The sequence below is a fragment of the Gallinula chloropus genome (genome assembly GCF_964237585.1).
Source record: "Gallinula chloropus genome assembly, chromosome: 5".
NCBI lineage: Eukaryota > Metazoa > Chordata > Aves > Gruiformes > Rallidae > Gallinula > Gallinula chloropus.
In genome coordinates this window covers 61,017,559-61,161,737 of record NC_140090.1, presented here as the reverse complement: position 1 = coordinate 61,161,737, position 144,179 = coordinate 61,017,559, and the positions used below count along the sequence as shown (strand labels likewise).

At 46.7% G+C, this 144,179-nt stretch overlaps 1 protein-coding gene across 2 annotated transcripts; it reads left to right on the top strand.

The window, feature by feature from the left end:
• Nucleotides 1-51,936: 51,936 nt before the first annotated feature.
• On the top strand, nucleotides 51,937-135,402 carry PAX2 (paired box 2; the record flags this gene model as incomplete). Of its 2 annotated transcripts, none has more annotated exons than XM_084264354.1 (10): nucleotides 51,937-52,299; nucleotides 56,085-56,253; nucleotides 57,584-57,781; nucleotides 85,854-85,939; nucleotides 87,966-88,085; nucleotides 109,829-110,004; nucleotides 111,861-111,987; nucleotides 128,053-128,154; nucleotides 133,858-133,944; nucleotides 135,281-135,402. In XM_084264354.1, exons 1-10 carry the CDS (start codon nucleotides 52,257-52,259, stop codon nucleotides 135,400-135,402), a joined length of 1,230 nt encoding a protein of 409 aa, XP_084120480.1. In that variant the 5' UTR covers nucleotides 51,937-52,256. The 2 variants fall into 2 exon arrangements, with proteins under 2 accessions (XP_084120480.1, XP_084120481.1); XM_084264355.1 differs by having other exon boundaries at nucleotides 135,262-135,338.
• Nucleotides 135,403-144,179: the final 8,777 nt, after the last annotated feature.

Below are 144,179 nucleotides of genomic sequence, written 5' to 3'. Positions count from 1 at the left end.
ATTCTCCCTCCTCCTGAAAGGTGATAACAAAGGTGTGAGTTTCTAAGCCTGACTGGCTCATGGAGTTAAAACCCAGTGAACCTGACCAGATCAGTGATAAAGCCAGAGCTCTGCTGAATTGGTCATTCTCTTGCTCTCCCCTTCTCTTGCCTGACCCCTCTTTTGCATGGTTCACAGAATCGGCAAAACTCCCTGACACAGAAACTGGAAGACACTCGATCTGTCGGTAACAATTTCCAGCAGCTTTGACAGGAACAGGCAGAGCACAGGAAAAATAAAAAAAAAGGGAAAGGGGAAAAAAAAATCATCCTGCCTCCTATTCTCCCTTTAGTTTTTTCCTTTAGATTTCCCTCTTTCCTGGTGCTGTGCAAGTATCTTCTTCCCTTTGTTTACTGCTGGACAAAGACAATCCAGGGGCTGCAGGAGGTATCCCAACCTGAGCTATGAAATGGACTACTTCATCGCAAAGGAGAGTCTGCACACATAAAGGCAGATGAACATCTCTTACTTTAAAGCCCCCACAGCTCTTGCAGCACACTGGTTCCCTGTCCAGGCCTGGGCATGCTCACAGAGGCAGGGAGGCTTGAAACAGATGCAAGGGTCAGTGGAGAAGATGAGGCTGGTGATGATTTATACCCATATGCTATTTATATTTTTAGGTCAGCTTTGCTAAGAGGAGGAAAGCTTTCATTTTACTGTGCAGAGTGAGGTGTGGCCTGGGACCAGCAGGGTGGTTTTACTTACTAGGTACCTGGCCCAATCTTTCATCTTTCTTGCCTGCATCACTGATGCACAGTAGGCTTCACAAAGGACTGGAAAGGGGTCTGTGTGTAGTCAGGGTATAGACTCTGAGACTTCTCTAGTCCCTTCTGGGTTATCCATCTGACCCACAGACCATCACTGTAGGAGAGTGGGCTCCAAAACCCAGGCAGTTCCTTCCCATCCCTGAGTTCTGATGTCCTTTCCTAGCCAAAAATCATTCTGACCAAGCGCCTAGGGAGATGTGAGTATACAGTGCTATACCTACCTTTTCAGACAACCCATACTTCAGTCTATGCCCACCCTAGCCAAAAATTAGATCAATGAGATTTACAGGTAGTGGAATCTATGTTGCATCTTCAGAACTGCATTTTCTTTATCTCCCTCTCCCTCTAAGGGAAATGTTCTTCTGAGCAAGTGATCTTCTGAAGGAGGTGTGCAAGATGGTAGGAAGGAGAAGCCTTGACTCTGATGAGCCAATGGCAAGAAACAATAATGTTGATTACACAGGGCCTAACTCATCACAGTAGAACAAGACTATCATATTGTCATGCAACCTGTACCTTCAGATGACACACAGACTCGGAAAGATCTGTGCTTGAAAATAAGGCCTTACATAAAAGAGGGAGGATGGAGGGGAAATGAACAAGAAATTGAAGAGCTGACAGCAGCAAAAATGCACAGAATGCACTTGGCAAGTCAGGTTTTTTACATTTAGCCCAGGCACCACATATGCGAGATAACAAGAAGATGATGACACAAGGGTGATATCCTCCATTGAAGCCTTTCCTTCAAAAGACAAAGCACATCTTGCTCAGAGCCTACACAGTATTTCATAGCCTAAATGAGACTGGGGACTGTGACACCAAGACACATTGATTTATTTTTAACTCATAACAGCTGGAAATTCAAAAGAAAACATTTTCTCCTTCCTCCATGGTCCAAATATTAACAATACAGTAGGTATTGGTCTCAGGGTTGACAAGAATGCTGAAATCTAACCTTGGAAACAATCAGTGCTTGGACTCTCCCTGAAGACAGGAGCTTGCAGTACCCAGATCAAGCTTCCATGGTGCCCAGAGTAATTTGCTTTGATTATCATGGAACATCAACAAAAGGAAACCCAACAGGTAAAGTTGAGATTGCCCTTCCTGTCTGAGACAGCTGATCAGAACTGACAGTTCCAGCACTTGCTCAGGGGCCACAGGTAGAAGTCTGGGAAGGATGGAGCTGCTCCAGCCTCACCAGCAAAGGGCTGGGAGGTTTTCATCTCAGCCCTCACCATCATCTCCCTTTGCCTTGACCCACTCAGCTCCCTCTGCTTTCTGTGTAGGCTCCATAAACTGTTCAGCCATCTGTAGTCAGCAGTTGTACCCATTGCTGTGAAGGGAAGGGTGACCACAGAATCACCAGGTTGGAAAAGACCTTTAAGATCATCAAGTCCAACCATTCCCGTCCTAAGATAAACCATATCCTTAAGTACCTCATCAACCCTTTTTTCAAACATATCCAGGGAAGGTGACTCAACCACCTTCCTGGGCAGCCTGTTCTACATCCAGGCAACTCTTTCAGTAATTTTTTTTTTCTAACTCTGGTGCTTGAGACACTGCTGCTGTTCTCAGAAGATGGGGAGTTCAAGTCTACTGCAAGCTCCCCAACCATGTCCTGGGAAAGCTGCAAAAGCTCCTCAGGCTTATGGTTGTTACTTAGTCCCAGCTAGCCATAGACCAGCTGCCATAATCCCAACGATGAGCCAGATAGTGTGTGGAAATGGTCCTGCTGCCAGCAAGGCTGCAGACCAGCTGAGTGCTCCAGCAACCACCAACATTGGCTGTTTATATGGCAAAATCTGGGGTGGGGTGGATGAGAGGTGGAACTTGCACACCACAAGCTAGAAATACACACTGTTCGTTGGTGGGTCTGGGGATGTTCCAGGAGTGGGATACACAGATTCAACAACACAATTTAAGAAAGAGAAAGGGACGGGTCAATTTGACACCTCATAGGAGCAAGCAGGAAGAGGCTACAACAGAATTCCACTTGAGACAATCAGAATACCATCCTTGCAAACCTGGCAGTCATGTCTATTTAGACTGCACAGTCTTCAGAGCAGCTGTTGCCTCCTGTCACGCTTTGCACAGAGCCTAGCACCACAGACCCCCAGCTGAGATGGGGCCGCCAGGCCACGAAGAGCAGCAAGGGAAATACAACTAACAAACTTAAATTGTGGAACATCCCTCCAACAGAAATCACATAGTGAGCCACAATTGTTTCTAGTGCCTCAGCAAACAAGTCTTCTTTAAGCTCAGGATTGGTCCAACTTGCCTATAGTACTACAGACTGATAAAAATATGAGTGACACAAAAGCCCAGGGAGCCTCAGCCATGGAAAATCAGTGCAGAGTTAAGCGTGGAAGCAAATCAAGCCCTCTCTGTACAGCTGCACCCTCTTGCAAGTCCCGGTGCAGTGGCTGCCTTAAGACTATCCTCCACAGCTACACCAATTTCAGACTTACACCAGCGCGGCAGTTTGAAGTGAACAGTCAAGTAACAGGACACCAAGGATAAATAAGATTTCTACTAATCCTGCTTTCACAGCAGGATACTAGAAAATTTAGCTGACCTTTGTTAAATAAGCTCAATGGGTCCCTTGAGAGATGGTGAATTACTGTGGTAGAGCAAAGAATGTCTGCCCCAGGCCATAGGCTGCAGAGAGAGGTTTTTCCAACACAACAGGCAGAAATCCACGCCCTTTCCAAGAAAACACGTCTAAGGGGAATAGGCCACCCCAACCTACTGCATAGCCAGTTGTGCCTCATCTACACAACCACTCCCAGGAGCATGGAAGTTATTCTGCACCATGCAGTTTTTGAGCTGTGGTACTAGAGACTCACCAAGAAGCCAAACTGACAACAGAGTGCGTCTTGCCCCAGAAGTCACTGCCATGTCTGCCTGTTGCTCTGCTCACAGCCTTGAACCCGGGACTGCCAGCACGTGAACCTGTGTGGGACTTTCAGGGGACGATGGAAGACAGGCAGCATCTGAGAGACAAGCCCATCTGAGATGTCAACGTTGCAGGATCCCTTTACTGATTGACTATACAGGGGCACAATGTGGACCAGCACAGTACCACAACCAGATGCTGACAGACTGGATTTCATTACTACACAGCACATTTCCTTTGGGAAATTCAAAACCTTCAAAAACACCTGTCCACCTGTTCCAGCTTGACTAGCTGGAATTCAGGGCACTGCATCTGACTGGCTGAGGTAGAAGATGTGACAGAGCAATTCTACACGAGGCTGTTCGATCCATTTTGAGCTGAGCTGGATTTCATGAGACACACAGGTCATACAGGGCGACATCAACTGAGGTATGAACACGCTACAGCAGAAAATACAGACTAGTTCCTTTGCAAGTGTAACAAGACAGAAAAAGATATTTCAAAGCTGCATCCAGGGTCCTTCATTCAGCATCTAAATAGCTGGAAAAGGAAGCTGATCTGGGCTAGCCCCTTCAGAGTGAGTGGAACTAGGGCACCTCTCACCCAGTGAAGACGTGTCTTCCTTTCACAACATCAGGTAGGGAGAAGGACCTCTCAAAAGTTCTTAACAGAAACAGATCACAGGTTCTAGCATTCATGAAAATGGGAACCTTTTTAGTTTAGTTTTGAAGATTATTTCAATGACCCTGCTGGGGTGAGGGGGTAGAGAAACAGGATCATTCATTGTGACTGAGCAGCACAATTCCATTTGCCAGGTTCTGAAATAAGAGACTCACTGCTGCTGAAGTCAAAGAAGGAAAAAGCTCCTCTGCATCATTTTTCCTCCTTTTCCCCACCCCAAGTCATTCTTTTCTTTTTCTCTTCCCCCCATCTTCCCACAGGCTTTCTGGAGATGAAGAGGGAGAGAAGCAGAAACACTGGTGTCTCAGGGAAAACCCACACCTCTCAATATTCAGAATATTGAATATGAAGCGTCAGAGGAGTTATCAATCTCACTTTGATGGCACAAGAAGCTTCATTTGTTAGTGCAAGATGTGAAAGGGACCTTTCAGAGCCATTCACTGACTCTTCAAAACACATTTTGCCATTGGAGTTTTGTGATTGCTCATTCGACACAGCATCTAGGTAGGAAGGGGAGCCACATCCAGTCCTGCCAGTCTGTCCTAGGCAGCAAGGGAGGTGCAGACAAGAAGAAACTCATACAATGGCAGCAGTGCTGTGCAGATTAGCAGCAGCACAAGGTAAGTGACAGTTCTTAGCTGGTGGAAAGCCCCATATGCAACTTCAGTTGGCCTGTAACATACGATGATGTAGCCCAAAACATGTAGTGGAATTAGGCAAAGCCTCTGTTTACACCAATGACATCAGTGAAGCCAACTGAGCCTAATCCTTTTTCTCAATTGTAGGCTCAGCCCAAGACCTCTTAGTTACTATCAGCATGTCAGCAGTCTTCCTCACTACCTCCCTAGTCCTGTGCACACTGAGAGAAGCCTCAGCAAGGACCAGAGAACAGCCAAATTCTGAGACATGCCAAATAGCCCCAGGTCCTGGCTGACATCAGAGCAGCAGCAGAGTTTAGATTAGGCTCCAATGAGATCAGTGGGAAACAATACTGATAGGACAGCTCCTTATACATATATATATATATATATATACACCCACACACACACACAGGCACAGAGTCAGCACTACAAAGTTTCCAAGTTAAAGACAGGTCAGCCATATGACAAGCAAAGACAGGGGGCAGGACTGCTCACTGGTGAAGAAAGATAACACTGTTATGGGCCATAGGCTGCAGGTTGTATATTCTGCTCTGTGTGGTTCTCTGGCGCCTTGTCAGACCCACAGCTCACAAGGTTGACATTTTTAACCCAGACCTATTTTCCATATTGTGTGATCCATAGCCTTCAAGTTTGCACACAGGTCCCCTTGTGGCCATCCAGAAGGGACAGGTTTCATTTTTCCCCCAATTCATTTCTCCTACCACTCCCTGATTTTCCCTGAACATCAGCAGTCGTACTTGGGGCTGAACCAGGTAACATGTGACCCAGTTCTCTCTCCACTTGCTGCTAAATACTGTAAATTGCAGACAAATCAAATACATAATTCAGTGACCTACAAGAGATCACACGTGTGTTGCTTTCTGATCAAAATTTGCAAGCCTTGAAAATAAAGGTGTGATTGCTTAATGTACAATCTCTACTACTAAGAAAGCTCTGCTGCTCCAAAGTTCATACAAGCAGCACAGCCATTCAGGGGGTGGTACAGAAATCTGGACACCCCACAGTATTCAGTGCCTACCCTTGCATTTAATAACCAGCTGATGGAGATAAGTAAAGGTCCTCTGACTCCCAGGGAGAAACAGTGAGTTAAGCTAGCTAAAGGTTCAGACCCCAACTTCTATACAAGCAGGTTTGGAAATGCTGGTCTATGGCTGTTCCCACAGAGCCAGCATGTGGAAATGAGGTGCTGTTGTTTATGACAGACCACTGTGCAGAAAACAAAAAATCTCCTGGTCTCAAACGTGACCTTTCCATCAGAGGTCACCAAAAAGTCATCAGTGATTTCATCAGATATCAACCAACTCAATTGCCCTTACGTGCACACATAGCAGTAACAACGCACAGGTCACACTCATTTCCTTGTGTGAGTCAGTCACTCTGAGCCCAAGGCCACCAGTTAGAAGAAAGAAAGATCGTCTGAGATCCTGAATTAGATTTCTGCTCTTGGCTCAGATCTCATTCTCAGAAATATGCCTACTGAGTGATTACAGGAATTACACACCCAGCTTAGCGTTGCAGGAGGGTGTCCTAGGGACAAGGGGGCTGCACTGAAATGGCATAAATCAGCATGGCTCAAACAACACCCCAACACCTCCAATGGGATTGTAGATCTGCTCCAGCATATTTACCCCCATGGATTTGTTTGGCCACTGTCTGATGTTAGCACAGGAAAGAAAATAAAGAGATGAAAGAATAACACAGACATGAGGGTAAGTATTTTCCAAAAGAGGAAACACTTGCTTTAGCTGTCAATGATTTACAGGGTCATGTTGTTCATTGTTGACAGATTTTATTGTCAGTATTTATCACATTCACTGCTAGAGCCCTAAGGAGTCCTGCACAGAACTTGGGCCATGTAGTGCAAGGTGCTGTACAAATACAGAAAGCTGTCAGGGAGGTAAAGGCACCAGAGTCCTGCCAGCTGCTGCCACTGCAGAAGATACTGCAGATTCACAGCAGAACATAAAAGAGGCAGTAGGGGGAAGATGGCAGGTGTCCAGAGTGCCAGAATATTTCTCAGCTCAGCACAGAACAAAAAGATTCTCTTCACTTCATCAAGTTTATAGAGTTAAGTTCACAAATGCTAAATGCTTGCATCATTTTTAACGCTTTCTTACTGGCCACAAGGCTGTCAAACTGCAGAGGAACTGCCTGCGCAGCCAGAATCCTGAACAGGAGATTACCCAATAATAATTATTATTATTGGTATTATTATTACAGACTTATATAGGCTGCCTCTATCAAGAGAGACATTGTATTCCCCTTGTGAAATAACATTTGCTTTGCTCTTCACAGAAGAATTAGAGACTTTACAGGCAAAAAAAAAAAAATACTGGCAAGCAGTCTGAGGCAAAGCAGAGGCCTACATCAAATATGTACATTTGCACCTGCTTAGTGGATCACTTTTGCAGGGGTGTAAATCAAGAACAATGTTTCTGGAGTCTATGCACCAGACACTCTACTAATACAAATCAGTGCAGTTCAGTGACTTTGTATAAAACCCCCACAGACATGATACAGGCAAGAGAGCGCAATCAGGCCCTGTCCGAGATCACCTCGTGTCCATATGCTGTTATTCATTACAAAGTATGATCTCAGTGCCCAGGGGCTCCTAGGAAGGCCAAAGTCCCCACTCCACTACATTCTGCACTGATCAGTAATGACATACAGCACCTGCTTCAATAATTTGCCATGAAAGGAGACTAAAACCAGGTATACCCTGGGTACACTCTCAGATGATGAAAATACTGCCAAGTCTCATAATTATACAAGCCCACATTTTTCTTTAAGCCTCAGCTCCCACTCCAGCAAGTTGATGAGATCTTGCAGAGAAAGGCTTCTCTATTACCTAAAGAAGCCTCACAACTCAGAACTTCAGGCTGGCCTTTCTGCCCATTTCTGGTCTCCAACTGCATCTTCAATGCATGGCACATTAGCCACTGGCTGGGTCGGCTCTCAATCCGATTTGTGCTAAATCAGTCTGGAAGGAACTAGGAGCCTGGAGAACAAAACAGCAGGAAGCAAAGACGAGGTAACAGAATGCCACTGCAAACCTGGTGAGTCAAAATTGACTCAAACTTTCCAGACTGAGTTTTCAATGTACCTGAACTTGAGTCAGAATTACCAACTCGACGGGCACATTTATTTTACTTACTTATTATTCAAATCTAAAGAAATCATTTATCTCTGTCAGGAAAAAAGTGAAATACCAACACACCCTGGGAAAGAAAATAAACACACCGCTGCTCTGAGACAGCAGTGCAGGAGATGTGCAGAGCTCCCAGCCCAAACCCCTGTGAGAAACTATGGTTCTTCCCTGCCCTGGCGTGTTCTTGGCTGTTATTTAACCATGTTATTCCAGTTAAAGGGAGTAACCCAAGTTTCCCAAAGAGCAGCTGCTGCTACTACCCATATAAAAGGGTACCGTCCAAAAAATAAACACAAGATCAGAGGCTGTGCTGACCCTCCAGACAGCATGGCAGCTGCAACCCAGGTGGGAGGAGAGCCGCAGGGAAACCTTAAGGCTGGCTGCTAGCAGCTGAAGTACAGTATCTTTCCTGGACCATGCTATGGGTCCTGGAGATAACCAGAACTCTGCAGCACAGTGCTGCCAAGGTCCCCACATTAGTAATTTCCAGGAGGCCATCAGGACACAGCTTCAGGGCCATGCCCCACAGTGCCTGTGCCAGAAGGACCACTTTGCACCTCTGTGACATTCTTACCCCACAAAAATCACAGACTGGATAAGGTGGGAAGGAACCTCTGGCAATTGTCTAGTCTAACTCCCCTGTTCAAACCACAGTCAGTAAGAGGAGGTTGCTCAGAACAGTGTCCAGTCAGGTTCTGAATATCTCCAGGGATGGAGAAATCTGTTACAGTCCTGAACTATCCCATAAAAGTTATTGGTACATGGCTTACACATGGAGACACTCAGCCACATCCTAACCGGATTTATCAGCACTGTCTCAGAAATTAAATGGAATAACTCCACCGTCCCTAGCCATGGTGTTACCAGAGTATTACAAGCCTACTGCCACAGTATTTGGAGCCCAGCTGGAGCTCAGGTCCCCATATGCTACATCTGTCACACCATCAACAGACAAGATGGAGAAAGAGCAAGGAAATAAGATGAAGAGAGGTTCAGTTTAGCTCACACAACAGGCAGGACTAAAACTTGGGTCTCCAAATTCTTTGTTTACAGCATCAGGAGATTCATGCTAAAACACCTGTAACAAAGCATTTCTCTGTGCTTTGCTCTGTCACCAACATTGGTGACATTCTTTATAGTAAGTAGAAGGTGACAGAAGTTTACCTGAGATCTGAAAAGGAAGGGCTTTCTACAAGACAGTTCATTGTTTGAGTATTCCTTGCATAAGGAACATGCTCAGGTCTCTACTTCTGTGATTCACCTTCAAAAAAGAGCTTTCATTCCTATGTAAGACATCCAAGGTCACTAAAGTTGCATGCTTCTACTACCACAGCACGTATTAACCATGGAAATAACACATAGCCATAAAACAGGAATTTTCATATGGACCAAGAGCCACACGTGCCACAGGACTCCTGGAGAACCATAGCTGTCCTGGTTAAAACCACCAGGTGCAAACACACCCCCCTGCACTATGGCTTGTGATCACATTTGTAGGGCTGTGCAACTCCTCCATCCAGGGCAGGGGCATACCTGCCCCAAGAACACACCCTCTTCCCATTTGTTACCTTCTTCCAGCACTTTTCCAGTTAAAGGAAAAGCAGAAGGAAAGTTAAAGAGCAGCAACAGCTGCTCCGGTGTCTTCCCCAGATGTTCAGCTCTGTTCAGCCCATTAACAGTTTGAGAAATCATTCGTCAGCAAAGGTTTTGCCGCCTTGCAGGCTTGTCTCTGAAACAACATGGTACTCACAGAAGAACTTGATCTCACCCTGCCACACTTAGCACCTAGAAACCCCTTGTCATTTCTTAACCCACCCCTCTCTGCTCTGTCTTTGGGTTGCAGAAATTACTCTGTGCTATGACAGAGACATGAAGAGGCACTCGCCCAGTGAAGACTGACTTTTGTGAGTGCATGCAGGCAACCTGAGGGACTCATGAATAAAAAAGTTAACTCAGTTTTTCTGAGTCCTGTGCTCCAGCACATCTCCCTGCTGGAGTGCTCTCCTCTGCCGCTTATCATTCAATTACTGTTATGATTCTCTGTTACAGGGACTGATTGCAGAGGTCAGTGAAAGGGAGAATTACAATGGGTGTTAATGTTGAGATCAGGGTATGGTTGAGATCAGGGGGGAGCAGAGTGGCTCATGTCCAAAGTTATGGCAGGTCAAATTACAAACAGCAAAGGGCAGTTTAGGCAGGCCAATGTTAGGACCTCTTAACACCCGATATCAAGGACTTGGAACTGAACCACAGTGACAAGAGCTAATTGCCAGAGGGATACAGTCAGGACCAATTACAAGTATTAATTGCCAATTAAAATGACAGGGCAAATATCAGGGCTACAAAGATCAATTATGGGATTACAGCAAAGGCCCACAAAGTAGATAAGAACAAAGCCCACCTGCAGCCACGCAGAGAAACTCAGATGAGGAGCTTCCAAAATGGGAGAAGGCTTTTTTCTCCTTGAGGCAGCTGGAAGACAGAGGCTCAAGTCTCCCACAGCTGGAACAACTGAGGTTCGGTGAAGTTCAGGAAACAAGGCTGATTTACTCCAGCTGAGGCTTCAGTATGTTAAGATTTGACTTACCTTCTCCATGGTGTTAACAGTCTCATGGTTGTAAAGAACTATCAAGAGGAGCAAAAGACATCCACATTTACAAAGGGCTACTGAAAAGCACAGAGCACAGCTCTATCAGCCTGAGGAACCAGCCAGGTGTGAAATCCAGACCTCCTGTACTGCTTCTCTGCTGGTGTTAACACCAGTGAAACCAAGATCAGAGGTTTTAAGCTCAGTCTTGCTCCCTCCATGCTTAATTACCTGCCCATCCATAAACACATTATGCAGTGTGTGAAAGGGCTTCTCAGACTTCTGCTAAACACTCTGGCTGTTAGAGAGCAACGGAGCTTTGTGAATAACCTTAGAGGTTTTCCCCTGTTTGTAGAGCTCACGCATTGCTCTTAGGACCTGACCCACCTTCTCAGCTCACATAGACTTTCTCATCCACTTTGAGGGCATCTAGCAACAACTGCCGCACAATTAGGACAGTGGTACAAAAAAATATCATCATCCTTTTGCCTTCAAAGTCATCTAGCTGAGGAGCGAGGTCAGAGCATAAACTGAGAAGGTGGAAGAGCCACACTAGGCTGGAGGAACACAAATGTAGATTTCCCTGGACTTCGCTTTGTTCAAAGGAAGATGCCTGGGATCAGGCATATTCCCTCCAACTGCACAACACTATTCCAGGTTTGCTCTCCCCTGGTATCAACCCATCAATACCTAAATGATCCCCACCTGGAACAAAACTGCTAAATCCCCACAGAGACTGACCCCATCCACCTTTGGGGAAGGACAGATGTCGCTCCAGAGTCTTTCACACATGGAGGAGACAATGTTCCTCTGTATGACAACTGTATAAAAATGATAGAATTATTTAGGCTGGAAAAGAACTTAAGGATCAGGTCCAACTGTTAACTTAGCACTACCAAGACTACCACTAAACTGTGTCCTGAAGCATCACTTCTACACATCTTTTAAATACTGCCAGAGATGGCAACTCAACCACTTCCTTGGGTAGCGTGTTCCAAAGCTTGACAACCCTCTTGGTAAAGAATTTTTTCCTAATGGTCCAACTTGAGGCCATTCCCTCTCATCCTATCACTTCCTACTTGAGAGACCAGCACCCACTCCATTACAATCTCCCTTCAGGTGGTTGTACAGATTGATAAGGTCACCATTCAAACTCCTTTTCTACAGGCTAAACAACCCCAGTAATCCTATTGTAGTCCTGAATACTGCAGAGGCTGCCCAGATTTTTTCAGAGCAGCAGGACCCACAACAACTGCAACCTCACAGCACACCCGCTCCTGCAGCGTAACTAACAACACTGAAACCCCACCCCAAAAAATCTAGCCTTCTTATCCAAACCCTTACACTGCCCAGCTCCTAAGATATGGCAGAGCAACACTTGCCCAAACAACGTCCTTTTTACTGGCTGGATGAGATCCCCCGAACCCAGTGCCACGCAGAGGCAGCCAGTCAGAGCCACGCTACCTTCCCAGCTTACCTCCGAGATGCTGCTGTAAATCCAAAGAGACATTATCTTACCTGCCACAGTGTTACCTCCTTGACTGCCAGCAACGGCGTAGGGACTGGTGAAAAATGCTGTAAATTAATTAACATCAGACCTCATGTAGCTGTTTGTTACTGTAAACAAACATTTTAATATGCAGTAATTAATTAAATCTGCCACGCTGTCCCCCTCCTCCCATTGATCTTTCTTCAGCTTTTCTTCTGCTCTGCCTCATCTTTTTTGCTTGGTGGAACAGATCACTTGCAAACAGAGACACCGCTTTCCCAGTGGTCCAACAGCAGCGACCCAATTCAAAGAGATCACTTTCCTCTTCTTAATCAAATGCTGGTTCCTTTTTTTTGCCCACACACACTGTTTTTGGGTGCTTTTTTCTTTTCCTCCTGTGCACATTCTTTTCTCACTCTGACACCTTCCTTCTCATTTATCAAATATAAATATAAACCTTTTTTTGTAAAAATTTAAACCGCTGTTCTCCAGACATAAAAATAAAATCTCTATGAGACTAAGTATTTTAGCACTATCTGCTTTTCTTAAGAAGAATCTTTCCAGCCTCATCCTCCTACAGCTCAGCTTTTTTATTCTCTCAACTCTAAACTAAGCCCTAGTCTTTTTTATTAAACTGTAGGCAAGCTGTAGCAGGCACTGCTCAGGCAAGACACTTCTCTTAGCTAAGTTTTCCTGGCAGCTCCAGGTTATATTTGATAGCCCATTAAAAAATCCCACAACAATACTTTCTCCCATCCCTAAATACGAATAGAATCCAACTGTAACTACAGCTTTCTGCAAAGCTGTAGATAGAGCCCCACAGCCACTGCACAGTCAGACACTTTGAACCTGAAAGGTTAGGGTTAGGATTTGGGTCCAGACTAAGGGTAAGAGGAGAAAGCACAGGATGGTAGATGGAATAGGGCTGAAAACACACAGTACAAGGAAAGCAGGTGCTGCCCAGAAGACCAGGACAAGGGAGATCTCTTCTTTGATTAACCAGAATAAGGACAGTTTAAATGAAATAACTGTAGTTACAGCCATTAAAAAGGCAAACCCAGCACTCCAATCAGAGCGGGCTGTAAAGCATCAAAGAGCAGGGCTGCTCTGTGACAGAGGACATAAGCCAAGACCCAAAGGCAATCACAGTAGAGACAACACTTACCAACCACAGAGCAGTTTCACAGTATCAAAAGCAGCCTGGCAAAACAGGGTCCATCAGCATCCCTGGATGAGACAAAGCATTGAATTAGGATCTTTCCAGGGAGCCCAGTCAGGAGGAGCATGAGATGATGCTATCAACAGAACTGATGACAAAGCTAAATCTTTTCCTGAGAGCCTTCAACAAGACAGAGCTGAAGGTGGATATACCTAAAATGTGAGTTAAGCAAGGAGTAAAAGCACCTAATATAAAATGAGAACTCCAAGACCAATGGGCAGAGTGTGTGGGTGCGGGTCCCAGGTGAGGAATATCAGGCCAAATAAGTACACAACGAGCCCTCAAGGCCCTAATTAGAGGTCCCCCCACCAAGGCTTGTCTTCACAACTAGAAAGATCTAGGTACTGACTATGAAACAATGTGGTTGCTGTGAGTTGACATGGAGTCAAGGCAGGAATGTGGCATGGGGGACTTGGAGCTAGGTCACAACTGAAACAGGGAAGTGACATGGGGTACCTCAATGACATTTAGACCAGTTGCCTTTCCCAGTTTCACAGCAAATATCTGGGCCTGACCTGGTACAGGTTCTATCTGGCATATTCACCTTCCCATTTCCACGCAACCAAAATCATGGTAGTATTAGAATGGCAGGAATGCATGGGTTTGTTGGATGAAGACTGAGATTTTGGGGGGGAGTCTCTGTATGTGTATAAAGACAGGGGTGGGCATCTGAGAGTGAACTTACATACAGGTATGCTTCCACACTAAATGCTATGGCTATGTACACTGCTTGTGGAACGATCACTCTCATTCATAGGTTGTATTATCTTCATCTTCGTGAAACCTCTCCAAAGATACACACCAAAATTTTACTCCCACCAAAAAACCCCAACCCTGCTCCTGTGGGTGAAACTAAAGCCAGCGCTGTGTGGAGCAGGAAGCAGCTGGAGGTGCAGTTCCTCCCTGTACTCGCTTATACTGCAGCAGGGAGAAGTTGCCTTTCAGGCAGCCAGGAACAGCCACACAAAGAACTGTTCTAGAAGCAGGGTTGAGGGAGGAGCTGTGAGCCCCTTTCCACTATCTTGGTCCACTTCATACGATCCAGAGAACAGAATAGGTCTGCCAATAGTACTTTACACAGTGACCATGGGGGTCTGTTCCACTACTGGGGAAGAGCTCCCTAACCTCCACAGGGCTACTGGGGTATCCCAATGTTGCGTCGTACCTTTCAAATCATGGACTTCACCATGAAAGCTGGCTCCAGTGAAGCCAACCGGCTTCATGACTACCCAGCACCTCTCAGGAGCAGGCCCTGCATTTGCAGTTTTATTATCCATTTTTCTTTTAATGTCCTGCACACTTGAGAAACCCTGTGTGAGAGTCAGAATGAGAGAGGGAGAAAGAGAGAGAGCGCTCATCATGCCCATAAAAGGGACAGATTCTGATTAGCTGAAGTTATAAAAATGATTTATACTTGCAAACATTATTTCTACTTGTATTGTTTGCCTGCAAGCATTAACATCACGTCATGGACACTGTAGCCAGACTCAGTCATCCCTTGAGACAGGACAGATGGCTAACGTCCCCTTCCCATCAAAGAAACCCCCCAGTGCAGAATTGGGGTGACCAGAAGAAAGACTTTGCTCTGGCTCTTGGCACTTCCAAGCCTCACGGGAACATTCATCCTCATGCAGCCAAAACAGAGTCCCAGGCACCGAGAAGAGTCATGTCGGCTTCTTCCCCTCTCTGCTTGGCGTTTCCGAGCAGGAGAAGCACGCTGAGTCCTGCCTATATTGTGCGCTTTCTCCGCCTCCTGCCAGCCCAGATCTGGGTTTATTTCCTCATCCGTGATTATTGTAAAGAGGAGCAGAATGAAATGCAGATGCAAAACATGCTCGTAAGAATTTCCTCTCTCTCTCTCTCTCCCCCATCTGCCAGAGAATAGATTTTAATCTTTAATCCATGAGCAATCAGCGAACACTAGCGAATTGCAAATTACAGATGTTTTACTGTCTTTGGCATTTTTAGCTTCCTCGCTTCCCCACTGCCACTCAGTGTCTTTCTCACATCCTCCCCTCTTCTGCATTCATCGAATGCCACGCGCCATCACCAAAACCATATGACACTGTCATCATTTGGTAATTAAACCTTTACTCACTTTAAATACGCAAAGCTGGCTGGGGTAAGCAGCACTTAACCCTTTCCTGACAGGCTCTGTGCATATCTGGAATGAAGGGAAAGGGGGATGCCAGACAGAACCGTAGGTGAGGGGAAGCCCAAAGTTTGCAACCACGTCCAAGTGCCGATGGCTTTCCTTGAAAGCATCCCTGCTCTCAGAGAGGTCAAACGAGATGTCAAAGGTCTCTGCTTGTTTCAATTTACCTTGTTGTCTGGGCTGTGGTGCCACTGACAGAAAAGAGCACAGGCTCCTCTGTTAAACAAACTCCAGGGGCTGCTGGAAGACACCAGGTCCCTGATAAAGATAATCTCTAGGAACTGCCCACTGTAACTTTAACCCCGCACCACACTTTTGTACTAGGCAATTGCAGACTCGGCCCTGGACTAGCCCTGGATCCTTCAGGTTATTTATTAGCACAAGACGTCCCAGTCTGGAGTCCTTGGTTTGACTCCTTGCTGTCCAGATAGAGACAACCTCCAAAGAAAATCAAGTGCAGGGACAATACACATCAGATGGAGGAGCATGGGCAACCCCTCAAGAGGGGTGGAAAGCAAGTTTGTAACCACCCTTACTTTCTCCTTACACCCCAGTGAAGTCAGTACAGCTGAACCCCCTTGCATACATCATATGAATTAGTTCCTGGGAGCATATTTCATCTGAAAAGGACAGGGAAGAACTTTTACACTGCCTCAATAGCAAGCTTATAGAGAAAAGACAAAGCACAACATTCCTACAATAAGATCCACCGTAGCAGCCTGAGTCTCTTCTCTTAGAGTGGCTTCCAGTGGGGGTCTCAATAGGATCCAAAGCACCAGAGAGCACCTATTCCCACCAGTCTGGGAGTGATATAAATTTCCAGCAGAGCTCACATTGCAATTCTCTGTCAAAGGAGTCCAAGGTAAGCAAATCAGAGGTGGAGAGAGTGAGCCATAGCAAGAAAGGGAGAGAGGGAGGTGGGTTAAGGGAAGAGAGATGGAGAGACTAAGGTGGCTGCAATTATTTTGCCGTAGATTGGCAGGGCCTGCTTTCCCTCTAAGAAGACTGCAACATTTGGGGAAACATAAATAAAAGTTGACAAGAGACAGCACCGCAGAGACAGGCAGTAATTGTTTCACCTCCCTCTGTGCCCTGTCCACTGCAGGCTCCCAAGGAACTACCTTTGTATCTCAGCTCGAGGCAGCAGCTCAGGGCCCCTCTGGACCAAGAACAGCAAGAGCCTTAATCATTTTCTACAAGTTTGTCAATTTAACAAGTGTTTGCCCAAGGGGCACCTGTCTTCCTGCCTTCCTTTATTCCTTTCTCTGCTTGTTTGTTTGTGAGCTGGTGCATTGTGGCTGCTATCACCAGCTTCACACAAGTCTGGCTCTAAGCAGGATGCGGCCATCACTGGAAACAATGCGGTTAACCCCAGTTTCAGAGGTTACTGACTGGCATCCTCTCCACTTGCCTCTGTCTCTTTTTTCCTCCATCTCTCCTTCATTTATGTCCAGGCTGCTACAGCCACAGAAACAGCGATCCTTCCCTCCTTCCCTGGCTTCCCTCTTTCCCTGTACTGGAGGCTGAGCTTACCCCACAGCTGCTGAAGCTGAATTGACCAAAAGGCTGAGTGCTGGCTGTCCTTGAAAGCACTGCCTTTCAGTGGAGAGCCCACAGGACCTGGGGCAACACCAGGGAGTTCTGGCTCACCAAAATCTTTCAGAGCAGCATCCTGGTTCTGGATGTCTCAGCTGAAAGCACAGGTGTGTCAGGTGAGGCGGAAGGCAGGGGTGAAGACTGACTGCTGGGAAGGGGCTGCTCTCCTCTCCCTGCAACACAGCCCCCTCAGAGTGCAACAGGATGAAATACAGAACTTGAGAATTTCCACAGTACTTCAGATCACTAAAAATCAGGTCCTGAATCTGCTTTTAATTATGTTTTTCCTTTGAATTAAGTAATAACAAAAAGTTTCCATAAGAAAAAATTAAAGTGCCCCATTTGAAATTTATTCTTCAGATTTCTTAGGGCAGGGCTGTTCCAATTTGCCATAACCCTGAATATCATTGTAATGTGACATTAGAACTTCTCATTAACTGGACAAAACTATTTACTCCCTGTAGTCTGAACCTGCGTCCCCACAATTCCCAAGCCTTTGTGTTAGCCCTATCCTAAACCCCAGGCTTGAATACCAACTCACCTATCTCTACAGTAAGGTGGAATGTAGGACACAGAAGTCCAGAGGCAACAGATCGCTTCCTAAATGTAAATACTCAGCAGATTCTAATTAAAAAAAAAAAAACGGGGGGGGGAGCAAAATAGTACTACTCAAGCTCTATATTCAGACCTAACACCAAGTGATAGCCAGAACTATCACCCCCATAGCAAGAAAGAATAGCTATATCAGTCCTGGTGAGAACCAAGCACCTCTAAGGACAATGACTCTGCAGAACACATTGGTTTTCTTCAACCTAAAACTTCACTTGAATTATAATGAATAGCCCATCCTTACAGTAAAGAAAAACTTAAGACTCAGCAGCTGAGAGCACTCCATAGCATCCAACTAACTTGATTCTAGTAATTTGGATTGAGATGGTTCTCCAGGCTATATTTGGGGCTGCAATAAGACTTTTATTCTAGTTAGGTTGTGGGGCTATAAAACCTGAAGCTTTAGTTCAATGTCTCATAGTGCTGGGACCTCTCCAGGAAAGGGACACATTATATCGACAGCATTACAAAAATATTTTCCTCTGAATTACTTGCATGGATTTAATCATTCTGATATTTGAGCACCAAGTCCTTCTTAGAAGTCTCTTCACAACATAGAATCATAGAATGGTCTGGGTTGGAAGGGACCCCAAGGATCATAGAGCTCCAACCCCCTGCCACAGACAGGGCCACCAGCCTCCAAACCTGGATCTACACAAGGCTGACCAGGGCCCCATCCAACCTGACCTTGAACACCTCCAGGGACGGGGCATCCACCACCTCTCTGGGCAGCCTGTTCCAGCACCTCACAACTCTCTCTGTAAAAAACTTCCCCCTAATATCTAATCTAAACCTTCCTTCCTTTAGCTTTAATCCATTCCCCTTTGTCCTGCCATTGTCTACCCTTTTAAAGTTGAATCCCCTCCTGTTTATACGCTCCCTTCAGGTACTGGAAGGCTGCAATGAGGTCCCCCATATCAGTTAATGATGTCTTAAAGATAGGGTATTAACACAGAGTAAATTCAGCTGATTGCTTCTTAAACATTGAGCTAAGCCACAAATTGGATCCAAACAGCCTGCATGTTCCTATTCTAGATTTGATTCAGGCCTAAATATTAAATATGTGACAAAATGGCCAAAGTGCTAAAGAAGTCATTAAAGATGGGAGGAGGAAGGCAGTGATATCATTTACTCCCTTGTGAAATGGGGTAGGGAAGAAAAGATTGACTGCAAAGCACACTTGTATTCCAGACACAGACTTTATTATGGAGCTGGGGGGAAAGAGCTCAGACAATAGGACATTACTGCAGGCAGGCAGTAGCAACAATCCCAAGAAACCTCCCTGACACTCTCAGTGATTTTTTTTTCTGGTTGTTTTGGTTTTGTTTTTTTTTTTTAATACTGAGACTGACCCCAAGCTTTGCATTTAGGCCAAACTCCCATTGATTACAAGGGGAGACTTGCCTGGACCATGATCCATTTGAGAAAAGCAAGCAAAAGAACACTCAGCCACTTGCATTCACAACAGGCAGGTTACAACTCACAGAAATCACAGGAGAGACAAAAAGCTGCAAGTCCAATGGAAAAGTCTTCCAGGATGCCCACTTGTTGTTTTTTCTTGATCTTTGAGACAGTGAAGAAATGCTTTAGAAAAGCCAGAAATGCCACAACAGCTACTGCTGGGATTGTCACTTCTGAGAAGGTATCAGTGTGAATAACAATGAACCACAGATCCCAGTGTTTCACTTCAGCTGCAGGAAACCTAGAGCTGACAGCAGAATTTGTCTCTGTAAGCTGCCCTGTGCTCTCTCCATGCTTGGAACTGCATCACAGCTTCTCCAAGACTTGCTGCCCCCGGGCCCTTCACATGCCAGCAGTGGTTTATAATCTCAGTCTCCTCACCACTGGCAGGCAAGTCTTTAAGAAAAATGGGTGCAAAAACCTAGGAAATGTGTGTCCTTATTAATCACTGTTAGGGCTGACAGGGGGGAAGTCAGTCCCAGACCATATCCGAATGCAAGGAGAAGGGAGCGAGAAGTGGAAAGACCACTTCCCAAACAGTAAACAAGGCCCCGGAGCCCAGCCCGGAGCGACTCAAATGCAATCAGAGAAGCTGGAGCATGTTTACAGGTTCCTTTCAACCTGACACAAAGATGGACAGGATCAAAGCAGACATACCAGGGCATTCTTCCACCTACCAATCTGATCAAGAAAAGTCTCCGTCTTCCCCACACGCTTCTTTGTGAGGAACATCTCCATGGGTCTTTTATAATGAGGGTGATGAGTTCAAGAAGAGATGAGCAAACCACGACACATGGAGCATTTGCCAGGTTCTGGCAAGAGGATAGAGGCACAGAAATGCAGCCACCCTTCACATCAATCTCAACTCCTCCTCCAGCGGCTTCAGCCAGAGTCTGCTGGTGCCAGAGTCAGAGCAATACCTTTCTCTGCAGCACTCATCTCTGTTTGTCACTGCTATTAGAGACCCCAGGCAGGGCAGAGCAGGGGTGGGATATGCACTTGCTCAGCACCAACTATAAAACATCCACAACTACAGAACTAACAGGGAGATCAGAGAGGAGTTTAGGAAACAGATGTAAGTACCCTACTCACTCCTTCCCATCTCACTTCTACAGCTTTGCTGTAGATTTTGCTGGGACAGGGGCAAGACCTGAGGTTAGGCAGGCAGAACTCAAAGGAGTGGGAGTGAGTTCTGCAGAACAAAAATAAAAGCACTCTACTTAAGGGAATAGATGATGATGCAGAAGGAAAACTGAAGGCGAAATAACAGCAAACTTTAGAAAGTCATCATTTTACACCAGACACATTGCTGAGGTTTCATCACTGGTTTTCCCCAAGCTTAACCAGAAAGCATATGGAATGTCCCACTTGATCCTGGGAGTTAACTAAAGTGTTTCAGTGCAAGTCATTATCTATACCCTCCCCACTGGCATGCCAAAAGATCACATAGAATAACGTGCTTGCCTCTTAGCACACTGCCCAATAACTCCGCAGAGCAGTCTGCACTATGAACATGAAGGGGAGATGGAGACATTACAATATAGCATGGACATGCAGTCCAGATGACTGCCATGGAAACAACTTGGCCAGCCTAGCTCCATCAGGGAGGAATTCCTGCCCTAGGCCAGTAACCCAGCAGGGAAACTGTGCTGTTGAAGAGAACAGGAGCCTGTTTCCAGACCTCTTCTTCCATTCCTCCTGCCAGCCTCAGCTGTCCCCCTGTTGTCAGGCTTTGGCCAGGTGCTTCTCATTCTCAGGATTTGCTTTCCATTTTTTCTGGGCTAAAGTAGCTGAGGTTAAAATAGAAGATCCCAGAGCAAGAAATATATTGCTTAAGAGTTTCAGGCAGCAATAGAGGCTTTGCTCCTGAAGCTCTTGGATTGAGGGGAGGAAAAAAAAAAAAGGAAGGAAGAAAAAGAGTAAGGTGAGAAAGTGTTGGGAAGTATTTAAACTGGCCTAGCAAATGGAGATGAGAAATTCTTGATTTGCATGCCACTTCCCTTCTCAGTGCCTTTTTGCTCCTCTCAACCTTTCTCTCCACCCCGCCTCACACACCCGCATCCCAGTGTCTTTAGACTGTATGTGCTGTGTGTTTATTCAGCACCTTGCACACAGTTATGCTGGTCTCTGCTGGGCTGCCTGGACTCACAGCAGCAACAGTAATAAACGTCGGCAGAAAGTCCACTGGGTTAACTGGGAGATGTCTGGGAAACAAGTGAACTTGTATCAAGATGGGAGGCATCGGTGTGAAGTCCAGCAGTGGGTTAGTAGCCTTGAGAAAAGGGCCTGGCAAAACCCTAGTAGGAAAACACCACCACATGGGCTTGCACAGAGCACTATCACACATCCTGAAACCTGGCTGATGGCCTGTAAAACAGAGGTAAGGTAACACCATAATATGGGCACAGGGCATAGAATAGCTGGATTTGGTGTCAGGCCAATTCACAGGTTTATTAATTATAAAGAGCAAAGCATATCAAACACTATAGCAGGTAATATCAGATTCACTCATTTGTCAGCTCAGCAACTAAGACAGGGTCAAGGGAAGACTCTCTGTTCATTTTATACCTGTGGTCTAATACACAAAGGTCTTCTACTACAGCTGTAGCCATGGCACCCATGATTTGTTGATCACTTCCCTTTCAAGAATGAAATAAACCTCAGCCTGCTCAGCATCCAAAAGGATAAGGCATCCAAAGGCAAGCTCATGTGCTCTGAGTTACATGAGTGCTTGATGGCTGAATCAGACTATACTTAATCATGATAAAATCCCAATATGAAAGCAGACAGGGCATGAACACCACCTATACCATAACAACTGCCCATGGGTGCTTTCTAATACCTAGGAAATTCATGGTAGCTGAGCCCTAACCCTAACTTTTTTCCCAGGGAGGGGGAAGGTGTAGAGAAACGAGAGGTGCTTGCCCTTGGTATGGAGTGGTAGAGGACAAGGACATGCACAGAAACAGTTCAAAATAGCCAAATAGCCAACACTCAAGGCATTCCAAAGCTCATTTTCACCCCATGGTAACTTGTTGGGTTGAATCCCAAACAGCCACAGATGAGAATTTGCTGTTTCCTGTTACTCTCTGCAGAGATTTGTACAATAGGCCCATCACTCCCAGATAGGACTATCAGGCTAGTTTCCAGAATCTTTGCAATCAACATAGTTTGGCTGTAGGTCTGTGATAAACTTGTGCCAGTCACAGAGCAGACACACTGCTCTGGTGGCATCAGAAAAACCAGCCAGAAGAAAAAACAAGGTGGAAGATGGCTTTTCAGCAAGCAGATGGGAAAGTCCGGTTAGAAAAGACAGTGAGCTGGCCCTCAGCTGTGACAGACAAGTCCCATGAGCAAAGAGGTGTTAGTAATGAATGAAGGAAGGAAGGAAAAGCATCTAAAACACAGACAGAGGAAGATCCCACTAGATGCAATAGGAATGAAGCAAGCAAGAGTATATTGCCTCTGCAGGACTTGCTCCCACCAGAGCACAGATGAGTGCTACTATCCCAGAGCATTGCACCACAGGTAGCAAGGCAGCCAAATGCAGGCAGAGCAATACTGAGGGCTCCTTGCAGGCTCCTGAATCCGTATTGGGAAGTTTGGCTCATCATCAGCCCCTGATGTGAGCTCCTTCCTTTGCCCAAGCAGACTGCTGATTAACTAGGAATTAAGCTGGCATGAGACAAGAGCTTGTTGATGTCTCTATAATGCTTCAGCTGATAGACAACACAAAAGTTATTTTTGTCTATTCTGCTTCATCTTCTGCAAATATGCCTGGTACTGCCAGACTGTCAGCCAAGGTCCTCCCGATGCTGCAGTTTTATGCTTGTCCCCAACAGGAGGTGTGCAGCTTGCTCACACTCCCTTACCCACACATACATACTCGGCCATGTGCAGACTCACATATACACATGTGCCCCACCACACAACTCAGACACCCACATGCATATCAAGAGTCCCCAAGCTGCCTGCATATGGGCATCTACCAAAGGCACACCTGCATGTCACTGACCATATATTGTGGTGTATGGAAACACACTCTCTTCTCCCTCCCAGGCACAATCATGACAACAGAAAGGCACATGCAAGTTTGATGGTGCTGTCACTTAAACAGATACGTCCCTTCTCACATACATTCACAACCCCAGCATTAATGCACACACTTCAGCACAGACGCCACATGCAAATCCCACACCCTTTAGACAAGCTAAGAAAAAAATGAATATTTACTTACATACAAGACATGCACACAATATGCATATTTGAATATGCCTGCAGAAGAGTACAAATACACTACAAACCTACAGAAGGAAATACTTCTAAGTCACATTCATGCAGCCTCATGGAGAAATTAATTGCTGACAATTCTGTAAGAAGGGGAAGAGTTACTCTTGAATAAAAAGCAAATTCTTTGACACTTCACAGTTCATTATTGTGCCAGAAACACGGAGAAGTTTTAAACTGCAGATATTTGCTACCCTAGTTAACAATAAAGATTCATCATAAAACAGTTTAAGAGAGGAAAAGAATCCTGCCCTGTTACCAGCAGTAAGCTCCAGTGCCACCACTGCTACTTGTACTGCAGCAGTACCAGGTCCCAGGTGAGGGATCAAGGCTGCTGGTGCTAGGGGCTGCACAGAGTCACCCTAACTTTAAAGAGTTTATAGCCAAAACCCTCCGTGCAGCACGATCACCAATTGCAACAGTAGGGCCTGTTTTGCCTGGGTGAGCAGTGCAGGCTCACGCTCCCTCCCCTTTTGCACCCCATGCTCACTTTCACAGCCACACACACCTGTGCCACCAGCTTCCTGGCAAATATACCCAGCTTTCCTCTCTGGACTCACCAGCAGGCACCCAGTTCTCACCAGCCTCCACAGAGAGTGACAGCGCAGCGCTGACAGACCTGTGCAAGCACTGAAGCCAGCAGCAGTGCAGCCCTGAATGCAAAGCTCAGCGAGAGCTGTGAAACCCTCCTGAGAAGTAAAGCAAGTGTTAGGCACAGAAACCAGCTTGAACTGATGATGAACCATGATCAATAGCCAAGCTAGCAAGTTTAAAGCCAGGCCAGGTATGTCCACATGACATAGCGTTCTCTGAGATACATCTAATTCAATACAATCACTGACATGAATTTGATGTTTCACCTGCTTTGAAGAATATTTTCATTCCAAAGTTGCTAGCTCATCAGTTCTGAGCTTTCTAGCGGGAATTCTTCATACCTTTTTCAAAAATCAGTTTTCTTCAGAAGTCAGCGACGTGCTAGCGATGGAAAAGCTACATGTATGAATTTCTCTGTTTCAGAGTTACGACGCTTCTTCTCCCCCAACCCGGTCCCCAAGAAGTGTGAGACATTATCCAAGTCCAAAACCACCAGTACTTGTACAGATCTACCTCAAAAATGGTTTCAGTGGCTGTAGGCTAGCTTTATACTGGCTGTGAATACTTTTAGGACAGAAGCAGTGGGTTTGGGGAAAAAAAAAAAAAAACAATTAAAAGGAAAAATACCCCACTGTAGTTCAGCTGTTAAAGCAAAGGAATTAAAGTCAACTTTGCATTGCACACCAGTAGGAAATGCAGTGGGGCTACTGTCCCAGGCTAAGAGAACAGTACGTTTAGAGACAAGGCACCCAAGTTTTCATACAGAGTTGTGGGCATAAGGGCCCATAAGAAAGCCAGTGTGGTCATACAAGAAAAACACCTCTCAGCGCTGCCTCAGAGTACTCTCCCAGCACTGTCTCAGAGTACTCTTCCAGTAGATTTCTCCAGGAATAAACAGTACTGGCACTAGGAGATCCTAACATACACGTTAAGCAGGAGAGGAGGGAATAAAACCCAATTTAAGACCTCTATAAGAATAAACACCGATAGCCAAGGTTTTGACCCAAAAATGTATACTAGCTGAATAGGGAAGGAAAAGGCAAAAGAGATCACTCTTCATCTCTCCATCAGGTTTTGTCTGACCTAGAAGCCTCCACTGACCCTAGAAAACAGTTTTCAAATACTGATTTCACAGACAGCAGAAGTTAAAAAGGACAGATGCCCCACCAACACCTCAATACCAAACTCTTACCTTGCAAGTATTTATTGGACTGTTGGTGTTCAAACACTGGGAAGTATGGGATTTTGACTAATCATCTGACTTCTTGACAGCAGTCAAGGCTTGAATAAACAGCAGTAAGAACCCCACATAATTCCTCCACAAAGCCTTCAAGCCTGTGTTTGTAACAGCAGCTCCTCAACAGGGAGCTCAATGCACTGCATTAGCTCTGTGGGACAAGCAGAAGCACCTGCCAGAGAAGAGTAAGAGAGAACAAGCCAGAGGCCAAGGACAGCCCCAGCACAAACAGGCAGTGGTAGGGCAGGGTCACACAGCAACTCTTCTGACAGACCCAAAGAAAACAAGCAATGAGCCCGCTCCAGACAAGAGTGGAAACAACATTGCAATACAAGTCACCCCACAAAAGTCACAGCTAGAAGACAGAACTAGAGACAGACCGCAACAGAGACATCTAGGAGACAAACAGCTGTCAACACAAGTCCAAAGCCCATCCAAAGGATCCAGGAGAGAGGTAGACCTATGCACAGCCAAAGCAAGGCCCAGGTCTGAGTTCAAATGGAGCTCCTGGGCCCCAGCACATGGGCCAGCTGGTGGGGGGGCAAGGTGGAGTATGTGGAGGCTTCAGGTGAGGCTGGTCAGGACCTACTGGGGGCCCTGGGGCCTTTTCCTCAGAAGATAGGTTTGTCCAGTAAGGATATGGCCAAGATAATATCTAAGCTCTGTTTGGAACAGAGTGCTGTACAGCCCCTGCTGCTCCAGAGACATCCTGAGAAAGACTACTCAGAGGCTACCTGAGTGCTTCTGCAAAGAGGAGCTGAAGAAGAGTCTGGGTGGGATTCAGGAAGTCTGGTGCAACCTACTGGTCTCTAGACAAGAAGAGCAAATCTGGTCTTGATACTGTCTAAGCCTGAGAGGGCAGCTTAACATTTTCTTTAACAGTTTTTCACTAAATTAACAGTGACCTGGTTTCCAGATCTGCTTCTGTTTTCTTTTGTGTTTCCTGTCTACTTTTGCCTTTGCTCCTTGCCAGTGACACAGAAATACTATTACCCATTTTTCCTACTTATCTCTCTGTACTAGCTCAGAAAAGCATTTCTGAAAAGCTTCCCATGAGGTTCTCAGAGAGGTGCATTGAAGAATAATAATTCTTTCCTAATCAAGACTTTTGAGCAGAGACTAGTTTGTATTACATCTTTGCCTTACAAGGTGACACCGGAGTGTTAACCAGTTAAATAATAACATTTCTGCTAAAATAATCTAACCCCAAAGCTCCATTTCAATTTTTTTTAGAAACTTCCATTTATTGGACCTGTTCAGCTTAAACAAAACAAACAAAAAAAAAAAAAAACCACAAAAAAACCCCCAACAAAACTCAAAAAGCAATAATACCAATAAAGTCACATGCATGTTTTAAATAGCATAACTGAAGAAAAAAATGAAATGGTTGCTTTGTGTACATGTGTTTAGATCAGGTTATTCTTTAACCCTGGACCATATAAATTAATGTGATTGCCCAGTTGTAGACTTCTGAAAAAGGAAAATTATCTTTGTACTCTAAAATGACCAGAAAGCTTGTTGTGTGTTTTTAAAGAAGGAAGCTGGATTTTATTCATAAAATACACAAGAGTTCTATCGTCATCCCCAAACATTGTGTCAATCCTGAATCGGTTAGTTTGAGATATGAGCAAATTAACAATAAACTTTACATCCTTCTCATTTGATGGTTGAGTTTGAGCTAAGCTTTTCCTTGCAACTACACTAGACTAAAAAGATGGGGGTTTTTTAAATACAGAAAAGCTGAGAGTTGTATATAATCACTTGATTCTGGCAGCTAGGACTGAGAGAAATTGCTGTTAGGACAATCTCAGGGACAATATCCCAACAGCTGTCTAGGCAGCTTTCTGGGAGGTAGATAAGGTTGAGAGGCAGCCCTTGCCAATGGCCTGCAATGAATACACAGACCCCTTGGATATTTCATTCACACAAGTCTCGGACTGAGACTGAGAACAAAGTTCTTAAATGCTAACAACAACCAAGGGAAATAACAACATCCAATCCATGTTCAAAATACACTCCCTGGGCTAAAGGGCACTCAGTTCATTACTGCTGTACTACGATTCCTGTTGCTGCTGGGTGTTGATCATTTGCACCTGTAACTCTAATTCATTTGCAAGGGCATCCAGAGGTTGGGGAGTTTGGGGAGGGTGTGTTTTCCTACCTTATTTACATCTACAGAGACATATTTTATTAAAACATCCATGTATGCACATCTCTGACATGTGTGCCTCTTTGAGATCCATCTCTGACCACACACCAAAACAAACAGCTAGAACTTGGGCATCTCCAGCCCAGCCCAGTCAAGAGAAACCAGAGTGAGCCAAGCTCATCTGAGTAACACCGGCAGGACTTGCTCTAAGGGTGCTGCTCTGTGGAGCATCACTACCAATCCACAAGCGGAATTACGGAAGAAGGAAAATAAGTGCCCAACTTTCCCTTCTGATGGGTGGCTCTGAGAAGGCTGCCAGCTCATGCCTGCAGCACAGCCAGCTTCCAGGCTGTCAGCAGAAAGCAGCAGCAAAGGCTTGGGGTGGGGAGGGGGGCAGGACTGGGCAAGCCATGCTCCCCCATCCACAGTGGAGTGACCAGGGCTGAGAAAGTACCATCCCAGACCCACCTCTGGCTCTTCCAGAAGCACACCCCAGGGGTGCAGCACAGGGTAGGAGGCTGAAGACTCCTGAGGCATCACCCCTCCCCGAAAAGGGAAGCTGAAATAAAAGGCAGAGGGAGCCTTGTGTGTGTTTTTATTATTATTATTTCTGATTAAAGAGGAATTCATTTCATCTTTGCCTCCTGCCAGGGGCTGAGGTGCCGCCATTGAGGTTAACGGTGCGGAAGAATACAAAAAAATTTCATTGAGGAGGATTATAAAAGTTACTAGCTGGAACATTAACAGAAGAGTAACTTGTAAAAAATGCAATATTACAATATTCACAAGGACGGTAGAGCGTGGTAAAGCTATAAAATTCAACATTAAAATCTTCTACAGCCTAGATAACCTAGTTAACAAACATTGTATTGGAACTACTTTTTTTCCGCGATGCTGAGGGGTGCGCGGGGCAGAGGCGGCGGGGACGGGGGGGCAGCGGGGCCGGGGCGGCCCCGCGGCGGGGGGTGGGGGGGGCAGAGCCCCTCTGCGGCTGGTGGTCCCTCCTCCCCGAAAGAAGCGCGATGTTAAAAGGGGATAAATAAAGGCGTGGAGCCGGCGCGGCTCCAGCCCCTGATTCAGCGCTGATGAACTTTTTTGTCATTAGCAAAGCGTGGGAAGTGATTTGTCTCATCCAAACCCGCAAACAGGAAGCACCGATTCGTGTCATTTGTCACCAGCACCAAGTGCCCATATAAATAACAGCCAATATATTTCGCTGCGCCGGTTGGGTTCTGCAAGGCAAAACACCGGCAGCGTTTAAAAAAAAAAATGGGATGGAGGAGAATCAGACATTGCTAATATTATTATTACTTCCATTATCGCTGCTCCTAATAATAATGTTCTCATGCAAAGACGCCGACTTTAAAGTTAAACCGATGCCACACTTCCAAAATCGGCACGGAGAGCCGGTTGGCTTTAAAGTCTCGCTACACCCGGCGAAACTTACTTCCCTTGCAAGAGGTGGGGATGGCATTTCGCCTTGTTGTGTGTTGTTTTAATGGTGTTTGTCGCCGCATCTTTATTCCGCCTCCCGCCCCCCCCCCCCCCCCCCCCCCCGCGCCCTCTCCCTTTCTGTTCAGGGGGCTGCGGAATCGCAGGAAGCAGAGAGTGTGAAAGGGCCGGGAGAGTGGGAGAGGGAGCGAGAATTGCTCTGAGCGACTGCGGAGTGGAATTCAGTTCCCTGGGGAGTTAGCAGACAGTTTGTGGAGATGTTACTCCAGAGTTTCAGACTATGATAAATATGATAATTTGTATAAAATTTGAATGGGTTCTTGTTTTCAGGGAGAATGCCTCCGATGATGAATGTTCATGATTTTCAGATAGATGGCTGATAAAAAGTGTATTGAATTGTTGAAAGCGATTTTAATTTTAATTCTCTACCTGCAGATGTCTGATAATAATAATGTCTCCTAATAAAATAGGAAGGTGTCAGTTTAAGCAGCAGTATTTCGCTTCACTTCATCCTTCCCATCCCCAGACTGTGGCAACATTAACCTCTTCTTATAAAAAGGCACATAAAATTATTATAATTACAGAGTTATTAATTTTAAAAAGAGGGTTAGCAGGATTTTTTATTATTATTAATAGAGCTCGCACAGTACCCCTGCAAGTAAATCCCCGTGTGAAATGATGGATCCGATTGCTAATTCTATTATTAGATATTGCCTAGGAATTGCCTTTCGGGTTTTTAATTAGAGTAATTGAAACTAGAAGAGGCGGGGCTAATTATTTTTATTTCCCCCCTTTGTTATTATTTAAAAGTCATTGATAATGCTCCCTGCATTCAGATCTCGGCTTCAGAAGGAGACTTACAACAAAGCAACAAAGGGAAAACAGGCAGATCCCCGAGTCTGGAGGTTGAAACTCCCAAGCCAGCAGCAGCGCGCGTGTATTAGGTTAATTGGGTTTGGGGGGTTTGGGGGATCTCACAGGAGACAATCCTCAACCCAACTCCTACTGCCTCCGATCTGGCCTGATATTTCATGTCAAAAAAAAAAAAGGGGGGGGGGGGGAAACCCCAAAAAACAACAACAACTCTGGTAACATGAAATCAATGACCTGGCAGTTACACTCTAATTAGCGCCTCCTGCGAAGCAGCCCAAAGCCAGCCCAGGCAAATCACACGCACGCACACCCGGGGGGAGCGGGAGGCAGATGAGGCGCGGAGGCAGGCGCACCCTCGGCGGGCCGCACGGCTCCCCTCGCCGGGGGAAGCCCGGCTCCAGCCGCAGCCTTTCCGCGGTGCCTCTCCCGCATCTCACCCGCTCGCGGCGGGGAGAAGCGCGGGGGGCGGCTCGGCCGCTGCCCCCCGCGCCCAGCGAAGGGGGGACCGGCCCCGCGCCGCTCCCTGCGGGGCAGCCGCCAAACAGCTCCCGGCTTCGGTCTCGTTTGCCCGAGCTATTTTTCTCTCTCCCTGAAAGGAGCAGGCAATATTGTCCATTCATCAGAAAGGCAGGAATTTGGTGCTTCTGGTTGACTCCGAGCCGGGTAATTCAGAGAGAAAAGAAAGCTGGATAAATGACTCGATAGTGTAAATTAGTGTGGAGGGCGCAAGCCGCCTCGCAGAGAAGTGCGGTTTTATAAACAGCAGCAGCAGCTGGCAAAAGGGTAAAGAAGTGTGCGGAGCTCACAGCTTTTCTAAAGCATCGCGTTGATATTTTATACATGCACAAGAGGGGAGAGAGAGAGAGAGAGAGGTAGGTATGATATATGTGCACAAGCACAGGGTATGCAAGCACACAGGAGCGTTCCCTTTCAAATCTCAGCACAGGTGCATCTCTCCACGTATTAAATGCTCCCTAGCTGTCTCCAAAAGAAATGGTTATATGCAATAACACGTATATAAATTAAAGTCTCTTCATTTGGATATAGAGATTCGGTTTTATATTATACATTTCGTATATATGCCCACATATTCCTCTCCACAGGCGAATGTATTTCGGATATATGCGCGTAGTTTTGAATATAACATATATACTTATAGTTACGCAGGGAATCTGAGAATTGCCAATACGTCTAGCAATAAGAGAACTCGTTAGGTGTATAGTTGCATAAAGGATCGCGTACAGTTACATTAAGTCCCATTAAGAGAGTGAATGTCGGTCCGCGCCGTTTCGCACGCGAAATTACAATTATAAGTTCCTGACTACAGAGCAGGAGGAAATTGCCAGAAGCTGGGGTGGTCCGGTCCCCCTGCGTGGTGTCTGCGACCTCCTTCCCACCGGGGTGCTGAGGGATTTAGGAAGCCGGAGATGGGGAAAAGGCATTTATTCAGGGCAATTAGAAAGCAGGTACCGCTTCAAAAAATGGATTTATTAGGGGGAAAGGAGTTGAAATTATTGTTTAAAAAAAATCGCGCATAAACGAGTCTAACAAAGTAGGGAAGCAGAAGCAGCTTGGCGTGTAAGGTATCACACTGGAACTGCTTCTGCTTCAGAACTCGGGATTAATCAAAGAAATCGGTGCGGCTGATGAGGAGTTATTCAGCAGCTGAGCTCTGGAAAACTGCATTCCTGCTTTCTTTATACATTTTATTATTTTCAATTGGGTTGAAAAATTAGGAGTGTTTAGAGAAAAGAAATACACATTTCTTCTTCCAGCGGGCTGGAAAGCTTTGATTTTATATTCCACCACCACCCCCACACACACCACCACCACCCCACCCTTATCTTTCCTTCCCTTTCTCTTTTTCCTTCTTCTGAAGTTTGCGGTGGGGACCGCAGAGAAGGATGCATTTGCCAAAGTCAGAAAATGAAGCGGTTTTTTTTTTGGAGGGGACTATTCTCCTTTGCCCCTCCCTCAGCATTCATGACTCCTGTTTCCACCGATGACCCCAGTCCTGGAAGCCCGGGCTTTTTGCTCTGACTCCAGGCAGGGAAAAGGGACAGATCTGGGCTCTTTCTGACAGTTTTCCTTCATTGTGCCTTTAAACTTCTCCCTGGTAGGGCTCGGCAAATGCTCCTTTGTCCGCTTACGAGTGGCCGTGGCGAGGGGTGCTCCCCCTTTACGTGGACATTCGTCGATGACAAAACTTTCTTAGGAAACTTGCGGGAAGACACAACTGCTGGCAGTGACGGGAAAGGTGGCAGCTGCCAGACATGCCCGTTGCCATCATCCCTCCGCAACTTTTTCGTCTTCCAAAATAAACGTGACTACGCCTGTTTCAGGCTGGCCATCTCCTCACGCAATTATCTTTTAAGTGCAGGTCTTAGATGCCGTCCCTCGGCCGGCTTCGGAGGCAAAGTTGACAACCTAAGAGGATGGATGGTGGGGCGGGAAAGTTACTGACACGAGTGGGACAAGGCAGGACTGTCCGCAGCCCTCTGCGCCGGCGCGCTGGAGCGTCACGGCCGGCCGTGTCCACGCACAGAAGGAGCGCTCGGGAAATAATCCCACGAGAGCGTTTCCTATTGCTTGACGGGCGAAAAGCAGCGGATTGCATCTCTCCCCTGACGGGCAGCGGTGTGTGATGGTGGAGGGGGTAGGGCCGGGATGGGGGGGGGGGGGGGGGGGGGCTGGGGAAGGAGTTCTTGGGCCAATTTATCAGTTATTAAAGGACCCTTCCTGGACCTACAGAGCTCAGGGGCATTTCTCATCTCAACTCCAAATAGGGAAAAAAAAATGTAGTCAGCTATCTTTAATCATTGACTCCAGGGCACATTTCACATCATCTCTCAAATCTGCATTTTTTATGAAGTGGCCAAAACGTGTGCTGTGTGCCTAATTTTCTCTCCCTTATAGGCGTTAAGAAGAGTAATGAGAAATCGGCTGGAAATTAACTTGCTTCTGCCCCTGCAGCCTTCTCCCCTCATGAGAGACTGGAACTTTTATCCCCCTCTCACACAATTTTATATCAACTGGTTCAGAGCCCGGGGGCTGCCGGGGGTGTCGGGGCAGTCTGGGGTGGGGGGAGGCGGGCAGGGAGCTGACCGCAGCGGAGTTGGGAGACAGCCCTGCAAACTTCCCTTTTCTCTGCAGTTCCCAGACCATAACAGAGATTCTTGTCACAAGGACAATGGTTGTGTTACCGGGATAAGGTGAAAGGCACACGAGTTACATCTCCCCTGGCTTTTACTCTTCCCGTCAATATCCCAGTACCAAACCAACCCCAGTCCTAGAAGCTCTGAAAACTCAGCGCGTTCCAGAGGTCTGGGGACCGGGAAGGCAGCGGGTGTAGGAGTACATTTATTTTCTAGGTTTTAATATAAGGAAACGCATTATCATTGTTGTTATTATTGTTCCTTTTATCATTATTAATGCCTGGGGTACTGGAGTTTTCCACCGAGGTTTGGCGTTTTCCACCGACGTGGAGGCGGCGTGTAAGGACAGGCTGCCTTGGAAAGGAGAGCCACTTCGATTCCTCACTTCTCCGCACCTTGAGGTCTTTCTTTTGTTGTTTCTGTAGTCCTTCCCCAACCCTTGGCCCCCGCCCTCCGCCCAGGAAGAGATGCGGAGCCGGGCAGCCTGGCCGTGCCGCCGCCCCGCCGCGGGGCCAGCTTTCCCCCCTGCCCACCCCCGTGAAAGCCGTGCCCCGTGGGGAACCCAGGTCCTTCCCCTCCTTCGACGTCCCGGGGAACTGTTGCTTCGGGCTGCCGGGAGCCGCTCCGCTGCTACCCCGCGGGAGCTCCGGACTACCGAGGGACGCCGGGGCCGGAAGCCCCGTGTGCCCCCCGGGCGCGGAGCCCGGCGGGAGGCTCTTGCTCTCGGGGGCGGCGTACGGAGCGCCAAGGTGCTCCTGCTCCCCCTGCTCCGGGGAACGTACGATGGAAACTGGAAGTGAACCTAAAAAAAGAAAAGTGCGGAGGGAAATAATTCTTACAGCTCAAAACAGCGTTAAGCTGAGATTTAGGAGCTCTATAAAATGCCAATGAGAAAATCGCCTCGGCGCGGGCTGCCATAAATGTTTCCCCTTTTCTGTTTTAATTCTGATGTCTACCAACTGTTTGACGGCTCTTAAAAATCTCTCTTCTCTTCTCTTCTCTTCTCTTTTCTCTTCTCTTCTCTTCTCTTCTCTTCTCTTCTCTTCTCTTCTCTTCTCTTCTCTTCTCTTCTCTTCTCTTCTCTTCTCTTCTCTTCTCTTCTCTCTTCTTTTCTCTTCCCCTTTCCTTTCCTTCCCTTTCCCCTCTCCTTCCCTTTCCCCTCCTTTCCTTCCTTTCATTTCATCCTTTCCTTTCCTCTTTCCTTTTCTTTCCCCTCTCACTCTCTTCTTTCTGTCCGAAAATACTAGAGAGCTTTTTTGGCCCCATTTTCTGTTTCTTCCTTCTTAAATTTTCCATATTAAAATTTCATCTCTATTCTATTTACCCATCCTCCTTTCATCTCCAAATTAAACGTCCCCCTTTTATTTAGTCATTTATTTGTCTAATATTAGTAAAAATCAATGCCTGTCTGTGTCTATCCATCCATCCTGATTTCCATCTTCTCAGTTCTATCCTTCGTTTATTTCCCCTTCTTTTTGCACATTAGTATAGAGTACGCTCTATATATCCAACCTCTCGGAATTTTTTAAGTGATCTTCCAGTTTTCTTCCTTTTCTTCAGTTCTGGCAACGGCGAGCGGTGCGTGTCCCTTTCCCGCATTCCTCTCCTAATCCACGCAGAGAGTCCCTAACCCTGGGGCAGCTCCTGGCCCTTGCCAGCGCAGGTTGTCCTTAAGCACAGGGCACCCGCACGGCCCGGCTGCCGAGTCCCCTTCCTCGAGTTAGAAACTTGTGTTGAACTACCGGAGCAAGGAAGAAGCGTTCCCACCGATGCCTCCCACACCCCGGGAGAGCGCTCCCGGCCACCGCAGCCCCGAGGCGGCCCCGCTCAGAGGGTGCGGTAGCCCGGACCCCGGGACACTTTTTGCCAGGTTTTGCCCGTCGCCGCCTCCACTCAGATGGGACGGGCAAGTGGAAAGATTTTGGGAAGGGCTCTTCAATCTGAGCCTCGCCAGAGCGCAGCGAGGAGTTAAAGGCCGTCCCCCGCCGCGGACAGAGCAGAAGCCCACTGCCATGCCCGGAAAGAGGCCGCAGTCCCGTGCCCGCCCGGGGCCAGAGCAGGGCCCGGAGCGGGGATCGGCACCGCCGATCTGCACTGCCCCCTCTGGCGGGACGCGGAGCCCGACCGTCCCGCCGGGGAATGGTGCCGGAGCCGCCCCGCTGTGGTACCGGCGGGAGCGCTGGGCCGGCGGGGTTAAGCCCCCGTCCCAGGCTCCCTCTGGGACAGTGTCGGGGCACCCGGCCTCATCCCGGCCGAGGATACGGCCTCCCGCAGCCGGACGGACTTTTTGCCTCGGGCCGGCACCAGGACGCACGCACGCCCAGCCCGCTCCTCTCCACGCCACGTCCTGTCTCCGGTCCTGGTCGGCACCAAGGCCCTGGCAACGGCGGCGTCTGCCATAGCTCCGCTGGCTCCCACATCTCCGGCCTCCCCGTCAGCACCCCGGTACCCCGCCGGGGAGACACGAAGGCAGCGAGGCCCCCTGCGGGTGCGTCCCATCCCTTAACTCACCGCCTCCCCAGGCTTCCACCCCCACCCCGCACCTCTCGCAAACCCCTTCCCCCTCCACTGTTCTGCCACCAGCCCGGCCCACAGAAAGGGCAGTTTCTTCAACTTTGGTAGTTCAAAGTGTTCCTGCCACAGTCTCTACAGTGAGTTCCGAACCGGCCCACAGGCACCCTGTGTGCTCCTCAGCTCCACCATCACGTCCAAAAGGTAGCCAGCCCAGCACTAAAGCAACCTTACGGGGCATAACAGCAGCGGCACGGACATCCTCGCACCTCTGAAGTCACCCCGAAACTTCTCGGGAAGGGGCCGGGTTGGCTCCAGGCTCGGCTGCCGGCCCGGAGGACCCCAGGGAGCGGCCTCCGAGCACCGCAGCCCCCGGCCGGGATCGAGCCTCGGCTCTGTCCCTGCATCTCCCTCGAAGGTTCCTCAGCAGGTTCCCTGCTTAATGCCCTCTCTATCCTTCATAGCACACCCTGCCTCAGAGAAAGGGTAAGGAGATGCTGGACAAAGGGAAAGGTACCCATTTCCTTACGATGCTCTTACGCCAAACAGGCAAGCAGTGTGCGTTTGCCCTCGCCACTGAAAAGGCCCTCTTCCCTCCCCCACACCCCCCCCTTGCTCCCCGTGTCGCTGGTGCCTGACTTATTACCTGTTGCAGTCACTTTATATCTCGGTCTATAGGGAAAGAGCCTGCCCCCCTCCTGCATCCCACAAGTTTATTCCTTAAAACACTCAATCACTGTTTCTTTCCTAAAACGCGGAGGCAGCCGGAGCGCCGAGCCCGCAGCGGAGGAGCCGGGAGATTTTCCCGGGGGGGTTAAGAACAGCCGCGCTCCCGCGGCCGGGGGAAGAGGCGGCCGGAGAGCTGCTCTCCCTCTGCCTCCGCATTTCCCTGGGAACTTTCTATTCCGGAGTTAACTATTAACTGGAGGAAAGCAGGCAATTTTCTTCGGAATGTGAACTATTTCCTTTATCCAGCAGATAGATGGGGTGATTGATTAATATGGAAATTAATATTAAAATATGGGTCGTGGGCAGGCACACTTTCCCTGTAGTCACAGCCGCACAGCTACAGCCACACGGAGGTACAGGCGTCCAGGGCAAGCAATGCACCGACTTACTGATGGGGCTTTTGCTGGTTCGCCAAGAAATGCTTTAATTGTGAAATACATGCGGCTATAATTATAATAGCTCACATTAATGCAGTGCTGACTGAAAGGGCACACGGAGCACTCACACGGGGGGTTGAAGCGCCAGGGGTCCCAGGACCAAAGAGGGAGGTGTTGGGATTATGCACGGTGGTCACTTCGGGAGCAAAGGTGCGGGGGGAGGGGGGGAGTGGGAGGCGTGGGTGTCCCACATGCCGCCAGTGTCAGTGGGTAAAGAGCAGAGATTCACGTATATCAAGATGGGGCATAGCCTAACAGGTACCCTATAGGGTACCAGTTTGCTGCAAGGGGAGAAACAAGAGATGACAGCAGTGAAGTCTGTAATTCCAGACTCCAGTTAAGATGACACTTCAGCACGGCTTTAAGGTGGTGTGAACCTGTGCTCGTTGATGTACACACGAGCCTTCCGTCCTTAACCGCTCGCTCCTCTTATCTGCGATAGCACTTGCCCTCTATGATCAAGGGTCGTAGTTTGACACCAAGGGGAACTGTTACACCCCAAAAGCCGGGAGAAGTCAGGTCCCCGTTTACCCTGGTCCCACCATGTGTTGCCGTTCTCCCTCGGCCAGCCCCGTTCTAATTAACCGGCGCCGCTTTTAATTAAGAGGAGGAGTCGCTCGGCGGCGACCCCCGCTCTGCCCGGCGGCGCGCAGCCCCACGCCGCCCCTGCCGCCCCCCGGCCGGGCGGGACCCTCGCGTGGCGCCGGGCAGCCCCGGCCCGGTTGCCCAGCCCGCCCCGCGCTGCCGGGCCGCCCGCAGGGGTGCCTGGCACGGGCACCTTCTCCTCCCGGCCCGCTCGGCTCAGCCTCCCGGCGATATTTTTCATGCTCTTTCCCCTGCCCCCCGCAGAATGACAATTTTTTTCCTTCTCCTCTCTCTATTCTGGGGAAGAGGAATTTTCCAGCCTCCTATGGTGCTTTTCCCTCTTTCCAGGGTTCTGTCCTCTCCCCCTCTGCCCCTTCCCCTCCGTTTCCCTGCCCCTCGCCCCCCCGCCGCCGTTTGTTTGTCCCGGTGCCCGGACGATCATCGCGGTGTATGAAGTTCTAACTGGTTTGTGTCAGGCAGCTCTCTCTAAGCAGCCTGGCGTGACGGATTAAACATCAACTAGTTAAATAAAAATTAATATCAACTGCCTCCTAACTTCTAATGTCATGTTGTTTATAACTAATGAACTGATTAGGGGATAAACACATCAGGAAGACATTTCTGCTTCCCTGCTCTTTCGAGAGAGATTTGCAGAATTCAAAGTAAATCTCCCAGAGTCCCTTCTGGGTTTTTCCCACACCAGTTTGGGGAGGGAGGAGGGGGATTCCGTGGGGTTTGTTGGGGCTAGGTCGGAGGAATCTGGTGCGTGTGCGAGGGTTAGCTGGACTTATTTAAACATCTCTCCGTGGAAGCACGTTTCAGAGCGGCAGGAGTGTGCGGCTGCGAGCCGGGCTCAGGCTGCAGCGAGGTGAAGAACCGCTCCAGACAGGTCTGGCGGATGCTGCAGACCGAGCTGCAAACGACGTCTTAGAAAAATACTCATTGCTACCATTATTGACTTTGGGCATCCCATTTTAATATTTAAAATGAAACTTTTTTTTTTCCCCTTGCTTGAAGCCACAATCGATGATTTTTAAGTGTTATGAAGGAAAGCGCTTCCTCCACCTTCTTTATTTTCACAATGATCCACTTGTCTGAGGTATGCTTTTCGCCAGTCTGCGTTGTTAACATTTTCCTAAACACTTTAGAAAAAGAAACACATGCACACACAAAACCCCCAACAGTCTCATCTTGGAGAGGTCCCAAGCTTTTAAATACTGTTTGCCCAGCACCGCCGGCTCTGACAAGACAATAATAACAGGGGAAGCTTTTTAAAACCAATTTAGCAAATGCAGAAATGTAATTTTAATGAAGAATCGATAGCAGAATGGTTCATTTTTCCTGGGACTCCTTGTTGGAGCTGAGAGAGACTTTCAATCAATGGGGAGATGGAAGAGGGGGGGTAGAAAGAGAGAAAGAAAAATATTCGCTCAGTGATGTCTTTAGCACTGGGAATTTTTCTTCTTTTCTTTGGAGCTTTGTTTTATTTATTATTTATTTTCAGTCGAGAAGCCTTTACCAAAACGCGGCCGTAGGAGCAAGGAAGAGACGAGCGGACAGATAAATGGATGGACGGATGGATGGGCAGATAGATAATCTCTCAGAAGCACAAAGCCAGGCGCTCACAGGGGCAGACTTCACAGGACTGCCTTCCGCCTCCTCCAAAGTAAACGGCGGAGTCCCCGTCCCCGCCACCCCAGCTGGAGGCTGCCCGGGCCCCTGAGCTGAGCGCTGCCAGCTCCCGGGTGGGCTGCGCCACAGCACGGATCGCCCCAGTCCCGGCGCGCTCCCCTCTCTCCCCCCGCAGCCAGAGCCCACCGCCTCCCTTTTCAACTTGGAGGAAGTTCCTCCTCTGTCCCACGTCCCCCTCTCCCTGCCAGCCCCTCTCCGAGCACATTTTTATGGTAATAAGACAACAAATTAATCTGCTGTTGCAACAAGATTCCCTACAGGTAGCCAGTTTGCGGGAGGGGGGCAAGGGGAAGCAGATTCAAAGTCCAGGCGCTGCTCCCCCTCCCCACCCCCCGAAGAACCCCCGAGCCCCTTTCCTCCCCGACTGTACATCCCTGCTACACTGGAGCAGGTGAGTCCCTCTCCACTTTTATAAGCAGCAGCGCTGCCTTTGCTTTGATTGTTATTTATTTTCCCCTCCTTTTAGCCTGTCCCGGCTCAGTAGAGCGGCGTTTCTTTCTCTGTGGCTGGCTATTTTTTTTTTTTTTTTTTTGGTGGTTGTGGTGCTCTGGTGTGTGTGTGCGTCTGTGTGTGTGTTGTTATCTAAACCGTTTAGTTTTGGGTGGTTGCGCCTAGATCTCGAAAGTCAGCGGGGGAAAGCAAGACACCCAAGCGGGGAGGAGAGAAGCGAAGAAAAGGCCGCGGCGGATCTACTGGTTTGCAGCCGTCCCGGGGAGACGGGCCATTAGGCAGAGGAGCCATGGCTCAGAGCTCAGGGAGAGCAGGTAAGGGGGGGTGGGGGGCGCTGAATATTCAGCAGGGAGGGATGAGACGGTCACCCCCAACTCCCTCCTTTGGCAGGAGGCAGCCTGCCTTCTGCTCTCCTCCACACACACCCTTTTTGCTTCGCCAGATTCCCCTGTAACACTTGCCATCTCACCTGGTAAATGTTCCCCTTTTCTAGTGGGCGCCCGCTCCAGTTCCACACACCCCCTCCCCCCCCCCCCCCCCCCCCCCCCGAAAGGCTGGGTTCCCTCCGTGTTTCCCTGGAGAGCTTAGCAAGGACCCGCACTAGAGCCTTCAGATGCGAACCCCTAAGCCCCGTCCCCTCCCGCCTTGCCCGGCCCGGTCGCCAGCGGCCCCGGCCGCTCTGCCTCGCCACCCTACTCCCGCACCCCCCCCATCCCCCCACCCCGCCCCCCGGCTGGCCCTGCAAGCCACTGCCACCCGCTTTCAGCCCCCGGCCTATTTTGCACTCCCGTTCCGGCGCTTTGCCGGAGTTTCCCACCCGTCCGTAGAAAGTTCAGGGCATCGCCTAAACTCTTCCCCCACCGTCTCCCCACCCCGTGAAACTTTGCTCGCTGTGGCGGCTCTTTTGCTTCTGGACCTGCACTGCCCGCGCCTCGGGGTGCTCCGGCAGCCCAGCGCCTCGCCGGTGTCTGCGGTGCTGGGAACAGCTGTGTCCCGGCAGCGGGGCTGCGGCGGGCGGGGACGGGCGCCGGGGCAGCATCGCCCCCGCGCGGGGCTGGGGCGGGGGCCGCTCCGCTGGCTCTGAGCCCCCCGAAACCTGCCCCGCCGCCGGACGGGTCTCCGGATCGTCCCCCCTCCTTTCACCGTCGTCAATTTTATGATTTGCAAACAAAGCTTCAAACAAACCCCGCCGGAGAGGAGAGGTTTCCCTCGGCGCTGCCGCTCGCGGTAAAAGCACAATTACGCAGTTCGGTTCCCTCAAATGACGTGTATAAACGGAGCTTTTAATTTAGGGATTTTTTTGGGGGAAAAAGGGGACAAAAACCTAAATGCAAGTTTAAAAATGCAAACCTCGCCGACTGTCAGCACAGAGCCGTGCTGCTGCCCTGGCTGCCAACCGTTTGCTGGAGGGGAGGCTTGGAAAGAAAGGCTCCGGCGGGCGCTGGGAGCCGGGGCTTGCAGCTCCCGTTTCTTTTGTCATCTGTGGTGGAGTCGCATTGTGAAATATCCCCCGTCTAGAGACTGGTTCAGGTGCACAAACAGAGAGACGCGTACGGGAGGCAAACAAAAACACCCGCCCTTGAGAAAACCACATCTCTTTTCTGTCGATAGATTCCCCAGTTATAAATGTATGTGCACCACCTCAGTAAATCTTTATATTAAATATGTTGTGTGCGTGTGTGTATATGCGTTTATGCACACACACACGTGCGAGCATATATTTTCATAATCGAACCGATTAAATCTATTATATATGTTGTATATTATATATTATATATAAACACGACAACGATTCACAAAAACATAAAGGAAAAATAAAACGGCAACGAAAAAGGCCTCCTAAAAGAAGAGGCCACAGCGGCTTTTTTTTTCGCTGTTCTTCACTGAAAATCCTCTAAATCGAAACTGGAAAAACCTTCAGAAAGTTTGCAACCCCCTCCGTTCCTTTTCCCTTCTGTGTTTTTAAAGGATCTGCCGAAGTCCCTTTGCATCTGAGGTTTAAATAGGGAGATCAATAGAAAACAGTTGTAATGATCTAATTAATTATGGCAAAATTAAAAGCGAGTAGAAAATCAATCTCTGATGGTGTTGAAGATGGAATTAAATTGATAGTCCATCTGTTCACCTCCTAGACCGTATAAATATGCAACCCAAGGACGGAGCTAATGGGATCAAGCTGCCTGGGAGACTCTTTCTCAATCTCGTTCTCTTCCTTTTACTTCTCTCCTTCCCGAAGTTCAGCCCTACAAACCCAGACTGCCCGCGGTCCCACTCGCAGCCCTGTGTTTACCCAGCACTACTCCGATTGCTGGAGACACGCAAAAGACATTTGTACCGAGCAATTCAAACCGACAACAGCAGCCCGCAAATCTGAGGGTAAAAAGCCGTATGGTTGGGCAGGGGGGGTGTGTGTTAAAAAAGGGAAGCTGAGGAGACAGCGTTCAGTGACAGCGTGTTCCCTATCGTGCTGGGTTTAAATCAAACGGACAGGCTTGATGATGATGATGATGGGAAAGGAGTAGTTTGAGGATGCTCTCCCTCCTTCTAAGCGCCTCTTTTATATCGGTCGGGGATTTGGAAAAGTCAGCCGCTTCTTCAGCTCGATTTCTCTTACACCGTGTGTGCGTTGGCAGGGAGAGGTGATGTTTGTCGGTTTTTTCTGATCCTGTGAAGCTCTAAGGGCAGAGACCCAAGGGGCGAACCTCGGTGCCGCCCTGTCCCGACACACACCTGCGCTGTCCCCGCTGGGCCAGCCCTCCCCGGGCGGGCACTGGGCACCCCTGCGCCGGGCTTTCCTCGGGCTCCCCACAGACACCCGCCTACCCGCCGTCGTGATATGCTGCACTACCAGCGCACTTAAAAAAGGAGAATTGGGGTAACTGCTAAATTAGAAAGAGACCACGGAATTCCTACGTTTGCCCGTTTTGGAAAAAAAAAAAAAACCAAACCCAAAAAACCCCCAACAGTGATAAAGAAATACCCTTTTCCCCCTATTTCCTCGCTGATTTGTAGGTGCGAAGCGCACCAAACAGCAGAAAGAGGTAGGACGAGCTGTCAGGCTGGAGGAGTTCCCGGCCCCTTTTTAATTGTGAAAAATGAAAGCTGGGTGCTGCGGTGCCGTCGGAAAACAACCGAACAAACCGATGATGTTTATTGCCCGGGTTAAAGCTGCGTGGGGTGCGAACGAGTGCGGGGGGCGGCGGTGGGGGGAGGTGGTGTCCTTTAAATAAGTGAAGCCTAAATATAACTAAGACGGGGGGTCCCAGGCCCGGCTCTAACCGCGTGTGCGCACCCCCACCGCCGCGCCGTGACTCTGGCGCGCGCGTGGAGGGGGGAGGGGGGCGAAAAAAATCGACCGTGTCTCACCGGGTTGTGTTGATTTAGCTCTGCCAGACCCCGAAAGCTGACGGGGAGAGTCCCGCTGGCTTCCCCTGCTGCCCTCAATGCTGCGCCGGGCCTGGGCTGCCGGGGCTGGAGCCGGTCCCGGAGCCGGTCCCGGAGCCCAGCGCAAGGCCGGAGGAGGAGGAAAGCCGGGCGGCGGATGGGGGCGGGGGGGGGGAAGGGGGATGAGGGGGGTGGACACGGGGACACGACACACCGGGCCGGGGCGGGTGCTGCCTTCGGGGTCTTCCCTGCCAAAGTTTGCTTTCCCCTCACACTTCCCCATCCGGCCAGAAAGAGTGCCTGGGGGGGAGCTGGGGGGGAGGGCTGGGGGGGGGGGGGGGGGGGGGGGGGGAGGGTAGCAGCCCGCAGCACCAATCGGATTTATTAATTGATGTATTGAAAAGAAGGATTGATTGACATCTCCTAATGGAAATTACAGCCCCGCTTTCCTGCTGCACGCTGCCCTCCCGGCTATCCCTTCATAAAGAAACCCTTGAGGCGAAAGGTAGATTTTCATTTAAAGTGCCCCCGTCCTCAATTTCACAGTTTAGATACATTTTAAACACAGACACACATATTGCAAATTAGAAGCTAATTTAATTATAAATCAAAACTGGGCATAAATCTGCACTCACCACAAAGGATCCATTTAGCAGAATGCAACCACCTCCCCTAACCCTGGAAAACTGCCTTGCAGAAATAACACTGTATATACATTGCCAAAGTTATGGATTGTGCACAGTTCAAAGAGATCCACGGGAGATATTTTTCCCCCACGCTGGGGGAGGGGTAAAGCCCCGTGTGACAGAAATTAGCCGATCACATGGTGACAATTTCTTTTTCTCCTACAGAAAGGAATTCTCCAATAAATAAAAGTTTGCATAGATGTAGAAGGTTGTAATTCTGAACTTACAGGCTGGGAGGGAGTCGGAAGCGGCAGATTTTTGAAGTCCAGCAGGTCAGGATCAACAAACGCGCTCACACACGCACACACACGCACGCACACGCACCCACAGAGCCGGGTTTCGTATTGATTGGTGACGTTTGGTTTGCAGACCTCAGAGAGGAGAGGAGAGGAGAGGAAGGAGGGAAGGGATCAGGGTGCGAGAGAGGAGAAGGCAAGACAGGCAACTAGGAAAAACGCTCCGCGGCTCGGAAGAGCTCCATCCCTCCATCCCGGGTCCGCTCGTCCTCTCTCCTCTGCTGCGCGCCGCTCTCCCTCGCCCGCACAGTTGCTCCCTGACTCCGTCCCTCTTCCGAGCCTGCCCAGCTGAGGCAGCCAGGGGAGCTGAAGGGGAGATTTGGTGTCGGCTCACAGTTCAATCCTTCCCCGCCCCCTTCGCCTTCCAACTCCTTTTTTTAAGTTAAAATTCTCCCTTCCTCTCCTTTTAGTTTCTCCTTCTCTTCCTCCACCAGGCTTAGAGATACCCCCGTCTCTCAGCCCCTCCGTTTCCTCGCACATTCCATCCCCCTGCTTCTCACTGTCTTCCTCCTCAGATGCACTGAACTCCGAGGCCATTAACAGCTGATGGTAAAGTGGAATGACTTCCTGCGCCTCTTTTTAATTAGGCGCCGAACTTGGGCTTTCGCGGTCCCTAGGCAGGAGAAGGGAATGAGCGAGACCCCCTGTGCGAAGGGGACAGGCGGAGAGAGAACTGAAATCGCCCGGTTTCCCTGCTTTCCCAGTCGAAGAGAAGCGGAGGGAAAGTTTCCCCACCAACTTAGAACCAGTTTCTTTCTCCTGGAGCCCTGCAAACCCCCGCCTTCACACACCCACCCACACACCCACCCCCTCACCCCACCCCTGCCGATTCAGGAACGGCTTCGCAAGCAGGACCCCCCGCGCCTGGCCGGGCAAGCCCCAGCCCTCACCTGCGGCTCTCGCACCGGGCGGAGGGGCCGCGCCAGGTCCTTTGTTGGTGCGTTTCCAGCCTTTGTTTAGCAGTGGAAACGAGCCTGCTTTCCCCGACCCAGCTCCCGGCGCATCCCCTCGGACCGGAGAGCCGCCCGTGGCAGAGGGAAGCGGGAGCAGGGCTCACAACGGGGCTTGAGAAGCTCTGCCAGAAACGCGGCCGGGGCAACTTTCTCTGGGGAGGTGGATTCGTGTGTGTATAGAAATTGTCCGGGCTCAGCTCGGCTGGGAAGGAAAAGAAGATGGGAAGGAGAGAGGAAGGGAGGAAGGAAGGAAGGAAGGAGAAATGGAGCGAGAGGAGGAAAGAAGGGGAGAGAGAGAGAAAGATGGGGAAGAGGTGAGAGAAAATGAAAGAGAAAGAGAGCAAAAGAAAGAGTGAAATAAAATAAAATAGAAAAGAAAAAGGAATGAAATACGGAAAAGGTGGAGGGGACGGGGGGAAGGTGGAGAGAAGGATAGAGAGAAAGAAGGAAAGAAGAAACTAAGTCTCAAGGCGTATCTATCACTTTCTAATGCAAGTGCGAAGAAGTCTGCTCCCAACTTCCCCCGACGGCCCTGCGGAGGGAGCGGAGCGCAGCGGCCGCCCCTCTCCCCGGCGGGTCTCTTTGTGCGATCATTTTTGGAGATGTGAATCCCAGGCAGTCATTACCACACTTTGGCCCCTCTGACTGCTGGAATTACCCTTTCCAGGGACTCTAATGGGCAAGCCATAGGGTTTTTCGCTGATCCGCAGCAGTTTTCGCTCCCTCCTCGTTTTTATGGGTGTATTATAGTTAGGGGTTATATAAATGTTTTTGCGTGTGATAACTGTAAATCCTAACATTTGCAAATGGCCCGGAGGCAAACTAACCTTGGACGGGCAGAGAGAGGGAGGGAGGGAGGGTCTCCCATTACTGCTGATTAAAAGGAGACTTTAATAAGCGTCTAATTCACTCATCGGGAGTTTTATGGAGAAATTAGAGGAGGACAAAAAAAAAAAAAAAAAAAAAAAAAAAAAGACATCTCCAGCGTGGGGGGAGGAGGCAGCAGAGGGGGGCTCCCACGCCTCTACCCCAGCGGCAGCCCAGGGCAAAGGGAAGAGGCAGCTGGGCCTCGACAGAGAAAAGGGCCTCCCATCACGACAGGGACAGGAAGATTCACATCTGGGCCAGCTCCTTTGGGTCAGAGAGGCAGCACGGACCCCCTTTGTCCTCACTCCCCACCGCCGCTCGGGGGTAAAGAAATGAGCAGGCAAAGGAGCAGAGGGGCTCTGGGACCGGGCGACAAACAAAAGGAGAGATCCGTGGCGGGGGTTTTGTGTCGAGCGGGCGATGCCGGCCCGCGGAAGCCGCCTCGCTTGCAGCGAGGTCGGGGTACCCCGCTTGCAGCGAGGGCTCCCCCAGTCCGGGTCCGGGTGCGAGGCTTGAGGGCAGGGGGTGGACCGATGCCGAAACACGGCGCCGGGAGCCGCGTGCCCGCTCCCTGCCTACCTGCTTGGGGCGGGGGATGTGGGAGTGAGGGGGGCAGGGGGCAGGCTCGGGCGATCACTGCCGAGGCTGCCCCCGTCTCCATATGTCTGTGGCCCGGGAGGCTTGGAGACTCGCCTCAGCTCCGGCCGGCCCGGTGCGCTAAGAGGCTGCTTTGTTGCAGAAGTGTCTCTTCACATTGTTGGCTTCTCCCCCCCCACCCCTTCCCTCCCCCCCCCCGCTTTCATTCTTTCTTTCTTTTTTTTTTTTTTTCCCCCTCAATGAGGCTGTAAAAGGTCTCCGGCTTGTCTCGTTTTTGTGGCAAACGCTCTCTTGTAAAGAGAAGAGGTTAAAGTGTCGGTGACTGAATAAAGAGCAGCACACGTGGGCTATTACCATTCAGGGCAAACAAATGCAGAGAAGGGAAAAGCCAGCAGCAGGCAGGGCGAGGGGGGAGCGCGGCCCCCCCGGCGCACACACGCACCCGCCCCGCTGGCAGGGCCCGTCCGCCGGCCTCCTCGCGGCCCCGGCGTCCCCCAGACATGGAACCCACCCATGGCTCACAAAAGAGCGAGAGAAAGAGAGAGGGGGAGACATGAGGGGGTCTTAGATGGGAAAAAAAGAAAGTAGCTTTAGGGGGAATGTGCTGTGGAGTGTGAAATTGCAGCCCGTGGTGCTCCATATTGTACCAGAAGCTCTCCAAAAACTCATCCTCCAACGTGACCAGAGGTGCTTAGAGGGGGAGAGAGAGAGAGAGAGAGAGAGAGAGGGGCTCGGAGACACGGGGGGAGGGGAAGGATTGGGGTCTTTTATTCTTTTCGCGCTCTCTTTTTTTATTAATTGTTCGTTTAAAACCTAACTTTGTGTTTATTTGTTAAACTCGGCCACCAAGAGCAACTCGGGTCTCCTGGGCAGAGCGGCTGAGGCGGGGGGGGTGGAGGGTGGGGGCGGGGAGGGGCCTGTCTCTCCTCGCCCTGCCTGGCCCTGCCCGGGGAAAACCTCTCAGGCGGCTTTGATCCCTCTCCCACATCTATATGCTGCTACCCGGCACCCCAGCTCTGCCCCATCACCCTCTCCCCCCCGAAGATCAGACTCCCAGCACTCCTACAGCGCAGGAGTGATCTGGTCTGGACGTCCCTTTCCCCTGGGTTCTCGCTGTGAAGGGGCAGCAGGATGTCTCCTCAAGCCAGAAATCACCGTGTCTTCAGACAAAGCACCCCAAAAGTCGTCTAGAAAGGTTTTCCCAAAGTGCCTCCTTCACTGAAAACCGCTCTCACACACACGCTGACTCCTTCCCTTAAATGCTCACATCCCCGGGCTTTTTTTTTGTTGTTGTTGTTGTTCTTTATCTTTTCACAGACAGAGATTTCGCCCCCGACTTTCCCACGCGAGGTTAAATTAGTTATTGCAGGCCAGAAAAATACATATATATGGTCAGAGCAGATTTATGCTGTAAATTCGTAAATATAGTGCTGGAGAGTATTAAGGTCAGGGCTGAACCTCCTCCAAACTACCAACATTTAGGCTGAAAGCGTTCGCACACTTGGCAAGGGGAAGAAGACAGGCGATGTGCCGACCCGAGGAGTTAGCAGCATCTCGACGTGGTAAAAATACAAAACTTCTGCCCCCGCAGCAAGCCGTCCCGCTAGCCATAGGTCGCCTCAAACTGGTTTCCAGTGTAATCCGCAACAGATAACCCTTAAAAACCCGGGAAACTGGGATCCAACGTGGCTGCAAGTCACGTCTCTGGAGACAACGACGATCACAGACACAACAATTTTGCTCGAGGCCTGACTTTTCCAAGGGGCTCCCCCGCCGCCCGACCCCTATTGTTCCCGGGCGGAGCGCCCTTCCCAGGCTGGCAGCGGAGGAGAGGAGGCAATTGCCGAGAACAGCGTTTGTTTAACCCAGGGACAAGGCGAGCTCACAGGTTGGCGGAGCCAAGGCAGCAAGGGAGAACTAAAAAGACGTCGGAGGGGAGCTGGCAGGGTCTTCGCGGTCATGTGTATTGGGGCCAGGGGTGGGAAATAGGATCAACGGGGAAGATTTTGGCTTGATCAGCTGGAGAAAACCGGTTAATGGAGCAGATCGAAAGATAACTATCGCCGCAGCTCCCCGCAAAAGTTTGTTTTTCTTGAAATTTCCGCAGAGCCGGGGGCCTCTTTTGAAGTGCAAATGTTTCTAGCTTGGGGGGGCTGGGTTAGTGAAGAGCAGGGAGATCCTCAAATCCTCATGGAGAAAGAGTAAAATAAAAGAAACGAAAGGGGAGAAGGGAAGGGAAGGGAAGGGAAGGGAAGGGAAGGGAAGGGAAGGGAAGGGAAGGGAAGGGAAGGGAAGGGAAGGGAAGGGAAGGGAAGGGAAGGGAAGGGAAGGGAAGGGAAGGGAAGGGAAGGGAAGGGAAAAGTTCATTTGAAGTGCGACGTGAAAAAACCACCCAGGGCTGGTGAAGTGGGAATGGATTGGGGAGATGTGTGCGGATCTGTGTGAGAGAGAAGAGGCCCATGGTCTCAGCCTCCCTCGGTCCCACAGGGCACACGGCCGTGTCCTGGGCCATGGGGACAGGCCAGTGTTTTTATTCTGGGCAAACAGATTTTTTTTTTTTTTTGTGGATTTAAACGTTGACAAAGCAATTCTTCCAGAAGTCTGGTGTGGGAAGGGGCACCAGATGATATTGTGGCATATGTGATGGTGGAAAGGGACAGTGAGAGGGGAACTTCTTCTACCTCTCCTTTCCTCTCCTCCCCTTTCTTCTTCTTTCTTCCCCTTCCCCCCCCCCCCCCCTTTCATTTCCCAGTTCTTTTCACGTTTCTTTTTCCCTTTCTTTTCCCTTCTCCTTTCCCATCCCGAGAAAACAGTGCTGTTTTGCCAGGCTCGGGGCTCCCGCCTTCACACGGGCCATCTCCGTGCTGCAGGACGGAACATTTCGCAGAGTGCTCACGTTGTGTATTTATTTCTGGAGTGCCTCACTCCTGCTTTTCTCTTCACTGAGACGGGGAAACAGCAATAGGGAGTGAGGAAATTACGGCAAAATACATTCTCGGGAGGTGATTTTAGGTCCGCCGGGTCCCTCCGCCCCGGCCCACCACCAAGCTGTTACCTGCTCGCCGTATAACCAACACTTACAAAGGCCCAGAGCATCTCCGTGAGAGAGGAAATTAACTCCCCAAGTGTTAATGACTGCACGAGGCGGGAGGCGGTGAGGAAGTTCCCTGAAAGCGGAGGCCCGGGGATGGGCAGATAGGTAAGGCCGATACAACGCCGGGGGATGTCCCCTTCTACCCCGCACGGCTGGGGGCTCCTGCCCTCACCTCCCGCCTCTGCCTGAGCCCGCCGCCAGGCGTGAAGGGCTATCAGGGCTGCTTGGGGTAGAAGGGAGGGAACTGCTGGAAGCTGAGAAGCGACCTAGACGGCTCGGCGGAGAGGAGTGATAAAAGGGCCACAGACGGCGCGGGAAGAGCCGGGTGGCGGAAGGGGTTAACGGTGGCGGCGATTAGCGCGCTCCCTGCCCTGCCGCCGACCGGGCTCGGGCCGCTCCGCCGGCAGGTGCGTGCGCGGAGCCGGGGATCGCAGCGGCCCCGCTGCCGGCCCGCACCCGCCACCGCCCCTTCCCCGCGCCCGCCGCGCCGCCAAGCCGACCGGAGGGCGCCATCTAGGGGCCGCGGCGGGGAGCGCCGCGGCTGCCCCGCACCTGCGCCCGGCCGCCCACTCCGCTGCTGCGCGGGGGGCGGCCCCGGCTGTGCGGGGGGAGCGTCTGATAAAGGGGGTCTGCGGTTGGGCGGGGGGCGCCGCGGGCCGGGCGCAGGTGAACGAGCCGCAGTCGGCGGGGCAGGGCCTGCGGCTGTGGGGAGGGAATCCCCGGCCCGGCGGCGGGTCTGCCCGCGGAGCGCAGAGGCCGCTCGCAAACTTGGCGTCCCGCGGGAGTTCCCCGGGCAGGGCGGAGAGGCGCCTACACCGGCCGGGCAGCAGCGGCCACCGCTCCTGTGGGAAACGCATCCTGCGTGGGGATTTGTTTGGGGGCTGCTGGTACACGCGTTTCTGCTGTGCCCGCCGTGCCCCTCGGCAGCGCAGACCCGGGCACTGAGCGCAGGTTCCTCACACGGAACCATCGGTGGTACCAAAAATAAATAAATAAATAAATAAATAACCCATCCTTTTCGCACACGAGGGAAAGAACGAGGGGTGTGGGGGGAGAGAAAGATAAAACATCAGCTGAAGTGCCAAAATGATTTATGAGACAGTGGAAAATATTTCATAAAGATCTCTCAGAGATTCTTTACTTACACCAGTTAGAAAACAAAGGGGCTGTTTCGTGACAGATAAACAGAGGGATGGGGAAGGAGGAAGGTGGGAAAGAGGAGAAGAAGAAAGTACATTTCAGGTGATGACAAACTCGCAGTCAGAAAATCAAAACTGAGCTCACGCCTGCCTTGTGCTTTTACCTCTGGTGGCGTTTCTCCCTTGGTCTCTGTTGCTCTGCTAGGTCAAACCCATGGCTATTTCAGCCGTAGACTTTTTATTGAAATAATTCTTAAACCCCCTTCTAGCATTAAAAAAATAAGCGCGGGGTGGGGGGAAAGCAGCGGAGATGTGGCAAGTGGGAGGATGAGTTCGCTGTTGTTTCCCCAAATACGGGTGAGGGGAAACTTTGCAATGACTGATATGGGCCCAAAGTATTGGTTCAAAGGTACAAAAAGCTCACTTGCTCGCTTGCTTTCTCACTTTCTTTTTCAATCTTTCTTCTCTCTCCCACTCTCTCGGTCCCCCTAGCTTCTATTTATTTTTCTTTCTTTTCTCCTTTGTCTGTCTGTCTTGATCTCCCTCTCTCCCCTCTCTTGATCGCTCTCCTTTTCCCTTTCCATTCTCTCTCTCCCTCACCTCCTTTCTCCCTTTCTCGCCCTGTCCGTCTCCCACTCTAAGCCGCAAACCACGGAAGCCTTGATGTGTATCGAATCCCCCACCCCCTCCCCGTTTCACCCGAGTAAAGTCTCCGGTAAAAAAAGAGCGGGGCGTGAGAAGGGAGATGAAACTACCAAGTCGTATGTGCGTGCGTGCGCGTGTGTGCGTGTGTTAAATAAGGGAGTTAAAGACCCGCAAGTGACAACAAAGCGGGGCTCAAGTCCCTTCCCGCGGGCCGGACAGGGGCGCCGCCGTCCCGCACACGCGTGGCCCGGGGCGCTCCGGAGCGCGCGGCCGGGGCTCCCCCGCCGCCGGGTCCCGAAGGCGGCGGCCCCCCCGCGCCGAGCGCCGCCGGCCCGGCCCTCCTCCTCTCTCCTCTCCTCTCCTCTCCTCTCCCCTCTCCTCTCCTCTCCTCTCCTGGCCGCGCTCGGCTCGGCGCGCTGGCGAATCAGAGAGTGTCGGAATCTATTGCCTTTGTCTGACAAGTCATCCATCTCCGGGGAGGCGGGCGGGGGGCTGAGGGCGCTGCGGCTTTTAGAGAGACACACACCGGGAGCGGAGGCTCCAGTCTCCGGCCCCGGCTCCTCGCAAGCACTTCCCACCTCGGGCGAAAGTCCGCCGGGCGCCGGATCCTCCGCCCGGCCGAGAGGAGGGGGCGCACCCGCCCGCCGCTCGCAGCTTTCCGGGGATTGCTACTCCGCTTTGAACTTAAATGAACTAGCCCCGGACCGCAGGAGGAGGAGGGAGAGCCGCGTCCTCCTGCGCCTTCTGCCGCCTGGCCGCACCTTGCTCCGGCACCCCCTCCCCGCCGCCGGGGATGCTCTGAGCCCTCCCAGCCATGACACCCACCTGCCCCTCGGCGCCGCCATCCCCTCGCTCCCACGGACTCTGCTGATTCCGCCGGCCCCGCCGCCCCGGCCTCTCAGAGCCGGCACAGCCCTCCCGCCCCCCGGAAAGTACTTCGCTCCCCGCTCCGCCGGGCAGGGGGGCCAGCGCACCCCGCCGCTCCCCTCCTCTCCTCTCCTTGTGTGCTTTTTTTTGTTTTGGTTTGGTTTGGTTTGTTTTTTTGTTATTTTTTTTTCTCCCCTAAGTCTTGAAGTTGAGTTTTAGAGGCGACACGGCGGCTTCAGCCGATTTCTTCCCCTTCCTTTGCCTCCCCATGGATATGCACTGCAAGGCAGACCCCTTCTCAGCAATGCACCGTGAGTACTGGAGCCCGGCTCCTTCCGCTGCTCTCCCTCCTTCTCATCCCTCCATTCCTCCTTCCCCAACCATTCTTCCTCACCTGATCCTCCTCCAGGTCCATGCTTTCACTGCCAGCCTCTCCGCCCTTGGCCGAAACCGGGCGTTCAGAAGGCAGGACGGGCATCGCCGGCCCCGGCGGCAGAGCGAGGGTCCCGAGCAACCCCGGGCCCGGGTGGAGCAGGGCTCCGTGCCGGCGGTGGGGCGGGGGCCAGGACCCCCAGCGCAGGGGGCAGGGGGCTGTGTGCGGCAGTCCCTGTGCTGCGTGCCGTGTGCGTGCGAAAGAACATTTTTCCGCCCCCGCGAACCGTATCTCTTCTCCGCAAAGGCACTTTCCCCATCGCCCCTCGCACTACACGAGTTTATCGCGACTCGTCTCAGCCCCCGAGCCGGACCCTTCCCCGTCCCTAGAGGGCAAGGGAAGCCAGGGCTTCCCGCACCCCTGCGTGGCTCTAAACCCCCAGTTTTCCCCGAGATCTGACGCTGTTTGCTTTGATTTCGGATTTCGGTGGTAGAGAGGGGAGACGCCAGTTTGAAATTAATGGCGGGTTGGTCGGTGGCTCTTCCGTGCTTCGGTGTGGTTTGGTTAAAGGTCGGACTGCGGGAAAAATAGGACAATTGAACGGCTGGTGGATCTGGCGGCTTCGGAGCCTCCCAAGAAGTCACGATCCTTTCTGGTTTATTTACCAGTCTGCATTTAAAATGCATTCCTTGCACAGAGGAAAGTGCATTCGTGATATATTTTAACTTTAAAGAACCTTTCTATAAGAGGGGGGCGAAGGAAAGCGAAAAGACCCCTTTACCAGGAATGTAACAAGATTTTTTCAGCTATTTGAATTTCACTGCACGAAGGAAAATAATCCTGATATTTAAATTGAAGGGAAAAAAAAAAACCCAAATAGGAACCCGAGATTGAGAGCATCTCGAGTCAGGAAATGAATAATTAAGAGCAATTTGTAACTTTTGACACCGAAACTTTTGAGGACACGCCCTGCCCGCTGCATGAAAACAAATAGAAAAGATATAAAATGGAAATGCTTGAAGCCTAAAATATTCCGATTTTGTCGTGAGAAGGAAGGCGCAGAAATATAAACCGATGATCAGATACCCAAATGGCAACGTAGGTAACTGTCTTCCTGCTTCCAAATTAATGATTTCCAGGATACATTGCTTAAAATGTAGGGTTTAATTTTCGAAGCCCTTCAACAGAAAATAATCAGTTCATGAGAGGTTATTTTCTAGTTTTCAGTGCTGCGAGCTGCTTTCAGAGGCGATGGCAGTGGCTCTGCCTCCGGTGCGAGCCGGAGCTCGCAGGCAGCCGAAAGAACCGTTTCACTGTCTCCGATCTTTTTTTTTTTTAAAAAAAAAAAACCCAAACAAAGTCCAGTGAGATTCGTCAACAATTTTGGCTTCCGATTACAAATAATAATAATAAAATCCACATTTGATTTGCTTCCTAAAATGTATTCCTAGAGCTACAGACTTAGATATTAGTAAGCAATTAAAACCCACACGGGCGCGGGCTCCGGACACACGCTCAGCGGCAGCAAAACACGGTCCGTGCGAAGCGGTACGACTGGCTGGGTATAAACGTGTACAGTCACCGGCACTTATCCGCAGATGAATACACGTAAATATCTTGCTGCTCTGATAGAAATAACCTTAGAAAAGCGCGGGGCAGATCAAAACAAACTCGTGTGAAAAATATCCGGGCTGAGATAATTTGAATTATTAATTTTTAATCTTTTTTGCATCTGTTGCCTTTTAATACTTTGTAATGCGAGTTATAAAAGGTACTTTGAATTATTTATCATGGAGTTGCCGAAGGAATTGCTGTCTTGTAACTTTAGAGGCAACATGTGCAGAAGGGCTTCTGAACAAATGAAGAAAACACACAGCAACATATACCCGCGGGTTTTAGCGGAGGAAGACAAATATATCCCCCAATCTCCCCCCCCCCCCCCCCCCCCCCCCCGCCAAACCCTAAATATGTTTTAAGAAAGACCAACAAAACAATGCAATAAATAACCCCGGCTCATCGGGGAAGGGACGGGGAAGCCAGCCGGCGCCCTGGCCGAGGCGGCTGGGAGGGGATACGTGGAGGTGTTACTGAAGGGGTGGGGGAGATGGAAAAAACTCTATTTGTGCGAAAGGACTTGGATCGATCGCAGGGCAATGAGAGTTTCCACTAAGTTCAGAGCCAATAAGTCAGTGTCAGAAGCAGAGGAGAAAAAAATCACACAGAAAATACAAACAGATCATTTTTCAGCAAACTGCAAAACGAACTAAGATCTCTTGGCGAGGAAGATACAGAAGGTTAGGGCTGTGTGAAAGGAAAGCTTTAATACAGTGTACACTCCACAGCTATATCAGCTGGATATTCCGTAGATAGAGACACCCAGGTAGCAGCGCCAGCGAAGCTGCACCTCCCGCGAGTGTGCATCTCCCCGCACGCCCGGGCAAAGCCGGACTGCTCCCGTCTCGAACGCAGACCACCCCAGGTGCGAGCAGTTCCCCACCGCCTGTCTCGCCGAGTCCCAAAAGGAAATGTTTCCCTTTATTCCTGCTCGCGCTTATCAGGTGCATGCGTATTTCCTCCTCCTCCCTCCCCCAAGTTATTTCTCGTAAATGGAAAAAAATCGGGGGAAAAAAGCGATCCTGGCAGTCCTGTCTGAGAGAGCGCGGGTTTTTGACTGGAAAGGAGGAACAGAGGAAAACGGAGCATTTTAAGTTCTCCCTGAATTAGATTTGTGAGAGGGGATAAAAGACGGAACCGTGTGAGTCTGTTAGATTTTTTTGTTTGTTGGGTTTTTTTAACTAGAGGATTTCTCCTTTAAAGATCGAAAGCAGAGCACAGAGAGGGTCTGTCTGTAAACGAACCCCGCAGGACACAAAATATTCTCTTTCTCTCTCCCTCTCTCTACATTTCTTTCCTTTCACACTCCCCCCCCCCCCCCCTCCCGAATCCCTTCAACTCGCATCCGAAAATAACGGGAGAGGACGCATTGCATGGGGGACATGCCGCGGGGTGAGGGAGGGGTAATTGACAATATGACAGAAAATCTTGGAAAGAAAATGAAAGGAGAGAGGAAAAGCCCAAGAGTAGAGAGAAGGGGGACTGGGGTAGGGTCCGGCCGGAGCCGCTAAGCAGCTTAGCTCCGGAGTTGGGGAGCGCATCTCTCCCCAACTCTTGTGAAAGGAGCGGGAGCGGGCACTGCTTCCATCCTCGCCCCACCACCATGGCCCTGAGAAGCCGCCTCTCCGGCGTCCCGGGCGGGGACCGAGGGAGGGAGAGGGGCTCTCCGGCCCCGGGAGGAGAGACGGAGTACGGGGGGGATATTCCGCTGCTAGCCTTCGTCTCGTGAAAATTCACTCTGCCTTGTATTTCCTTCCCAGCTTTCCTCGTCTCTCTCTTTCTGTCTTTCTGTATTCTTTCTTATTTCTTTCTTCATTTCTTTCTCTCTCGCTCTTTTTCATCTTTCTTCCCTTTTTTTTTCCTCTCTTACTCTTTCCTTCTTTATTTTTCTCTGGTTATCATTTTCTCCCCCTCCCCTCCTCTTCTCTCTCTCTTTTTCTCTTTTCTCTTTCCCCAACGTCTTGTTCGCCCCTCTCGATCCCCCGCCATCACCTCCATCCATCTGTAGTGACTGGAGATTTGGCAGTACGAGTGGCGAAGAATCCACGACTAACGGTGTGTTTCTGGTGTGCGTGGGTTGTTGTGTTTTTTTTCTTTCTCTTTCCCCAGCAGGGCACGGGGGTGTGAACCAGCTCGGGGGGGTGTTTGTGAACGGCAGGCCCCTACCTGACGTGGTGAGACAAAGGATAGTGGAGCTGGCTCACCAGGGGGTGCGACCCTGTGACATTTCCAGGCAGCTGCGGGTCAGCCACGGTTGTGTCAGCAAGATCCTGGGCAGGTAAGGCAAAAGGCAGCTCCTTCCCCTCCCCTGGGATAGCACCGGCACATCCCTCCCCCGCTCCAGTGTGACCTCTCGCCTTTCCCGCGGCGCCGGGCTCTCCCGGCCACCTCTCCGAGCGGCCCCGGCACCTCTGCGCCGTGGGAGCCCGCGGCTGAGCAGGGCTCCCTCCTCCAGCGGGAAGGACGTGCTCTTCCAGACATTATCCCCCCCGCCGCCCCCGGCGGTGTTTGGAAACTCCTGGGAAGAGAAACAATTTGCAAGGGGTGGGCCTGAGGGCGTGAAAGAGAGGGATGGGGGAGAAAAAAACAAACAACAACCAACCACAAAAACAAAACGAAAGAACGACCAAAATAATCAGAACGAAAAAAAAAAAATCCCCCAACTCACAACAATCCGTGAGCGGCCTTAGCAAATACACGGTTAAACAAATAAACAACGGGGCAGATAAATAAATACCGGCGGTAACCGATCGCCGCTAAACGTGGTGTGAAACACTGCCAGAGGCAAGCCGGGGGCGGGGGGGCCGGCGCCCTCGGGCCCGGCCGCTCGGATGCTCGGTGTCAGCAGGCGGCAGAGCCCCAGACGCCTGTGCGGGTGGTGTGTGCGCGCTGCCGTGTGCCCTCTGCAAAGGACGGGTCAGAGCAGCTGCCGAGAGCAAAGCTGATGGCCAGCGGGGAGATAGGCTGGAGCTGCCCCGTACGACCACCCGCATCCGAGGGACCCGGAGGTGTGGGGGTGGTGAGGATGGGGGAATAAACCGCGCTCCCGCACCCACAGCCTTGCCAGCGCCCCGAGCACGGCGAGCGGAGCCGGCGGGGAGATGCCGGCCGGGAGAGCCGGGGGCGGGAGGTGTGAGCCCGGCATTGCCTGCTCTCCGCTCCCCCTCCTCGGCAGCCCGGCCCGGCCCCACGGTCAGCGGGCTTCGCCTCCGGCCGGATGCATCGGGACGAAGCTTTCTGTTTTGCTTCCCGATTCCCGGGCCTGAAACGAGTGTGTGCGCGTAAGGCGGGGGAAGGAGGAGGCAGCGAACAGCCCAGCGCCCCTCGCTTCTCACACACGTAAAAAAAAAAAAAAAAAGAAAAAAAAAAGAAAACAAAGCGGGAGCGAGCCCTGGAGAGGAGAAGGGGCAACCCCAGCCACAGGCACCCCGCGGAGCCGCGCCATGCCGCACCCGTGCCGCCACAGCCCGACGCCGCACACCGGCGGGCCGAAGCCGGGAGCGGGGGCCGGGGGCCGCCAGGCGCTCCGAGGGGCAGCGGGGCACCAGGTGCTTGGGGATGGCGGGGCTGTTCCGGGCACGGCAAGTCATTGACCGTCCTTTGTGCAGGTATTACGAGACCGGGAGCATCAAGCCCGGGGTGATCGGCGGCTCCAAACCCAAAGTGGCGACCCCCAAAGTAGTGGATAAAATCGCCGAGTACAAGAGACAAAATCCGACCATGTTCGCCTGGGAGATCCGGGACAGGCTACTGGCCGAGGGCATCTGCGACAACGACACGGTCCCCAGTGTCTCCTCCATAAACAGGTAAGAGCAGCCCCGCAGCCCTGCTCGCGGCCCAACCGCCTCTTTATGGCCTCCTAAAACCTCCCTTCGCAGCGCGGACGGCACAACCCTTCCCCGGTCAGGTTAGGTCCAGCCGCCCGCCCGGGGCGGGACCTTGGACACAGACGGCCAGCTCCCGGCCCAGCGGGCGCTCCCCGGCCCCGCCGTGACCCAGGAGCCCAGTCCCGGGCAGCGGGTCTGCCCCGGGGCTCGCTGCTGCTCGCCGCAGGGCTGCAGCTTGCGCCGGCCGCCTGGCCCGGGGCGGGCAGCACCGCTGCGACAGCAGATGAGCTCCCTGCCGAGCAGCCCGGCGGTGCCGCAAGGGTTTGGGGGCTGTTCGGGCCGGCCGGGGTGATGAGCGGCGGAGACGGGTTTTCCCCGTCCCTCCAACGCCCCTCCCGGGGTATAAACGACCGCCAGCCGTGCCAGGGTACTAGGGCTCTGAGCCGAAAAGCTGCCGCTACCCGGTGCCAAGCTGGGCTCACAGCCCCAAGACGCTGAGTGCTGGAGGAAGGCTTCCTTTGCACCCAGTTTCCCCCGGTTCACTCCTCATGGCTAGCCCGAGAGAACGCCTAAGCCGGCTGGGCTGAGTCCTGCCCCGGCTGGGGAGCGCTGCTCCCCGCGGTCCCTGCGGCTCCCGGCTCGGGTTGATCTCTGCCCTGGCAGGAGGCTGCGAAGCAGCGGCATTGATTCAGCACCAGGGAACAATTCTCCCGCCCTCCCATCTCCCCCGCACCCCCAGCTGCTAGGGTACGATTTTTGTTAGTAGAGGGACTCAGATTCGGTCTCAGGTTTGAGGTGACAAAAATAACCATATGACAAGCAAAAAAAAAAAATAAAGGGATCGATGCAGGAGAAAAAGGCCGGTGATAGATGTAATCAAGTGCTAACACACTGCAAAGCGCTCAGACTGCTCACATGCCTGCACATTCAAAGGCAACGTATATACTAGATCTTCACACTTTGGCAACACACAACAGTCTCACGCACACAGTAGAAGTAATTACCCTGTTTCAGTGTAAGGTATGTCCGGATACCTTCCCTATGTCCTCAGAAATACAACCTCTAGAAACAGAGTAACAGGCATACTCACAAAGGGTGTATATGCAGGCACAAAATAGGTATGTCCGGATACCTTCCCTATGTCCTCAGAAATACAACCTCTAGAAACAGAGTAACAGGCATACTCACAAAGGGTGTATATGCAGGCACAAAATAGCTCACCGACCGAGTAAGGATACGTGGAAATTTATATGCAATCCCGAATATACTGCGCTTCCCCCTGATATCAATGTATATAGTGTAAATGTAAATATGCATACAGGCTTTTGTAGCATCCGCATAGATAAAACCGCACAAGACAGTATATTGGCCCTTTTGATATATAACAAGAAGTTTAGCCAGATTTTTTTTTAATTTTTTTTTTAACCTGGTGTATTTATAGCAAGGGAAGCAAAAAATAAATAGCAGCGAAACCGCAGTGGTATTTTTTGTCTTGCGCTTTTCATGGCAGATTTATCAAAATATGTCTAATAACTCAGACTGTGTATTTCTAAATCTGGCATCCTATATAAATGGGTTTTAATATTTTGCAAATGATATGGAATTATCCCAAATCATCTTGAAAACAGCAGGTAGAATTAGCTAGTGGAATGTACCTTGGCTAAGAAAGATTCCCTCAGACACACTGTCTCTGTAATATACTGCTAGGCTACCCTAGGAAATTATCCCTGTGTGTGCCATCTGTATTAAAATGGTTATTAAGTTATGAACAGGGTAACATAATACTGATCGGCTAATTATACACCCTCCTAAAAAACCTCCAGGTCTCTGTTACTCTCTCAGTCAGGTACTGAAATAATAACAGTTTGACATTCAGACACCTTACAAAGGCAGCTCTGGAAGGACAGCCAGCTTTCCCTGGGAGGGACTAAGCTGGTGGTACAGGAGTCCAGAGGAACGGCTCTGGGCTCTTTGGAGGAATAGCATACATGTACCTGATACACATGTATACTTCTGCTAGCTCGAGGGATGTTAGCATCCAAATGTCACTGAAGTCACAGCCTTATGCCTGCCAGACCTAACACCTCACATCAGGGTTGCAATGTCCCACACATAAGGCTGAGAGTCAGGTTTTGGTCCCACCTTTGATGCCAGTTTGTGGCAGGGCTTTGGGGGTTTTGTACCTCAGCTTCCCCACGCTGGAAAAGAAGACCGGTCCTTCTCAGAATGAGGTGGGAACCGATGTCAGTTTGCGCTTATAAAATGCTTTGAGAAGGGCAATAGCTTTGTAGCTCCTAAATATTATTATATTAAAGACGCTCAGCTGCAACCCACCATATTTGATTCATACTGAGATGGCATTTGAGTGTGTAGTCACCAAGGCACAAGAGCATTTTGGCTTCGCATTATGAAGTTTTTCCCCACTGCTTAAAAAAAATCAGGCTCAACTTCCTACTGTTCCCCTTTGTATGGGGCTCCTGAAAACTCACAGCAAGCCCACAGGCTTGCTCACATCACAGGTCACAAAATTTTTTTAGGCAGGAACAAGACAGCGAACTGGGAAAAAATTGCAGTGGAATAGGAAATAGCAAGTATAAAGGGCCTGATCCTGGTGCCATGGAGACTAGTGTGAGCTTCATCATTCCAGTGACTTGTGACTCCAGCTTACAAAACTCAAAAAACACACAAAGAGGACAAAGTTCACAATTTAAAGATAATTTTTTCTCTCACCCATTATAAAAATAAACATACTGAATCGGGTCAATCTTCTGTAACAGTACATCCCTTGCCTGCAGTATGATCACAAATCAGAGTTAATCTAACATTCCGACTCTGAGCAGCTTCAGATAGATGACAATTTTTAAAACCAACCTCCTAGAAATATCTATCATTATATTTTCACAAAATGTGGGGTTTTCAAAGCAAAAATCGCATTGGCCCAACGTACAGAACTGTTAGCGCTCTATCCATGAGCAGTTTAACCTCTTGAGACTATAAGCGAGGTATTTACAGAAATAGAAGTTACTCATGTCCCTAGTTAGACTGTGAATACTGCACTTCAAAATGGAGATCTCCTTGTACATGGAAAAAAAACCCCACCCTACTTTCAGTTATTGTAAGATTTTCTGAAAGTGTATTAATTATATTTTCTTTTCTTTCTTTCGGGGGATTATTCTAACGTTAACAGAGGTTTTCATGTGGGAGAATACAAACCAACACTGTTTCGATTCCATTTTTGAAGTCTCCCTAAAACATTTTTGAAGTCCATTTTCCATTAACTACTTTTTGGCAATACGTGAATTATAAATGCCTACATTGCACTGCTCTGTCGGTATTGCACTGGGGATACCAGGAACGTTTGGGACGACATGTAATTCAGTACCGAAATTCATCAGAAACTTGTTCATACCAAACTCACGCAGATAAAGGCTAGATATGAACTCTGGTGGAAAACATGACTTAACTACCCCATCAAGATTCAGGGAAAAAAATGAGTCTTCAGCTATGTGGTAGTTTTGCTTTAATTATGGCCAAAAAAAAAAAAAGCTAGAAAGTATACTGGTTAATAAGCAAAGCACACCAGAACTGACAGGATCAAGACAGAGCAGTTATCTGTGCATCGGGGGCTTTCCTGTTCCCGATTCATACCTGAGGTACTGCTCAGTATAAACCTATCATGTATGTATAGGTTGCACACACGTATGTATTTCTACATGCATATATGTAAACACACACATAAATGCACAGTGCACGCAATTGAGAAGCAGGCAAGTGACGGAAGCTCTTGGTTCCTTGGTAAACAATTAATGCTTACTTGAAATCATTTGACCACCTCACTTCTCAAGCACCTTTCCAGCCCAAACTTTTCCATCCGTTGCATGGCTATAAATGAGTTATCTCTGGTTGCTTTGGGTTAGAATATTTGAACTGGATGTCCGTACTGCTGTAAGCCTTGCGGCGAGCTCCTAGGTATGAACTTGATGTCAGATGTTAATGGGAATTTTTCTTTATCGGTACATACAGTTAGCCTCACAACACGGGTTTCATGAGATACTAATCACGCCAGAAAAATCTTTTGAATTAGGCAGTGTACTTTAGTAGGAACAGGACGGAGCACATTACGGTTATGCAGCAAGTGATGCAATGGACATTGCAGCTTAAGCATTATTTCCTGCTTCTCTTAAATTCATTAATTCCTTACAGGTCCAGGAAAGCAGAGCAAAACACCCCCCGCCCCCCCCCCACACACACAGTATGTCCCTCCATCCCAGCTCTCCTGGGGCTGGGTGCAGTTCTGGGGACTCACAATTAGTCCTTGTCTAAGGAATGCTGAAGTTACTGATTCAGTCAGCCTCCTGGATAAGCTTTGGACCCTGAGTTCCTGAGAGTAGACCTAATTAATACCCCATGGTAGCGAACGATGTTTAGCAGATATATTATCTCAGTCAAGCTGTTAGATGTTTTTCAATCTTCTCTTAGGTATTGGGTATATATTAATTTCTAGCGTTAAGCGCTCAGTCTGGGGAGATGTTTCCTGTTTCATTATATAACAATTGGCTAATGATTCCTATTTAAAGTATCCGATAATGAAGTGCTTTTTAAAAATACATATAGAAAGACACACACATTGATTCAGGTTGTAATGACTAGTGAAATATACTTGCACATTGAAATATTATTGAGCATGTGGCCAATCTCAGTGGCCGTGGGCAGGCCTGTAGTTTAGAGCAAAGAACGGCGTATTAGGAAATCAGATTTCCCTTACCAGTTCTGCCATTAACTTTCTGGTTGATCTTGGGCAGGTCGCATGGACTCCTTATGTGGCTGCTTTGACATCTGTAAAATGAAAATGGCAGCATTTAGCTATCTTTGTAAAACTCTGTGATCTTTCACAAAAAAACACCCTTGGAATTCAACGTGTAACAAGAACAGCTTCAAAACTAGAGCTAGGTTGTTTTACATCGGCTGAGGCTTTAGCCCACGCAAGGGACATAGAACGGAACAGAATCTTGATTGAGATGAACGTAATGTCTCAAGACAAACAATCAAGTCTGGCAAAAGGCAGGCGTATTAGGGCAGGGGCCGTGTCATACCCGGAAGAAATCAATGTTATGCAAACAGAGTTTTCTGAGTCACTCTCCCTAACCTGGCTTGAGAATTTCTGTAAAGGGCACCCTGGCCAAAGACACTGATGAATCCCTTCCTGTCTCTCCCACCAAACAAATCTGGAATTCTTGTAGGATCTAAGTAGAATTTGGATCTAAGGAGAATTTGGAAGAGTACAGAGTATCTCTGATGGCAGCTTGTTCATAGTGACCAGAAGTGGTGACAGCATGCAGTGAACACAGGGTGAATTTGCACAGTTTTAACCATCAAGTGTGTGTGTGTCACACAAACCTATCACCATCATCAGTATTTAATAGCCACATGTGAGTTTTCTTAATAGAGAGGCTGAGGGTTAGACTGGCCGTGTAGACTGGATTAGCCTCTGACTGACAATGGGTCGGGCAGGGGAGAAGAAAACTCATCTGACAGTACTCAACAGCGTTTACCAGGTCTCATAATCTGGCACCTTTTAGCATGCAAAGAAACTCTGAATCCTAGTTGGGATCCTCTCATTTAGCTGGTGCTGAGTCTAGGGTTCCCATGTGATTTCCTGCATGCTCTCAAGGCGGAAGACTTCTGCTCTCAGTTGCTTTCAGCTGAGTGAAGAATGCAGTTGGGTCACACAGGGCTTCATTACAAGGAATATACTCCTTTAAATTCAGATTCTTTTCCATCAGACACAAACCTGGTATTATCTTCTTTTTATCATTGCAAATAAAGGACAGGCTCATAAAGCAGAGGTTACAGACAATGTTACTGCAGCTGAAAGAGTAAATGAATGCTCACAGCATTTCTCTTTGTCTTATTCCTCATATCTGGCCACTGGAAGGTTGTATGGTGGGAACTACAATAAGCTAGCTGCATTTTTTTTTCTAATTTTCATATTGCAGAGATATTAGCTCAACAGAGGCAGTTAGCGAGTAAAATTGGTTGTGCCTGAGAAGTTTTGAGCTCCTTGTTCTGTGAACCTCGAAGTTCAGAACCACATCGGTCTCTTTATCACGCGAAAAACCCAACCCTTCCTTTTCATATAAATGACCAGAAAGCTTGATTTTTGTTGGAAGTTAAAAATTTTCAAGCTTTTGCATCTAGTGAATGATTGCTGCATTCTGCTATAGAGGTAGCTGCATTTCAGTGCTGGGTGAATGAGTCTTATGGAGCTAAACCTCATTTACCAGAATCACTATTATGTGGAAAACTCATTTGACTTTGGGAGAAAAGAGGAGAAAATATAAGTGGCTTGGCCAAGCAATGACGAAGTGGTGAGAACAATATAGTGATCTGAAGGGCAGAGTCCCTCCAACAGGAAAGGAATTATTCACGTTTAAACAAAGCAGTATAGCCAGGAATGAAGGGAGGGAAATAAGAAAGGAAGCATTTAAATGGTAGCAGAAGGAATCTCCTGATAGGGAGGTCCATTAAATTGTGGAATTGCATCCCACAGGAATTCCTGATGTCTTGGATTATATATAGCTAAATGGTATTTATAACAAGAAAACATAAAATAGGAAATAATCTTGGCGTTGGCTAAAGAGATAGATAATGCTCTGGCAGGCCAGGTGGACCCTTTATGATATGATGACATGATGCATACAAAACAAAGTCGTGTTTTCAGCAGCATATCAAATATCCCCCAAAACCCCATCTCTGATTCTAAAGTCCATTCAAACAAAACATTTCCATATTACTTGAATAAAAAGACGTAACTTCAAAACAGTTGAACAAGGCTGAGCTTCACTTAGATTAACTTGCCGTGGTCTTTAAACAAGGCATGATGAAATTCAAATGGAGTTTAGGCTTGCTACTTACAATCAGCAAAATATTTAGTGATCCCACTTTTGGGAAGGGTCTCCGTAAGTGGAAAGGTAAAGGCTTTCAAAAGCATTTGTCATTGGCCTGACATACATAGAGCTAACTAGGGCTTTAGGAAATCTCATGTGTGTGTTAGCCAGTTCTGATGATGATTACTACTCCTGAAAGTGTCAGGAAGGTTTGAGGTTTTCTCCCAATCATTCTTTAAATGGAGAGCTAACGGGAATAAAGATTTTTCCAATGTAATCCCAACTAATCTACCGAAGCCTATACACGCATGGCCATGTTTACCAGTCCCAGCTGTGTAAAATTGCCAAGGCAGAGCCTAAATCATGCAATTGGCATAAAAATTGTGAGTACTTGTAATACAATGTGGGTTTGTTTTCACTTGTTTTCTCTTTTCTACCCTAAATTTTTAAAGGGATTTGGATATCTGACTCCCATTAAATGACTTTAAGAACACCTTAACAATGCAGTCCTTTGAGTCTTCAGAGAGCCGGCAGGCCCTTTTTCAAGCTCCCCCCCCAGCCCCCCCCTCCAGCTTAGTGCTGGAAACATACTTTATTAAATGAGAACTGAAATTCTCATGCTATCACTTGACTAGAGGAGCTGGAAAACCCACAACAAACACCGTTAGGTTTGTGATGAAATACTAGACACTATGATATTCAGCACTAGCCTCCAATTTTCTCTAGTGCCAGTAACTGAGAGCTGATTTTGTAGCACTTATATGGCTATCTATCCAGCTGAAAATCACAAATCTAATCACTCCGTTTCCAAACTCCTCAGAGTGCACTTAGAAATATTCATTTCCAATCAATTTGCACCTGCTAATATTTCTCAACGCTCACATGTGATGACAGTCAGAAGCAATGCTGGTGCTTACTATTTCTATTGCAATAGCATAAAGAGGCTCTGTGCATAGATCACAGCCCATTGTCCAAAACAGGCACAGCGTAAATAGGCATTTCTTTCGAGAGGTTCTTTTAGAAAAGCAGCATATACACACGTCTTTCTTTACACCATCCCCTTAGCTTCTGCTGGGCTCATAATTCAGACAGTCCTCAAGGTTTCAGGAATCCCGAAACAAACATCTCTCTCTCTTACAGGAAATGAGATATCTGGCCAGGGCTCTCCCACTAAGTCTAAGTGTAGGCAAAAGGCAGAGCAAAACTGGAGAGCGCTCTTCTTTGGGTTTGTATCTGACAAGACGGAGGCTGAGCACTAGCTAGGCTGCAACAGCCTCCCCCCGCCTCTTCCCTGATAAGTAGGCATATAAATAAATAAATAAACGGCATTCTAACTGCACTGAGAACTCAATAAAACAATCACATCAAATATGAGGAGGTATAAATCTCATGTCTGCACAGGTAACCCACTCAATTGCTTTTATTATGGCTCAGCCTGACTCCATTTATTACCATCCGTGGCCCGGGTGAAGGATGTTTGCATGGAGGGTGGTCTCCTGGTGAAATCCTATCCCTGGAGCAGTGACAATCAGCCCATACAGAGGTGGATTTTGGTGGGGAGACCAAAGGCAGATTCATCTGTCTGCATGAAAACCAATCAATAACCCTGTAACTAGACCCCTTGTCTCTGGGAAATGGACAACACAATAGTTCAATCTTGGAACCACAGGAGAGGAATAGCTGTGGTTGGGGTGTGAGGAATGACCAGAAGTGTTTGAGACGCATGGACAGAATATGACTGGCCATGTAGATATATTGAGGAGTGATGGGATAGGAGTGGCACAGAAAGTATGTTTATATATATATACACACATACATATATATATATGTGTGTGTATATATATATATACTAGCAAATTTGAAAAGTTGGTGTGTTTAGAGATGGGTATGGAGAAGGAAAACACGGAGTTATACTGTGGGTTTTTTATAGGACATTTATATGGGGACTGTGAGTGCAATGCAGATAGGTACCTTTGGGGAAATGCGCCTGCTGGTTGGATACTACATGGCAAGGAACACGGATGTGGGCAGGCACGTAGACGGTGACACAAAATGCTGGTAGGCTAAAGGAAGCATATACAGGAGTTTGATGTGTTCAGGGAAGGATATTCCTTTGTCCTCTATCTGGCTTGGGATTTATGTGTGTACCAGTTTTGACAGAGAGGAGAAAGAGTGATGTGCCAAAAGCCTGAGCTAACGGACTGTGAGTTCACAGATCCGCTGCCCAGAAAATGCTATGTATGAAACATTTACCCAAACCGCGCTGCTAAATCAGGAAGGGAGATTCTGGTGGCTTGTCTCTGCCTGTATGAAAAATAGATATAGGACATTTCTTGCTGCTGTCATCCCCTAGCTCTGCAGTTCCTGCACCCTTTCTAAAATTTGTACGGCATGTTCTCCAAGCTTCTAGAAACTCCCCCCAAACATTCACACATGCATACACACACAGATATGATGGAATTTGCCTCTACTAATTGTTCTCTCCTGGAAGCCAACTTAGTTTTTATTCCTTTGGCTCCATTTTGACCAGTTTCCCTTCCTTCCAAGGCAAGCACCTTTTGCAGGGTCCAAGGAACGGGGTTACACTTCCATCTCTGGTTGGGAGACAAATTGAATCAAGAACAGTGATCAGCTCTGCTCAAAATTCCCATCACTGTATTTCAGTTGAGAGGGGTGGTATCCATGTTTTGCAAGGCTGATTGCTGCCTGTTTGTTAATTTATAAAAGGAAAAGCAAAGACTGCAACTGGATGAAAAAGTCACAAAAGAAACCCTCACATACCTGCAAGACAGGGTGCCCTGGACCACCTCTACTTTCAGGGTAGTTTGGATGGTTCTGGCAGCAACAGTAGTATCTGTTTCTTTGGTCAGGAAGGGTTAATATCCCAGCCCTTCAATTCCCAGAACTAGTCCTTATTTTCTTCAAGCTGGGCTGAAACATGAGGGCAACCTCATCATGCCACCGCCTGTCTTCAAGCTCTCACTTTAAAATTGCAATAGAGTCTTTGGGCACTAACATTTGGGCCCTTCTTAAAGGATCTATTTCCCTTCAACATACTCATGTTTCTCTAAAAAAAATCTTTTAAGAACAATTTTTGGTCATCTGCCTTTAAAAAGAAAGACCGCAGCACAATGTAGCTATGTAATTGTGCCTGTTGTTAATATTTACATAAATAAAGGCCCTTTCTTGGTTGTTTAAATTTATACTTTAGAGCTTGAAAAATTATGTATTTATACATAAATTATACATACACAAAATATATATATACACTCATTTATAAAATCAGTTGGGAAGGGAGGAGATAGAAGAGGAAAGGAAGGAATAATATTTCTGAAGAAAAGGAGATAGTTTTTGCATACAGATTGCACTGGGCAAGTGTATTTCTGGGATGTGCTATGTACAAATGGGCCAAGGCTGAGCAAGCAGAGGTGGAGGGGAAATAGCCTCACAAATTCCGTTTCCTTGCAGAACAAACAGCAAATTTAGAGTTTTAAAGAGACAGTGTTTGTAGTGCTGTCTCTCACAGAGGAAGAGCCACAACATGAAGCTTCCAGAAAGGATGGAGAGCACAGCTGGGCTGGCTTGGAGGAGGAAAGGGCAAGAGAAAAGGACAGAGTGAAAGGCTAAGGCAGATTTGACTTGGATAGTGTCAAAACCAGACCAGCTGTGGTTTTATAGAGGACAGTCTTGGCCATTGTGCCAAACAAGATGCAGTGAGTAATCTAGTATTGACATCCAACTCCCTAACATGGCTTTAACAATTGTTAAATATGTGTGTCTGAGTTGGGGGTCCGTGTGCATAGAGGCAGCAAGGATGGGGTCAGACTTAAGTGTATCTGCCTGTGCATGGAGTCTTGTGAGATGCACAAACTGGAGAGGAGGGGGGAACTGCATGGGTGAGTTTATACACTTGTACATGAGAGAGCACATGTAAATTTGCAAAAAGATGACTGTGGTGATTCTAAGCCTCTTTTGCAGATTACATGAATTTTTGTGACCTGCAAGAGTTAAAGAAAAATACCTGCCTATGGGTGACCCCCACCTCCAGGTCTTGGTGCCCAGCAGGAGAAACTGTCAGAGCTGGTGGCACAGGGAGCTATGAAATGGAAGGGAGCGTGGCCCATTTCAGGCGGATGTGTATACTGGCACAGTGAAAGACAAGGGGATAAAGTGATCCTGGGGAATACAGTATTTAGAAGAGAGCAAGAGGAGGGTGTCAGCTTTGTAAAGGAAGGCTTTGTACTGCTTAGAGCACCACCTTTCCAAAATGAAAGCACCTTCTGCACCATTTGAATGCGTTCCTGGATCATTCTGTGCACAGTGAAGTAATCTGAGCATTGAAACCTGGGTGCATTTGTGCAGGTAGACCGCTGAGTCCCTATTGTTCCACCAGACAATCTTCTCTGTAATGGATATTTGGGCGAGACATGCCCTATACCCCATGACATGTGTACAAGGAAGAGCATGGGCATATCACTAGGGCAACATATCCGTCTGGGAGTATAGACTTATAGCATGTAGGTATTACAGGGCTGTGGAAGAACTAGGAATAGTCTTACCCATGGAAACAAGGTCGTAACTCTGCAGTTAACATGGTAGGAGTCATAGGGGCGAGCAAAGGCACGGCAATATGCGTTTTGGTAAGCCTGTCTGGTTTTGTGGGACTCTGTGCAGGATTCTGTGCAACTGCTTCTCGATCTCAAGGCACTTGTGTGAACACACTGATGAATTGTGGCTGTGGACAGATGCGTGGGGGACATAGATACATAGACTCATGTCTTTGTCAGTAGTTCTTTTGGGTAGACCTGGGTATATGGTGATATGGCTGACATGCCACTAACGTGGAGAATGCTGATGGGCAGCATCAGTAACACAAATATGTGTGAGTGTGCGTATGGCAGAATGGCATCTGCTGAGATGTGTGAGCACAGAGGGTGTATGGCAGGGCAGGTACACATATACACAGAGATGCCACATATGAATGTGGGGACATGGGTCAGTTGGGGATACCTAGTGCATCAGTGGGAATGAGGAGCGTAAATGGTATGGGGTATTTGTCAGGGAGTGGATGTGTGCCAGTTCATCTGATACATGATGGAAGAAGGAGATACCTGGGGACAGTGGGGGCAGAGGGGGTTACGCTAAAGGAGATATTTCTAATGATAGCCATAGTTTAATGTGGTGGACTCTGCTCTTCTCTCCCTTCCTCTTCCCTCCCCTCCCCTCCCCTCACACTCTTCTCCTCATTACCCAGGTTATCTTGTTTGGGTTAAGAGGCCAATTTCAACAGACTATAATTGAAGAGTGAAGAGAATCTGATAAGATAAGGAAGGGACATCATTCCTCAAGGGATCAATAGAGGTTTCATGTTCCTCCTTCCCCTGCTGTGTCCCTAACACGCTAACACTCTGTGTCCATGGGCCTGGTTTATTTGCTCTGCTTGTCTGCAAGCCTGGAAAGGAAGCGTGGGAGCAGGGGGGGGCTGTAGTCCCCGTCTGTCACAGGGACAGAAAAGGGGAGGTGGCATAAGGAAGGGACAATGGGGACACTGGCGGTGATATGGTCCCCTCTGGGAGCCAGGAGGAGGCAGGGAGGTGACAAGCCTGATGCCCTCCTGGCTGTGGCAAGGGCATGGGCTCATGGGGGAGGTGTTCACCTTTGGCCTTTTATCTCAGCGTTGTGCTCTGTGAGGGAAGGATATCGATAATTTGTCTAGATTTAGACTTGCTTTTCCTAGTGTCCCTGTGCAGACAAGCTCAAGGCTTTTTATAAGCATTCACGGGGTGACCTCTCAGGGCCCCTAAGGGTGGGGGAGGTATAATTACCCCTAACACAAGGAATCCTGGTAGCTGCTCCTGATTAGGCTTTTGTTAGGATCTGAGGCTCAGGCTGGACAGCCTCAGCATCTCACAAGCTGTGTTCTCAGCAGTTTTTCTGACTAAACTGGCACAAGAAGACCCCCTTAAGAAACATGGAGCTGCCTGAGCAGCCAACACAGGTCCCTTCACAGCAGGGTTGCCAGGGCTCCTACGCTGCACAGGCAGAGTTTGTCCCCACTCCTGCCTCATGTGCCTTGGCAGGAAGAAGTGTATCTCATACAAGCAGTGTGAGATCCACAGATCCACACACACCCAGCGCTGCCTGGCATGGGCAGGCAGCTGGGGCAGTGCAGAGGTCCCTCCGGGAAGCCCAGCCTCTCGCATCAGGCAAGCACTATCCCTGCAGCCAGCGCGGGGATGCTCAGGCACAGGGAGATGAGCTGAGAGGTCAGCACAGTGTGGGATCCAATCCAGATCCCATACAACAGGGCTGGGCAAGTTTCTTCAGAGCTTGAGACACAGAGGGGTCTGGGGCTGAGATATCTTCTTCCAGCTGATTTCTCTTTTATTTTTAACACCCAGAGAAACAGACGCTGAGAGCAAGTCAGTCATGCAGTGAGCATGTGGCAGAGTTGGGAATACAACCCAGATCCCCTGACTCCCAACCTCAGGCTTTAACCACTAGACCATGCTTCCCTCTAAGCCACCTTGAACTTTCCTCAGTGAGGATGGGGGCTACTAAGCCTCTGTGGGCTGCAGTTTACCAAGCTGTCAGGAGTGTGCTCACTGGACCGCCTCACCAGAGACAGCCTTCCTCACGCACGCTAAAAAAGTTGAAAAGAAATTCATTTCATGGCCGGTGGTTGCTTAAAAAAGGCGATTCCAGCATATGTATGTGATAAATGTTAACTGTGCATTAATCGCATTAAAGAGGACCCTATAAACTTTTCATTTCTAATTAAATTCTGGCCGGTGATTCTGGCGAAGCCAGCACACTCCGGGCCTTTGTTTATGTGGAAAATTAAAATGCAAATACAATGGAATTTATTTCCATTACTAGAGTGATATGCTGGGCTCCTCTGTTTAACAGCCTCCAATTATTTTCAAACAGGTCTCTCTCCCTCTCCCTCTCCCCCCTCTCTCCCTTCCTCACTCCCTCATTTTTTTTCCACCCCGTATTACCCTGATGCTGCTACCCCAGTGTAAGGGGTGGGAGCTGGTAAAGCAGTGGGTGGGCTAAGGACAGTGTCATCTGCTCAAGGTCAAATGCAGGCAGGAAGAGAGAGGAGGAAGGCGGGGGGGAAAGTGAGAGCACACAAACAAGGAGGCAGGGGAAGTAAGAAAGCTTGAGCTAATGCAAGGAGGAGTAAGGAGTTACCTGTTAGCAACCTCAGTGAAAAATATAAGGCAAACTCACTGTCTTGCTAAATCCCAGCCATATAGATGACCTGACTGAGAGAGGTCACGGGTCTTTCCCTGATGGGCTATTTCGGTGTGGGAACAGTTTGAGATCTTTTCTTGCAAGTTTTCTGGAGCTTTCACAGCCTTTTTCACAGACTGTCTGGATGTGACTGCTGCTGGGCCAAATCTTGATGGCTGAGGAAGCACAGAACAGGCCCAACGCCAGACACATTGCCTGTGCAGAGCAAATAAATCCATGAGGCAATGACACATAATCATCAGCTGAAAAATAACTGAACTCTCTTGTTCATTTCCAAGGGACCAAATGTGGCTACACTGTCTTAGGGCATTAGCGCACAATATCCACACAAGTCAGAAGCCATTGCACAAACCTAGAGATTCATTGTACGTTTAACATTCCTTAGCAGATATATTTACTGCTAAACGCTGCTGACATAGCATCCCATTCTTTCTTACACATATAAGAGAACCAGGTCAGTTCAGACATGAGAACATCATCAGGCAGTCGCACACAGATCAGAGGCATCTGCTAACTGACATGGATGCCCTTCTGTGCAATAATATACAAAGTGACATAAGCAGACCCTTGCAAAGGCAAGCGTGCCTGTAGATCTAAGTAGTTATTTACAGATCCCTTCACAGAGTCAGTGAAGACTCCATTTGAAACTGCACAGCGTAGTCTTGCATAGATTTGTGAAGAAACCTTGGGTATGGAGACTTGTCCAAAAACATAACTGAAAAGTCTTAGCAAAACATGAGTGCACCAGAAGGTGCACACACGTGTCAGCATATTCGCTTAGCCTTAGAAACACGCTGACACACATGGTTATTTACAAGTAAGTGGCCACAGACCTTGAAGAGTGTAGTTGAGAACCAGCCAGATGTGCCACCCTGTGTGTCACGCACATGTGAGCGCTGTACCCTTGGCACACCTCGCTGGCAGGGAATGCTGGGGAGCCAAAGGGACATTCTTTTAGTGCACACGAGCATCTTAAGGAATCACCTAGTGTAAATGATCCTGCCCCAGCCGAGACAGGGAAACAGGAGAAGGACACATTCACTTACGACACTGAAAAGAGGCCATTACCCAGTCAAACAACCCAATCCCTGACATCATTATTCAATACACAGGAGCCCTGAAATGCACACTAACTCAATCACAGAGACACACGATTACAAAATAATACTGATGGAATCAATGAGACAGACATGCGGTCATACAAAGCGCACCCACCCCGGTGTTAATACACAATAACAGCTGCCCAACAAGCGAATACAAAACAGCCATTCACAACGACAATGGCAAAACATGGGGCCGCATTCTCAAAGGACACTTGAAAACTCTGGCAACAAAACCCACCCTTACCAAAGAGGGCTCAGACCTACACCCAGGGTGTGGGCAAAATCTGGCTGCTGGCAGCCTAGCAAGTAACAAACAGTAAAACCTTCACCAAGGAGCACGCTGAACACGTCCATGTCCTCGCGAGGCAGGTAGACCCCCAGGGCACTCAGGACCATAGAGAATTGCACCCACAGCCATTGAAATAGACTTGATCCAGTGAAGTGACACCTTTGCTCAATGACCAAAAGCACAATCGGGTCCCTCTTAACATAAGTGGGGGTGGATGGCATTCAAGGCTCACCACAACACAAGCCAACATAAGAAAGCAAAACATCATACCACAAATGGCTGCAAATGCTGTTCAGCACCCAAAGGTACAGAACCATCTCACAGACATGTGTCTGCAAAACAGATGAATCCTCTTCCCAAACCATGGCAGCACAGCCAGCAGCAGTGTCTCTCCCCTTCAGAGAGGAAAAAAGCAAAGTGCCCACATAAAACATGCTCATAGTGCCACAACTAATTGACCTGCCTTGTGCCTTGTAGACTATGCCAGAGCATGCTAACCCAAGCACTTAGCACAAAGCCAGCTTTTGCAAATCCTGCATGATCTTCTTGGGACAGAGACAGGGGACCTGGACTCTAAGTCCTATCCTTGGCACAACAGCCATCAGCTCGTACCAGGTTGCATGCACAAGAATATGCTGTTACTGAAAACACCAGCAAGGCTGGGGGAAGACAGCTGTCGGTTGTGTGTGCCTGCATGCGTTGTGTGTACAGGAATTCCCCTTCCTCTACCGACTGCCGTTGCTTGTAGCCATTAAAAAGCCCAGGTCCTCATGCTGGGTGTTCAGTGAGTATTGATTCAGTCTGCAAGCAATTTTAATATTTCTTCAGGGACTTTCCAGCAACAGCACAAGTCATTAATTCACCCTCCCAAATTGCTTATTCAATAGCAGGAACATGGCTCCTGAATAAAGTCCCAGAATTTATGTGACTCACATGAGTCAGGAGGTCAAACAACTGTTATGGAGCGAAGTTAAAAATCCAAATAAAATATTGACACTTTTTTGGGGAGTGGGAGGAGGGGGAATGGGGGAAGGGAAAGAAAAAGGTATTTAAAATAGGGTTTTGTTGCAATGCCCCCAGGATAAAGAATGGAAAGGGACTGGAGACAAGTTGGAGTTTGTAAAATCAATGGGATTTATTGCCTATCCGCTTGGCATTTAATAACTCCTTCCTTTCTACCTCCCCCTGCTCTGTATGTACATGGGGGAGATAAACTCTTCAACAAAACTACAAATAGCCAGCCACAAGCACACAGATGGACACCCAAACACCAAAACATGAAGGCAGGCATATGCAGGGATGAATATTACTGTAAGGCAGTAGCATAGTATCTGAAGATCCTCTCTGGACCCAGGGTCTTGACTGAGCTAGATGGAGCCCAGCACGTATGGCATTACATATGCCCATGTGGTAGGAGACAGTCTATGTCCACAGTCTTTTAAAAAAAAAAAATTGAAAAAAAAGGGAGAGGAAACTGAGGCACAAAGACATCTAAAAGAGCCTGCTCTGTCACAGAGTCCATTGACAGGATGGGTGGATCAGGATCCAGGACTCCTGACACCCAGGTGTGTTTTTGCTGTGGAAGGACACTGCCTTTCATGGGAATGAAAGCGCACACAGTCACTGAGCTCAGAGTGCATGAAGCTGTCCATCTCACAGGAGGGCCACACAAACCACACAAGGAGGAATGAATCCACAGACACCACTCCATCCGCAGGCAGATGCAGGCAGATACACACACACACATGCTTTTCCTGAGCTCATTGCTATTCCGAAAGCACCGCAGCCAGATCACACATACAAGTAGAAACATACCTGCAGAGACAGACATGCAAATGAATGTGTGTGCAACTGCACAAGCACATCCCTGCACACGCTGCTGCGTCGGTGTAGCCCCATTCAGCTGGATATCCACAATGAAAAAGTCACAGAAACCGATGTGTTGCTGCACACCTAGATTTTACTTACATTGGTATCCTTTTAGCTAGCTGCACACACATGGATGCCCACACACACTCAAAGGATTCTATGACGTGCATTCTGGACGAGCATATTAATGTATAGGCCCGTGTCCTAATTGTGTTATGCTGGTAACTGTTTCAGTGAAACTATGCTAATTTTTTGCCCATCAAAGAACTGAGACTGTAGTAACCGTCAAACAACATTCATTCATTCATTAGCACTACCTTCATAAAAACTAAACACACAAAAATAATAGCCTAGCCATCTAATCAAACAGTACTTGATGGTCTGGGATATAAGTGATCTGCCTTTGCCTTGTTTGGTTTTTTTTTGTTTGTTTGCTTGTCTGGCTGACTTTAGAATTAGGGCAGGTGCTTTCTCTGAGTTGAGATTTTCCAAAAGGCAATTTTTAAAGGGCTTTTTTTGCATTGTGGTAAAAACAGCGTTTGACAACATTGGCCTCCTGAGATTTCTTTTGGCCAAATAGACAGTGTGGATCTAAAATTAAGCAAGGTAATGAAAAGTCTGAAATTTCCATACTGATGCTTAAAAAGATTAATATTTTTGCATTAAAAATATGCTTCTGTGTTATTCCTAGGACTGTTTTGTTCATGACTGATTTTGCAACTGCCCTTTAAAAATGGCAAGATAGAATGTTTGGGCCATCTTATGCTTCCTCTTCTCCTCTTAGACTACAATATATTAAAGGAAAAAATGTAAAGGTAGTATAGTTTTTTAAATACCGTTGACTGTGTTCCTCTTTACTCCTCTACCTATGAATCCTGATTGCATCTGATCTTGTCTGATCTAAGTTAGATCAGAAAATGAGATACATGCTAACTTACAGCTGGAGGTATTCAGTTTCATTAGGTGAACAAGTACTTAATTCAGACTAAGGGGATCAACCCTATTTTGAAATAATGGAATGGGATAAAATTACTAAAATTCTCTAGAATACTGTGATTTTCAGAAAGAATATCTTGTAATTTGAAATAGAGTATTCCCCTGCAAAAGTCTAAACTGTAATATCTGAATAATTACATATTTATAATTTAGGTCTTCAGATAGTGTCAAACAATTGCTGCACTTCTTCTGTGTTTGCCCCAACTACTGCCTGGCTCAGTGTGTCAAGCTCAGTCTTAGAGATTGCTAAAGCTCACAGGGAGAGCATGGGGATAGTGGGATGAAGAAACACTTCTGCCTGTGGGAGGATCATTTAAACTGCTGCTCTTGGGAGGCTGTTTGTCAATTTGGAGTTGTTGAAGGAGTCTCAGCTGAGACGGTTTTCATTGACAGGGAATAGGCAACAGGCTTGTTTACACAGGGGTAAACGAGAAAATTAATCTGAATTAACTTTACAAGTGCATTGGTTAAAAGCATTAAAATAATGTTCGGATGCTCATTCAAAATTTGAGTGTCCTAAATTGAATTTAGTCTACTTCATTTCCAAAGTGAATTAAGCTAAACTAAATTAAAGCTGCCTTAATTCTAAACAAGGGAGTCAGAGGTGTAATGTAGTTTAACTAGACCGCTTTAATTTCACACATTCAGTTAATTCAAATTAGTTATTTTGCACAGCTGTATGTAGGTAAACCCTTAGACTGTTATCTCCTATGGACAGAGACTGTATTTATGAAGGGGCCAGGAAAAGGGGACCCAAAAGTCCAATGTACTCCATCAGTCATTGCCACTGCAACAGAAAAAGATAGAAAAAATAGGGCCCACAGAAACCCATGGCTTTGCAGTTAATTGGATGGATAACAGATATGCTTTTTATACATAGAGCAGACCTGCACTCACAAACTTAACACAAGTATGCAAATGTACACACAGGTATGGGCCTTATGGTACGGCAGAGTTCCACATTGATTACGTATCAGTATTCAGACATGTTAGATATTATTAAATTATGGGTATTATAGCCTTGTTACGGATGAGTTCTAGGTGGTTATGACTTGTTATTTGTAATAACTGTGCTTGGTGCTGTACAAAAACATCCATATACCTAGCTGGTGAAGGTTACAAGCCACAGATCCGATCAGCCTATTTGCCCATTAAACTCTGTTAAAAACTGTAATGGTTGAACAAATGTTTATTAATTCTTCATGGGGTCTGAATATATAATATGTGACCCAAATGTCTAACTCCATATAGCCACAGTTATAAATGCAGACCTATAGGCAAAGATAAGCAAGTGCACACATTATGTGGTAAATTAAAAGTTATGAAGTCTTGAGTGAATACCCTCCAAAATGAAGAGACTGGCATAAAATTCACAAGGCTGTAAATAAGAATATACTTGGGTTTTTTTACTTCGCCCCCAATTCTGGCCCCTTGGGAGGCAGCCAGGTCCCACCTCCACCTGGTCTTTGCAGCCATGAAAGCCAGAAATACCTTAGTATTAAATGAAAGCTGAAATAATTGCTTATCTTCAAGATCTGAGGCTTTACACAAAATACCAGGTATGGCATAACTTGCAAGAGAGTTGAGAATGTTATCTACATTTATCTGATTCCTCCCAGTTCAAGACTCCTTTCCTAGTACACACATGTCTACTGTTAATCAAAATGGATGTCCACCAGGAATTCAGCACAGACTCCTGAATTTTAATAACTGGAAATGGGCTCAAAGCAAAGCTTTCAATTAAAAGTTCCCATGCTCCAGATTAAGATATTTAACCTTGGCAAGCCCATGTGTTTCTGTAGGTCTTCTTAACTCTCTTGCTGGCACAGCTGCTGCTCTGACAGCTCCGGCCCGTGCTGCGCGGCAGTCACCCGTGTGCTGGCAGCTACGCCAGCTCCATGCTACTGCAGGAACACTGCTAGCAGGACCCAAGCTGGCCAGCCCGTAGATAACAGGAGATGTCGCTTTTAACCATCTTTGCAGTGTAGCAATACTCTGAGAAAATCACTAATTCCTAAGAGCTCAAAAATTTCTAATCATCTTCATGGCAGAAATCTCTTGCTAGTGAAAGGGACCTAGCCACTGGCAATGCTTGTCTCCTGCTTTCTTACCCTGGCTTCTCATTTTTGAAGTTTTTTTGTCTTTTTTTTGCAGAGATTTTGATTTTGTTGAGGGGTAGTGGTAGGTCTGTAGCTGCCAGGTTGGACGTGAGTTGAACGTCTCCTCTGTCATTGCCTATGATACCAGAATTAGGACTTGATGACCCAGGTGGTTCCTCACAGGCCTGTGTTTCTATGTTCAAGACCAGCAGAGCCCCTTTTGTCCATTAAGATTTCCTTGATTTACCTGAAACACAGGATGTCAAACAAACATCTACACCCCGGATCAAACTTGCTTCCAATATTTTGTAAACCGTATGACACCTTCTAGATGTTTGGATTTTAATGAATTTCGGCTTTCCTGACTGCAAAGAAAGCCTTCCAAACGTGAACTGACTGTAATAAAACTAGGAACACCTGCCTGAGGACATTTCTATGCTGCAGTCACTGCTTGACTGCAGCTCATGTAGATATACTTTAGGCAGCTTTAAGCCAGGCAGCCCAGGTCCTGATGGCTCTGTAGCCATCGCTTGCAGAACACAGCAACCATTCAAGCACACCTTCTGTTTCTCAGGTGGGTTTTGCACCCGAACACAAATCCACTTGGATGAATGGGAAAATGTTTCTTAAAGCCTAACACAGCAATTTATTCTGGGAGGTCAGCCTCAGCAATCTGTAGAGATGGGGCTGACCGCTGTCAACCTCACCAGTACAAGTGGCATGAAGTTGCGCGTTACTGCTCAGCAGAATGAATTGGCAGGCCAACCCCCTCCCTGGCAGATCTTCCCCCTCCCAGGAGGCAGGCGCCTTCGCCTTTCTTTCCTTCTATGCCTCTTCCTTACATCTGAGCTTGTACCATGTAGCACAGCAGAACTGGAATGGGCAGAGATCTGCTAGAAGCTGAACGTTAATGCTCTGCTCAAATTAAATGAAATAAAACCATATGGTGTCATCATGGGTCACTGATTTAAAACAACAAAAAAATCCGAGCTCCTCTCTAAGCCCTTCAGATAGTAAAACTGCTGCTGTGAATTCTGTCTCTCCTCAGAGTCCAGGCAAGAAATGCATTGAGAGGAAAAGGCAGGATTGGACTGTCTTTTGCGTTTCGAGTGAGCATTCTAACCTGCAGCAAAGTGGCACTTCTTTTACCCATGTATTTGGCATGATGTCAGTGTAGCTCCCATGAAGTGGATGGACATACACAGATTAACAGCAGATAAGGAGTCAAATCTTTTCAGGGAGGGCTGGGATTGTGTTTTGAGACATAAAAGGCACCTCCATTTCAACCTCTCATCCGTCTGGAAGCTTCAGGAAAGTAGTAAATCCCTCTTCAGGCATGTATGTATGTATGTATGTATGTATGTATGTATCTATCTATCTATCTATCTATCTATCTATCTATCTATCTATCTATCTATCTATATCTCTCTCCCTCCCTCCTGTCATACTTGTGCTTATATACCAACGTGGTACATGTCCACACTTCTTCTCTCTCCCTTTCCAAAAGGTAGGGAGAAGGAAATATAATTTTCATGACAGGAGAGAGTTTGAATGTGTGAATATTGCTTGTGGCCCCTGGATATGGCAGAGTTTGAAGGCATTCTGCTGTCTTGGCAGGGAGCACTGGAGCCTCAGGCCAGCTAGCAAGGAAGCTGAGTCTGCTGCTTCTGCCAATGTCAGCTGTTGTTCTGAGGGTTGCAAGTGTTGCAGTAGATTTTCAGAACAGTAGAAGCTACTGTCCCCTCCCACCCTCACCCCCCACTTCCTCTAATGGAAATTATGTTGTGGCTTTTGGGGGGCAACTGCAGCTCTGATCTTCCCATCCACATCTGCTACTGCAAAATCAAACATGATCACCAAAGCCTGTGCAGCTGAACACAGCTCCTGTTGCCTTTGCCTACTTCTCTTCCTGTACAGCCACTGTCAGCAGGGTACATTGCACTTCTGCTTCGAACAGGGGAACGAAGCCAATACTGTGCTACAGCTCGCTGAAGCACTTACTTGGCCCCTGTTATTAGAGAGTCTGAGCCCTTCACTCCTCCTTCCAGCTGTCCTCACTGTGCCCCAGGTGGCACGGCAATGCTCCTATCTTCACACTTCAGGCAGGAAACAGAGCACAGAGAGAAATGCCATTTGTCCAAAGTCTTGATGAAAGGTCCATGACAGAGCAAGGAACTGAAGCTTTTTCCTAAGTCGGATTAGGCTCTAACTATCACACTTTCTACTTCCCTTCCTCCTCTCCCCAAATCCCTTGGTTCTTTCTCCTCACTATGCAATGAAACTTGCTATGCATTCTGAACTTTGTGCAAACAAGACTTTCTTTTGCTTAACTGTGAATTCATCTGTGTCTCGACCCATGCACAGAAACATAATACTCTGTGTGAACCAAAGCCCAATTCAAAGCTCTTTCTGACTGTGCAGCACCAATCTGCAGGTAGGATATTGTTGGTTCCATGGGGGCTGTCACCAGGGAGCCCAAAGCTGCCTCTTCCCATCCCATGTTCTCCCTCTTTTCCTCTGGGGTGCTTTGATGCCAGCATCACTGGGCTGGTCATGAGCCCTTGTGTAGGAAGCAATCTGATGCAGAGAAGGCATCGCTGTCTCACTTAGCCCTGCACCAAGTCCCCCGCAGGCTGCCTTGTCTGTACCATCGGCACAGCCCGTGGCTCAGCAATGCAGCCCTGCGCTAATTAAGCAGTGCAGCACAGCAGGGTGTGTGTTCCTTGGCCATCACAGCCTCCCTTGGACACACTGCAGAAAAAAGGCTGAAGCTTCGCAATGTTAGCCTTCCAAGAACCGCTTTAATTGCCCAGTAATGCACACCCTGGGGTCTTGTAATGTGCTTCTAATATGGAGCATTTAAAATATGAATACTCCAAAACAATTACAAGGAGTTTGGTGCTCTGCTGAGTGTGTCCTTCCACTCTGAAAAATAATCCATGACAAAGGAGTATGACCCAAGTGAGGATACCAGTGCTTTCTGAAATCTGTCAGGGTCTCCTCGGGGCAGCAGGACACATCACTCTTTCCCTTAGTGCAACTTCACTCCATTCTTCTACGGCTAGAAAATTGCTAGATTGGGACTCCAGATGATTGAGCCCTACCTCATCTCTCTCTGATCACTCTAAGATGACTTTTTTTTATTTGAGATACTGTCTAAAGACTATGCCAGCAATGGTAAGAGAGGAGAAACCACAGAGTATGTCAGGCTATAAGAGAGTTTGGATACAAACATCAGAGAAGCGAGGGATGTTTCCTATGAACTGTCATTCTTTAGCAAACAATTTCTGGACGTGTTTAGAAGTGATGTTTTACTTGTTTATTTACAAGGAATGAAAGAAAGTTCTGCTTCTCAGAAAGGACTATGGCTCAGCTAATATCAACTTCTAGTGTTAGCTACATTCTTGACCAAATTTGATTAGAGTTCATTACAACTGCCTTACTAGGAGAGAGGATTTTTGTCTGTCCATCTGTATTCAGAATCAGCAAAAGGAATTGCATTAAAACTGCTGAAAATAACAAAACAGAATTCAAACAGTGGGAATTCATGATCAAATGCTGAACATTTAAGAAAGTCAAAGGCATTTGGAAACAGGCAGTTGGTTTCAGGGGGAAGCAGTATGCAGTATTAACTGTAGAAAGAGTTACCTCAAGCCAACTGTGGCAACTCATGAATTCCAGGAATGGATGTATAATTCACAGGATGACACTATGTACTGTAATGACATTATATGCCATTACTTAAGATAATATAGCATATTAAATTCAGATCGTGAAATAAAGTTCAGCTGCTTTACTGCAATCAAAGATCTATAAATGTTCTGTTGCTGAAACTTCAGAAGGTTATGTATTAAATCTGTGTATATTATCCAAAACTCAAAGTAGACAACTTGTGCAAAAACCTCCTACAAGAAAAATGAAAAATGGGCCTTTACAGTATATACTGGTTTATGTCCCTAATTAAACACAAATGCTCTTATTGGAATCACTGACCGTGATGGAATTAGAGGCAGGATGAATTTAGCTTAAAGTGACAGTTTTCTCTGAAGAAAAGAAAGAGGTTTGAAAATATTGTCATTTCATTCAAGAAATCAGCACTGCTGACTGGTGTGCCAGGATTTGTGTCCCTTCTGCTTTTGGGAAGGAAGGAGGCGTTCTGCAAAAAGGCTCATCTTTCTCCAGTGTCTATAGGCAAGAACAAGCCGTCAAAGGCTGCAAGAGGTGATCAAGGTTTTGCTCCCTCTTACACAGCAGTAATCTGGAAATCCTAGGTTTGAGGCAGCAGAGCTGGCTTAGTGTGTATTTCAGTCTCCAGTAAGGGTGAAAAGCTTTCAGCAATCCCGAAGTTTAATGACAGCATTATTATGCTGCATCTGTTGCTACAGGACCAGGTCAGCTCTGTTCATCTTTCATCTGCTGTTTCATTAGGTGGCTTTGTGTAGGACAGACTCACTTGAAGCCTTTTAAAGCAGCGTCAGTGATGCCTAGCTCTCTCTCTGCCTGTTTATGACTGTCCCTCAATGAATCTACCTGGGGGATGCACTGCTCTGTTCTGTATGGAACATTAGGGTCCTGAAATTCCTCCTCTTCCCTTGCAACACTAGAGTTTGGTTGTGACTGTAGGGCAGAGGAGCAGTGCTGGGAAAAGCCTCTTCATGGCCTGCCTCTTCTTTGAGCCATAGGAAGTGCCTTCTACCTGAGACCTCATTAGATGCGCTGTGCACTGGATGCCAAGAATTACTTGACCCAAGCCACTGGAGGTTGCACAAGAATGGCTCCCCTTTGCTCACTGTTTCCAGATACTTACTCTTGACATAAAACTAGTTTAATTCTTAGGACAGGAACATTTTTGAACAGAGCCTTTCACCTCTGGGTCACTAGCTGAAATCTGGCCCTGGTTGGTACTGACCGAAAATCATTACCAGCTGACGGCTACTTGGTGAAATGAGCTGGTGAGTCTCATTCCAGTGCCTAACGGACACATCTCAGTAAACACAGTCACAACTGGCACTAACTGGCATTCTCAGCCAAGAGACCATGAACTGAACAGGGAAGGAAATTGCACCTCCCTCTTCATCTCCTGCCTGAGGTTTCAAAGCATTACGGACAGGCATTGTTATACCACCACCGTTTCACAGGCTGTTTTTACTCTAAATGGCTTGCTGAAACTTTGCAATTTTCATGCAGTATGATTCAGCACAGCCTGATCGGCCCTCTCAGTATAATTAAGTGCATCTTATGGCTCCCCTCTGTAGAAGCTGAGCTGTCTGATGCCACCTCCCAGTAAAAATGGCGAATCTGATGTCATATCTCAGTATGAATGGAACAGTCTGATGTCACCACAGTGCTAACAGGACGTTTTATAATATGTCATCTAAGGCTGCAGGGGAAATCTTCTAATCCATTCACTATGCTACACTACAATAGAACATAACACAGTATAATGTGTAGGTTAACTTAGACACCCTCAGGCAGATTTTGGATAGACAGATGGATGGATGGATAGATACATTTATACAAAGTATACATACATTATATCACTCTATTGATTTTTAAAAAGTTCCAGGTCTGCCTGGCTATAATGAGATTTTTGAACTTTGTGTTGCGATCAATGAGGGGAATATTATTGGCCTGGAGAATTGATATACCCGCTCTCTGTGGCTTGTTCTGCTCCTGGACTGCCCCTGCCCCCAAGGTGTACGATTCCATCAGACACTTAACCTCTTTTACAGTGTCATCAGGCTAAAAGGAATCTAATAGTGACACGGGACTTGTGCTCAGCACTCTGGCACTATTGCTTTCCTGTCACAAATAATTTATAGCTTTCTATTTCCATCCCTTTGCCTGCACCCCATCCCCTCTTTCTGTTTCTCTGGGCTGGGGGAAATCAATAAACTCACACAACCAGAGTGGCACTTCAGGGGGCTTTAGGGGGAATGTGAGAGAAGAGAAAAGAAAAAAAACAACAGAAAAGAAGAAAAAAGTTACATTATTTGCCCTAGCACAGACTTCTCAGATCAGCTCCTCAGCTAGTGCAAATCAGCATGACTTCAGAATCTGGCCCTGAGGCCCTCAGACACCTCAGAAGCTATAGATCAGGGTGCCTGGTACCACTGACCCATACAGGGTGATGATCTGGATCTTCATCCCCAGCTCGAATCTTCATATTCCCTGCCTCCAGCTGTATTCCAGGCAGCCTCTCTACCACTCTGGCTACTGCCCAGGCTTCTTCATGTGTGTATCAGTTTCCTAATATGCTGAGGTGATATACTCTGAAATACCTTTCTTTTCCATGGAAAGTTTCACTGTCAGGAGTTGTGATTTTTCAAAAAATGCCCTCTCAACATCTCTGCCTACCTCTATCCATGCCATAGGATCATAGAATGGTTAGGGTTGGAAGGGACATTAAAGATCATCAAGTTCCTACCCCCCTGCCATGGGCAGGGACACCTCTATGCCATATCTCTCACTAGCCACTCATTTACCAGCTTATTCTTTAGAAGGAATCTTTAAGGGAAGCTCACAGGTAGGCAGGGTGGATGTGCTATTAGCTTTCACTTTCTGGAGAGATTTTTGGGGAGAAGTTAAAGCTAATATAATGCAGGGTTGAGAGTTCCAGAAACTCAGACTAAAGGTCATCCACAGCCTTCACACTAGTTGGAGAGGCTCATTTTAATCCAGAAAGGAATTGGGTCTCCATAGCCTCTACAGATCATGGCTTATTTGCTAAGTTCCTTGGTGAAGCAGTTGTTCCTGAGTCACAGATACCCAGCACCTACCAGTAGGCAGGGATCCTGCCAGGCAGGTACTAGGTGATAGTGATTTTCTTTCACCACTGACCTCAGCTGGATTTAAAACAGTGACCTAGAGGTGAAAGATTTCATGTAACAAGAAATGGAGCACTGACAATTACAGTTCAGTTTATTTTCATTCTGAGCTGCATATGAGCTTTGTGGCATTCATTGAGTCATCTTGTTGCATTCCCATACTGTAGTCATTCACAAATGAACACCAATTTTTGCCTTTTTTGCTGGAAGTTTTTTCTTCTGGTGAGGTATCAGTACTTCCTACAGATGCCTTGTGCTCCTACCTTCTCATCTATGAAGGGTAAGGTCTTTGGGCAAGCATCAATTCAAAGCATTCAATTCTGTGCCAGAAAGGTATTTTTTAGGTACACAACAAAATTAAACCTACACCATTTGTAAATCCAGAAGTGGCTCTATTAGCTGAAAAGACTTCCTTATGGTCACACTGGCAGATCAGATGAGAAATGATAATGCAGTTGTTAACAGGCAGGAGATGCTAGCTCGTTCATTGAGTACCACGCTTATGCAGGACTACCCAAATTTGGGGAGAAGACGACAGAACAGAGCAAGGACAATTCTCTGTGAGCTGGACCATTAAAACAGTAGAATCAGGATCATAAGGTGGCAAATGAAGCCACTCTGTTGCACCCAGAGCACAGATGAGGCTTCAGCTGGATCATGGGTATGCAAAGGCACAGAGAAGTTGCAGTGGAGTTCTGAACGTGTTTTTCCTCTTTTCCAGGATCATCAGAACCAAAGTTCAACAACCTTTTCACCCAACGCCAGATGGGAGTGGGACAGGTGTGACTGCACCAGGACATACTATCGGTAAGAAGACTGGCATGAGGGGTGGTGACAAGACAAGTGGAAATCAGGATGAAGCTTAGTTGAGGGAACAATGTCTGACAAGCAGATGCTAGGCAGAGCAAAAAGGAGGAGGGGGTGGGGGGAAAGAAATCTCAATGGAAATCAGAGATTTCTGTTTTTTGTTTCCCTCATTGCATTGCAGAGAAGAGAATCATGGCAGAAAAACATGGGTTTTGCCCAAAGTGATTCTGCCTTAACATCCATTTCACGTTCACGCTCTCTCCTTTGCCTCCCTAGAGAAAAGTATTTACCGCTATCCTGTCTAAGCACCAGTCTTCACCTTTTTGTCTTCCTACTCTGACTCTTTTCTCATCTTTCTCCCAATTTTTCTTCTTTCCCTTTGCTGGAACTGGTCCATTTCTCAGAGCTAGTAATACACAGACCAGGGTAAAGATATTCCTGATGCTTCACAACTGAGTTCTTCATTGTTCTAGTGCTGCAGTCAGGTATCCCATTGGTGTATATCACTGAGAAAACGTGTTCTCTGCTGGGGATGATGGGTTTCTTGAGGTGAGCAGAAGATGGAGGCTGTAATAAAGTGGCCGAATGTCTCCATGTCTGTTGTGTTTAAAGGTACTGTGCTAGGTGTGCGTTGAGGTACTTTTCACTGATGCCTCTCTGGGCTCCATGGTCTGCAGTTGCTAGCATAGCTTTATCCAATAACAATTCAGAGCATGGAAAAACATGCAGTATTCTGGGATACTGGGAAACACAGTGTCTTATTTGTGACCGAGACACTGTCTTGGGTATTGTTGGTTACTGAGAATCAGCTGCCTCACAAGGATTTATTGGAAAGTGCTAGTCTACATGGGACAGAGCTGGCAGGTATAAACCCGTGCATAAAGGGTGTTCAGAAGCATAATGGAATTAATGGGCCAGTATGGAAGAGTATTTCTGGATGCCCTTTTAGTCTGGACTTGCTCACTGGACTGGGAATCACTGACCACAACAGATGGAGTTAGCAGATTTTATTCCTTCTTGGAAAAGTGCAGTGGCTAGGGAATGCATTGGCTGAACTGGTGTAGTGACTGTGAGTGCTGCTACTGGACTCTCTCACTGCTTTGGGATGTACTGGAAGTGTGGGGCTACATCGGATAGTGATGATGGGTTCTGCTCCATCCTGGAAGGCCTGTATTGGAGGTACTGATTGCTTCAGGTCAATGATGGGTAGTGGTCTATAAGAGAACTGGGATATTCTCCCCAGTACTGGGACATGTTGGGCATGCCTGCTGGATGCATAGATCTCTTGTTCAATAGTCTAAAGCCCTGATTATCATGAAGTGATCACTTCTAATCTGGATGACTTGTTATTTCCGATACACTGGAAACTCTTGGACAGCCCTGAATAGCAGGAGGAGTCTACTTGTTGACATTGGTCAGTGCAAAAGGAAGACACTAGATTTTTCTTAATCTGGGTTGTAGTCTCACCAACTCCCCCTTTGTTCTAGTAGGGAATTGAATTTATTGGCTCAACACTTAAGTGCTTCTAACCTATGCTAAGAAGGTAACTTTTCAATGAGCGTTTTGGGTGGCCATCTAAGAAGCTGGTCTAGCTAAGACAGAGCATATGCACTTTTGGTGGAAATGTGCTGAGAGGAAACGATCTGGTAAAATACAGATGGAATTGCAAGTCAGAAGAGAACATGGCCTATGCAGCACTGCATTCAGTTACCAGCGCATGCACTGGGAAGCCCTGTCTGAACTGGGATATAACAAGGTATAGCCTCTTGATAGAATACACTTGCTTGTTATTAATGGCCCTGTACTAGAAGGCTGTGGAGCTATGGTGTAGGAATGGACTGGCAAATCTGGGATGCAGCAATATTAGCAGTAGAACGAGTATGCGTCCTTCAGTATGGCGGACTGGGAGTCTCCTCAGTGCTCAGGCTTTCGTATGAGACTGGTGGCATGCATAGCTTTCAGCTGGGGAACCCCGAGTGCTGTGCTGCTCTCCTCATGGCCCTTTTTCCCTTTTCCTTTTGTCCAGTGCCCAGCACAGCATCCCCTCCCGTCTCCAGTGCCTCCAATGATCCAGTGGGCTCTTACTCCATTAACGGGATCCTGGGGATTCCTCGGTCGAATGGCGAGAAGAGGAAACGTGATGAAGGTAGGGGGAGGGGAGAAGCTCATCCTCCCTTTTATATTCTTTGTCCCCATGTACAGGCTCCAATTTCAGGCCAAGGTTTGCAGCTGCTCCAGGGGCTAGATCAGTTTTAGCAACAGAGACCAGTTCCCCGCCACTGCCCTGCTGGCTTGGAATACTCTTCTTCCGAGGCCCTTTCATGACAGGCTGCGTCTCCAGACATCTGCTCAGCAGGCAGAGAGCCGTCTCCATTGCTGGAGCTGATCCCAAGTTCATTCACTGCTGGAAATGGCTGGAACTGAACTCCCCAGGTGCCAGCAGGTGCCCGGACTCTGAACTGCGGGTAAACATGGTTTCCCCAACTCAATCGTTTTCAAACGAAATGCCATCTCAGAGAAGCACCAGCAATGTGGGAGTTACCTTTCATTCCCCTTGCAAACAAGTTCCTGCACTGTGACGTGCCATGAGCTACATTAGTGGGTGATTGTAAGGGACCAATTTTCAATGGGTAGCATCTACCACAGCAGAACTGCCGTGCTTGCAACAGCCTGAAAGCAGAACAGGAGGTCTTCTGAGTACTGTGGCCCCAAGGTTGTTATCTAAGCCTTTCACTAGGGTTTAAGGAATGAGGATTAAGCTATCTCCTTTTCCTTCCTATCTGCTGAGAAGGACTCAGGGCAAAGTGAATCCTGAAATGAGCCAAAAGTTGGAGCCTCAGGTCTAGATAGAGTCAGGTGGGGTGGGTAAGGTCTTCATGCTCTTATGGTGGCTTTGTAAACTTTTTTTTACTTAAATCTTGCTCTTTTAATTTGATGCATTCAGATGTCGAGGGCTAGGAAGTGAACTTCTCTAAGAGTAGTGCCTGACCAGCTTGTTCGGTGCAGCCTTGCCTTCAGTATGTTGTTTTCCACTGTTGCCTGTTGCATGGGGGGATCCTCTTAGCAGAACGGGTGGCTCAGTGTGTTGCATGTGCTCTAACCCCAAGGCAGAGTGGTGCAAGAGAACATGAGGGTTCTCTGTGATACATGGTGCAAAGAGAAAACTCTCCTGAAAGAGATGCTGTGTTTTGGGGTCTTGCTAATAATTTTCTCAGTATTGGTTCTGGTGAAGTTCATATCTGTAAGTGTTCGGTCCAAAGCCCACAGTAATCCCAAGAGAAAAACCCCCAGTCATCATGACTCCTTTCTCCCTAATACAAAGTAAAACTAGATGCAAGGACCCAATTCAGATCTTGTTAAAGCAAATGGGAAGATATTTGCTGATGTCATTGGAAATTGGATCAGGCCCCAGAGGAAGATCCATTTCCCAGCTAGATGGCAGTAGGGCCCAGCTAAGAGAAACATGTAGCAATTGAAGGGCTGAGTCAATGCCTCAAAGTCAAAAAAATGTCAGGAATAAGAGATTGCAAACATTGCAGACCCCTCCAGTGTTTCACACCATTACATATACAGGAAATGGTGACATTTCAAACTGAGTGACAAGTTTCTCGAATAGTTGTGCAGTTATTTGGGGGTTTTGTGAACGCCTGTGCTCATACAGTCCTGTGTGATGATCACCCGGTCTCAACATGGTGCTTCCATACCTCATTTGGAAATGAAGCAGTTCAATCCAGCTCTAGCAGCTATTCTTTCCAAATACCTGGAAAGATCATCCCACTTTAGATGAAACCACATGGTCACTTCCAGCCTCAGAACCTGGGCTTTCTTTGACTAGTACGATTAAACACAGAAACAACCTAGCAGTGTAAGACTGTGACACTTCACAATGATATATTGACTGTAAGAACAACTCTCTATGTCTGTCCTTAATTTATGCCAGATATGAAGGCCAAGCAACACTCTACAACTATCTGCTGTTAGCCAAGAGTCTAGGAATCACAAAGGTACCAGACAATCCTGGAGATGTTCCTTGTCTTTTTAGCTCTCAGAGTTTTGGGTAACAGATACATGACACAGCTGCAACTGTCTTAGAGAACACCCTTCATACTGCTGTCCCAGATAACTGCTGCAGGGAGACATTGTGCTCCTGTCCCAGAGAAAGCTTGCATGGGACTCCCTGCCAGCTGCTGAACACCACTAGCCAAGAGTTGAGTTACCTGGACTCACACTGGCTCAAAGAGGGCTGGGCCCTAAAGCTAGAAGGGCCCAAGGGGAGGTTTTGCACAGCCAGTGACCTGCATTCACACCTAGGAAATCTCCCTGGTAGCTCTCAAGGCTCTGATTGTTGCTAGCTGAGATGAGAGGCAGTAGGAAAGCCAGGCAAGAAACCCTGAGTAGATACGCCTTTCATGCTCAAGTTGGGTGTATACACCTTCCCAGTATTTCCCAGAGAATGCTGTTTTGTTGCAGTTTCTTAACTGCAGGGTTTATTTTTACACTGAAAATCCCCTGTGAGCTCCCAATGTGCATCTACTTTCTATACATTTTGGGGGTGGCTCTTCCCTAAAGGAGGCAGAAGAAACTGCACTGGTCTCTTTCTGTTCTGTTGGACCAGCTCTGCTGCAAGGATTCCTCTGTGAGGAATGCAGTTGAGCAGAAAGAGGGGAAGTACCAGGCTGTTCCTGAATCCCCAGTTCTGAAAGTCTTGTTAGCAACCTCTGTGATGACTGGGCGGAAGAGGGTAGGAGAAAGACAGAGGAGACTCTATCCGAGCACACCCCCTCCCCCAGGTCCTCCTTGCTGCAGCTGGTGCCTACATTAGACAGTAGCACAGATGATTAAGAAGAGGAAAGATAATTACGTGTCAAGATGATGTAGCAGAACTCCTGTGTTGGACAGAAGGAGCCAGACAGATGCATGAGGTGGGCTTAGCAATGGACGCTGACAGCCAGGTGTGTCCCTCACAGGGAGTTAGAGGTAAGATGGGAAATCCCAACCTACCAAATGTGCTGGTTGCAACTCAAGGGTGTTCTAGGAAGACTATGGCACAGACAGAGAGCTAGCAGGGAGATAGCTGAGTGTCCAATAGTCACAACAAGGAACTGTCAGATCACAGGCCATGCCTCAAAATTTGGTGTGTCCTCCTCAGGTGAGAGCCTGGGAACAATGGTCAGCATTTGCCTTGTTAAGACCCTGCATTCCTTTTGTTTCAGTTTTTGACCAGTGATTGTGAAACCTCTGACTTCAGTGACAGGTTAGGCAAAGCAGAAAGTTGGTCTGTTCTGATTTTTAAAAATAATGTGACTACAAAAAGTTTCACACCACTTGTGTGAAACCGTGTGCGTTTCTTGCAGCCTACGGGCACAGCCAATGTTACTGTAATTTCCCTCTGACCTTCCCCACCACTTATACCCACCATCTTCCAGAGGCAGAAGTGGCCCTGCAGCATGTAATCACTTTTCCAAGACCACTCTGAGTCTTGTGGTATCAAGCTGCAGCAGGAAACAGGAATCCCTGGCTCTTCATGCTGTGAGCTCAGCAGAGTCATTGTCAGACTAAGGAGCAGCAATAAGAAGTACAGAAGGATAAAGGGAGAAAATAATATGGAAATATTTCTGTTGTTCCTTAATCCCCAATTGATAGCTAAAAGAATGAGAATTGGGGTGACCCAGAAGCAGTAACAAAAAATGAGTATCATACTGTAGTCTTGAGCACTGCATAAAAAGGGAGAGATGGGAAGAAAGGGAAAGACAGATAGACAGATAGATAGATAATAGATAGATGAGTAGATAATATGAAAACAATATTTTAAACTCTTCCCTGCATACCATAGCATCTCCATCTGGGTGAAACTTTTGAGATCTTTGCAAAAACACTGTTATTAAAACCAGTTCTTTCCATAGCAGGCCACAAACAGACTTCCTTTACAGACCCAAATTCTCATTTGGGATTCGTGTTCCAGTGAGGCTGGTGCTGTAACAATCTCAGCATTATTAATCTTGGTCCCTGACAATATCTGTAGTATTTGACAGCATTACTGGCAATAATATCTGCAGTGCCGACAATGGCAGAGATAATATCCCCCAGTATTATTAGCATTAGCAGGGATCATATCTGCAGCCTGTTATTGGCGGGAGCAGACGTAATGTGTCCAGTATTATTAGTATCAGTAGTAATAAAACCTACAAGCTTGTTAGTGTGATCAGTGCTAATATCAGCAGTGGGTTTGTGGGAGAGGAGGGGACCGGGTGATTGCTACTGTAAATGGCAATAATACTCAGGCTGTTTGCCATAAAGGAATCCCCAGCAGAGGTGGGGGAGCAAACCTGAGAAGGCAGAAGTTCCTCCTTTCCTTTCTTCACCTGTTATTGTGATGATTAAGGTGATTTACATGGAAGCAAGTGATGCAGGGCTGTGTCAGTGCGGGACAGTAAAGGGTCACCAACATTTCAACAGATCCAGTGCTGTTTTCTGAAGACTGTTAGCTGTATCAGTGCAGGTGGTTCACTGTACTCTTCAAAACGGGGCTGAGCTGTGTAGGGCAGGGACCCGTCCCTACTACTAGGGGCATTTGCACTGGGCAGTATTACTGCACTTCTCTTTGCTGCTGCACACATTATTTTCTGAGTGTTGTTACCATGACACCATCTACTGAGAAGCATCACTTCTGTTACAGGTGATTTCCTCTTCCCTCACTCCAAATGGGAGGACTCCGCAGGGCAGGGTTTTGACAGGGCCTGGGATTTTCCCACCTGGGCATGATCTCATTTTCCTGCTGGCAAAGTAGCAATGCCTCCTTCAGGTGGAGTGTGAGGCAGGGAATCTGCAACAGTTCCAGTCCTGAAAAGTGTTTTTTAGACACTGCCTCAGGACATAGACTGTCCTGATGAAAATTTTGAACTAAATTATTTAGGTGGAAGTATCACAGGGAGATGTGTAATGAGTTTAAGAAGGTCTGAGATTTTGAACAGATATACAGCTGAATGTGTCACTGCAAGCATGATCCTGTTTGTGTCATTCAGAGTAGCAACAACAATATTATTTGGGAGATGGGATTGTGATGTTTTGAGTGACTTTGTGTTACTGTCAGTGGCATCGATATGCGTTGGCAGACAGTGTGGCTGTGGTTATCGTGTTGTAACTGAATCACTACAGGTTGTGGGTTTGCGACACTAATGATGAGATTAACTGTATCGCTGCTTGTTATGCTGCCCCATCACACTCAGCCGTTACACTTTTCACAGACACGGCTGTGAGTTGTTTCTGGTGGTATGCCTGCATCACTGCATATAGTAAGGTTGTTTCAATGTTGTAACTGTCAGTAGCCCGTTGCAGGCTGTATTGCACTGTTGTTGAAATCCATACAGTTCTTACTGCAGCTGATGTAATGCGGTGGCTGACAACAGACTGTCACCTGGCCACGAGAGTGAAGTCAATACAGCTATATCACTGCAGTGCCTTGTTGAAATTCTGTGTTCTCTTGAAGTATGACTGTATTGTTCCACAGCATACTGGGGTTGTTTCAGGACATACAGTGTGCTTATGCTGTCATCTGCAGGATGATGACGTTTTGCCAGTTCTGTAGTTGTACTAGTGCAGAGAGGTCTAGCTCTTGACTGTCCTGTAGGGAAATACATTAGTTTTCTTACGCTGTGTGCATACGTTTGCAAAGAGTATGTATGAGTCATTCCCCTTGACTGTACCGTGGCACCTGATGTATGTTCATCTCTGGGCACATTAGATGTGTTTCTGTTCTCGCAAAACCGTTGTGTTGTTGAAGACATCGGAGTGTGTTTGTACCCCCGCAGGTGACACAGCAGCAGCACTGTCTGTGGCGTGGCTGCATTGTTTCGTGCTGTGATTTCTTGTCACCACACTTGATGTTTGCATTATTCTATATGATTGCTTTATTGCAGGTCAGCAATAGTCTTAATGACTTGGGAGACACACGCAGTTACATTGCCTCGGGTGCTAACCCCATGTTCCTACCATCACACCCCGTTGTGGGGCACGCACCCAGCCATTTATGGCTGTGCACATGGGGTGAGCAGTTCCCGCAGTGTTTCACAGTCTGACAGTGTCACCCTGCTACCTTCCCTGGGACTGTGTTGTTTCATGCAGTGCGGCTGAGTTTCCTGTGGCTATCAGCTCGCAGCCGTGGTGTATCACTGCAAACAGTGGTGTCGCAGGGGACATCTGGGCTTGTTTGGTCTATACACACAAGTGTAGGTAATGCTCCTTTCCATTCTAGATGAAAATGTAAATTGAAAAGGGAGTTTATTCTCAGCAGCCACCCACCTCTCCTTCCTGAGGGTCTTTGGCTGGTGAGACTCCTGGGAGGACCTAAGAAATGTGCCTGCTACTGATCTGGCACCTCTCTAAACGAACTGCAGGAGGATGGTCAGAAAAGGGAGAGTTTCCGTGGGAAAAAGAGAGGAGGGGGAAACTGGATAAAGGAGAGGGCATTGAATAAGCAGCACAGCACTGTCAGAAATGTGGGCTGCTGCACCACAAATCTGGAGATCAGTCTGAAAGCGAGAGAGACAGTATGTATATGTGTTTGTGTGCACACACCCTGAGGGTTTGGGGGGTATGCATCACTCAGGAAGACTTCAGGTAAGGGAGAGTTAAAAGCTTACATCACAGAAAGCAGTTTGGACAGAATGCTCTGCTTCAAAAGCTTACAGTGCTCCTTAGTTTGGCAGGGTTTGGTACTATCTGAAGACAAGCTGGTCTGGCTTCAGCTGTATTTGTGTCCGTCTCTGCTTGTGTATTTGTGTCTAGGAATGCATGCCTGTTTGGGTTTTGTACTTCTGTGTTAGGATTACTGGTTTCTACTTATCTGTGCTTATGTACTGGGGTGAGTGGCAGGTTGGACCCATATTTTTGTGCATGCCTATGGAGATCTGGAAAATGTTTATGCTAAGCTGTGTGTAATATTGCCTAGTAGGACTATGCATACTGTGGATGATATGGATATCTGGGCATGTATGGCTCAGCATTAGTGCTATGTATTTCTGTGAATGCCAGGTATTTGTATTCACATTTTGAGCATATATGTGAATGTTGTATATTTGTATGTATATTCTGTGCGTATGTGTTGTTACATACTTGGAGAATCACTGTATCTTTGTGGTTGCTGGATATCAATATGTAGCCTGATAGTGCTGTGCACTTCTGTATATAGTTTGTACAGATGTGTATTTGCATTGGGGTTATATATTTGTGTGTATGTTGTGTATATATATATATATTGGTTGTTCTTGACTGTGTGAAGGTTATTTATGTAAATAGTTTGTATTTGTTTACATGATTTAATTTTGTATATGTGAATTTAAGGAAATTCCTTTGAGTTTGAGGTTTTTGTTTAGTTAGTGTATGTACATTTTTGTAAGTTACCTGTTTATTCAGAAATTACATTTAATTGACATGCACATGCACTAGTACCTCCTTGTGTCCCAGTTTCCATTCTTGTGTCTTTAAATGTTATTGGCTATGTTTGGCGAGTCTTACGCGTAGAGCTTTTCTCTAAGTTTATTTGTGCGAGTGGTGTGGATGTGTGCTTGTCCAACTGCTTATTTACGGGTATTTAGTCTGTGGATAGATCTTCTTTCACTTGTTTTACTCATTCCTGGGAGGGGTTGTTGCAGTTCAGGTGTCAGCAGGAGTCAGTCAGACAGCTACAACTCCTCCCAGCATCTCTGCCTGCTCTGCGTGCCCACCTGTGCAGAGGCTGCTCTCTAGATTTGCTGGTGCCTGTCTCTCCCTGCATCTTCCTTCTCACTCTAGATGAGTTACACACTGATTCCAACTGTGTTCAGGGAGGTGACTGTTACATTTTTTTCATGGATGAAAAGAGTACAGGAGTCAGACTGAGCATGGTGCCTGGATCCAGGAGGATCCCAGGTTAAAGCACAGTGGATGACAGAGTAAATCAAAAAAGGGATCAGGAATAGCTTGCAATGTACAGGCAAATGGTGTTTTAAGAGGGTTGTTGGTGATGTGGCAGTGAGACTGGTATTACAGTGGACCAGGCTGCTGTGCCAGTGAGAGATAGGGATGACACTGTTTTGGGGTCAAGTGGCATGACAATGAGACATAAAGGCAATATTGCTATGGAATTCAGGTGACATGGCACTGAGGCACAACAGGGATCAAAGTGACATGCTGATGACCCAGGGTGATTCTTAGAACAGGGAGGGCTAGGAAAACTCCATCAAGAATCAGCTGAATAAGGCAAAGGAGAACAGGAGGAGCAGGGTGAAGAAGATGCAAGGCAACTCAACAGACCTGTGCAGTGGCTGTAGGAGCCAGGACATGTAGTGTCTCCATGAGGAAATTGGTTGTGTCCTGGTGTGAAGGGTTGGGGCAGTCCATAAGCAGTAGCTGTTAGCATCACAGTGATGGAGAGTAGGGGTAACACAGTGATGACATCAGGTGATGGACACATCCTGTGATGGTAGCCATGGACTACAAGCACTGTGTGGGCAGGGGCACTATTCCCAGTTGCTGGAAAAACAAAGGACCTAACCGGCAGTAAAACAAAAACAAAGGAGACTTGGAAGCACCTGACAGCCCTAATTCATCACAGCCCAAGATTTTTTTTCCCCCCTCATGTTCCCATTATATTTGTTTGTAAAAGTGGAAATCAATTTTGAAGGTAATTTTCTGGAAAGAATGGAAGGGAGGTGGGAGGGCCGGATAAGGAGAGATGGCAAGAGGAAAAAAAAAATTTAGGCCAGGCACAGCCCAGGGGCAGCTCTTGGCAAGGTGAAAGAAAATTGCATATTCAATCTCCATCCATGAATCTCCCTTGCTGCTGCCCGCCTCCTGCTCGAAAACAATGAAGGCTTTCTCCCCTACGCTGCACAACGCCTGAGTATCAGCGCTCACTTTAACTTCAGGGTCATTAATTCACCTGATTATTGCAGGAGAGGAGAGGGTTGCAGAGGCATCCGCTCTAAAGAGCCCTCCCTTAGCTCATCCTTTGATTAGTTTGGGGTGGGGGGAGTTGAGATAATGTGTTGTCTTGGACTCTGTTTAAAATGGGAGGGGTTGAAGAGGGGGTCGAAGGAGGTAGAGGTGGAAAGGGAAAGATGTGGCCTGGCTTGTTGTGGAAGGGAGGGTCGGAAAGCAGTCATTCTTGCATCCCTTTGCTGTGGTGTTATTGCAAATTAAAAGTAGCATGTTCCACTCTGTAGCTATCTTTCAGGGAGGGGAGGGGCATGGGTATATGTCGGCATGGGGATGGGGGGGATCTTATCATTGCTTCTTCAGCAGCCCAGCGTAGTGTCACCCTGTGAGGTGACATTTGAATTTACAATTCCGCTGAGAAAAGCCATTAATTCACAAATTAACATTTCTCCCTCTCTCTCTAGCTCTCTCTCTCTCTTCCTCTCTCTCTCTCTCTATCTCACATGGATGTGCAAGCAATTGAAAAGACAAAGGAAATAGCCTTAAGGAAGAGACTTTACTGCTACTCTGTCTGTGCAGAGATTGCTACTACTGCTTCTAGATAGATAAACCAATTACCTGAGCTGCTCTGTTCATGGCAGGCTGCTATTACCTCCTTTTGTAGAGCTGACTCCATTGCTGGATTACACTCTGTGTATCTCATTAATGTAAACCAGCACGATACTGGGTACTGTCCCTGACCCTTCTTGCCAGGGACCATTGCTCTGCATTGGAAGAGGGAACTGGGATAGGAGAGGTGATGGTAGGCACAATGTACTTCCTAATGCATTGGGACCAGGCCACATAGAGAACCTGCTCAGAATACCTGTGCTGAGCTTAGAGGAGACCAGGGCTTCCCTTTTACAGAGGAGGTTGCATGGCATTAACCCGCATCTCTTCCATGTCTTGGTAAGCACTGGAAGTGCTGCACAAGAAGCCTCGTGCTGGCACCAGGGATGGGCAGCCCCTCAGCATTACCATAGGTATCCTCTAGGCGTAGAAATACGTAGAAATGGTAGGCAGAAGTGGAGTTGTGAGTAAAAAAGCTATGCATGCAATGCTATGGGCAGCAGACTCACTCATGTAAGTACATGACAAACCTCAGAATAGGAAACAAAAATAAACACTCTATCTTACAGACTGAGAGAGCCAAACTTCTCAGTAGTGCAGCTCCACTGACAGCCAGTCAATGCCACCTGTGGAGACGTTCTTGTTAAAGACAAACACTGGACACTACTTCCACACAGCCCCCAGTCCTCTTCTGATCCCCTTCTGTTGCTCTTTCTCATGTGTTCAGTTCTGCTGTCACTGCTCCTATAGAAGTGTGGACAGCACACGTGTACAATACACACACAGAGGCACTCATCCACATGCTGATACCACCCCAGACACATCTGTGATGCTAGCAGCCTGCCTGTGCATACTCACATCCCTGCAGCCACGGCTTCTCCCCATCTGCGCTGGTGAGGTCCCTTTCAGTGGCTCCAACCTGGCCTGCTAGGGTGCACACTGGCAAGCAGGTTTCTGAGCACCTTCTGGTGCTCTTTGCAGACAACCTTCTAGGAACATGCCTGGTTACCTCTGCCTTTCAGCCTGGTCACACAGCTACCTGAGTTTGGGGACAAAATGTCCTAGCAGTGTGGTTTACATAAGGACTGGCAAGGTAGTCCTTGCTCACTAAGCATTCTACTGATACACAATTGGACAAAAATCTTCCCCATCAGGTTTTGTCACCCCGTGAGGGTTTGACAGGCCCTGATCAAGCCATTTTTCTAACTTTCATGAAAGGCAGATGCTTGCAGGGGGCAGTTCTTCACGTAAAAGAAAAATACACTGGAACTGCTGTTTCTGGAAGCGTGATCTCCACGTGCTCAGCACATGGACTATATGCCTTTGTTTGGCATTGCTTTGGCTCCGCAAATCTTCCTAAAAACTTACGCTCTTAATGAGAGCATCTGCCTCTCTGACATCCCTTGTACCCCACACCATGCACAGCACATGGCTGGGGAGCAGCATCCCGTAGCCGGTGCTGGAAGACGGATCACGATCAGCGGAGGAATCGGCAGGCAGTGCCAGTAATTCAAACCATCCTGACCGTTCAGTGAACCCGAACCTGCTGACCTTGACAGCACTAGACAGCAGCGGCCTCAGGAATCCCAACCTTCAGAGAGGCATCGTAGGCAGAGGATGGCTCCTGCTCTCTCCCTTCCTTTCTCTCTCTCTCCCTTTCCAATCACATCCCTGCAGCCAAAGGGGCCCAACACTCAATCCCCAGTGCACCAATTAGCTCCTAATTTGGCTACGTCTGCACTCCCAAGTCTATGTCAATGTAATGTTAAGCATCCCTTGCCATTCATAGATGGAAATCATTCCTATAGAGTGGTGTCTTCTAGTGCTAAAGGAAAACACTAAGCATCTTGTTTGTTCTCAGTCAGGGCCAGAGAGAAACCCCTCCTTCTCCCAAAATCAGGGCTGCTGCTGTTTGGAAGGAAAGCAAGAGCTCTTTGCTTCCCTAAGTGATAGCATCAGATCTTCCAGCCTTGTTTCACTAGATCCCAAGGGGAAGCGACAAGATCTGACCAAGTGATTAGCCTGTGAGAGTCCTGGCTGGATAGATGAAGGGCAGGGATGTGACTAGAGCAGAGGAGAGAGAAAAAAAAAACAGTGTACTTAATTTTGCCACAAGAACTTGCATTATGGGAAGATGCAGCTTGTGAACATTTTAAGATCCTTCCAGGGAATATTTGATTTCTTCCAGCTACCTCTATGGCTGCCAAGCAAGACCTGAAACAAACAGCATTTTTTGTTGGATTGCAGAGGCTACGCTAAGCTCTAAGGCCTTGTGTATGGAGGACAAGTCTCTTAACAGACATGGCCTGAAAGAAGCAGTTACAGATACCTATCTACTGAGACACAGCAGACATGTCTGTCTGTCTTCTATCTCCATCCATAATTCTTCGTAGGCGATTTTTCCATTCATTAATCAGATAATATAAAGGACACTTTGAATAGGTGTCAAATGCAATTCACGCCCATTTCAAGGCCCTTTAAAATGCCAGAGTTTTGTTAAGAGGCCTAAAAAGAATGCCTAGGTCTGCATTCCTCCTTGGCTTTTTCTTCATCCAACCAAACATCCTAATCCTTACATCCCATCAGGTCAAGGTACAAAGTCCTCTTCCTACACAGTCAACAACTACAGGATAACACACAGGAGCACAGTGCCAAAACAGGAGCTAGGTCATGGGTATCACTGTTACTGTTTGGTTAAAGCGTAGGTCAGGATTTCTTCCTCTCTCACTGGCTCTGCATTTTTTGGGACCTCAGAGGTGTTATCCTGCTTCTAGACTAGGGGATCTGCCTCAGAACAGGTTTGTAGGCATCTGATTAAACCTTAATGGGGTGGTTACTGTGTATGTATTTTTGTATATTTTTTATATATATATTTTTAAAAAATGTATTGTCCATCAAGTCTTGAGGACCTTCTAGTCCTCTCTTAGATCCTTTAGAAAAGGCTGTTGTAAAGGACAGGAATATTTCCATGCTTGGCTTCCCAAAGGAGCTGTTGGTTTTTCGCTTTGGCTTTTGGCATCTAGTGTGGGATGAGGTGGGCCTTGAAAATAAGAGTTGATCTTGCAAGCAGATCAGAAGTATCCTGCAATTTGGGACAACTTTACCAAATCCCGGTGAATTAAAAAAAAATACCCCAGTAGCTAATCCTCAAAGATACTTACAGCTCTCCTCCTCACAGCCCTCTTTAGTTTGTGAGACTGATTGCTATCCGTGACTGGCCCTCCTCTTCTGTGGGGATCACCTCTTGAGGTTAGAATGTATCTCTGACATACAGTTTATAGAGGTCATATCAGTACAGGATCCTTCATGTATCAGTAAGGGCCTTTACATGAATTTATGCAGAAAGATTCCAGATTACTCTACTAATGATTTACAGTTGTTACAGGAATGAGCATTCAAAAGCAGAGTTTGCATGGTGACAGTCCAAGCAGATCGCATCATATCACAAGCCTGTAGCTCTTCCATTGCATGGCATTTTGCAATTACCCATGCTGTATAATACATTGTTTATTAACCTCCCCATTCTGAAGATCTCATTTACTACTGATATGTGGCTGACTCTCAGGTGGACCATGGCAGATGTTGAACAATACAGAGCATCAACAATGAAATTTTGCTGTGCCATGTCCAAACGAAACCACAGGAGAATTAAGATATGCTGTGGGTAATCACTCAGGCTGGATTTTGTTCAGGACAGCCAGGTTAATGTCTGCACTCTTGCAAAAAATGCCATGGGAATTTTAATGACTCTGAGTGATTGGAGCCTTTGTTTTATGGCACGTCAAAAATGGCAGCTCTAAAAACACTCTGCTTGAGCACTGGTTTAGTGCTGACTCAGAAGAGCTTCCAGTAACGTGATTCACTAGCATCTGGCTCAGGGGCAGGCACAGACTTCTTTGACTTGCTAGGTTAAGGTAAAAGGTGTATGAGGGGAAAATAAGGCGGAATGAAAGGAAGGCTGAATCTAGAGCAAGGGAAATGGAAGGAAAAAAGGTATAAAGAGGCATGTCAGTGCGGGACCAAGCCAACGGAACCCAGCAGCCTAAAGAGCTATTAATATTTTCTAGACTGTGCGATAGAGGTGTCCGTGGCCTGATCTAGATCTGCTGAGCCCTAGCTCTCACGGTGGCAGTGTGCTCCACTGGAATCTCAGGGATCTCCCAGAAACTGGATATGGAGCTGGGTGGGGACAGGCCAGCTCTGTGCTCCCTCCCTTGTCTCTAGCAGTCCTGATAGCAGCGTTGATTTGCATGTCAGGCAAAGCACTGCTTGAGAAAAAAAAAAAACCCTCTGAGTGTGGTGGTGTCAGCGCTCGCTGTTGTTCGACAGTGTAAAATTAAATTAATAAAGCCCCCAACACAGGAAAACATAACAGGAAATTAATGGCCTTTACTGTCGCTCTGATGCAGTCATTTGCAACCCTGCTTTCCGCACCAAAGACTTCATAAATGCAAGCAGTTTCTCTAAACAAGCATAGTTAGGGCTGCATGCGATGTAATTTTTTGCGTTGCTTCTATCCTTTGGAGCTAACAAAAGCCACCCTTTTTTATGTGTTCACCAAGGGGGATCCTGACAAGAAGTAGCTCCCCAAAATATGGGCTTGGGAAGATGAGAAGAGGCAGCTAAGTCATGCCAGTGATGCTAAGAACATCTTCTGCCCTGGCAAAGGGAATAGCACAGCTCCAAGAGCTCTGCTTTCCTGCGGCAGCAGCTCTCCCTGAGGGCTCTGCACTAAAGGCAATGTTGTGGACACCACAACAGCATAAATCAGGATAACCCTTCTGATAACTTTCAGGATGTATAAATCAGTATAATCACTGAATGCAAGAGACTTAAAGATTTACACTAACTAGAGGATCTGGCCTGCTGTGTGATAGTGCCGCTTGATACTCTGCCAACATAAACAAAGCGAGAGTACTGAATCCTGGAGGCAGCTGCATTTCTATCTGGCTAACAGTCAAGCCCAATAGTGCTAGTAAGAGATATTGGACCCACAATCTGTCCCTCATTACAATGGTATAAACCCTCAGTGCCTCTTCTGAGGTAAGGGAATTATTAAGGCCTTCCAACAACCTGACTGAGAGCATACTATGTCCACTCACCTCTGACATACCCAAAGTTCAGAACGCTGCAGTGACTGCTTGCAGAGAAGCTACTATCTTGGCCTGCCCAGGCTAGCATGCCTCATCTGCACACCCACACATACTGTAGTATGTATTGTGCACACATCTGAGGCAGGTGCTTGCAGCCTAACCCCTGGAAAGGCCTTTACTGGTGCACTCAGTAACGCTCAATGTGCTGATTATTACTCTCTAATGCATAAACCTAAGTCTGTACAGACTTAAGTTTCCCAGATGCTCTGAGCTGAATTTGCAATCATACACTTAGATGCTGTAGTAAATACATATGATTTTCATACGCATACACACGCTTGCTTCCTTAAATGCACATTTGCATGCTCCCATGATAATCCAAGACAGATCTGAGTACACACTTCATTACACATTTGCACACACAATTCATTTCATTTACATTCTCATTGAGCATTGCCATTTTGCTCATGTAAGCCCCACATTAAACCTGCGCTGTCTGCCCCAGCTCCATCTGAGGTACTCTTTCATACGCAACTCCTGTGCTAAAAGCACTGCAGCCCCCAGCTGCCAGGCACCAGCATGCATCTCACTCTCCCTCGGTTAGGCACGCTTGGCTCCCTGCACCAGCAGCCTTCCTTGTTCACCAATTCCTCATCTGAGCTTTACTCTAATTTCAAAACATGAAATCCCTTTGTTTCTGAGATTTTCTGCTCTGAGCCTGAGCATTTAAGTAACAGATACACAGAATTCATGTGTTGCTGACATACTTAAATCACAGAGGCACATGGACCAGCACAGTACCATCAATTAGCATACTCAGATTCATGGTTATGGATTCCCTTGAGGCTAATGGACACAGGAATCTGAACAACTGCAGAGGTCACGAAGGCTGACACACTTCCTTGAGGTGATATTCCTCCAACACTCATTTCCAACTATCTCTGTCTCGGCAGGATACTGCACAGAACCCAAACTCATACCATCTGTATCTCCCTTCACTATCACAGTATAGAACCCTGATATCACTCCTTCTCCATGGGCTGCTAGCCCTTACCAGCCCTCTCCATGCCCTTCATCTCTATCCTGCACTCACTTGGGATTCTTTCCTCCTGAATTTGAGGTTCATCTTTCTCCCCACCCAAGCAAAGCCCTGGCATTTCCTGTAGCAACACTGTGTGCTGAAATAGAGAACTGACCCATCTAGAGATGATGTGTTCTTTCACGCTGCACAAAAAGCTGCAGAAAGTCTTCTGGAAGGAAACATAAACCAAATTTTACAGCCATCCTTTTCCAAACCCACTGAGTAGGGCAAGAAATTACACAGATAAAAAGATCATCAGATTAGGGCTGCCTGTCCTTGCCTTTGTCCCTGCTGTGTAGAATACAGTGTTAGTTTAATAGTTGCATTGAGGATGCAAACAGGGTCTCTAGAAACATCACGACAGCCAGACTGGATCAGGGTGTGCAGACCAGGACATGAGTACCAGCTGCTTCTAACCATGTGAAAATGTGTGGTCTGCTACCTAAGCTGAGGTCTTTGTCCTTGATGTCACCCTTGGCTGGGGTCAGCTCAGACACAGATGCAAGAGGTCTGCTACTCCCAGCAGAAGCTCAATGCTGGGGTTTGGAGCCTGGGTCTGATAGCACCGGGATCCTTCCTGGAGCCCCACTGAATGCAGCGCGAGGGTCTGCGCAGGGCTGGCTGCCATGAATGACAAGCACTGGCTATCGATCGCGTTCTGAACTCGGCCCAGCCGATAGAAGGTAATTAATGACTCCATTTGCCTCAGTACCGAGGAGAACAATTGAGTTTGAAACTGCAACAACTGGCAGTGCGGGGAAAGGCCCCCCGGGACATCCAGGAAAGCTGCCTGACAGGCCCAGGCTGCGCGGGGACATGGGAACACATCAGAGGGGGAAAAAAGAGAAGAGAAATTGGATAAAGGGAAAGAGCAGGCTTAACACAAAGGATGACTTGGGAAAGGGCAGCGCACATAAATGCGTGAGCTTGGACAGTGGGACAAGGATGCTGTGGGCTAAGCACCCCAGCAGGGACTGTGACAAAGGCAGGCTGCAGGAGAAGAGGGGGTCGCCTGGCTGGCGCAGAGGGATGGCATTTCAGCAGCCGTCTCAGCATCACTGCGTTAGACAGATGCGTTTCCCTCGGAGGCTTTGACAATTAGATGGGTTCTGCTGTGTCACCTGGCTGGCAGTTCTCATGCCAGTCACATTCACTTTTATTATGACTGTGATTTTTATTGGTAGTGCTGCAAGGCCCCAGCTGAGATCAGGGCCCCACGAGGCAGTAGGCAGACACGTCATGGGGGTGGTAATAGCCCCTGCCCCAAAATAGAACAGTATCTCCATGTTTGTTTGCCAGCTGCACAGCATCTCATGACCTTTCTACATGTTTCTGTGCCACAAAGGTCTTCCTACATCAGCAGTACTTCTGAATTATTTGTTGAGATAGCCTTGTCCCACCCTGAGCAAGGGTGCTGTCACCTGTAGCCAGGGAAATAGCTGCATTATTGCTTTGTGTTACTTGTACATGAAGGTGTCTTTGTGGCTTCCAGATCTGGGAATATCTCTTTGTTTTGGAGCTATTTAATGGGCATATTCCCTGTGTCAGATGTAGTTAAGGTTGTTCCCATGTCCTCTGGCACAGCATTTCCTTGTTATCTGTCAGGATACTTCTGCGACACCCGTGGGGCAGTTTTGTCTTGTGTCGAAGGTTTATGCTGAACATTGGCAGCGTGTGCTCCCTCCACAGCCCCTCGGGAGGAGAGATGTTTCCTGTCACATGTGCAAGGCCAGTCCTGATCACGCTGACAGCAACTGTGTGCTCTTGTGAGGGACACAGTGACCGAGGCCATGGTTCACCTCTCAAGCTGTTTGTTAAGATCCGTCTGATTTAAGAGAGGTGTCCCTGTGTCACAGGACCAGAGTTTCCCTTGCTAGTAGAAAGGGAACTGGGAAAGATGATGATGTACCTAATGTCACAGCTAGCACAGTTACCTAGGTGGCATCCCCAGACTCATCCTGCAGCTTCAGCCTGGCTTCACCGCAGCACCCCTTTCAAGAGCTGCTTTCTTGGCAAATGCCCACTCCTTAAGCTTTTACTCCTAGCACTGCTCTTTATCAGTTAAAGTGACTGCTGCCCACCACAATGCCATCCCTCATGGGATCTGCTGTTCTTTCCCAACCCAAATTTTCCACATGAGCCCTTTGGTGGACCCCATCCCTTCCCCAAAATCGTCTCTGCTCCTTACTCTACCTTTGCTCATACCTACGCAATTGTCAGCTCCCATACTTTGTGTATTAGGACAGTTGAGGCTTCTCCTGACAGTCTAGATCACATAGTCATATGCTTAGATGAGAATTGTTACTTTGATCTGAAACCAAATATAAGTGTCTGTCCCTTGCAGCATCAGGGAAAAAATGAAAATGCATCCTCTATAGGTTTTGACACCAGAAAACAAACATAGGGGATTTAAAATCCCTTGATTTTGAAGAAAATATAATGATGCATGACTGTGAATGTCTCAGTGTTAGCAACACAAGACATATAAATCTGTCTTTCAGGATGATCTCTGTGAAACTTTCTGTAAAATCCATATGCACATATTATTGCTCTGAAATTTGGGATTCGTGCGCCCCTCCATTATTAAGTCCAATACTATTGTAAGCTGTTCAGACAAGGACCACCTTGAGGTAGCCTACAGGCCCTTCTCAAAAGTTTCTTTTCTTTTGTAGATTTTAGAGTCTAGGTCATGGCAGATTCCCTCACCCCCCACCCCATCTCCAGAACTCCCACCTAAACCAAAGCATTATCTTTCTTACAGCTTTTCCACCTCTCCCTATTTGTTTGCTTTGATTATTCTGAATTTGTATCTAACCCTATTCTTTCCCTTTCTCCTCCCTTCATTCTTTTCTTTCATTTCCCAGTCACTACACAGGTCCTTTCTTATCAGCCGGTCCTGAGTTTCCCAAATACACACACGCACTTTTGTGTGTGCACAGGCGTGAGCACACACACACACACACAGAGCCTGACACAAATAAATAAATAAATAAAAAGGTCAGTGAGCAGAGCAGCAATAACCCCTAAAACAGTACTATCAGAGGGACATGATTGATCAATTGAATTCCATAGCGGCTGAAAAATGTGGGATTAAGTAGTGTATTATACGCACAATGAGTTGAGGCATGATGTTCATTTCAAGTTCATTTCGCCAGCCCTCTGCCACCAGATCAGGCAATCAATAGGGGCAGCAGATATCATATATCACCTCTCTCCGTGCTAGGGAGAGAGCACCATAATCTCTCGCAAATTTAGAGTGACAGATTTGTCAAGATCTGAAAGGCCCCTGAATAAATGAAGGAAAAGAGACTCCTACAGCGACTTGGGAAAGCTGTGGTTTCAGCTTCTTCACACAAAGGCATGGCCTGTGCGCACACAGGAGACACGCATGCACAGGGCTCTGCAGGCAGACAGGAATTGCAAATACATGCATCTGTGTGCACTAATCTGTGTAACCACCCAGGGCAACTCACAAAGAGTTTAATGACAGTTTAATGGCAATCAGTGGAAGTTTTACCATCTACGTGAACACCCGTCCACTCACACCACATGCCATGCACAGTGTAGGGCTGCCATCCTTGGAAATCAGATTTAGCCTAAACCACCCGCCACAGACAAGCAGCTGCTGATCCATGTACAGCGATGCAGAATCTAAAGAATGCCAGAATAATGATCTACTGCAAAAAACCCCACATATATTAGCATCATGGTGTGCACAGTTGTGCACGTTGACTGACACATGTAGGAAAATATTCAAAGGCAAACAGCTTCACATGCTGCAGAGAGGTTGAGACAAGCACTGATGGAGAAACATACTTTTTATTTTCTGAGACTGGACCCAGGAGTTCTGTGACAGCTTTCTGCAGGGAGGACCAGAGAACAGTGTCTACTGGAATTGTGAGCATGAGACTCAAGCTACCCTGGTACTCCTGAAAGCCACTCCCTGCAGTAATAGTCCAGTCCATCTAAAACATGAAGACTGCAACAACACACACAATGTCGTGCAGACTGTCAAGCCTTGTCTTTGCTTTGTTTTCTCTTAGTCAAATCTGTCATGAGCTCCAGCTTTCAGGAACTTGAGCATTTTCCCTTATGCAAAAAAGCCCAAGGAGATGAGAAAATGCCAGGGATCAGTGCCAGTGAACAGCCCTGCTCTGGCAACGGGTAGAAAAGAAAGAGAAAAGGGGCTGCTTGAGGGAAGGCTGCTGGCTGGGACAAATCAATATGTAATATTTTCTATGGTCTTGTGAGTGGTACTGTACTACGTTACTGTATATAATGTACTATTGATTATATCATATCATATAATCACCTATAAACGGATATATCTCATGGCCAGAAGGCAGCAAGCTCAGTTATAACTCTAGGCCACCAGCTGGGCATTAACTCTGCCAGGAAAATACCCATCTTGGCACCATCCATGAGCTAAAAGATGAAGCAGCAGAGTGGCGTGGTTCTGGCTGTTGCACAGTGAATGCCACTCCAGGCTCCCAGGAGCATCATCTGCCCATGAGCACACTCCCAATCACACGGAGGAGGGAAAATGTCTATACGGATCCCCCCACTTTCTTGACAGGCAGAGAGTTTCTGAGATTCACAGCCTGGAAGCCACTAAGAAAGGCTGAAGTATGAGAAACAATAGTGAAAAAGCAGGAAAGTAATTGCAGCATAAGAGAAAGAACCTGATTTTAGGTTAGGCAGGGTGATAAGAGAGTCAGACTTGTGTCTGATGAAGCACAGTAGGCAGAGATTCAGCATGGAGGGTAAAGGAGGTATATCAGCATGGATGAGACAGGGGATTATAACCAGTCTCACCAAAGTTAGGCTGAGAGGTGACAGCGGAAAGATACTCAGCACAGTTGGAGAAGATTATAATGAGCAGACTTGCCTCAGATGAGATGAGGGATTATGACAAAGGAAGATTCACTTCAGCTGGGACAGGAGGTTATAACAGACAGACTCACCTTGGATGTGACAGATGCTAATAGCAGGAGACTCACTTCAGATAAAAAGGGGTGATAACTGAGATAAATGCACCTCATCTGAGTTGGGGGATAACAGAGGAAAAAACCAACCCCAACAGGTGGGTGATAAGATGGTTTATCACAGGGAAAGATTCACTTTGGATGGGGCAGGGCGTTTATAATGGACTCACCTTGGAGGCGATGAGTGGGCTGTAAGAGACAGGGGGTGACACAACAGATAGGGACACTTGAAACATGGCATTAGGCACTGCAGTGGGACTGGACTGTGTCAGAGGGCTGTTGCAGGGACAGGGATGCTCTTCGGGTGATGCTTCTACCAGAAAGAGGGTTTTTTCCTAATAAGAACAATGGAATACCAGGACCGCCAATTCCCACTGAGTAGGACTAATCTTTGTAATAAAGTAATTCATTTTGGATAGGAAGGGGAACCGACTCATCTCATTTTGGAGGAAGCTTTATAACACAGATAGCAGTTGTGATAAATCATGAGCTGTATGTAGGAGAATGGGACAGAGATCATAACAGAAACCAGTGTATGTTGGATGGGACAGACACTTCACAGGGAGAGATGTATCTGGTGAAACATGGAGTCAGAAACAGGATCATTCCTGTTATCTCAAGGGGGTGAAAGACTCATCTAGGGTATGACAGGTTAAGATCAGGAGAGAAAGAAATTGTAACAGAAATACAACTTCTATTGGGACCTGGGAACTACAACAGAGACTGACTACCTTCCAAACTGTAAGAGAGCCCTTTCTCCATTTCAGGCTTCCTCAGCCCTCTCCAGTACAGGTCCAATCTCAGCACTCTGGTTTCTCTGTGAGCTGCCTCTCCAGTAGCCTTCTAGCGATGCTAATTGCTGTGCTTTGCTCCCATTTTATGCTCAGCAATGGAGATTTGGCAATTTTTAACACTGAAAATCAGCGGAACCGAAACTCATCTCTGAGCCAAGCAGTATTCTCCACACAGCCTTTCTCACCCTGGGCAGAAGAGTCCCATGCAGCCCATGGGAGCAGCCTGGCTGCTCCAGCAGAGAGGAGTGGGCTTCCCTCAGGTCCCCCAGCCTCCCCTTCCCACAGGAGCAGCACAGCTCCCTGGGCGGAGGCAGAGGGCCCTGCTCTTTCCCACTCTGTCCCTGTCCCACATCCCTTGCTGATCCGAGCCAGGGTGGTGCTAATTCCCTGTTTTCTCTGTCTGTGCCCTGCAGATGTATCCGAGGGCTCAGTTCCCAACGGAGATTCCCAGAGCAGCGTGGACAGTTTGCGGAAGCACCTTCGTGGCGACACTTTCACCCAGCAGCAGCTGGAAGCTTTAGATCGAGTTTTTGAGCGTCCTTCTTACCCTGACGTCTTTCAAACATCAGAGCACATCAAATCCGAGCAGGTGAGGGCCCAGCCTGGTAATGGGGATCCACAGGCTTCCGTAGGTTGATGGCAGGGAGAATCCCTCACAGAAATCACTCTCCCCCACCCTTCACCCGTTGTTCTCACACTGACCTGTTATTGCACATATGTTACATTTACATTTTACTGCACTTCCTAGCTGTAAATAGATCACTGTGCTGATGCACGTGCATACACAAGCTCTACCTCCTCTTGTGAACTTCCTGTATACACAGACACGGTGCTCTCCCTGAATGCCCGTGCCTGCTCTCCCTCTGCACACACACCCACAGGTGTGAGGTCCTGTTCTTGCCACGAGCACACAAACTGCCACGCATGTCCACCAGGCACGGAAACTCCTGCCCTCGCAGATCATGCTGGTGACCGGTGAGCCACAGGTTTGGGCTTTAACAGAGCGTTTTCCTTCATGGCCCAAAGCTGAGACTTTTGACTCCCATTCTCCAACCTAGTTTTCCACACTTCTGCAGCTCTGCCCCCCTTTCCCTTACTCCCCTGCTTCCCATGCCTTTTATCCCCAAAGCTGTTTGTCTTAATAAAATTAAAATCAAAAGTCTTTTTAAACCGCCCCAAGCCATAAACCAACAAAGGAAGAGAAGGAGAGGCTGGCTGTGGACTCCCTTCATCCCAGAGTCCCTGGGTTTATTACAATGAATAACCTTTATTTACTTTCATTAGACTATTAAGCACCAGCACAGTCATTTTTCCCCCTGAAACTCTGAGCAGGGCCCATAAAGCAAATCCGAAGCCTAATTGAGTTCATTTTAATTTCTCTCCGATCACAGCGAATTACTCTGGTGATAAATCAGGGGGCAGGCTCACCCCCAGTAGAAGGCCTAATTTGCAGCTAATTACAAAACTGATTTCTACAGGAAGATCAATACGAGAAGGAATTGGAAATGACTAGGCAGTCCTAGCCAAGCAGGGACAGGGGCGGGGAGGGGGCAGCGTGCAGGGAGCCCACTGGAGGAGGGGGAGATGGGGGGGGGGGAGGAATGGGGAAGCGTATGGAAAAAAACGGAGCAGAAAGAGCAGAAAATCAGTTTTAATTTAACGTAATATTAATCAGAGCAACTTTTCCTGCTGTTTTGTAGCCTTCCCGGTTTCTCCAGCTCCTGCGTCTGGTCCAGAGGCTGCCACAATAAAAAGGCAATTACCAGAGCCTTTCGGACAGGACACCCTTTCAGATTCAATGGCTCTCCCCCTCCCACCCTTCTGTTAGCCATGTGGCTCCCCCCTCCCCAATTTCATACCCCAATGCACAGTGACAGAGGCAGGGGATGAGGCTTCTTTGTTTGTTTTTAAAGAGCTAGGACAGAGGTAACAGCGGAGGAGAGGCAGACGAGTCAGCAGAGAGCCTGGCTATACTGGGCCAACACTGACTGCTTCCTACAGCCCACCTGTCCCAGTCATGTCATCGCAGTCCTCTGTCCCAGCTGTCCTTGTCACCAGGGCAAACACCTCCTGCCTCCGCTCAGCGAGAGGAGGGGATGTGGATTTCCCCTTTCTTCTCCCCTGGGCATCACCAGCACATGCACGACAGCCATCCCCATCCCCGCAACAGTGAATAAAAGCACAGCCATACCAGGGGTTATGGGCCAGACCCCTCACCCCTCTTCCCCTTCACAGCAGCCCACAGGCGGGTGGGACAGCTCATCCTAGGGAGCACCCTCCCCCCACCCCAACTCCCTTGTCACTTCATCTTCTCTGTTTCCTCCTCCTCCTCCTCTTCCATCTGTGCAGGGGTTTGCATCTCTCCTCTTCCTCCCCCCCATCTGTACACCCTTCCCTTTCTCCCGGCACATCAATAGCGAGCTGTCTTTCTCCTCTCTTCCCCAGGGTAATGAGTACTCCCTCCCAGCTCTGACCGCTGGTCTCGATGAAGTCAAATCAAGTCTATCCACCTCTGCTAACCCAGACCTGGGGACAAATGTGTCAGGACCCCAGACGTACCCTGTGGTGACCGGTAAGCTGCCTGACCAAACAGCAGAACCAAGCTTTTTTTTATTTCCCTCATCACCATTAGCTTCTGCTTTTTCTGCTAATGCAAGGTATCCCTCTGTGGCAAATGTGGAGAGAGACAGAAAGACTGTGAAGGATGTAAGGGCTCAAGAGAAGCTTGAAATTCAGAGTATTGGCAGATCTGGGTACACCTAGAGGTGCCCAGGTATGACTCAAAGACAGGCAAATCCAGGTCTGAATTGGGAATTTGTGTGCCCAGGTGGGGCTTAGGGATTCGTGGTGGTGGTGGAGGACAGATACATCCAAATGTACACTGTGGTTTTTTTTTCCTTTGTGTCTGAGAATAAGAGGGTCATGGCTTACCCATGATCTGCACTTGGTTTTCTTAGGGAAAAATAATAAGTAAGTTTCATTCAGCCCTGGAATTTGGGAGAGGTGTTACTAAATACTGATGTCTGCTGAAATGTGACTGCTAAACTCTCTCCTTAAGCCCATGAGTATCTAACAGCAGCTGGCAAAAGAAATTTGTTTGCAGCCTTTCCCCTTCCTCACATGTGGGCACATTGAACTTGGGCTGGTCTGGGAGAGTAGGAAATCAGAGCACATGCAAGACAGTAGAGGAATCAGAATGCACAGGAGGAAATTTCTGCAGCAGCTACTCCACAGAAACAATTTCTTTGATGTTGGCACGTGCAGGACCTGAGCAGCACAGGAGCCCCAGGGCACGTCATCCTCATGCTAGTGTAAGACTGATGGCCATAAGCCATAAGGACATGATATTCTGGTGCCACAGATTCTCAGGCTTTAGTTGCCACTAGTCCCTGCTCACACAGCTACTATAAATTTGCACATCTCCTCCTGGGTAGATAAAGCAGTGACCCGAGTGACTTGCCCCTGTTTGGTACATTTCCCTTTCCCTAAAATTGCTGTGGCCCCTCTAGAAACCTGCTGGTGTAAGTTGAGAAGTAACTCTTGACAAAGAGGTGTAAGTCCCATTAGCAAGGGAAGAAGCTGTTGCCTCTTGGCCAAAAAACTGTAATCTGATGGCACAGAATCAAGAGGACTGGAGTTTGTATCTTAACTTTTTCTTGCAGGAGCTCCAGCTAATAGCCCCTGAGGTCAAAGCAGCTCATGGCTGAAGCAAGCAGACATTGCTTGTTTAGCAAACACTGAGCAAAGGCATATTGTTACATGCAACTTTTGGCTACCAGGAGCATTGGGACCTGGCAGGATTATGAAGTTACCCCAAATACTGGGAAGGTTGAGTGTGAGATCTTCAGACTGTCATGGAAAACCATGGGGAGGCAAACTGCATATTTAGGGAGTGTCTAGAAAGTATGACATCCTCAGACTTATTTCATGGCTTTTACTGCTACCAGGATTCTTGTAAGTATGCAGTTTCTTAGCCAACCAGGAAAAAATGGCTCGGCTGTGGTGATTTTTTTCCACCTTTCTTTGTATTTGCATATGCAAGACAAAACTCAGCTGGTGTCCATCTACATTTAGCAGATCTACATCTCTTGCAGGAAATACTTTCCTGTCTTTGGGGGGCAAAGCCAGTAGGAGAGCAGTACCGTCCTTCCTTCAGGGAAGACAGATCCCCATAGCTGGATGTAAAGGTGAGGCACCTAAACCCAGAGCTTATCATTCAAAGGGGCCATTAAAATAATTCTTTGGAGTCCTTCTGCCTAAGTGGAGATGGTGCATTCCTGCCTGCTAATATGAGGGCAGAATTCGTGAAGGCTGGAGACACTGCACAAGCTTTGGACAGGACTTTCACAAGGGACAGCAGGAGACAGGTTTGGCCTCACAGAAGAGGCTGTGGGATGAAGCAGAAAATCTTCTTCACGCTCCCTCCCCCGTGCCATCCCCACTCTGTTCCCTGCAACACTCCCAGCTCAGCTCAAGAACATCCCCATCTGATCCATCTGGATCCAAGAGTGAGAAAAGTTCATTTCAGACCCAGCTTGACATTCCCAGGTGGCAACTTAGCACTAACATCTCAATCTGTATGCGACATTTCAATCAGTGCAGAGTAACAAAAGCAGAACTATTAGTGTTGGGAGCTGTTCACTGGTGGTAATGATGGGGAAATTCAGAAACTGGAAATGAAAAGAGAAAAAACAACCCTCAACACCCTGAAAGGCAGCAGGGGAAGATGGGCAGAGAATTTTTCCTCTACACTTAGGCCAGGATCCAATGTTTGGATTAATGGTGCCATTATCCAAGAAAGGACTTCAGATAATGCTCATTCTTAAAATGTTTTTGCTGGCAATTAAATGGTTGCAGTTATTGATCTTCATTGATCTGATGTCCTCAATTTGCATAATCTATTAAAGATGAATGATGCATGATATGTTTGCTATGGGGCTGGGCAATGCTTTCAGGAAGGACCAGAAGGGTGAGGAACTCAGTGCTGCCTCCTCATCTACCCTGGACAGGAAATTAAGGAAGAGGCTGAGAACATGCAGATTTCTTTGGTATCACCCCAATCCTTCTCCTAAGATGGGAGTTGGAGTAAGAGCTAGATGCCTGTTTTGGTCCTATAGTTATCTTTTGAATGCCTCTTTGCTCTTGTCCCAGGGGCAGACTGTGAACGCGGGTGATACCTGAAACAAATCCACCCATGCAGGGAACAAACTGTGCGAAGTAATTACAGGATGTAAGATTTAGTTTCAGTCTACAAGAAAGCCTCTCTAGCTCATTCTTCCCAGACAGAAAAAAAGTATCACTAGGCTCTTTCCAACCCAAAGCTGTCTGGCACTGGATTCTTGCCTTTTCTGAAGACTTCAGAGAAAGTCCTGCTCCTTTCTCTGTCTCACGACTAGCTTTCCTCAGTGTGTTCACACCCTTCTGAGAATATGCTCCTCCAAAAGCAACCAAAACCTCAACAATATGTAACTAAAAATTTGGATTGTAGTGAGATAGCTAAGTGCAGATGTTGCTGAAGTCCTTTTATCTGTCTGTGAGCTTCTAGAATTGAAGAGCTAGAAAGGCTGCAAATCAGGCAGCCACCACCCCGAGATGCAGGGAAGCCTTCCCCAAAGTCCTGGGCATATATTCAAAGACACAGCTTAGCACCACAGTTACATACAGCACAGCCTTGCCCAGTATAGCCAATATCAAATGCCACCTTTCAGACAATTATTCTGACACATCTTATTACTTGCACCTCCTATGATTCTATGATTTGTTTACTGTGTTGCAGATGAGTCACTCTTCTTTTTCTCCATTAATCTATTTGTACTTCCATTATAGAGCGGACACTTAGGGGCTAGCTGGGCACCAGGCTAGTAAACATGCTCCTGCTGTCCTCCATATAGAATAAAGTAGGAACATTCAACTTTCTTGTGATGAGTAAGAGAAAGAAAGTGCCTAAGAGCTGCTTGAGAACACCACCTCAAACCTTTCTTCACACATAGGCCTGTGGGACAGCTACATCTTGTCCTGATATTGCGTGGCCATCATAGCTCAATTGGCATACATCCCTGACAGTTTCTTGGACTGTATCTTTGGACACCAATCAGATTTCCTATAAGCAAAGATCCAGGCTTGAACATAACAAGATAAGGCAAAGTACATGCAGTTGAACACCAAGACAAGAGGCTGTTGTTCAGAGATGTTCTGCTTCAATTATTTCTATTGAAGGCAAACAGCCCAGGCAGATGAATATAAATTCATACAGGATGAAGTAAGCCCAGAAAACCTCAAGTTGTCTTTTTTTCAGTAGTTTCCATAGATCCTTGAATTTGGAAGGTGCTCAGTAGCTAACACCCGAGAGGTAAGCAGAGGAGTACCTTGAGACTTTGTTACTAGCAACAGAAGCAATTTAAAAGAATGAGGTTGTTCAAAGCCTCATATCCTTTGAGAACAAAGGTTAAATTCCTTCTTCAAGCACCATCAGAAGTCACATCTTTTGGAATAGGCATGCATGAAAATAGTGAGGTGTCTTTCAGAGCAGAGTCCTTTCAAACTCAATTATCTAACCCAGAAGTTACCTGACAGAGAGGCCGCACTATGGGAAATGAAACACAATGGACTTTTCACATCTGGCTTGAAACTTGCGTATTAGCAGACTGCTAAAGGGAAGGATATGCCTACTAGATGGGTTGTAAAATTACAGCAAAGATAAAGAAAAACTTCCCTTGATTGAATCCTGGACAGTTTTAACTAAATAGACCTTGTTTCCCAGCCTGCTACAATTGGTGAGATTGACAAAGAAAAGGAAAAGACAAGCCCTCAAAAATGGGGCAAAACAAAAAAGCACTTCAGGAACTTGTACCATTAACTGAAATGGGAGAATGTATCCCCTTGTCTTCCTGTGAGGAGGTCTCTGAGTCCTTCTGTGCTATGGTTAGCATCTGGTAACAGGAATAGGTAACTTTCAAAATCATTACTACCCACCAAAACACCTACCATGTCCTGTGTAAAAAATGCTTCCTTCTCCCTGGGGAAAAATTTTTTCCCTATAGCAGCAAGTGTCATCCAGGTTGAGAAACCCTGACAACTCATGATGTGTCAGACAAAGCCACCAAAATAGCACAAAACCCTTCAATGTCACTTTCCTCCAGATCTTCCCTCTGTGCAAGAGGGGTTTTTTCACTTTAAGTTAATTTTTTTAATTCATACATAAATGTATGAAAATATAAATAAGATTTACTGACATAAAGGTACTCGCTATTTCTGAAATAAAGAAACAGTACTTAAACAGCAGTTGATTTCTATGAAAGTTTTCAAGAAAGTTGTGATGCTGAGCGTAGAGAAATCACTGGCTAGACACCTGGATCCAAAGTTTTTCTGAAATGATAAACAATCTTTTGAGAACTTTAGCCTCCTGCAAGGCGAAAAGATTATTTCCTTCATTGCAGCTTAGTGAGTGAACTGAAGAAAATGTTGTTCAGTTCAATAACCAGGTCATTCAAAACTAAGAAACAAACTAGGATTTGAAAAAGCAGGAACATTTGTTTTCCTCTGTCAGTGAGTGAATTAAGGTTGGTATGAAAGGACGAGATCTATTAGTTCTAAAATCGGGTTCTAAAATCACTTCAATTTCCTTCTTTTATATATCATTTCCTTCATTTAAAAGTAGTTTTTAATGCAAAACCTGCTTAGAAAAGCTTGCTTTTTCTGTTCTAGTATATTTAGGAAGTCAGGGAACTTGTGGTCATTTTATTTAATTAGCGTGAATAATTACAAATACTGTTTTTAATTTAATTCTAATTTCCATCCAAATATGACTTGACACAGATCACAAGTAAAAAGTTAATAATCTAATAAAATAATAATATGGACTCATCATTCTGTATTTCCTCCTATAATAATACGTAAAGACAAATTATATTAAACAACATAATTGCTTAAATAAGTGTGCACAGATGCAGTTCATCTAGTTAGCAAAAATTGAAATAACCACATTTAGTGTAAATTTTGTATTTGTCAAAATATTTGTTACCACCACTAAAAAGTTGACCTTTTAGAAAACAGCCTCATAGCACAGATGTAAAACAAGTCGGTCGAGCTTGATGTTTTAAATCGTGATGAAAACTGACCATTACACTCAGTTGTACTTAGATCATTGCACTGAGAGGGGGAGCGTTTCTGTCCCCTTTTCCTTGTTTGTACTGGTGAAAATTTCCTGTCCAGTCTGCTTCAGCCTTTCACACCAGTGAGCACCAGCCCTGGTCAGGGCTTGACTGAGACGACTTAAGAAAAACTGCTAGGGGCCCCAAACTGGTGTTGGTGACAGCAAATCCTACGGCTGCAGCAGCCAGTGGTCAGGCAGCCTGGTTGGTGCATGTCTGGATGCCCCAGTGCTCTGAAAATGGAATACAATAATCATTCGTGTGGCTCCTACAGCATTGTAACTATCCTGCCTTATCAGAACAAAGGAGGTGTTTTCTGTGAGCAAGCCGCTCCTCTCTTTAAGGTGAACAATTGGCAAAGGTAGAAATCCACAGGACCTCCAAATTTTGTCAACTGTTTCCCATCCCTAAAAAGAGATAATATCTTCTTATCTAGTCAGGAAATTGGGAAGGCAAAAGGTGTTACTACTCTTCTCCAGTACCAAATGGCTGAGGGTGATAGATGGTCAGATGAATGATCCCTGGAACAGCCGGGAATAGCGGGTGGGAAAGGAATCACATCAACTGCTTCCATGCATGCAACGGATGTTTCACTGACAATAACTTCATGATGCTGATGGCTGTGTCTTGTGGGCTTGCAAGACATAGTGATGTGAGGAACCCAGAAATGGATGGGCCTGAAAGAAATAAGGTCCTCGTCATCGTCTTTAAATTAGTGTTTAAGTGAACAATAGCAATGGATGACAATAATGCCATGTAATGGCAATAGCAGTGAATTGGCATCCCCAGTCTGATTTCCATCAACAAGGAGACAGCATTGCCATACTCCATGCTGCTAGACAAGGAACTTTTTCAGAGCAAATAACTATATTGTTTTCCCAAAAATTCAGTTTTTGCCTTCTGATCAAAATGAAGGATCCAGTAAGTGTGGCTGTGATGAAATTTTTTGTGATGTAGATACTTGCCCACTGACAGAAAAGACTGTGTCTTGTATTCTGAGTTAAGCAACACCTGTCAGCAGGTGTTAATAACTTTTGATCTTCAGCTACTGGATTTAACCAGGCCAGCTGCTTCTACAATTGAAGTTGCCCACTGCAGTCTTTCAGGAAAATTGAGAGTTTATGGTCCTTCTTTTTAGGTTTAGGATTGTTGTGGGCTACCTGAAACATCTATCCTATCTTATGACCAGTAAAGATCATTGTGATGAAACCTATAATGAGAAGTGTGTGAAAAAATAATGTGTTCTAGTTACTTTTCCTAGCATATATTTCCAAAGCATCTTGTTTAAGAGGTTCAAGTCCCAACCTGCCAAGGAATAAGCATATATGCCTCACTTTAAGGAAGTAATTGCCCAACTTAACAGGCTGGGACTGAAGAAAGGGGACAACAATATGAACCCTACTGAAGTTCTGTTTGCCAAGTGCAAAAGTTGCACAACTTTCCCCTCTGCCCCATGACTTCAAAGCACATCTTCCTTCATCAGGTCCACCTGCACCATTACTCAGAGCCATATGAAGTTGATTTCAGTAGAGTTCACAAGTGATTAGCACTAACAGTACTCAGCTTCAAAGAGTAAGTCCAAATCACAGGTCTATTGAAGCTCCATGTTTTACTCTGCATGAAGACTATAAAAGGTTTACTCTCCAAAGTAACACACAGAGTTAGCAGCTCAGTTTACCTGGACAGCAGTAGTTAATTAGATCAGACGCAACATCTAGATTTATAAAATTCAGTTTTACAAAAATGGTGTAAATAGATTTCAAAACTTGGCATCAGTTATGTCTCAACAGTTTTGACTCTCGGGGCAAGCAATCCAAGGTTGTTTCTTGATGCATATTTCAACAACCCACAAGTAACATATTGGACCAAGAGCATAGATGGATCTATGCAGAAACAGAAAATAAACCTGAACACACAAGGCTTGTTCTCCAGTCAGCAGGCATACAAAGAGAATACAAGAAAGGTACAAGAAACAGATTAGTCTTTGTACACTTTGCAGTTGTTCTAGCAAAGGCCTGTTACAATCAGAGAGAAAGAAAAAAAATTCTATAATCTCTATCTTCTAGAAAACTAAAAAATGAAGGAAAAAGTGGTTCTTCTGACATGGTGGAAAGCAAAAGTGAAAGACATGGTGTGTCAATCCAGTTTGGTCTCTTGCATGACTTTGAGAATTTGAGACAAGATTCTCACATGGGATGAAATGATGTGACTCTATTGGATGCAGTGTAAATTCACTGTTTTATGAATGCTGAGGACTCAGTCCCATTCTGTTTGCCACAATTAAACTTTTATAAGGAATAGAGAACACAAATACAAAACAAGATGTTTCAATGGTGGTTACAAGCATAGAATTCAAACCAGGATTCAAAACAACTGAAATAACGTTCAGCTTTGGCACTGGGTTCTTACCCAAACTTGGGTATGCCTTCTCTGGGTTTAGTTCCATACAGACAAAACAGTGATCCCTAAAAGATGCTGTGAGGATTTGTGTTCTAAAGAGTAAGGCAGCACGGTCATATAAATATTCAATAGACACCCCAGGATAAAATTAAGGACACTAAGCATTGTGAAGATGGTGAGTAGTGTTATGTGGGTGTATACAACCCATCCCTTATGCAGGGACGTGCCATCTTGATATTCTTTGTTTACTGAAAAGGAGCACTGGATGCAGGTAGCTTATCCTCCAGGAAGCCAGCAATGAAAAACAAGCAGCTTATCTAGTCCTGCAAACCCCCCTGCTTCCCTTTCCTTCAGCATTAGAGAGCACAATAAAAGCTGAGATGAGTCTCTGTAGGAACCCAAAGCTGTGAATCTTTCTCTCACCCTGTCTGGCCAAAATCCCTTCACTCACAGGGGGAATTTAGGCCAAAGATCACCAGTTCTAGTTCTCTGCCAGAATAACAGAGAGGGTTAGAAAGGGAGAAAAACAGCCGTAACTCAGTGAGTACGGTCAGAAAGCAAGAAGCATGAGATGTAGAAAATATGTAGAGTCCTCTGCTCTATTTCCAGCTCTATCCCCAGCTGCTGACCCTTTCAAATTTCCCCCACCATGACAATGGGATGGTATTTTTTTGTTGCTTATAAGCCAAGGATATTGCTTGTCATTTAGAACAAAGGAGCCTGGGACAGAAATAGGTTTCTACTGCTTTGGGGGTTTGAAAACTCATTCCAGTCCCCGTTTGATTACAGGTCATATTCCAGCCTTAGGAATAAGACACTGACAGATATCTTGACATTCCCCGATGCAGATTACTCAGGGACATACCCAAAGATGCAGACAAGCCAGTTTGGCACTACTCCACAGCTTGCTGGCACTAGCAGGACTTGGGATAGGAAGGAGCAAGTTCTCCATCACAAATATGATAGAATTAGAGACTGAAGAAGATCAGAAGTGAAAAGAAAAAAGGTGTAGCTGAAGTTTGAGGTGGTTAAAATGATAAACGGGACCGTGCCATTCACAGGTGGATAGATAGATCAATCAATTGATCTCGTCTACACTGACACACTTTGGAGCTATAATTCACTGCTGGGGCAGTTATTCCAGCATGGCAGTGGCAGGAGTTTTATCGGAGACAGAATTCAGGTGCTTTTACTCAGGGAAGAGTTGGACAACAAAGGAGTAAAAACTGGTAAATGCCACCCACCAGTAAAGATACATGAAGTGTAAGTTATGCCTGTGCGGTTACGAAGCGTCAAGGCAAAGACAGGCAGATAGATAAATAGACACATAAAAGCCTGAGTTTTGCTTGTGCAATCATTCGCTGCCTGACCTTATCCTTGCCTCCCCTCCACTACTCAGAGAAGAGTGTTTAGCATTATTGTGTCCCAGTCTCTTAGCCATGTTAGTTGACTTCTTTATCCCTCTGCACTGAGTAAATGGTGCTGCCTCTAGAAGGTGTGAAGAATTTTTCTTCATAAGCCTTGATGTGTTCAAGAGAGGGCTGGGCTCATCTTGCTGCAAGTCTGACAGGGGTTTTAACAGCCTCACAACACAGGGACAAATAGCTCCTGGTCCCTTAACCCTTCTCAGCTTTGCAAGGCAAGGCCTAGCGCTGTTGTTCCCATTGCAAGGGCTTTAGCCAGTCTTTCAGGCTGAAATCCCCTCTGTGGTGGCTGGGCAGAGCGGAAATCCAGGGGCTGGATCAGATTGGCCTAATGCTACAGCAGCTTAAGCAGTCTGTTTTACCAGAGATTATGGTTTCACTTACACAGAGCGCCTGAAAAATGCTGTGGTTTAGGAAGGATTATAGCTGAAAATTCCATGCTTTAAAAGAGAAATAAAGCAGGGGAGGGACTAGGAAACCAACGTGCCTGGGGGCTGTGCAAACAGGATTAACCTCTGTCCACAGCATCTCTTGCTTCTGCCCACCCGCACTTCCCGTGTCCATCATCTTCTCAGCCCTTTTCTCACCAGCAGCTCCCCACACTTGCTCTCTTGCACAGTACAGAGAGCTGAAAACGCCAGGGCCGAAGTCTCCCTAGTTTACTTAGGTACGACTGTCAGATGGTTTCCTTGAAAAATATTGCTTCACATGCAGCCTCCGAAAACCAAGGGGATTTTTGGCCCTCTGCCTGCAGACAGACCTATTAATCCAGATTATCTAGTATCAACATTATTTGGCTAATAGGTTTCAGCACTCCCAGACTACTGGTGGTGACTCTGCCCGTCTGGTCTGAAGGTAGATCTATGCACTCCTTGCCACCTGATGAGAGAGGATGCAGAAGAAAAATAGCTTTGGGAGTTTTGCATCTACAGAGACAGTCACTAGCACACAAAGGCTCACTGGTAGGATTGTAGGATAATATATAGTTGTGAAAAGCAGAAGCTGACAGCTTACTCTGGTGACTTTAATTAACTGCACAACAAGAACCAGATACTCCAGCTTCTATTCCCCATATCCTCCACAAAAGGTCCTCTCCAAAAGGAGCTTCTTTTAGTAAAAAGGGAGAAGAAATTATAATCCTCACACAGCATACCAGAGACTTCACATAAGTAAACTAAATAAAAAGGAACTATACACCTTTTGGCCAGGACCAATCCTTCACAACCAACTAAACATATGTCTTTCCTGCAAGGGAGTCTCAGTGATCAAGACCTTTACTGGCCATCCAAGTTAGAGGTACTTGGAGGAGAACACAGATGGCAAACTATCATTTTTGCCAGGAAGCAAACCTTTAGGAAACAAATGCCTCAGGATAAATAGCATTCACAGATAGAAACTGCCCAGCCCTTTATTGTCTAGGTGAGCATTGCAGCCTCACAATAAGGTGTGTAGAGTTAATTAAGCCAGTTCTACATTAATGAAGTCAGATTTATGACCTAATTATGTGTCACATTTATATCTCTCTGTATAAATCAAAACCACCAGAACTAACTTATTTCATAGGCCATTGGCAACACTTGCCATCACAGTAGAGAGATGGCTTTCATTTATTGGCTTTAATTTGTTTACCTGAGGGTGGACGGTTTGCTAGATGATTTGGACTGGATCTGATCACATCATCCATACTTCTCTTTCAGGTGTTCAAATACAGGACTCTATTACTGCTGACCCAACAACAGTGGGTGTTCTGGAGCACCCATGCTTTAAGTCACAGAGTTCTCCAATTCCTAAACCTCTTACTTGGCAGCCAAGTTAGGAGCAGTTGCAAAGCTCTATCTATTGTGACTATGCTAATCCACACATCAGAAATGGAGGTCCAATGAAAATGAGACCCTTTTATAAGACCTGCACATTTTCTCTCCTCCTTTATATCTCTCTGTCAAGGTATCTGTCTGGCAACTCTATACTCTGGAAACAACCAGACTCAGTACTGACTGCTTTTATGGTTAAAGCTCCAAAGCGTGCCACTGTAAACAAGATCAATTGTTTGATTATCTCTGTATCCACCTATTAATTGCAAAGTCGTGTTATAATTTCAACCACTTCAGCTACACCTTTTTTGTCAAAGCTTTGACAGAGTTTGGCTTGAGAAACTTTGCTCATAACTGTGCCGCTCTCCTGGGGAAGGTTACCTTGGGCTTGAAGATACAAAGTGGTATAATTCCCTGGGCCAAACTGTCATAAATGTAGCATCTAAATGCACCCTCAGCCAGTGAGACAAAGCAGCAGGAAAGGGAGCACAGAAGCTTCAGAGCATTCTTCTCCTTCCCAACCCTACGCTTCTTCCTGTCCTCCCTCTCCTGCATGTTCCCTCCCTCACCTCTCCCTTTCCTGCATCCCATTCCTCCCATCTGCCACTGCACTCCATTCTCCTCCTTCCCTGCTGCCCCTGCAGAGGCATCCCTGCAGTCAGAGCCTAGCCCCCGGGTGCATTTACTGCTGTTGTCTCAGCACTGGCTCCTCTGATCTACTCCTAACTTTTTATTTTTATTTTTGTTTTAAAATTAATTTCCCTGTAGATTTTAACCACTCCATTTTCATTTACCCATTTTGTTCTTCCTCTCCTCCCTTCCCCACCCTCCTCTTCCTCCCCCTGTTCCCTTTGTCTGTCTGTGTCCATCCCTTACCCTACCACAGAAAACCTCTCCTCTCCCCTCAGTATAAAGCAAGAGCCTCATGGAGCCTCTCTCACCCCTTTCACCCCCACCACGCCGGTCGGCTCTGGGCAGGCTGATCTTCAGCCCTTCCACATGGCCCTTTCAGACGATGCGTCCACGCCTTGCTACAGTGCCTTCCTTCATCATGGTGCCCACTTTGGGCAGTCCAGCAGCCAGCCTCTGATAGCAGGTAACTGGCCTTGGCCACAAACTCAGTGGGGATGCTGCAGGCAAGGGGTTCAGTTTCGTCTGACGGGGAAACCAGTAAATGCTGCAAGCTCTTTGAGTGCAAGTGGGAACCAGAGCAACCATGTTCCAGTTCTGCGTATGCAGCATGTGTTCTCAGCTCCATGGAGAGTTGCAAAAAGATTTCATGCCTGTCCTTCATTTTTTAGAACAAAACGGGAAAAGAAGTCGTAGCTATCTAGAAATGACTGGGTGTCCCAGCTGGATGGGTCCGGGGCTTAGTATAGAAAGACTTTACAGCAAAACCCTGTGTTGCCTCAATAGCTGTAGAACCCCTGAGTGCTGTCGGCCCAGCAAGGGCACTGTGCTGCCCTAAGGTAGATGACATCAGCTTCAACAACCTCATCAGCTCTGGGACTGACAGGGTCATTCAGCATGGGTTGTGCAAAGTGCTAAATTAGATAAATAAAGAGGCGGTTGGTGAGCACTGATGAAGGTGCTATAGCTATGCTGGGAGCAATGTTTGAGTCACTTACTTTGGGAGTGTCAGTGTGAGCCAGTGCCTTCACACAGCAGACCAAGTAATTAAGAAACAGGGCATCATGTCTGAATGTTGAGACCAGGAAGGGTGGGTGAGATACTGTGATGTCTTACTGTAAAAGGAATACAGACCTGAGGTAGATGGCCTTGAAGGGAAGGACAGAAAGTGAAGAAATAGGTTGCAGAAGATGGCAGCACTTAGGAGCACCAGGCAGGAGGGGAGGAAGGAGAAATTTCAGGTAGGTACTAGAGGAAACTCCTGTGCAAGGTGACTGAAACAACATTGCTGCAGAAGCTCACAGGTGGCTTGGATAAAATAGTGGGTATCATTTTAGGTGGCCACTGAGGCTATTGTCATTCCACTGTCAAAGAATGTAACTTGGGCTTTTTCCGAAGAAAGTCTTAGTACAGACCTAACACTCAAGACACATCTTACCTCTGCCTCCTTCATGTTCCTGTATTATTTTTCTCTTTCAGTCTAAAATCCTCTCTTTTACTTGTCAAGTGAGGTTTGCATTTATAAACCTCCCTGTAGGAAAGCATTAAGTAACAGCAGAGAAGACTTTTGTGTTCATGACACTGTCTTGGTCCAATCTTACTGCAGACAATAAGGGCCACTGAGCTCTGGGCACTTCCTAAACCAAGGAGTTGCCTGACAGACTCTCTCCAACAATATAGTTCTCTGGGGATGCAGTCATATATGACCATCCTCTAGCCTAGAAGGCACTGTGTTTCAGGAGAGGCAGCTGCTTTAGGACCCTTGTGGAGAACTAGACACAGGAGAAAGTGTTTATAAGCTCAAAAATGTCAGAGAGATGAAGGTGCTGTTCTTCACTCAGAAGGCTCTTGGAGAAGGGAAAATGGCTGGAGTTGGAAGCATGTTATGAACAGGATAGGTGTGAGCTTTGCTATTGCCCTGGAGTTCAAGAATTTAATAATCCTGCCTACCTGTTGGTAATGAGATGAGGTAATGGAAGGAGCCTGCTTGTATGTGACAGCATTTCAAGAGTCTCTCTGTGGGACCCTTATTCATGTTGCTGATACTGTACTTGTTTGTTATCTTCTTTGTCAAGATGGGATTTTGACAGATGATTACTTCCCAACGAATTTTCCACACTGAGTTTTGAACATCAGCTTCTGTGTGCTCATGTCTGAATAAAAACACAGGGGCGTGTGTGCATAGACCGAGTAGCAGAGTGAGCGTGTATGTGTTCCCACCTGAATGGAAGTGTCAAAATATATTAATTTTGCCTGCTGCTACATAATGTTCTCTCAAACTTTTCAGTGACACTATTTTCTCACTCATCACCTGTCGTTATTTCTCAGGCTAGTCAATAAATGAAACCAAAAGAACATGAATTTTAAGCATAAAACTTTCTTGCCTTAGAAGAATGTGAGGGGAAAAAAACCCCAAACTACAGCTAGCAGGTGTTAATCATACAGCTTAACACACAGCTACAAATCACTAAAGGAATGATAGAGATACAAGGAGTATAGAATATAAATACCTGAGGCATTATATACTTATTTTTATCAACATTGGGGAGTGGCTGGAAAGCAGCTCAGCCTTTGTCTGGTAGTTCACCACTATCTGAGGAAGCGAGCTAGGAACATCACCCACAGATCATGAACCTCTTCAGGGAGAAAGAAAAAACTTGCATGTCTTTTTTTCTTGAGCAAATCAGCTCAGTACTCTTTACTCAAGATCTATGAAAGCAATGAACACTGGTTTAACCTACCTCATGCCAAAGAAACTTCCTTCAGGTTAATGCTTCATGGTGATCAGTTTTTGCTTTGCTGTGTAACCATTACTTGTTTCTGATTCCCCAGCCAAGGTTCATGCTTGTTGCAGAGCCTGCTTTATCAGTTATCATTCTGCCACTAGAACAGCTAAACCAACTCTTACTCTTCTTTCAATGGCATAGCCCAGAAGCTCCTGTAACTCCAGTAGTGTTAATGGGATATACTTAAACTGTTGCTTCTAAAGGTGAATCAGACTCCAGCCCTCCAGTTAGGACAGATAACATAGACAGAATTCAACAAAGGAAGAACAAATGGCACAATATTCTTGGATGAGCTACAGTTAACCAAGGAATGTGAAAGGCTTTGCATACCTGGAACAGGCTGAGATCTTAGAAAGCAGCAAGGCAGCATTGGAGGTTGAGCTGTAAATCTCCCAGCAGCTGTGGGGGAAGATTATCTTAATTTATGTAGCCTTTTTTTTTTCTTTTTTTTTTTTTGGTGAGTTTTTTTTGGGGGGTTGTTTTTGTTTTGGCTTGAAACTCCCAGCAGCTTCTGAGATGATTTTAGTTCATTTAAATGCAATAAGCACTAACAGCAAATGCCCTTCTGGCTGGCCCATTTTCAGGCTAACCAGTCCAAATGAGGAAATGCCTCTGGCATCAACCAAGAAGCCTCCAGCTGCACTTCCTAAGAGATAAAAATAAACTACAATCATCCACCCAGTCCACACCCCTCTCTACTTCTTTGGTGGAGAAAAGATATCACAGCTTTAAGTATTACTAACAAAAGCTTATGACCATGATAAAAATGAAGTGGGAGTCAAATTAATTTGCACAAACCTATTATTATATATATTACACCAGCACCTGGAAGGAGTCCAAACAGTATTGATCCTGTGCTAAGCACTGTGCAAGTATACTAAAAATGCGCCCTTGCACCAAAGAGTTTGCAGCATGAAAAGAAGCACAGAGAGGTGAAGTGACTTGCCTAAAATCATCAGCAGGTAGAATGGTAGAGGTGGGAAGAAAGACAGGCACAGAAAACTCTTAGATCACTTTCCAGTGCCTTGCACACTGATCACGCCCTAAAGCAACATCATCACAGTTTTGGAACTGCAGTCACTGCATATAGACAGGACCTCATCTACTCTGGCAATGAATATGCTGCCATTCTTTCTGCAGCTCAGGGCCATTTTGATTTAGTTAAAACAGATCCAAAATCTAAATGAAACAAAACAAATTCTTTTGAGCCTCACAAAGCTGAGTTTTAACATCCATCCTTATAGTGTGAGATCAAAAGTGCCACAATCTTCCCCCCAAATATTCAGTGGATGGACAGCACTTAAGTATGAGAGGGCTGCACAGCACACGCCTAACAAGCTGCTAGTCATGTGACAGTGGGACAAAAAGTGATATCAAATCAGTATTGAAAGATCTTATCTGTATTGATCACCTGTCCTGATTCTTTCCCTTTGCAGGTCGTGACATGGCAAGCACCACCTTGCCTGGCTACCCACCCCATGTTCCCCCAACTGGACAAGGCAGCTATCCAACCTCAACTCTTGCAGGAATGGTTCCTGGTAAGTCAGCCTCCAGGTTTCACTAATGGTGCACACGTTTGAATGGTACACTGGCATTGTAAGAGCTTTCACACTTGGCTTTGCTGATATTACGGTTTATTCTCATAAAGAAATCATCAGGTGCCTATAACCAATGTCACTAGCAACCCTTTCTGTAAAGTATCTCTTTCTCCCTTGTAACTGATTCACTGCTGCTATGGGCAACTAGCTATCTATAACCTGTGGCAATTAATTGGTAATTAATTAACCTTTGTATTCATTAACTAATGTAATTATTTTCCAATGACCCGTGCAGATGATTATGTACTGTTCGTGGCTCAGGACATTCAGCTATCGTGTAACTTAGGATAACAACTTACCTTCTATCTAAAGCCAGGGCATCAAACTGAAAATCATAAATGGTAATTTAATACCCACAGTTTTTGGAGACCTGCTGTCCATAGCCTAAACTAACTAAGAACTCAGCAATAATTAACAGCATCTCAGGAGAAATTAACTATTCACTTTAAAAAAATCAACCACCTACCCATCCCCTGTTTGTAAAATAGTTTCTTGGAATGAAGGCACTCTCTACCTAATCCTACATCCAAAGGCAAACTGTTTCTTTGCTACCTAATGCCTTTGGAGAAATACCTTCTCTTGGCAAATGGATTCTCCCATCGTTTATGGAGAAGAGAGGACCAAGATAACTGAAGAGTTAATTTCCCCACTCCTCTGATGACACTTATGCCTATTAAATAAACAAAGGGGCCAGATTTTAATTTCTCAGTCACAGTATCTCAGAACTTCATCTGCCACTGTTTTGTATATGTTACTGCCCTGGGTTGTGAATCTTGATGCCTAACAAGCAGGTACACAGACCATTCTGCAACCCCTCCACTGGAGGGATGATGCCAGAACTGAAGCAGCAGAAAGCTGAGGACAGAAAGCTCTTAAATGACTAACTTAAGCCTAACCTAACCCTCATCCAAATCTCAGAAAAGCAAGCTAAACAAACTGCAGTGAGGACAATGAAAGTATCACTGATAGGAAATGTTTGCAGGTCAAAGTCTTAACATTTTTAAATGACAAATCACTGCTTATATACCATGAGGTGCTGTCCTATGGTCACATTCCTGACCTAACAAGCTACCTGCCACTTATGATCCTAAGGCACAACAAAACCACAGGCTATGCAATGAAGATGATGTGACTGACCTCCAGATCAGGGAAAGAAAATTGATTGGAGTCTTCCTCACCCCTACATTAGTCCCTTGACCAGCTTGCTGAACTTTTAGGGTGGTGTAGAGTTGGCAAATTTTAGGCTATCTCTTTCTACACTAAATTTTTCAGGGAGATCATTTGTCTCCAGAATCAGAGAAGCATTAAGACAATATAAATAAATTTAAAACCCTCATACAGTAACAGCAGGCAGATTCAGTTATCAACATTTATCTCAGTTATAGGTCAAAACTTACAGAAAGTCATGGCATATAGAAATGACTAATAACATCAAAATAGCTGGCTCTTGGCATAGGCACTTCTAACAAACAGGCTTTTCTCATCTCCTGTTTTCAACTTCTGAACTGTTCAGCAATTGCTATGTAAGTTTAACATCCTCATCACAAGGATGATGCTGAGAAAAAATTTAAGACCAGTAATGACAGGAGTCACTTATCCAAGAATAGGGCATTTTGGGTAGGAACAGAAATGATAAAGTTGAGTTATGGTTCAGAGAAAAAAAACTTGTAAAATGGATATCAGTACATCAAATCTGATGTCAACATTCAATTAGAGGAAGTTTTTCCGGTGGCCTACTTGGGCATCCAGCAGTAGTGACTGCATCTTCCCATAGAGTGTCGTGTTCTGGCTGTTTCAGTCATACCCCACTGGTCAGACCCAGCCGGGCAGTCCTTCTTTTCCTGTTTTCTAATGTCACTGAAGCCAATGAGCTAAAGAGGCTTCCTGGGAAGGAACACAGGACTTTGTTTTAATGGGTCACACTACAGATCTCTGCAGCCACCACTCTCTGTCAGAGGCCAAAAGTGAATGCCTGGCAAAGGGTCTAGGAATAGAGCAAGAACATATTGGTACTTTCTCAAAAGACCTCCCTGCCTCCAAGTTGCGGCTCAGAGACTTCCTAAGACAGACTTAGCATCTTTCTATTAAACACCCCCAATAGGTTTTCCCTCCACAAACTCAAACAGTATCCCTTGATCCCATATAAGCCTTTAACATCTGTAGTAACCTATGGCAAGAAGTTCTGTAGCTCAACTACATATTGTGTGAAAACTACCTCTCTTATTTGTTCTGAACCTGCCACCTGCTAGGCTCACTTCATGCCTCGTGGTTTCTGTATTAGAAGTCTAAACGTGCCAAGATTTAAATACAGATACCAAGAAATACTGTTAGTAAGGGTTCCCAGAGCACAGATTGCACAGAATATAGGCCTCATGAGATCGATCCTCTGTGTTTGCTTGCAACCTCTGTTAAGAGCCCAGGTTGAACAGAGAAAACAAAGGCAATGTCACCTCAGTCCAAGAAAGATCAGGGGCCAGTGCTTTAACTACATTGGAAACAGAAAGCCAGCAAGATCACCACTCAGGGACTATCTTTAAGAAACATATTGACATGCAAATGAGTGTTGTTGTCCAGATGTGAATAAATATACGAAAGAGGTTCTGACTTATCTAAATAAAGGTGCAGAGCTAAAAATAGAACTGGTCAGAGAGCAGAATTTCCTGCCCATGCAAACCTCTGATTTTTTGACGTTTATTTTCATCTTACTTCAGGATGAGGATTCAGAATCTTGAAATTGTTCAATTTGCAAACATCAGGATGAAACATTTCAAGAACGTCAACATGTTCTAGATGTCAAGACATATTAAAATAATAAAAGAGTTGAAAGGAAATTAAATGAGATGAGAAAGGCAAAATGAAACAAAACAAGAAAGTTGAAACATAATACTTTGTTTCAATTTGCAATCATTTCAGAACTTTTCTTTCCAAAATTCCATTGAAGCTGACAAGTCTGTGCAAAACATTTCTATTTCGATGAGACAGCATTTTCCAGTGGAAAACGGAGAAGATTGTTTGACCAGTGCTAATCGAAGCTGCTCTGTTCTATCTGTGACAACCTTTCACTAAACTTCTACTTGTATAGTCTAGAGAACTTGTCTCCAGCAGCAGTACATCCATGCAACACGGTCAGTCATGCATGCAAGTATCTCTGAGGTTTATGCAGATGATGTGGTAAGATACATATCCTGCATTTGCCCTTGCGTGTGGTCTCAGGCTGCAGCCATGGATAAAAGCCAGTGGGCTCTGAGCACACACTGGAAAAAGCAGGGGTTCTTCACTCAAAGAAACAGAACAGGTATTGTGCTACACTTAACCTGTGCATCTGAGAGATTTTTCTGCACAAGTAACAGAGCACCTTTGATCCCAGTCTCAATTCTTCCTTTTTCCCAGAAAGGCCATCAAGTTTTCGCGGTGTTTTGGTGCAGCGAGCATCCGCTGAAGGGAACTGCAGCTTACACAGAGAGACATAGAGCCTGCAGAGGCTGGTGATGGCAACGGCAGGGAGTCGTTAAACAGAATCCAATGTTGATGAGGAAATTACACTTGTTTCATTAGTGATCGGGGAAGGCAATAGCTCAGTTCCTCTTGGTCACAGTTGAGCTCAAAAGCTCATTATCCTGCTGCATGCATGCTTTCACTCCTCGTCAATAAACACTGTTTCCAGTGGCTGCCCTCCCTCCTCCCCAGCTCTCCGTAGCTGGGGCTCTTCTCTACTTAACCCATGCTTTAGGAACACTATAAACAGTTTAGGGTGACAACTCAGAAGAGGGTGAGATAGAAGCTTTGAAATATCAGAACTGCTCTGTGTGCAGATTCTCATCTGGGTAGGGTTTGGGGTTTTTTCTTTCTTTCTTTGGAAGGCAAATTCATTTCAGTATATTCCACAGATAAGTCACTTCAGTGGAGATAAATCTGGACTATACATTTCTTTTTGCCTTTGTATCCTATTCCACAGCATCACGGTCACCTTAGCAGGTTTCACCTATTCCTTCCCAGCTAGCTGTCAGGATTTTCAGTGCAGCGTGTTTCTAGATGTTGAAACATCTAGAGTTGTTATAATTAAAACAGTATTTAGCAAGGTCTTTCACACAAAATGAGATTATATGATGAAACTAAAAAAATAATGTGACTGAAATACCTTTGGAGGGTGATTGATTTTGATACACACACATTTTTGAACTGATATATTTGGTTATTACTCTGAATGTCTTTACAGAAACTGTCTGGATGTAGTCTCCTCAAATTTAAACCAGTGCAAATCCCCTGACCAAACAGACTTCATTTCCACCATCTGAGAATCTGCAGGTTTGACTCCTCTCCGGTGAGGGGAGTTTTGCAGAGATTACAGTATAATTAATTGACATTTCTTTAGTAATTGCATCACAGGCATCCAGCATTGCCTTTCTTCCCTACTCCCCGGTATCTAGCAGGACCCCCAGGTGCTTTTAAAACACTTCTGCTGTAACAACTCCATCCCGGCCTCAGGGCAGACCAGAAGCTAATAGTCTCCCTGCTCTTTCACTGTCTTTTAAGTCCATAATGCCTTTCAGATGGTGCTAATTGTCCCCAGCCTGTTGGTACTGCATTAAATTGAGTTTATGATCACATAATGACATGCTCTTACTTAACAGAATCACATATTTTTAAGTTTTGGGAAATTTATTTATTTTGAATACAGCACCGTAATTCCTCAGTTACCAAATATAATTCCTTTATCACAGCACAGACTTCTCTAAAACAAGAGTCAGCTCCTTAAGGACAATAAAACTGATCATTTAAGAAGACTCTACAATATTAAAGTCTTGGAGACTTACTAAATGACAAAGATCGCAAGTCTCTTGGTTTGGGCTGGATTTTACTGAATATGAAGAAGAGAGCTGTAGCCCAGCTTGTCTTTCAGATTCAGAATAGCACCTAATGCATTAGTCATTAGAAAATTACTTTCTGGAACTGGAATATAGCAATATTTCTCTGTAACTCAATAACTAAGCGTAAAGATGGGGTTTATCATATATGAGTAACTTTTCTGAATAACATTATCATATATAGAGTAATTCAAATGTTTTCCATTTTGGCCTATATTTAAGCCAAATTTACAGTCAGAACATTTCCAATAACAAGCAGTACTCTTCTCCACAAATGCGTCATCACCTTCAGTACCTTATAAACAATACGTATTGCCATCAACAGCACTGCTGGCTCCTGTGAGTTTGCTGTGAGCTAGTCCCATTAAGCTCCCATGCGTGCCATCTTGACACTACTGGAGAGCTTTAGATTGTAGTTAAAAGAAAGATGATAGTTAATTGCAGAAAAAGCTTGCACATGCAATCCTACTGCAACCTGGGAATCGGAAGTCAGAAGGCAATAAAAAATAAACCAGTTCATTTATATTATTGAATGTCATTATTTTAAACTAATTTCTTGATTCTGAAGAGGTCAATCTTATTATTTTTAATTGTATGTGTAAGCAATACATACACTACAGTGTCATGAAGGGCACAGTCCCATTTGGACAGAGAGTCTAGATACACTGGGTTTTGTACTGACCTATGGATTCAACATCAACACCAGCTCAATGGATTAGCAGACATAACTCCTCATTCTTGACTGCATTTCATACCTTCCTTCCTTGCTTTCTTCCAGGGAGCGAGTTCTCAGGGAACCCCTACAGCCACCCTCAGTACACAACCTACAACGAGGCCTGGCGGTTCAGCAACCCTGCGTTACTAAGTGAGTAGCTCTTTCCCACAGCACACCCCCAGCCTCGCGCTCCTTCTGTTTGTCTCTTTGTTTTCTTTTCTTTGTTTTCTTTTTGTTGTTTTCTTTTTGTTGTTTGTTTGTTTGTTTCTGAAGAGACCTTTCAAGTATTTGGCCAGGTGAGAGGCTTTTTTCCTCACTCAGCCCAGTGTCTAGATAGGTGTATATACCTCAATGTGGGCTTTACATCTGTTCCAAAGCCCATTACTCTTCCATGAGACAGTTTGGAATTCCAGTTCAGCTCTGGCTTCTCCATGGACTGCATCCATAGTTTATTTCAGAGTAGATCAGAAGTGAAATTCAGGTTCTACTACTCTCATAGGCTGCAATCAGCATTCATTCAAGGTCTGATTAAAAATTCCAGATGAGGATTCACTGCTCTCCCAAGCTAAACCCAGAGTCAGTTCCTGGGGATCTGGAAATGTCATAGAAGTTCTTTGCATTGGACCATTTGGAATAGTGTCTAGAGTGGGAGACAGGCTGCATCACTAGGTTTATAATAGCCAGTAATAAATTATTCTCCAATGACTCTGATATGCCCAGAAATAGCCAGGGTTTTTTCAGAGGGGAAAAAACCTCCCATAAGACCATCTTTTCTACTACAATGTTTCTTTGCAAGGGTATAGGAAGAGATTTATTAGATGTAAAATAAATCAGCTGTGATTATTACCTATGTATTTATTGAGGTTTAACAACTGGATAATAGATGCACATTTTATTCCAGCGTTGTTAAACCTCAGTAAATGTGATCTTAATAATCAATCACTATTTAACACACATTCAATAACCATCCAGAGAGCTTTCATGCCAAATGTGACCAAAATCCCAAGCAATAAAACATGGTAATCTTGTTTCATTTCTCCCCTCCTGGTTTTAAAAGTGACCTGCTATACTTTCTCAGGCATGTTCAAAACAACTGACCCTGGCACTTTCCTTGTGGCCATGGATAAGGTATGGCATATTTGTGCTGCAGTGCTTATGGGCTTCCCTCTCAGCAACTTCTTGATGGTCAGGATCTGCTTCCTATAGAGGGGCTTCAGGACCAGAGGTCTCCACTGAAAGGTGGCCCTTGGCTGGCTTCCACTGATTGCCTTTCCCTAAGCCATTAAGAGCTGAGTCCCCAAGTTTGTTCTTTTGGTTCCTTTCCTTTTCTTTCTTCCTTTCCTTTTCAGTTCTCCTTTATTTCTTTTCTTTGTTTGATTGGTTTATTTTATTATTTTATTTTATTTTATTTTTTTTTTACTGTTTGTCCTTTCAACCAGTCCATTCTTCTCCTGTGTTAACTTTCAGGTTCCCCTTATTATTATAGTGCCACATCCCGGGGCTCCGCACCTCCCACTGCTGCCGCTGCCTATGACCGCCACTAGTTACCATGGAAACCACATGAAACTGCAGGGCGACAGCTTAGGCCTCCACATTGTACCTGTCTGATCACCTCCCTCCATCCCTGGGAAGGGTGAAGAGACCTTCTCTGTTCCTCCCCACAGTCCAGTTCCTTCCTCTTCGCCACGAAGGTGCCGGACCAAGTGCTCACCACATAAGACTGAGACTCCCCGTCCTCCCCTTGCCCTCTGCCCTGACCGCTCCCCCCACATGAGGAAGAGCCTGTGGCTAAGTGGCTTTTCCTTTGGGAGCCCTCCACCACACCTGAGCAAAGCTCAGCCACGTGAAAGTCCCTTTGGCTGCCAGGACTTCAGGGGGACTGGGAAGCAATGCAGCTGGCAACCATTGCCTTACGTGAACCCCTTCTGGGAGTGGTAAGGGCCAAGGGACTCAGGGGAGAACGCTGCTCATGAAACACACTTCCCCAAAGATATGTTCTTCTGTGGTGGACTCTTCAACGTGTCTAACCTGTGATGCTCACCCTGTTTCCCAGGACAGAGGGAACAGTGCAGCTAGAGCAGAGATGGCAGTACAGAGACCTGGCCCATCTGGCAATGAAGACAAGGACCAAGTAACTATCCGCACCCCATGAGGGGTTCTCTGTGCACCTCATCCCCACTCTCCAGCGTGGCTTCCCCCATAGTTGGCTGCACCTCACGTGTGGTGACTTTGCAGGCCAGAGTTGGGAGGAACCTCACATTTACACCCACAATTTCTGTGACACACAATCAACTCAGACAGGAGGATGGAGCAACATTTACAAACCAACCACAAAATGAAGAAATATATAAATAGATATATAAATATAACTGTGTTTTTATGCTTTGTCATGAAGGTCTGTAAAAAGGAAAAAAAAAGAACAAATCCCCAATTTTCTAAAAAACCCAAGCAAACAAAACCAAGAAAAAAACCAAAATAATAATTAAAAAAACCCTACAAAAATAAAACTCCAAGTCCCATCCCTCCCCGCCACCTGAATGGCAGAGTTCCTCTGATGTTTGATGCTCCTCTTTCACTCTAGGGTTTTGTTTCCTTTCTGTTTTGCACTACAATGGGATGGTGGTATTGGAGAGGATTGGATGCCAGCTCCACCCCTGTCGCCTCCTCCTCCTCCCCCTTTTTCAAATCCTGTCTCTGGGGAGCAGTGTGGACAAGTCACATCTGACAAAGTTACCAAACACATCAGTCGACAAAAAAGCACTCTGAGTCAACAAACATTTTCCATATCACTGGTTGGCAAACAAAGAAAACAAGCCCAGCTGCGCTCTAACTGCGCTGTGTGGTGGAAAGGAAAGTGTGGGGCTTCATGTGGGCCCATCTGATTGCTCTCTGGACAGCTGAGACTGAGATGGACAAATTCAGGATTGGCTGGGATTATTGCTTGGTTCCCTAGCCCTTAGCCGCTGCTCCTGTTACCTTAACCCCTGTACCTGTGACGACTTCAGTTCACCCACATCCCAACTTTACAATTTTAGATATGCCCAACACCCATTCCCACAGCTGGTGACAACAGCCTCACTATCTGTGCCCAACACCTGATTTCCTAACCACTGCTATATGGGCCCCCTTTGATTCCCAGTCCATTTGCTTATACACCTACTAACTTAAAGGCCTCCATTCAAATCCATATGCCTGCATCTTACCAGCCAGTCCCAACATACAGCCCCCATCTTTTCATCTTCAATCCTATATTGTGCACCCTAATATTTACCCTTTATCCCAAATGCTCACCTGATGATTCTCTAGGGATTCTCTGCTATTTTTGGTTCCCAAGTGACTGGCAAACACTCTTCTGCAAAAGGCTAACTGTCAATACAAATGCTTATTACTCCTGTATCGTCAGCAAACTCATAAACTGTTCCTTGCACTGACACTTCCTAACAAAAATACTCAAAGAAAACATGACGGCAGCTATAGCCTGTCCCCAGGGCATCAAGTCTGCCAAAGTAGATCCTTGTTGTTTTAGAGAGGTTTCAGATAAAACTTGTGGGCTACTGTCCACTGACAAAGACAGGATTGAGAATCAAACCCCCAAAGGACATGAAAGTGAACAGCAGAGTAATTTGTACAGCCAACATTATGTATAAAATCCAAAGTTCCCAGCCTCAGATGAGATGTGGTTGTGGACTCAGTATTCTGTCTCCAAGTTTAACTTGTATGTATGAAATCCACCATCAGTAAACAGCTGTGTTGATCCCAAAGGCCCCTCTCACCTAACACTTTTAGCCCTTGCATGGCTCTAGCTGATTATAGGTCTGTGTCTTCTTTAACAGGATGCCCAAATGTTAAGGGTATTGGGGGGAGGGATGTTTACATAGAAGATATGGAGCTAAAATCTGTTTCTGTACAGAATAAAATCAAAGAGGTTACTCCTGATCTATTAAAAGTGTTATTCCACACATCTTACCTCTGAGTAACCCCCTGCAAATAGCAGAGTTGTTACACTGTCACCGAGACCAGAATTTGGCCCGTTATCTATTTCTATAATGGAAAAAATTCTGAGTAATTTCTAAAAATTTATTTTCACCACTCCTGTTTTCCTCCACAGACACTAGATCGATGCTGGATTCTGTTACTAAAGTCTACCTTTTAGTGTCTCAGTACAGCCTTTGCTCTCCTCGTGCACCACCCAGTTTCATTCATTAGGTGGTCAGGACAGAGGCCGTAAATCCCAGGACCAGCAAGGAGACCCTCCTGAGGAGGTTAGAGGAAAGGAGACTGTCACGCCTCACACTTGCCTACCTGCAGTCCTGGGGCCACCTCAAGAGAAGCTCGGAAATGCTTATTTTTGTAACGGTGTTTCGCTAAACTTGAGACATGAGCTAGGGTATGAAAGCAGGATTTGGTTGGCTCACTCATGGCTGGTTTGATTTGACCCTCGGAGGGCCAAATCCATTGTTGGTGTAACTCCACTGATAGAAGAGGATTTCCACCAGACATTGGATTGGTCAGGAAAGTTCCAAAGTACAGCATGTATTTTGACCAGGAAAATTAAAAGGAAAGCAGAATTATGCAAAGGACTGGGCAGTCTAATCCTCTTCCACCACCATCTGTAGACCCCCATGCGAATGTACTGAATTACATTTGCCAAAGAGTTTCTTGTGTTGGTTGTTTTGATTTACAGTCGGTGGATGCATTGTAAAGCAGTATTATAGCTAAAGTCTAGTAGCTGACACAGGGATTTATGTGGTGATATTATGCAGAAGAAAACCATCAATATTCATATAGATTCCATTAGACTGGACTATGCAGGAAATGCAAAAATTCTACCAATTATTTAATATTATGTTATTTGCAAAAACAATTGCTGCTTTGTAGGAAGATAATGTGTGTAATGTGAAGGCAATTCCTCTTGTATATAAGTTCATCTCCATCTTCATCGTAGTAGTTATTAAAACAACCTCGTCTCATCCTGTAGATAAGGAACACGCTGTCTGTACTGTGCAAGTCTTGTGCTCACTGAAAACAAAACAATGTGTTCAATAAAGCACAGCACAAATCCAGAACCTGAGGGAACAGCCAAACCTTGGAAGGACCCCTTCCCCAATAGGCCAACAGTTGCTTTGTTATAAGTGGATTTTTTTTTTCCAATTTTCTTTAAAAAGTTTTACAGGAAAATATGAAAAAGAATTGGAGGAAGAAGTCACTATTCAAAACCCAGTGAAGTCTATGACTCACATCTCTTCCCCATTCTGCTGTCTCTTCCCTTTCTCCCATTTCTTTCTTATACCATCTTTCCATGCCATTTCTGTCTCTCTCTCTTATTATTCTTCATTCCCAATGCACTTTTCTATCTGGAGGGGGAACAGCATTACTGATACGAGAGCAGGTACCTGGGAACTCAAACTCCCCAATTCTCCTCGTGGCTCTAGAGAACCTTTGTCAAGTTCAATTTCCCTCCATGCCTCAATTCCAATCTTCTGTAAAATGGGGAAAACAATAATTCCTAGTTCACTGGGGGATTGAGCAGCTGAATTAATTAGCACCGGCTCAGTGCTTTGAGATCCTGGAAAGAAAATTCTATCAAAGTGTTAAGTATTATTCTGAATAATAATGAATGTTTCCATTACACTTCTCTCTCTTCCTTTTTCTCACCAATCATTCTTTGGTTCTTTATTCTTCTTCTTTAGCTCTCCCTTCACTTAGTTTTGCTGCTACATTTGTTTTATCTAACAGACCAAGCAGAAGTACTGTGTGACTGGATCTCTTTCTGTCACCAGTTTTTCATGGGGGAGGAGATCTGGTGAGTTCTCAAATAACACGCTTTACTGGAAGCAACAGGGACCATAGTATTTCAAAGTGGGCAGCACTTTCCAGGGCTGTGCTCTGAAGCTTCCACATCCTTTTGACCCAATGGGATGTGGGGCAAGGAGGGAGGCTCGGGCAGCGTGGATGCATTAAAGCTGACACCCTTACGACCTGTAAATCTATTGGGGAGGGTTGGTGGCAATGAGCCCCACTGTGGAAACAGGAGAAGTCTGCATGCCTTCTGACCCATTGGTAGCGATGGTTGAAATTCACAGTAAAACTTCAGAATTAATCACAATATGTATGTGAGGATGTTAAACAACAAAAGGAAAAAAAAAAAACCCCGCTGCACCTTTCTCCTCAAGTATAAAATCATATATGCACATAAACATTTTCCTAAAGGAATTTTTGGTTTGCTGAACTGTTGGAAACCCCCCTACTCTTTTGTCCCTAAGGAAAATCACCCCACTGGGGAAAGAAATAAGAATCACAGCTGCCCCTTTGGCACTGACAGATCGAGGGCTTCTGAGGGACCCCACAAACACCCCAGTGTGCTCCTTGGCTGGGTCCTGGACGGTGGCAAACTTCCAAAGCAGGAAAGAGGGACCAAACAGCGACAATTACAGAACTGATGACAAATCAAACTGTAAGCAGCTCTGCTGATGCTCTCCAGGCTAAGCTAGGCGTGAGACTGTGGAGGGGAGGGGGCCAGTGCCAGGTGCAGGGTCATATCCATTCTAGGCTGCTGCAACCACTCTTGGCTTTTCCTCATTGCTTCAGTTCTGTTTGATTCTTTTCTCTTTTTGTGCACATGAGAAATAAAAACAATTTTTTTTTTGTATGTCATTTTTGTGGCTTCTGGCTTGTTTCTCTTTTCCTCTCCTCTATCTCTCTCTCTCTCCCTCAGCACTTCCCTCTCCAGTGGATTCCCCTTGAGGTCTCCAGGATGTTACATTGCTAGCACCTAGCACCCTTTGGGCACTGTGTAAACAACACGATGATTGCTAACAACCACCACACCGTGTGATGGAAGGCATCACATATGCTTGCAACACCCTGCAGTGCAATTCAGCCTCTGAGTCCCCACCAACCACCACCCCACTCCCATTCACTGCCGGCAGGACTCCCTCATCTATTGACCTCACTCAATTGACTCCCAATGATCCAGAACACATCAGGTATCCCCAGGTAGTTCAGAAAATCAAAACGCTCTTGGGTAGTGTCAGAAAGACATGGGGTAACCCAGAGTCCACTCCCCCCTATGCCTGTTTCCTCATAGCCCCATCAGGGGAGGATTAAGTGTTCCCTGATCAGCCCTGATGCTCCATCAGAGTGCTGTGGGGGCTGTGTGCGAGGTCTCAGTAAAGGGAGGGTGGCTGACAGCTCTCAGGTCCCACCCCCCACTTCTCTGTTACCCTGGTTTTAGTTTCATGAGAGGAATTCTGTTAGCCTGATGTTTTATTATAGCTTGCTCTCTCTTAATCTCTATCTGTCTTGGTCAACCGGGGGGCAAAACCAAATGCAAAGTCATTAATAACCCATTCTCCAAGCTATTCATCGTCCGCCTAACAAAGAGCTAGGCATTATATTAAGGTATGCTATAAACATACCAAATACCGAGGTATTCACTCAATTTTTCCTCAGCCAAGCATTAATTCTCCAGGAAGTCAAATGCAGTTTAAGGTCACAGAGGCGGAGTGAAAATGTAGCAAGAAGTCAGGCTAGGAGAAATCAATTTTACTTCTACAATTTTTAGTCATTTCAAAATATTTTCACAACAGTTCATGAAAACCAGTGGGCCACATTTTCTGCTGGTGCACGTGTATCTTAAGAAAAGCCTGTGCAGAAGCGCTGTCATGAAATGAAATGCTTTCATGGAGCTTTTCCTCATCAGAGAGTTAAAACATTTCCTTTTGTTTCAGTTTCTATTTTTCCCTTGCAGTATTAATAGAATAGGTTGAAAATCCTCCAACAGGGCATTTTCCATAAGTGAAAGTCAATTTGTTGAAATCCAAACAGTCTGTAAAAGCAATTCAATTTTCACAACACTGCAGTAAAACTTCCTGGCAACTATTTTGGAGTCGGAAACCCTGGGTTTGCAGGATCCATCACCGGCTAGACAGACAGGTCCGGGATGTGATGCAGGAATAGGCTTGTACTTGAAATCAGAGCAAAACCAGATTCCAAAATTCTGAAATCTTATGCATCAAAATTACCTCTCTCTACTGAAGTTTAAGTGATAAGAGTCGAACAGTGAATTAACAGATGAGTTCCTGGGTATTAAACTGACCAGAAAAAAAGGAAATTACTAATGTGCATTTGCTGCCAGGGGTGAAAGATGGACTAAGAATCAACAGATAGATGCGCATGAAGAGCAGAGTGGTTTTCCAAAAATCATCCTGGTAAGATAACATCAGAAGAAAGATTTAATAGCTAGCATGATCACCTCATTTATATCACACAATGCAGCCCAGAGAACTGCACCCTGACATTCCTGCATAAGTCTCCATAACTGATAGTTGAACGATAGCAAAATTTTTGCAACTTCCAAGAACTTATATATCTTGCAAAAAGAAATACTTGCATGAAAGAGCTATTTCTACCATTCCAAGTAGTATTATGTTCCTTTAATAATCCTGAATAATCAATGGGAGTACTTAGTGTGAAAATGTTGTGTGATAAAACTAAAAAGAGCATCACGGTCTGTCTCCTAATGAGGAAAATGATATTGTAAGAGATTATGCAACACTAAGTAAAGAAATCCTCTTTATAATTACTCTAACAAGAAAAATAAAGCAAGCTTTGAATGTTCTGAGATGATGACAACCTTCTTTAAAAATAAATACATTTATTTAAGCAAGGAAAGATAATATACATCTGAAGGCATTACTTGAGCTAGTAAAAGAATTTACTGGACACACAACCAGTGCTGAAAAACTATAAGGACCTGGGGAATGGCAAAAATGGAAGAACAGAAAACATGGCACCAATGGTTTAAACAAAAAGATTGATCCTGAAAAATATTGTTAAGTAAATCTACACAATGATGTTTGCATCCAAACGAAAATACTTTTAAAATATTAAGGGAAGGATCAACTCCCTAAATAAGTAGTGTTTAATGAAGATATGCATAGTAAACAATCTGTACATAAATTCTTGCCTGCTTTAGAAAAAAAACCTGGGAATCTCCTCAGAACAGATAACTTACATGATGCAGGAGCTGTCTGCATTGAAGCATAGGAAGTTTGTTAGAGCCTGTATTGCCAGCCCCTTGTACTTGAAAGTCACAAAACAAGTACACACAAAAATCACAGGATTGACTATAACTCATGTAATTTGTATATAACAGCAGGTACCATTTTGTATATATGTATATTTACATACATGTATATAAAATAAAAAACTTTTCTTTGACTTTTGATTTTAGTGTTCTCAAGATGCCCACTGCAACATTATCGTGCCTTTTCCACTGCAAGAGTGAGAAATTCACCTTTTTTAGTGAAAAGCAAGTGTTTCACTGCATCACAGGGACCCTGTGGTCTACTACTTTAGAAAGCAACTCTAATGTCACCAGACCTGGAAATAGCCCTGTAACCCCTGGCAAGGCTACCAGAGCTGGTTTGATACCAAAGCTTATCAAAGACTTAGGTTTTTTCCTGCCGTCTGCTGTGTGACACTTTGATCATTTCAAGTTCAAAACTCAAAATCAGCAATTCCATCCCACAGAAGATGCTCAGAGAGGGCCTTTTTCCACTGTTCTTTATCCCTACAGCAGAACTCCTCTTGTCAACCCTAGCTGCTTCTTGCAACCCCTGCACTTCCTGCCACCCTCTTCCACCCTTTCATTCAAGGTCCATTTCAGTGACTTACCAGTTCTCCTGCCTGACGTACATTGTCCCTCAGCATTGCCCCTCATGGAAAAAACATCCTCTATAATCCCCCTTCCTCGTTGTCTGCTTACCCTCTCAGGCATAAACCCTCCCATGTTCCTTGTCATACAGACTGGGGAGACCATCCTGCACCCCACACTCCCTGCTCAGACTCTACTGGCTTCTCCACAAACCCCGTCCCCCCCACATTCACATTCAGCGGACTTTCTCTACCCTTACTGTTTTCTGCCACTCTCCACAGTCCCCTTTACCACTCTAACAGTAACACAAGGTTTTAGGACAGAGGCAACATCCATCTTCACCATGAGCAGACTAACTTTCTGCTGTCAGAGATTGTAAGTAATACTGACCAGCTGAAACTGATGCTGCCTGTGGCTTCCATCCCTGAGAGAAAAACCACAAGGGACCGTCTTGACGCCGTGCAACGCATGGCTGTAGTTTCACCAAGAACTATGCACTGCTCTTTGCTGAAGGATAAGCCTTCCGTTACGAAACATAACAAAAATGGCTTCACTTCTAAATTGTCTCCTTTCAAAACACATTATTTGCATCAGAATTACGCTGGCTTTGCCCCTGTGCCTGTTCAGAACGAGACAAATCATTCTGCTTTAAAGAGACACACTGACAATGAAATATTACAAACATAATGACTTTCAGCCTGAGACCAATTTCAAACACACCCTGTTG